Source organism: Hypanus sabinus, chromosome 7 (assembly GCF_030144855.1).
Source record: "Hypanus sabinus isolate sHypSab1 chromosome 7, sHypSab1.hap1, whole genome shotgun sequence".
Lineage (NCBI taxonomy): Eukaryota > Metazoa > Chordata > Chondrichthyes > Myliobatiformes > Dasyatidae > Hypanus > Hypanus sabinus.
This window is the reverse complement of record NC_082712.1, coordinates 108475517-108579492: the sequence shown is the minus strand read 5'-3', so window position 1 is coordinate 108579492 and position 103976 is coordinate 108475517. Positions and strand designations below refer to the sequence as shown.

Here is a 103976-nt window from a genome sequence, read left to right as displayed (position 1 = left end):
TTGTTGCAGTTAGGATACTTGCCGCAGGACTCCGAACTCCTGACCTGCCGTTGTAGTCACATTGTGTATATAACTACTCCAATTCAGTATTTATTTATTTTAAATTGAGATATCGCCCTTTGAGCCACGCCGTCCAGTGATTCCCCTGGTTTAACCCAAGCCTAATCAAAATCAGAATCAGGTTTAATATCTCCAGCAAATGTTGTGAAATTTGTTAATTTTGCGGCAGTAGTACAATGCAATACATGGCAAATATAGAGAAAATCAGAGTTATAGTAAGTATATACGTGTATATTAAATAGTTAAATTAAGGTAGGTAGTGAAAAACAAAATTTAAAAAAAAGGTAGTGAGGTGGTGTTCATGAGTTCAATGTCTATTTAGGAATTGGATGGCGGAGGGGAAGAAGCTGTTCCTGAATCACTGAGTGTGTGCTTCAAGCTTCTGTATCTCTTTTCTGATGGTAACAGTGAGAAGAGGACGTGTCCTAGTAGAAGGGGACGATCATCTGAAAATTTGCGTTGATCAATTAATCTACCCACTGCTACATTTTTGGTCTGTGGGAGAAACCCCACAGTCATGGGGAGACCATACAAACTCCTTACAGGCAGCAGTGAGAATTGAACCTGAACCATGGTAACCTCCAAGATATTGATAGTGGGGGTTTCAGTGATGGAAAGGCCATTGAATGGCAGGTGGATGTCGTTATTTCCTGGCACTTGTGTGGTGGAGCCCATTGTTCAGGGCATAATGTGTCTGGATGTAGACTACCTCATTATCTGAGAGTCATGACTGGTGCTGGACATTGGGAAGAAATGCATATGAGGTTTACTATGATGCTGCCCGGATTAGATGGTATGAGCTACAAGGAAAGGTTGGACACAATTGAGTTGTTCTCCATAGAGCATCAGAGATTGAGAGGAGACATGGTAGAGGTTTTAAAATTATGAGATATCGGGGAGAAAGTCAGAACCTTTTCCCCAGGATAGAAATATCAAATACCAGAATTCATTTTTTTTTAAGGTTAGAGGTGGGGGATGTCTAAAGGTGACGAGATGGGCCAGATTTTTTACAGAGGGTGGTGCAAGCCTAGAATGGGTCTCCAGGGATAATCAAATTGATTTTATTACTTACATCCTTCACATACATGAGGAGTAAAAATATTCATGTTAAGTCTTCGTCTAAATGAGCAATGTGTAATTTATTGTAATTTGTGATAAATATGTACAACAGTTCAGTCAATATAGCTTAGAAATACAATTGTGTCTGTGTGAATTAATCAGTCTGATGGCCTGAGGAAGTTGCTGTCCCAGAGCTTGTTGTTCTTGGCTTTAATGCTGCGGTACCGTTTTCCGAATGGTAGCAGCTGGAACAATTTGTGCTTGGGGTGACTCAGGTCCCCAATGATCCTTCGAGCCCTTTTTACACAACTGTCTCTGTAAACGTCCTGAACAGTGGGAAGTTCACACCTACAGATGTGCTGGGCTGTCCGCACCATTCTCTGCAGAGTCCTGTGATTGAAGGAAGAAAGTACAGTTTCCATACCAGGCAGTGATGCAGCCAGTCAGGATGCTCTCAGTTGTGCCCCTGTAGAAAGTACTTAGGATTTGGGGACCCATACCAAACGTCTTCAGCCCTCTGAGATGCAAAAAGTTTGGTGGAGTTTAAGAGGCTTTTAGATAGACATTTGAATATGCAGGGAACGGAATGAAATAGATAATACACAGGAAGAGAGCATTTTAAATTAGCATCAAGATCAGCAAAATATAGTGGGCCAAATAGCTTGTTCAGTTCTGTACTGTTCTATCTTCTATTGTGCAGTTTCCTTCTCCCAGATTTCAAACCTCTGGTGCTTTGCACCTATACCCATACATGGGGAAGTCTGTGGGAATACACTCCGAGGAAAAACCTGGAGCTGGAGTCCGTGAGGTAGTCCTACACTGAGTTCAATGCTGACTGGTAACTCCTACAATGCTTCTGGTGCCAAACTGTATCAGTCTCAGCCGTTCCTTTGGGTTCATCAGCTGCACGGAGAGGGGAGCCTGCTACATGGGCAACAGCCCGCTCTCTATATTGTACTGCCCAGGCTTGTGTATGATAACTAGGACACAACTCCATCGACCCTGACCAACAGAGATATTCCAGGTGCAATCTTCAGTGAACATCCCTATTTCTGACCCTATGATTTAAGGAAGGTCACTGATGAAGCAGCTGAAGATTGTGAGACTGAGGACACTACCGTGAAAAATTTATGCAGAGATGCCCTATGGCTAAAATTATTGAACTCCAACCACCACAACCATCTCCCTTTGTGCTGGGTCGGATTCCCACTGCCTACCCACCCCCTCTCCCAGTTCCCATTGACTCCAGTTCAGCAGGGCTCCACAATGCCACACTCCATCAAGTGCTGCCTTGACGTCAAGGGCAGTTACTCTCCCTTCACCTCTGAAGTTCAGCCCTTCTGTCCATGTTTGTACCAAGTCTGTAGTGGGGCCAGGAGCCAAATATTTCTGGTTAATGACGGAATGAAGTGACGTTAGAATACAGTTGGAAAGGGTGCTGAAGTAGAAAGTCAATTGTAATATTGATGATGAAGAGCCTTGGCCCAAAATGTTGACCCCATACTCTTTTCCATAGATGCTGCCTAACCTGCTGAGTTACTCCAGCATTTTGTGCGAGTTGCTTTGGATTTCCAATATCTGAACATCTGGGGTGTTGAATGTTTAGAAAGTATAGCCAAAAAGGGTGAGAAGGTAGGATTAGTAAAGGAGGACATCAATGTAGTAGCAAGGATGGACATTGGCTAGAAAATCTTGATGTAGAGCTAAGAAACATGAAGGACCAGGGAACATTAGTGTAAGCTACATGTTGACACCCAGACAATGGTAATGAACTAGGGGATGAAATTAAATAGAAACTAGAACAAGGGTACTATTGTAATGGTGAGCAACTTCAATCAACATAAAGACAGGTCAAACCAATTTGGCAGTAACACCACAGAGGAGCTGTGTATACAGGGTGATTTTTAAGACCAGTTATTTGATCAACAAGAATGAGGCTATCCTGAGGAAGAAATAATTAATAGTTCTGCTGTGTGGAGTCCCCTTGCAAAGACAATAGACAATGGGTGCAGAAGTAGACCATTCGGCCCTTCGAGCCTGCACTGCCATTTTGAGATCATGGAGTGACCATAACATGACAGAATTCCTCAGCAAAATGGAGACCTAAATCCGAAGCTCAGGTTGTGAATCAGAATAAAGGAAAGTATAGGAGTGTGCTTCCCAGGTTGGTGGTGATAGATGATTTGGTCGTAAATGGGGAACGATTCAAGACAGTTTAATGCCATTTCTGGTACACAGATGTAAAGGAAAACAAAATATTTGTTACTCTGGATCCACTAAAGCATAGAAAAAATAATACAAGAGAAAGAAAAAAATTAAAAAAGCACAATATAAATATGTAAGATAGCTTATATACATAGATTTATTTTATTTTTATAAAGTAACACCAGACACAGGAGTGTCTGTATATAAGGTGACTGACAGGAAGTGATAAAGTAGTGGTGTTGAGTGTAAGGGAAGTGAGTCAGTGGGCAGTGTTGATCAGCCTTGCTGCTTGGGAAAGGTAACTGTTTTTGGGACTATGGTCGTGGTGTGGATGCTACATAGCTTCCTTCCTGATGGGAGTGAGACAAATAATCCCTGAGCAGGGTGGGTGGGGATCCTTCATGATGTTGCTGGCCCTTTTTGATGGTGGGTAGGGTGGTGCCAGTGAGGCACTGGGCAGTTTTGACCACCTGTTGGCAAGCCTTCCTGTCCACTGCAATGCAGTGATGCAGCATGTTAGAACTCTCTCTACTGCACGTCTGTAGAATAACACTAATATAGGTGTGTGTAGTTCAACTCCCTTCAGCCTCCTCAGGAAGTAGAATGTGTTCTGGGACTTAGAGGTTGTGCAAGATATGCATTTCTAAAGAAGGTATATATTAATGACAACAATTATTCTTCATTTGGGATACAAAGTTAAGTTGGGAAAGAGGACTCAATGATGGCATAGGCAGGGACTCAGATAGGACTAGAAACAAAGAAGAGGCATATAAAATTGAGGAAGTGCAGACTAGTTAATCTGACACAACTAGAAGAGATACAGTATATTTTTAGAAAAACAACTTTTTAAAAACATTTAAAAGAAGTTTTTTTTTAGAAAAAAAAAACAATTATTAAGTGTATTCCTGAAGATGGAGATGTATTTCTTAAAGCTGCATTGATCGAAGACCATGGAGAGAAAGTGGGACCAGGGCACTGAAATGGATGATCAGCCAAAATTTTGAGTAGTGGTGGTGTCTGGAGGATATACTCCTCCTCCATGTTCTGGAGATGGGAGCGTTGCTGGACCCTTAAAACAGAGGTTGTGGTGTGTGAATATAGCAATGGACCCCTTCTATTCTCGTTGCATTTCTGGCATTCCATGAGATAGATCTGACAGTTGCTGACCTTCTCTGTGTGTTCACATCGAACAACCATCTAAAAACTGTTTTGTCAGAGTCCTCTGTGACTGTGTAGGTTTAAGAACCACCAATACTCCAGCACGACTCCCCACCAAGTTCCCTCACCTAATGCTAGGCTGTGTGCAACTTCTGTTTGGCCAGACTTTGATCATCATACTGTCCGTCCTCCTCCTACAAACTAAGGAAGTCAAGGATGGTTTGAAATTGTAAGATGTGCAACATTGGGAGGACTAATGGTAGGTCAGAAGATTGGGAACATTTTTGGAACCAACAAAGGATGACGAGAAGAAATTAAGACAGATAAGATAGAAAATGAGAATAAAGTAGTAGGTAATAAAAACAGACAGTAAGTTTCTAGAAGTTTTTAAAAAAACTAAATATTTCCCTGTTAAAAGGCAAGTTGTAAACTTAAAAGGTTTTAAAAGAGGGAAGACTTTAAAACCTCATTCACTACAGAAAAAAATAACTACTCTGAATAATGGGGCTAAAAGCAAACAAGTCCCCTGGATTTGAAGGCTATCATCCTAATGTTTAAGAAGTAGTTGCAGAGATATCAGTTGTATTTTGTGAATAGTGAAATATCACACCTTAGAAAATGTTTGGGTATTTGGGGAATCAGGGATTAAAAATGTGTTCAGGTCAAGAATCAGAACAGCAATGGACACCAAATGCTACAGCAGGCTTGAGGGCCATCTTGTCCCATCCCCACTCCTGTGATTGAACATACAGGAGAAACTGAGAAGGGAGGAAAGTGGTCACAGTCCACAGAAACGGGGAGAGAAAGAATAAAGTGTGCAGATCAGTTGTTGGTAGTATAACCACATGATGGGGTAAATGTTTATGATAAATAATGTATGGAAGGATGACTACAGTCAATAGATATTGGTAAAGTACACATGGTTATGGAATTATTGTATTATGTGATAGGGTAATGCATTCACTAATGGGTTCTAAACTGAGTGCAGGTACCACATTCTCTGCCACTGGAGGTGTATGACCATGCAGCTGGGTGAGAGTTTGGTTTCTTGTGTGCTCCATCTACTGCTTGAGCTTGTTCTCCACATGCTCCTTTCAGAGGGAGCCCATTATAGCCAATGGGGCTATAATGCATTTAGCCCCATTATTCAGAGTAGTTATTTTTTTCTGTAGTGAATGAGGTTTTAAAGTCTTCTCTCTTTTAAAATCCTTTAATTTTACAACTTGCCTTTTAACAGGGAAATATTTAGTTTTTTCATCAGCATCATCAGTTTGAGCAGCCTTGGGCCAAGCATTCCCAGTCAGGAAGTTACATTTCTCAAGAACACTTTTTTAGTTGTTCTTGAAGCATTTATCCTCTCTTCCGGGCAAAGTCTTGCTGTAATGGAGTGTAGAGGAGAGCACCTGTTCAGGGAGTCTGCTGTCAGACATGGAGACAATGTGATCTTCCCTTCAGGCCTGCATGAGTGGGATGAGCACTGCAAAGTTGGTGATATTGGATACTGTCATTGGTTTGCCTATCTTGCCAGTAGATATCCATCCACTCTTTGATGTAAGCGTTCTTTTCTCCCTGTTGTAGTATAAGGGGTTCCAAAGGCTATCGACAGATGAGATACAAAGTCTTTGGAGCAGACTACATCCCCAATGATGTACTAAAATATGGTAGAGAAATTGGTGTGACCTGTCCTTCATCCAGGCAGGTGCTAGGGGCTTTCTAGAGATTTGATGATCGTGACCATCAGTAGAAAAAGGAAGACAATTAGAAACTACACAGAGCTTTCCTGTGCACCACAGGGAGAACCACTGCCCATTGCAACAAGTCTCTTCCTGGGAACCATGGAGCTCCACTTGGCATCCCAAAGGTGATCCTACATATTGAGGCTCTCTGAATCATCACTATGCAATAAGCCTAGGGGCAGCATCAATCACCATGTGTGGTTTCCTTTATCTTGCAAGATCTTTCAATTCCATCAGCAAAGGTGGATGGAGATTCTTCAGTTCGTCTGCAAATAAAATGGGAGGCCATCCTCTATCTGCTTCACAATGAAATGCACACTGTGTTCCTCACCAGTGGGTGCACAATGCACCCATTCAAAGTTCAACTATGTCTCTCTGTTGTCACACAACCTTCATCTTGACTCCAACTCCTTGCTGAAGTAAGAGCTGAACAGCAGCAGGAACAGGAAACTCTTCAACTTTGCAGCCTTCACCAAGATCACAACTGCAGCCAGAGATAGTCTTCAGATGCTATCTGGTGCCTACTTGGAGGAAAAAGTCCAAATCTTGTCCATTCCTTCAGTGTAGAAGAGGATGGACTCAGGATATTATGAGGAATGGAAGGAAATTGAATGATGAGTTGACCCATTTGAACTGAGTACATTGTTAATCAAGTGATTCAAGCCCAAGGAGCTACTTTTGAGAAACACATGAGGAATTTCTCGTGAAATGGCTTTCTCAAGCAGCTAGTGATTGAGCCACTAGGGGATCAATTATTCTGGATTGGGTGTTATGATGAACTGGAATTGATTAGAGAGTTTAAGGTAAAAGATCCCTTAGGGGCAGGCAATCATAATATGATCAAATTCACCCTGACATTTGAAAAGGAGAAACTAAAGTTAGATGTATCAGTATTACAGTGGAGTAAAGGGAATTGCAGAGGCTCAAGAAAGGAGTTGGCCAGAATTGATCCGAAAATAACACTGCTAGGGATAATGGCAGAGCAGCAATGGCTGCAATTTCTGGAAGCAATTTGTAAGGCACAGGAATAAATAGGCAAGATGACACAACCGTGATTAACAAGTCAAAGCCAACACAAAAGCTTAAGGGAGGGCATACAATAGAGCAAAAATCAGTGGGAAGTTAGAGGATCAGGAACCTTTATATAAAAAAAACACAAAAGGCAACTAAAAAAGTAATTAAGGTAAAGATGGAATATGAAAGTAGGCTAGTTAATAATAGAATACCAATAGTTTCTTCAGATACATACAGTGTAAAAGAGAGGCGAGTGTAATCCGACAATGCTGGAGAGGTAGTAATGGGGATAAGAAATAGTGGGCAAACTAAGCATTTTGTATTGTATTCACCATGGAAGACACCAGCAGTATGGTGTAAGTTCCAGGTGTCAGAGGTCATGAAGTGTAGTAAGTTACCATTACTAGGGAGAAGGTTCTTCAGAAACTGAAAAGTCTGAAGGTAGTTGTAATTTGGACCAGATGGAGCACACCCTAGGGTTCTAAAAGAGGTGGCTGAAGAGATTGTGGGTGCATTAGTAATGATTTATCAAGAAACATTATTCTGGAATCGTTATGGAAGACTGGAAAAGTGCAAATGTCTCTCCACTCTTCAAGAAGGGAGAGACAGAAGAAAGGAAATTATAGGCCAGTTAGTGAGACCACAGTGGTTGGGAAGATGTTGGAATTGATTATCAAAGATGTGGTTTTGGGGTACTTGGGAGGCACATGATAAAATAAGTTGTAGTCAGCATGGTTCTCTCAAGGGCAAATCTTTTGGAACTCTGAAGAAATAACAAGCAGGATAGACAAAGGAGAATCAGTTGATATTGTTTACTTTGATTTTCAGGCCTTTGACAACATGCCATGCATGAAGCTGCTTAACAAGCTACGAGCCCATGGTATTATAGGAAAGTCCAGCATGGATAAAGCAGTGGTTGATTACCTGGAGGCAAAGAGTGGAAATAAAAAGAGCCTTTTCTGGTTGGTTGCCAGTGACTAGTGGTGACTTACAGGGCTTTGTGGTGGGATTGAATGTTTTTACACTATATGTAAATGATTTGAATGATGGAATTGATGGCTTTGTTGCAGCTTGCAGACGGTACAAAGATAAGTGGAGGAGCAAGTAGTTTTGAGGGTGTAGACAGGCTACAGGACTGATAGATTAGAAGAATGGGCAAAGAAGTGGCAGATAAACTATAGTGTTGGGAAGTATATGGTCATGCAATTTGGTAGAAGAAATGAAAAAGTTTATGTATAGAAAATATAAAAATTTGAGGTGCAAAGGGACTTGGGAGTCCTTGTGCAGATTCCATAAAGGTTAATTTGAAGGTTGAGTCTGTGGTACAGAAGGCAAATGCGATATTAGCATTCATTTCAAGAGGAATGGAATATAAATGCAAGAATGTAATGTTGAGATTTTATAAAACACTGGCAAGGTGTAATTGGAGTACTGGGAGCAGTTTTGGGCCCCTTAGATAGGATGAGCTAGAACTGGAGGGTTCAAAGGAGGTTCACGAAAACTATTCCAGGATTGAATCGCTTTTCATATGAAGAGCTTTTGATGGCTCTGGACCTGTATTCACTAGAATCCAGAAGAATGAGGGATGACCTCATTGAAACCTATTGAATGGTGAAAGGCCTTGATAGAGTAGATGTGAAGAGGATGTCTCCTTTGGTGGGAGTGTCTACGACTAAAGGACACAAGCTCAGAATAGAGAGATATCCTTTTAGAGTGGAGATGAGGAAGATTTTCTTTAATGCCAAATCTTTATGTATATTTAAGGCAGAGATCGATAGATTATTGATTAGTCAGGGCATGAAGGGATGGGGGGGGGGGTGAAAGCAGGAGATTGGGGCTGAGAGGAAAAATGTAGTAGCCATGATGAAAAGGCAGAGCAGCCTCAATCGGCCAAATGGCTTAATTCTGCTCCTATATCTTATGGTACTGGTCCTGTGGTGAATCCATTACTTCACGTATCTACAAGAAGACCTCACAACCTGTATGAAGTCCTGAAGAAGAGTCTCTGCTTGTTTTGTCATTTCCATGGATGCTGCCTGCCCTACTGTGTTCCTCCAACACTTTGTGTGTTTTATTCTGTATCAAGTGTTCATCGTCTTCAGAAATACTGCTTAAATTTTCCACTTTTGCCCTCTTACTTCTCAGTACTGATACTAACCTGCAGTCTTGATCTTCTTTAGTCTTTCCCTCTACCATATCTGTTCAGATGACCACCAGATGCAAATGCATTGGTCTACTCAGTGGAATGTGACAACATGTAGTCTGCTATCAGAGGGAGTCTAGGGCGAGTGTGAGGGCTGCTGCAGTGGCCCTTCCTCTACTTCATTCTGATTTTTAACAAAATCCATTTAAAGTTAGGTTTAATGTGTAACTACTGGTTTTAATTATTCCTGATGCATGTATACTGGCTTTTATAAGTTTATCTTAGTAATCAAAATATCCTCTAATCTCCTTTACATTAGCTTAATACTGCAAGTAGTTACATCTCAGAACTCTGGAGCAGGAAGGGGAAGGATCATCATTCCTATGACTTCCACAGTCCTCTGGCCATTTATAAAACGGAGTTTGCTATGAGAACCCATGATCCCCATTTTGTTGAACCTTCTGAATTAGATTTACTAACTTCCAATTCCAAACACACAGGCTTCATAATATACGTGAGACTGTTGGTAGCCTGGTACTAATATATCTTACCTTTCTGATAGAGTCCACAGACATTATCTTCTTGATTCCCTCCTCCATGTCCAACATCACAAACTCTGGCCAGTTTAAGATGGTGCTAGTGAAGCCCAGCGACTACTTATTGGCGGCAAACAAAACAAAGAAAACAACTAAATTCTTTATTAATAACGCTTTTTCTGGTACACAATCACAGCAAACACTGGAGAGGTGAGGTGGAGGCAAGGCAGAGTCAAGGCAGGCGGAGGTGAAGTCCGTCCCGGAGAACAAGGGAGCACCCAAGGTACGATCAATTTAAGCACTGGGCCAAATGCCAAAGGTTGGGTATGAGCCAAATTGTGGCAGTGGGGTCCTGGCCCCAGAATGTATAAAAACAGGACCTAATGTTTGGCCAATTTAAGCATCAAGCCAGATTGGAAAGAGCAGGGTGTCAGGACCAGATGCGAGAGATGTTTACTTGGCTCTGTCTGAACGGAGGCTGTGTCCTGCTCCAGATACAGTGATGCCTCACTTTGTGACTGTGGATTCACTTTCTTAAAATCAGTTCTGAATGCTTTTTGTTTACTTTTATTGTTTGTGCAATTTGTTTTTTCTCTACACATTGGGTGCTTGACAGTCTCTTTTTTTCTGAAAAGGGTTTTTGGGTTTCTTTGTTTTGTAGCTACCTATAAGGATATAAATCTCAAAGGTGTATAATGTATACATACTTTGAATGAGCCTTTACACTGATTCTATATACTCAATGGAGATGTTGGTGCATGACAGCCACTCTATAGAAATGAATGCAGACTGTCTCACAGCTCAAGGTGAGGGGAACTGCATTCTCTGAACTCGGGTGCAGAAGAGGTTGAAATTGTCTCTTTGCATTGAAATCAATTATTTTAATTGGTTCAAGACACAAACCTTCTTAAATGAACTCAGCAGGATAACATTTACGGTACAAGCAAAGTGGTTTAGTGTTTGACCACGCTCTATTTTGCCTGGAGAGGAGCCACCATTAGACTATAACACATTTTAGGAAAATCAGAACGCTGCACAAACCTGCTTTATTGAACAGATTTCAACACAGGCAGTTAACGTACCCTAGACTGGCAGGCTTGTTCTTCACAGAGGCACCAGTGCAACACTGGGGCTGTGTGCCACTTCTCACTGCTGGTGGGGGAACAGTCACTAGAAGAAGAACAGCCCCAGGGGTTGAAGCACCAGTTTTGGAAACATTCATATCAGCCAACCTTCCACCTGTTGTTACCAAACTGGAATTTTGGTTATGAGATTAGGAAAATAAAATTAAATTAATTTATTAATAAAAATAATTAGGACAGCCTCTCCCTCTTGGCCTAGAGGGCGCATGCAGTGCTACACTGCATGCTGAGATAAGGAAGATGGCAAGAACCTGGGAAAATATGCTTGCAGGACAGGTTACTGTTAGAGTGCCTGCTAGTGAGGTGGAGAAAGGGTTCAGGATCTTAGTGTGTAACCCCTACGCAGCTCTTCCCAGACAGGATCAAACTCGCTGATCTATCTCACTGCGAAGAGAGACTGGAGTGAGGTATATAATGTCTCCAGTACAGTCCACGTCCTAGTGAAGAGCTGAAGTGTGAGGGAGATGGGATGGGCGAGCAGGGTGTACCGAGTGAGGGGGGTGCGAGAGGGAGGGTGGGGGTTGGGGGAGCTTAAAACAGAAACCTTCCATTAAGAATGCAAGGGGAGCAGGTGAAGCAAATGACTAACTGCATACAAAAATCTCATTTCCCCCATTTTCCAAGTCTTTTTTTTTACCTTTCTTAGAAAGGTGCTGTGATTTTGGTGGAATGCCTCATCCCCACAAATGTGGTATACCCTGGAAAACCTCACAAAGATCATTTCTACTAATCCCTGGTTAACATCAAGGGAATTAAAGTAAAAGTGTTTCTTGTTTCAATCAGACCATCTCATTCCATCATAAAATACATTGTGCCAGTGTGGATCAACACTACATCATTAAAAACATCATTGTAAACAAAAATCATACAAATCACATCCCACCCCCACCCTTTGCCCCCACCCAGTTTGTCCCATTCACAGCTCCTCGCCAACATGCATTTACACAAATCGTTTCTGATCAAGTGCATAATTCCGTCCAGCTGGTGCCTTCCGGAAAAACAGACTGTTCCCTCGGCTCATGTTCCCCTGAAAGAGAAACGAGGAAATATTACGAGAGAAACTCTAGAAACAGAACAGGAGAGGAGTTGGAAGTACAGAGTCATAGAGCACTACAGCGTGTTCCACACTCACACCACCCTCTGAGTGAAGAAGTTCCTCATCAGGCCTCCCTTAACTATTTCACCTTTCTCCCTTAACCTATGACCTCCAGTTCCAGTCTCATGCAACCTCAGTGGAAAAAGCCTGCTTGCATTTATCCTATCTATACCCCTCACAATTTTGTATACCTCCATCAAATCTTCCCTCCTCCTACAATCCAAGGAATAAAGTCTTAACCTGTCCAAGCTTTCCCCATGACTCAGGTGCTCAAGTCCTGGTAACATGCTTGTAGATTTTCTCCATTACTCTTTCAATTTTATTAATATAAAAGCTATAAAAATATAAAGAAAAACATAAAGAAGAAAGAAAAATGATTTTAAAAAGTAGGAAAAGGGACAAAATAATGCGTAAGTCACTCCACACAACATACTCTAGCTAGCTACAACTCTAGCTACTCCAACAGCTAGCTAGCTGCCTGCCTCTTTCAAAACTGGCTACAACCCAACCTGAGAGAAGGTTTACCTACTGCACCAAGGTGTCCCTTTTATGGCCTTCAAAACCTCTTCAAAAAATAACATAGCTTTTACCCCAATACTTTTCCATCGCCTAGTGGTACTAGCTTATACTTTTGGCTTAGTCACATAACAGAGACAGCAGGTCTGCATATGTCCTTCATCAGTACCTAATCTCAAGGCTGTGCATCCATACACATCTCCAGACTACAGACCAGTACTTACACTAAGTTCTCAAAACATGCCTGTGGACTGGTTCCCTTGTACTTTCTCTAACCATTCTCACATTCTAGACTAACATTAGTTTGTTTTACAAGCTTCCATTTTGTATTACACATTTTAGCATATAGCAATTGGTAATAAAATTCAACTACTTCCTTACAATCTCAGAGGTGTCTACACTAAATTCCATCTGCCATTTCCAGCCCATTTTTTCAGTTGGTCCAGATTCTACTGCAAGCTTTAATAGACTTCCTCACTGTCCATTATTCCCCCAGTCTAGGTGTCATTCACAAATTTGCTGATCCAGTTTACCACATTATCATCCAAATATTAACATAGATGACAAGCAACAATGGATTTCAACACCAATCCCTGCAGCATACCACTACTCACAAGCCTCCAGACAGAGAGGCAGCAACCTACTACCATTCTCTAGCTTTTTCCACTAGGTCAATGTTGAATCCAATTTTGATTGTCAAGCAACTGAACAGTCTGGCCCAGCCTCGCTTGCGGGACTTTGTCAAAGGCCTTGCTAACGTCCATGTAGACAACACTCACCATCTTTCCTTCATCAACTTTCAGTAACCTCCATGAAAAATTCTAAAACTGTATTGACATGACCTATCATGCACAAAGCCATGTTGACTATCCCTAATCAGGCCCTGTTTATCTAAATACTTGTGCATCTTGTGCATCTTGTCCCTTCGAATATCTTCCAATAATTTACCCAATACTTTTATCAGGCTCACAATTTCCTGGCTTATTCTCAGAGACTTTCTTGAACAATGGAAGAACATTAGCCATCCTCCAGTCCTCTGGACCTCACCCATGGCGAAGGGCATTTTAAATACAGTAACTCTGTCAGGGCCCCAGCAGTTTCTGTACTAGCCTCCTAAAGCGTCAGAAGGGACACCTTGTCAGACCCTGTGGACTTAACCACCCTAACACCACACATAAAATGCTGGTGGAACACAGCAGGCCAGGCAGTATCTAAAGGGAGAAGTACAGTCGATGTTTCGGGCCAAGACCCTTCATCAGGACTAACAAGCCCTCGATATCAGTCATAAACCAAGGTTCTCTAAACCTGTTGGCCTTGTCTTTTATTCTAACAGGAACATACAACCGCTGTACTCAAAATCTCACTTTCGAAAGACTTTCACTTACCAAGCATCCCTTTGCCAGAAAACAACCCATCCCAATCCACATCTGACAAATCCTTCTATTGCCATCAGAATTGGCCTTTTGCCAATTTAGAATCTCAACGCATGGACCAGTCCTATTGTTCTCTCTCTCTCTCTCTCTCTCTCTCTATATATATATATATATATATATATATTTGAAGCTAAGGGAATTATGATCACTAGATCCAAAGTGTTCCTAATAGGAGATTTACTATCTTTATATATTGATAAAGGAAACTCTCCTGCAACTTTTGACAAATTCTAGCCCCTCCAGCCATTTTACAGTATGGGAATCCCAGTTAACATATAGAAAGTTAAGATCATCTATCATAGCCTGATTTTTCTTGCAACTGTCTGCCATTTCTCTACAAATTAGCTCCTCTAATTACTACTGATTATTGGGAGGTCAATAATATAATCCTAATAATGTGGTCAGTTCCATCCATATAGCCTTGGTTTGTGAGCCCTCCAGTCTCAGCATTGCTATATTTTCATAACTAGTAATGTCATTCCTTCCTCTTTAATATCTCCCCTTCTAACATGTCTAAAACAATGGGACCCTGGAATACCATCTGCTAGTCCTGCCTGCATGGAACCATGTCTCACTCTCCGAGGCCTCCATTGTTCAGGGTTAATCATGGATGCTGTGCCTTGCTGTCTAGATATGCAAGCTCCCCCCCCCCCCCCGCCCCCATGCATCTGATGAACCCTGAAGGAAAGATACAGTGGCTTATGGCTATAACATAATTCCGTGTGCTGATCCACGATCTTAGCTCATATACCTCATCCACGATACTTTCTGCATTGAAATAGATGCAACTTTGAATGAAATTCCCACCATGCTCAACCTTTTGGTTCCTGTAGGCTTAACATCTGCTTTTCCCACAATGACTCCATTAGTTGCCATGGCACTTTGGTTCCACTCCCCTGCAACTCCAGCTTAAACCCCTGGAGTAGCACTAGCAAACCTTCCAACAAGGATAAATGTAAGAGACACCCAAGGCACTGGTGGGCATGTGTACACTTCCATATATATACTGTGCAATGACATATGCCTGGACCAAAACCTGGAGCAGAGATCCATCTACAAGAGTAATGGTCTTGTACATAATGTGCCTGTGCAAAGAATATGAATGACTGGCAGGTTAATACTGTGTGCCAGACCTTGCTTAGCTAACTTATCCAAAACGTGCAAGCCTATCCAACTAACTTCAATAAATGTTACAGCCCATATAACTTAACATGCACAATTAAAAAATAATCCTGCTGAATAGCAAAAAGGTGTATGCTCTCAACTTGATGTATAACAGCCAGCATCCCCAGTCTGGAATCAACCTTGTGCATGTTGCAAAGAGATGTTAGGAACCATCGCACAGAAACCCTGCTAACTCCACAGGGCCTGTCGGTGAGAACCATCTTTAATCTGTGTGGTATATTCCAGCCACATCATATCAGCTGGATAATGTAGCAGTTGAGAATATCCACAGTGACATGTGATAAGGCAGGACATAGAGTTAAGAGTTACTCAGCAAGGAAATAGGTCATTTGGCCCCAAAATCCAAGCTAACTAAGATGTATACCTAGACTAGTCCCAGTTAGGTTAGTGGGAAACAGGTCTGTCCTTAGCCGATTTCCCTTTAAATCTTTCCTATCCATGTATCAAATGTCTTTTAAACATTGTAATTGTACCTGCCCATGGCAGCTTTTTCCATATACCCACCAGCCATTGTGATAAACTTGCCTCTCTTAAATCTTTCCCCTCTCACCTCAAACATGTCCTTCAAAGAAAAAGTGTGACTATCTGCCCAATCTATGACCCTCATGATTTTGTAACTCTTCATAAGCTCACTCCTCCACCTCCTTCACTCCAGGGAAATTAATCCTGGCCTATTCGGTCTCTCCTTATAACTCAAGTGTACAGTCTCAGCAACATCTTTGTGAATATTCTTTGTACTGCAGTGACCAGAACTGCACACAAATGTGGTCTCACCAGTGTCTTGTATAATCAGAATATCCCAACTCTTATACTCAGTGACACAAATATGCCATCAGCCTTCTTCACCACTGTGAGTAGCTGCTTTCAGAGAATACGTATGTTCCTCAGTTCAACAATACTCCCCAGAGAACTCAAACACGAGGAAATCTGCAGATGCTGGAAATTCAAGCAACACACACAAATGGCCGATGGAACACAGCAAGCTAGGCAGCATCAATGCAGCTTGGCCTGCTGCGTAACACCAGCATTTTGTGTGTGTTGCTCCCCAGAGAACTGCAATCTTAACCATAATTTTCTCCAAACACAAATCCATGCTGACTATCCCTAATCAGACTCTGACTTTCCAGATGCAAATACTATCTCCAGTAGTTTTCCCACCACTAATGTTAGACTTACCAGCCTACAGTTTCCTGACTTGTCCTTGAGTAAAGGGACATTAACCACCTTCTAATACCTCACATATAGCTCACTCCTCAACTTCGTTGACACGATTCTCATTCACTTTGTAAAGGTGGTTTGTGTCTAATGAATCTAACCAAAGTCAGGAATTGGTTTAAAGGGAATGTACATATGTATATTTTGTATAGATTTACAGAACCTATATGATAAAGTGCAAATTAATGCTTATGAATTGATGAAAATGTATTGATCTTAGTTATCTGGTACAAGGTAGAGGAAGGATAATGAAATGAAGTCATTTAAGAACCTATGCTGGGTCCTCCGTTATTCAATATGTAGATTACAGAATCAGATAATTCAAGAGGCAGTCGTACGGGAGGGGCATAATGTAACAGAACTTACGTATACAAAAGTAGAGTGGAGAAGAAGAAAACCAGTTGACGCAGTGTAATGGCATTTCTAAAAGTCATTTGACACAGAATGTTTATGACATCAAGGTTATTATACTAGCACGGATAAAGATGGGTTAAGTTTTAAAAATACAGAATACAGGGATTCACTTTTACATGGATAAATCATGACATACAGTACAACAAGGATTAATGCTGCGACCACCACTATTACAAACTAACAATGAGGAAGGTAGAGGGAGCTAGTGTATTAAATCAAAGTTTACTGCTGATATGAAGACAGCAGGGAAAGCAAACTGTAAAGGAAGTACAAGTAGTCTGCAAAAGCATTAAACAGTTAACTCAGTGAGCAAGACTGTGAAAGATGCAGCTAAACGTGGATAAAGGTGACATTAACCACACTGAGAAGAGAATAGTAAAACAGGATTACTTAAGTTGAAAACCACTGTTTAGAGAGATGTTGATGCCAAGAGACAACATGCTGGTACAGTAATTAAGGCAGCGCATAAAATGTTCCCTTTTATTGCAAGGAAAATGAAGTATTACATCATGAAGTTCTATTACCATTTCAGGATGAACATATTAGGTTAAAGACAGTGCAGAATAAATTCACTGCAATGATTCCTAGTATGGAGGCATTATCTTTTATTATTCTACACTGTCCAGAATTTAGATAATTGAAAAATACAAGGCCCTGAGGGGCTCGACGGGGTAAAGGTGTGTGCTGCAACACACAGCTCGAACCACATCATCAAGTTCGCCGATGACATGACCGTGGTGGGTCTCATCAGCAAGAATGATGAGTCAGCATATAAGGAGGAGGTGCAGTGGCTAACAGACTGGTGCAAAGCCAACAACCTGTCTCTGAATGTGAACAAAAGAGATGGTTGTTGACTTCAGGAGGGTATGGAGCGACCACTCCCTGCTGAACGTCGACGGCTCCTCAGCAGAGATGGTAAAGAGCACCAAATTGCTTGGTGTTCACCTGGCGAAGAATCTCACCTGGTCCCTCAACACCAGCTCCATGGCAAAAAAAAGCCCAGCAGTGTCTCTACTTTCTGCGAAGGCTGGAGAAAGTCTATTTTCCACCCTCTACCCTCATCACATTCTACAGGGGTTGTATTGAGAGCATCCTGAGCAGCTGCATCACTGCCTGGTTTGGAAATTGCATCATCTCGGATCGCAAGACCCTGCAGCGGATAGTGAGATCAGCTGAGATCATCATCGGGGTCTCTCTTCCCGCCATTACAGACATTTACACTACACGCTGCATCTGCAAGGTAAACAGCATTATGAAGGACCCCATACAAACTCATACAAACTCTTCTCCCTTCTGCCATCTGGGAAAAGGCACCAGAGCATGCGGGCTCTCATGATCAGACAATGTAACAGTTTCTTCCCCCAAGCCATCAGACTCCTCCATACCCACAGTCTGGACTGACACCTACTTACTGCCCTCTACTGTGCCTATTGTATTGTTTATTATTTATTGTAATGCCTGCATTGTTTTGTGCACTTTATGCAGTCCTGTGTAGGTCTGCAGTCCAGTGTAGTTTTTTTTCTGTGTTGTTTTTCACATAGTTCAGTCTAGTTTTTGTACTGTTTCATGTAGCACTATGGTCCTGAAAAATGTCTCATTTTTACTGTGTACTGTACCAGCAGTTATGGTCGAAATGACAATAAAAAGTGACTTGACTTGAAATGTTAAGTGTATGCATCCAACTGGGTAAGAGATGAAGGTGACCTGAATCTCTCAAAATATTGTGAATCTTTTCAGTTCTTTTCAAATTGAGTATATTATCATAGGCATAATTACATGAATGCATAAATGCAATCAGACACTTACTTGCAGCAGTGCCACAGGCACTTATTATTTGAGGCACAACATTTAGAAAAAAACATAGCTTATACATAAATAATACAGGAACGGTACTAGAACAAAAATAAACACATTTTCTTATAATGCAAAGTGGTCATAGGGTTGTTATGTTGAGGTAGCGATTAGGGTTCCTCAGTGAGCTGCTGGAGATTCAGTTATTTAGTATGTTCAAGACTAATAATAAATGAACTTAGGTAAATTACGGATTCCAGGACCTACTCAGAAAGTGGAGCTGTGCCTAACATCAGCCGTGCAATAGCAGAGCAGAGCAGATTTGGGGTCTGTGTAAACAACCACTGCTCATATTTTATACATGTTCTTACATACAAGCAATGCACATTCTCACACCTGAAGGACCTGGCTTTAACTTTTAGAATATGCTTCCTAATCTTAAACCCCACAATCAATAAAACCTCTACATGTCCTATCAATAACCCTGAAGACTTCTATTAAATAACCACTTCATTTTTTAGATTCCAGAAATACAAAGCCTGGGTTATCATCTGAACTCAATGTAACCCTGTGTCCATGCCTCATTCTAATACACCTACTCCCCTAAGGCCAGTAAATCCTGGTGGCACAACTACCATCAGACCTCCAGGTAATTTCCACGCAGGATTTTGTATGACTGTAGAATCTATCATTGGTATAACTACCATTCCTTTAACTTTTTTGATTCCCAACATATATAATAATTAGAAGCTAGAATATGTCACTCAGTCCCTTGAGCCTATTCCACCATTCATCAGATCATGTTCTGTAGCTGGGCATGACATTTCAATGATCTATATGCACAGATTGCTAAACCTCACTGGATCATCACATCCTCCAACTTTTTGTCACTCAGTTTAGTGAGAATGGGGGCAGATGCCATTTGGCCCATTGTATAAACCACAGCAATTCCTAGTTCCTTAGCCTCCACAGTCTTTCAAATTCTTCTACATCTCCAATCTTTTCATGTTTCTCCGATGTTAATACCATCTAATGTGTACGTTGCTAGTCTTCTTTCTGTTATGAACAAATTCAGCTCTCTCCCAATATTCAAGTCATACATAAACCATTTCTCATTGAACACAAGTCACAGCTTGCCAACTGCACTACTTCCTATTCCCAATTTTTATGTTTTCTCATGATTTCTCATTCGATGAATGACTTCAAAAAATTCATTAAAATCAACAGGCGTTCCCTTGTGCACTACTTCAGTAACACCTTAATAAAGTTTGTTAGGTAGGGATAATCTAGTAAACCTTCACTATACTAGTAGAGTCTATACTTAAATAGACTCTAATAATCTTATCTTTAGACTAATAACCCAAGTAGCATTGTCTAAACAAGGATTAAAATACTAGCTATAACCTATTTCCCCCTAATTTGTGGGATATATTACACCAAGGACACTTCAGAGTCGACCACATTACTCTGGGTCTGCAGTCTCGCAGAGGCCTCATAAGGAAGGATAGCAGGAACTCTTGCCTAGAACCATTTGGGGTTTTACAACAGTCTGGTAGTCTCACGGCCACTATAAATATTAGCTTTCTCCCCACAGGCTTGTTCAATTAAATGTATATTCTTCCTGTGGTGGAAAACAATGTCCCTATGTTTTTGTCTAATCTTCCAGATAGTAAAATGCTAAAATAGCCAGTTAGCCAATGTACTCTTATCTAAGAGATTTGGGAGTAGGGTGTAAGAGCCACGATCTTATTGATAGCAAGCATGCTTGAAGAACCATACACACTAATTCTCCTCGCACTTCATTCTCTTCATTGGAATTGGGAACATGTTTTAACATTAACCCTGGCAACCAGTTGGAGTGGAGAAGCAAGTGTGGGTCTCTGATCTGCCAAGTATTGTAACATTTGTCAAAGTAAAAAGGATTAAATCTCTTAACTGCATATTTGCTGCTTTCCCCACCCACCCATACCATAGGCTGTTCAATCTGATAGTATAGAACTGACAACTTTACAGGTCTCACTATACAACACATTCTAATTATGGTGGATGAGAACTCTGGACTCTCCAATCAGTGTAATACCAGTGCCATGTGTTTTTTTTCAAGAATGCTTCATATCCAGCAGTATCTTCTAAAGCTCAGCCCTTTGATACTACAGATCAGTCTAATTCTCTCTGGTGCTTCTGGCTTTGATGTACCACGCCATTTACCCAAGATGTCAGGTGAATCCTCAATCGCCGGCAACCTGTCAGTCATCTACATGGCTACATATTAAGTTAACTAACTCAACCTATCCAAATTCAAGCCTAAGACAGCTAAGGAGCACCCTGAAGGAGAGGTGTCACGGAGGCATTTTCTGGCCATTTATAGTCAAAATGTGTCACAAATGCTTTCCCTGAGCAGTCTGTTCTCAAGCCTCAAGTCTTTCCCTTCACCTGCAATGGGAAAAATAGGAAGCAGAATACTGATACGCTCCTCCACGGGGCCAAGGTAGAAGCGTTCACGTCGCGGCCCTGTTTCAATCAATTCTACCACCACCAAGCGCAGCAGTAGTGTATTTAACATTTTAGTACCATTGATTTGATCATGCCTGAAGACAGAGGTTGTCGATGTCAGAAACATGGGTCTTTTTCAAGATCAGCATTGATTGTTATATCGTTGAAGGATTCTCTGCAGCTAAACAAAACATCCTCGCTACATTATGCAACGAGTTGCAGTTTGACATCCTCTGCCTGCAGGAGACACACAGAGGAAGCGAAAACAACCGCCCAAAATTACCAGGAAAGTTCCTGGTTATTGAAAGACCTCATCAACAATATGGCAGTGCTGTATTTGTTAGAGCTGGTTCAGTCGTAGAAGCCACTTCTAAAACAGAGGAGGACAACATTGAAATTCTAACTGTAGAGCTGAGCAAAGAAGTAGAGACCTCAGTGTACAAGCCACTGGGCTCAGTTTTCAGCTTCTCTAACCCTGTATGCAACCTGCACAGTAAACCACAGATCATTAGAGATTTTAATAGCCACAGTACCCAATGGGGGTACAAGGAGTCTAACAACGATGGAGAAGCAGTCGAAGAATGGATGGACGCTAACCAACTTCGTCTCATCCACGATCCTAAACTGCCAGCCTCTTTTCACAGTGCCCGCTGGAAGTGCAGTTGTAACCCAGATCTTGCCATTGTCAGCAACAACATTGCTGGCGTCTGCAAGAAGCTTGTCACAGACCCAATACCACAGACACAGCACCGTCCTATTGGTAGTCAGATAAATGCAGCAGTGTTACCAACTGTCGTACCCTTCAAGAGGCTACAAGAAAGCCGATTGGAATGGGTTCACAAGAGCACTTGACCATAACGTTAAATGTATTAAACCAGTACCTGAGCACTACAACCTGTTTGCAAAAGCTGTCCAGAAAAGAGCCAAAAGAAAGATCCCCCAAGGTTGTAGAGCACACTACACCTCTGAATGCTGAACTCTACAGGGAGTATGTCTCAATGTTTGAATCTGACCTCTTCTCAGAGGAAACAATAACTGCCGGTGAGAGGGTGATGTTAAGTATCTCTCAGGGGCGTCAAAACACCTGGAACACCTTGATAGAGACAACAGATCTTACACAAATCAGCAAGAAGGCATGGTCTTATGCAAACTTGGAGGCGATCCCAAGAAAGCTGCCCAACATCCCAATGTGTCTGCTAACCAAGTTGCACACCTAAATGGAAACCTAAAAGTTGCTCCTAAATGGAAAAACCAAAAAGAAACAACCACGAGCACAACTAGAGAGGAAGTAGTTCAGCAATGACCCTGGCTTCATTGGACCATTCACCATGGAGGAGCTGGAAACTGGTATATCTAGTCTAAAACATGGGAAAGCAATTGGTCTTGACAACATAGCATCAGAGCAGATAAAGCATTTTGGACAGCAAGCAAAGAAATGGCTCCTACAACACACAAGCTACCTAATACTTGGCAGAAGTCACATGTAATAGCACTATTAAAGCCCGGAAAAGATCCCTCAGATCCTAAGAGTTTTCGGCCGATCTCACTGCTTGGCCACTTCAAAAAGCTGTTTGAACGCCTGATACTCAATAGGATAGCACCAACTGTAGATGAGAAGATCATTCCAGAGCAAGCAAGTTTCCACCCCAGCAAATCAACAACAAGACAACTGCTCAACCTCATACAATATATCGAAGATGGTTTTGAGCAAGGGATGGTAAAGGGTGCTGTTTTTGTAGACTTGTCAGCAGCTTACGGTACAGTGAACCATAGACGTCTCCTCTGCAAGATCCTAGAGATGACAAAAGATATTAACAGAGCTGTTAGAGTGCATGCTTCAAAATCACCAGTTCTATGTTGAACGAGGTAGGAAGCGCAGCAGGTGGAGTATTCAGAAGAATGGCCTTCCTCAGGGAAGTATGCTCGCTCCGCTGCTGTACAACACCTACACGAATGACCAACCTATAGATGATGTCACACGCCATTTTACGTATGCTGATGACTTATGCATCACTGCCCAAAGCACTGATTTTAACACTGTGGAGAAAACACTTTCCGAGACCTTGGAGGGACTAACATCCTACTATGAAGAAAATCACCTCTGCGCAAATCCATCAAAGATGCAAGTTTGTGCATTCCACCTCAGGAACCATGAAGCCAAACGACAGCTTAAAGTAACTTGGTGTGGAGCCACACTGACGTATTGCAGGCACCCTATCTACTTAGAAGTCACCCCTGACAGATGCCTCACTTTCAAGAACCACATCAATAAGACAAAGGCAAAAGTGAGCGCATGAAACAATATTCTGAATAAGCTCACTAACACAAAATGGGGAGCAAGCTCGAAAACATTGTGAGCCTGTGCACTTGCTCTTTGCTATTCCATTACCAAATCTGCCCGCCCTGCATGGGAAAGATCTACTCATGCTAAGAAGATGGATGTCGTTCCAAATGCAAGCTGCTGACTTATCACAAGTTGTTTAAAACCAACAAACACCAACAGCCTATATATCCTGGCGGGGATAGAAGAAGAACGGTAGCCAGCAAGAAAGAACGACTCTGTCAAACATCAGATGAGAGGCACCCTCTACACGGTCATACACCCACACCCAGCTGCCTAAAGTGAAGGAAGAGCTTCATGAACAGTGCTTTTCCATTACAATCAACCCCACCTGAAGCCCATATTGCCTTGTGGAAAGACGGGCTCGCCAGTCTCAAACAACCCCCAACGATGGAAATTCCACCGGATGAAAGCCTTCCCCCAGGAGCTAATTGCAACTGGGCAACCTGGAAGTGCCTTAACAGACTGAGGACTGGTGTCACTAAGCAAATGGGGATACACAACCAGCCCAACAACTTGTGAATGCGGAACTGAGCCACAAACTATGCAACATCTCCTGCAATGCCCATCGCTAGAGGAACCCTGCACTTGTTGCAGATCTTGCCGAATTCAACCACAAGATGCAAAAATGTGTCCAGTTCTGGCTGGACTATATACAGACTGTCCGTGGACACGATAAGAAGACCCTCCTCCACAAAGCAAGAATTAGGTAATTATTTTTAAACTTTCCAACTCTGATTTTGTTTTAAACTGCTGAAGAAATTGCTGAGCTAAAGCGTCTCTAATTGCAGCCCTTGGCCAGACTGCCCTGTGTCAGCTTTCCAGAGCTATAATTTTCTAGCATGTGAAACTGATGAAGAAACATTCTTTACACTGGAGTGGCCTGGGCTTGGAGAGAAAGATTCCTGAGAGAGCTGGTAGCAAGAAAGGTGAATTGGCAATTGCAAGACCATGCCCACAAGTACACATACCAGGGACAAGCATTAGCTGGGGCTATTTGCTCACTCCCCACTCACCTACCCCAGAAACCAGTCCACACAATGACTCTACACAGTGACTGCTGCTTGCTTCAGCCCATCGAGTACTGGCAGTTCAATATGTAACCTGACAGTCAACATAGCAGAAGCAGCTCGACTCACCTCTCTGCTCAACTGGCGCCAGCAGTCAATCCAAGAACTGTACACAGCAGCATAAGGGGGGAGACCACCAACCAGGCTGTGGAAAAATACACATGTGCAGAAATATTACACTGTTAAGTCAACAACACAGTATCTACAGGAGAGTGTGCTGTTAGATTGCTTGGAGAAATAAAACACACTCTCCGATATGTTGATCAGCAGCATTGCACTGGAGCTGCCAAAATGCTGAATAATGTTCTGATAGGCGCCACTCTTCACTTCACAATAATGCAGGAAATGTCCCCCAAGGCTAAAGGGCCACATCAAAGGGACACTATTTACTGCAATGACTTTCAACTCCAGGATCTAATGGATTGCCTCATTGCCAGTGTAATGAGGTACAGCATTCTGCTGCCCAAAGCTGCTGCAGGACATCATTAACTCCGTATACTAGTCTTAATCATTGAAAAGGAGGCAGTTATTTGGCACATATTGACTGTGCCATTAAAAAATAGCTTAACCCCACGTCCCAGAACTGAGCTGCAGATCACAACTTCACATATAACCCAATACTGTTTAAATGTGATGGGGTTTCTGCCTCTCCTACCCTCTTGGCAGCGAGGAGCAGCTCTGGGTGAAAAAGTTCTTACATTATCTCCTAATCCTACTACAAGTAATCTACATTCATTTGACCCCTTTACCAAAGGAAATAGGTTATTTCTATTTGTTCTATGTGAACCACTTCTAATATTGTGACACCTCAGCCAAATTCCCCTCCCCATCCCGACCAAACCCCCAGCCTCCTGTTCTAAACAAACAACTCCAGTCTATTCAATCTTTCCTCTCTGCTACATTCTTCCTGACCTGGCAACATCCTCTGCACACTCTCTAATATGGTCACATCCTTCCCACAATGTGGGGGAATAACCTCCTTGTTCATACCGTATACTCTATGGCATTTGTCTGCTAGCTTGAATAATCTGTGGACATATACATCAAGATTCTTTCCTCACTCATCCCTCCACCTTTGCTTTGTTGCACCTTCCCAATTTTCTGGATTGAATTTTCTCGGTCACTTCCCTGCTCAACTGACCAGACGATCTTCCTGCACTCTGAAGCTTCTGCTTCTCCAGCCAATCACACAATGAATTATCGTAGCACCTACTAACTTCCTTCCCTCATCTCTAAACCAAATTATTAGTATAACTTACTTATCAGAAGGTAAGGAACCAAAAATGATTCCTGTGGAATGCTACTAGTAACAGCCTTGCACTCACAAAATCACCTCCCAACCATGACCCTTTGCTTCCCATCAGTTTTTGGATCCCATGGGCTTTTACTGCTTTGACCAATCAGCCACATGGGAATTGTCAAAAACTTTGCTAAAATATGTAGACTAAATCTTTATCTCTTCAAAAAAAAAATCATTCAAATCAATAAGTCACAAGCTTCCTTTTACAATCCCATGCTAAATGAAGGTTTACCTTCGAACGGAATTTGAAAATATCCACTTAAATGGAATTAGTTATAATTACTGGGTCTCTCTCTCTTCCTCATTTTAAACAATGGTACAAAATTACTGTTGTTTATCCTGAAACTGGGGAGACGAGTTGCTGCAATTTCCTCATTTGCTTCATTTAACAGCTGGACTAACTAGACATGAGAACTCATCCATGGTCAATGATGCTGAACCCCTTAATTAGGTCTCATTGACAATACTTATCACATACAATATTTCACACAGCCTCCTGAACAACTGCACTCATACTCTCATTCCCTTTGCAAAGAGGCCTGCACAGTATTTAAGAACCTTCCCTACACTGCCCACCTCTACACTCTGATTACTTTAAAGTTTCTTCATCAGCTCTGCTCTTTCCTGTGTGAACCTCAAGCTCTATGCACTCATAAGACACCCTTCTTTTCATTTAACAGCACTATTTTACATTGGCAACACAAGTGATGAAGGGTTTCGGCCCAAAACGTCGTAACTACCTCCTCCCATAGATGCTGTCTGGCCTGCTGAGTTCTGCCATTTTGTGTTTTTAACTATTTTACATTGCTTCTTTTTACTTTGCTTATCCTCCTTTTGATCTCTCTCTCAGGTTTTCTGAACTCTTCCAAGCTTTATGATGTATTCGCTCTCTCTCTCTCTCTCATAGATACATTGTTTCCTATTTTTTCGCCTTTTTTTACATTCCTATTTTAACTTTGCCCTTGTCCATTAACTGTGCTAAGCCTACCTAATTTATGACCACTAACTAACCTGAAATGATTCTGTCCTGGGTTATGTTGGGTACTGGGAAGAGAGAAAATGAAACCCAATTTCCCGCATCATAAGACCACAAGGCAAAGGAGCAGAATTAGGCCATTCGTCCCATCGAGTCTGCTCAGCCACTTCATCACAGTTGAGCCATTTCCCTCTCAACACCCTTCTCCTGCCTTCTTCTCATAAACTTTCAATGCCCGAATCAAAAACCTATCAACCTCCACCTTAAATGCACCCAGTGACCTGCCCTCCACAGCAGCCTGTGGCAATGAATTTCAGATTTAACACCCTCTGGTTAAAGAAATTCCTCATCATTTCTGTTCTAAATGGATGTCCCTCTTTTGAGGTTGTGCCTTCTGGTCCTATACTCCCCCACCAAAAAGAAACATTCTCTTCACATCCACTCTAGGCCTTTCAACACTTGGTAGGTTTCAATTAGATCCCCACTTACCCTTCTAAATTTCAGCAAGTACAAACCCAAGCCTTCAATCACTACTCAAATGATAACCCTCATTCCTGAGATCATTCTTATGAAACTCCTCTGAACCCTTTCCAATGTCAGTACATCCTTTCTTAAATAAGAGGTCTAAAACTGCTCACAATACTCCAAATGAGGTCTGACCGGTGTCTTACACAGCCTCAGCATTACATCCTTGTTTTTATATTCTTATCCTCTTGAAATTAATGCTAAAAATTGCATTTGCCTTCCTCACCACCAACTCAACCTGCAAAACAACCTTTAGGTAATCCTGCACAAGGACTCCCAAATCCCTTTGCACCTCAGATTTTTGAATTTTCTGTTTAGAAAATAGTCTTTGCTTTTATTGCTTCTACCAAAGTGCATGACCACCACTTCCCGACACTCTATTTCATCTGCCACCTCTTTGCCCAATCTCCTAATCTGTCTAAGTTCTTCTACAGCCTTTCTGCTTCCTCTATCTGCTCCTTCACCTATCTTCGTATTGTTCACAAACTTGGCCACAAAGCCATCAACTTCATCATCCAAATAATTGACATACAATGTAAAGCAGCTGTGTGCATACATCTACTGATGCTTCTGGACACATCATCAGTGATGTTCCTGGAATCATCGGGTGTTTTGGGTCTTTCAACATCATACACCGTTCCAGGTGACCCAGCCAGGGCTGATCAGACTTGTGTCCAGATAACTAGCTAAACATGACTTCATGGCTCCCCTCTCTTGAGCCACACCCAACAGGAGGCCCTCTCTGCCCAATTGGTGGTACTGTGGATGGCTATTCTCTCTCCCTCGATGCCCAAATTGCTGTAGGCTCTGGCTAAGGAACAGGCTGCATATCCCCTACAACCAACTTCCACTGAGAGACACCTCGCTCTCCATCCAGCCTGCTGGCAGTTGCTGACCAGTCCTGCATACTTAGATAGCTTCCTTTCAAAGGCCCAAGTGATCTTCCCATGGGACTGTCAGCTCCAGCATCACCACCTGCTTGGTAGACTCAGACACAAGGACAATGTCTGGTCGCAGGGTGGTGGCTGCGATATGGTCGGGGAACTTCAGCTGCCTTTTGAGGTCCACCAACAGCTGCCAGTCTCTTGCAGAGGTCAGGATGCCTGCCGATGTTCTTTTGGCGGGTATTGGCTACTCCCTAGCTCTTACAAAGGCAATGGTCTGCTTGTAGGGTCGGGACCACTTCGCCCAATCCACTCCTACGCTGATGGCTGCTGCGATGGTCTTCAGGACCTGATCATGCCTCCATTGGTACCATCCCTCCCCAAATGCTCTTGTGCTGCCGCTGAGGATGTGCTCCAGGGTTCCTCGCTTGGAACACTGATGATTCTGCTTTGCCCCATGTGTGCAGATTTGATGGGCTTAGAAGCACATCATACACTGCCTGGATGAGAAATTGGATGCAGTGTGGTTTGGCTTTCCAAAGCTCAGCCCAGATCACTTTCCTCTCCACCGCATTCTCCCATCTTGTCCAAGCTCCCTGTTGCTTCATTCCCACCGCCTTGCAGGTTCTCCTCTCCTCCACTGCTGCTCTCACCTCCTCCTGAACTAGGTGGCGTCTTTCCTTTCCTCTGATGGTGTCCATTTGGGGAATTGGAAAGGATCCTAGCCCAGCTCTGCCTCGTGTAACCGCTCCCACCAGCCTCCTGTGATGCAGCCTTTCCTCTGCTTCCTGAACAGCTTCCTCTGCCCTCCACTTCCTGCCAGTCCTCACTTGGATCCCTGCTCTAGCCACCTTCGGATCACTTGAGTCCCTGTACTGTATCACTTCTCTGGCTCTTGTTACTTTGAATTCCTCCTCCAGGGATTTGAAGGGCAGTTGCAGTTTATTGTAGAGTGCGATGCTGCTCAGGCTCCTCGGCAGCCCCAGCCATCTTCTGAGGTGCTTACTGACCCTCCTCTCTAAGGTTTCAACTGGCGAGATCGGAACTGCAAAATGGTCTCAACACAGATCCCTGTGAAACATCACTGGTCACCGGCAGCCAATCCAAAAAGGATCTCTTTATTCCCCACTCCTTGCCTCCTGCTGAGCAGCCAATCTCCTATCCATGTTGGTATCTTTCCTGTAATACCCTGAGCTCTTATCTTGCTTAGCACCTTGTTAAGGCCTTCTGAAATTCCAAGTACACAACATCCACCAGTTCTTCTTTGTCTATCCTGCTTGTTATTTCTTCAAAGAATTCCAACAAATTTGTCAGGCAAGATTTTCCCTTAAGGAAACAATACCGATTCAGGAATCTATTGGTTCTTGAAAGAGCATTGCTAATACCTTCACAATCCCTTCAGCTACCTCTTTCAGAACACTGGGGTGCAGTCCATCAGGTCCAGGTGACTTACCCTCCTTCAAACCTTTAACTTTCCTAAGCACCTTCTCCCTAGTAATAGTAACTGTTGTCACTTCTGCCCCTCGACACTCTCACGCTTCTGGTATACTAGTTCTTCCAAAGTGAAGTATGATGCAAGATAAATATTCTGTTTGTCTACTATTTCCTTGTCTCCCCATTACTATCTTTTTAGCGTCATTTTCTAGCAGTCCAATATCTACTCTTGTCTCTCTTACGCTTTACAAATCTGAAAAAAACTTTTGCTATCATTTTTGATATTATTGGCTGGCTAATCATACTTCATCTCCCCCATGTTTAATTTTTAGTTGCTTCTGTTGGTTTTTAAAAATTTCCCAATCCTCTAACTTCCCACTAATTTTTGCTCTATTATTTTTCCTCACTTTGGCTTTGAGTTCACTTGTCAGCCACGGTTGTGTTACCCTGCCTCTAGAATACTTACTTTACTCCACTGTGATACTGATACATCTGACTTTAGCTTCTCCCTCTCAAATTGCAGGATGAATTCTATCAGATTTTGATCACTGTCTCCTAAAGGTTCCATTACCATAAGCTCCCTAACCATATCCAGTTCATTACACAACACCCAATCCAGAATTGCTGATCACCTAGTGGGCTCAGCCACAAGCTGCTCCAAAAAGTACGCCTTCCACAAATTCTCTCTCTTGGGATCCAGCATGAATTTGATTTTCCTGAACTACTGGGCATATTGAAATCTCCAATGACTAATGTAATATTACCTCCACCCTCAGGAGGAAAAAGCTGGAACTGAAATTGAAATGGAATTGCGAGCTTACAAATTGTAGCACCCATATTTCCCTTCCTGAGTACTCCTGACCTGGATCGAAGAAAGTAAAGGCTCTACTCACCCACAGTTATTGACTGCCATCAGGTTAGAGACAAGAACAAAAGGATAAGTCAGCATACTGGCCAGGAACTGTAAGGAAAGCAGCAATGAAGAGATTATCTTAACCAAGGTTCAATGCTCCTGTAAAGCAATGACAACTCAACCTGAACCACTTTAAAATAAGAAGGAATATGCAGATGAAGGAAGCCGAGACAACAGGGCACATTGCTAGGTGCTCTATGAATTATATTGGAGGCAATAAGCTGAGAATTGTTTCTCTGTGGTCCATTGGGACTTAGCAACCCCAAGCATCAAGGTTATTCGCTGTCAGATTCTATGAGCTTAGTACTGCTTGCAAGTTTCCCTCTGAGCCACTTCCTCACATGGGGAAGGAATAGCATGGGCTCACCTCTAATTAGTTGACACCAAGGCGTTAAAAATTGAATAGGGAGAATTTGCTTGCCTGATCATTTCAGGGGTTCAAATAAAGCAAAGAGCCGATCCTTTCTCAAAGTAAAGGAAACACTTAGTGGGAGCCTTTGCACCTCTGATAGTCAATCTGCAATAGTTTTCCTTTGTCCCTGATAAATGAGGGCAGGGCCTGCTGAGGCAGATGGCGCTATACACTACGTGACTTTCAAGAGCTGAATCCAGTTTGTAAGCATGCAGGAGCAGCTTGAGGATGTGGATAGCTAACCCAAGGCATGTGAGAGATGAACACAGATGGCAGGACAACTGATGCTGAACAACACTCACCCCAGTCACAGCTTGTGAGTAACTCCTCAGTTCCCCAATATGCGAACCCTGAAATATGGCAGAGAAGACAATCACAAGCAACATACACAGTGGGGCACAGCTTAAAACACAGCCCAAAACACATGGCTCCACCCAATGTCCTCCAGTCTGAATTCAGCTCAAGGCTGCCCACTCAGTTTTCCATTAAAGGCTCATCCCACCAAGTCAGCTGCTGCAGCTTCTGATTTTATTTCAATTTCCAGGAGTTTCTTTTTTGTGGAGTCTACAATTCAAATTACTTTGTTTCCCAGAAAAACAGCTAAAAGACAGAGAAGTCTGTTTCAATGAAAGCTGCAGGGTATAATTTTTGGACAGCTGCAATTACTGGGCTGAGATAGGACCTGTAACTGACCACAGCTGTAGGGGATGGAACATCTCAGAGTGGCTGGCAGGCATGGGACACACAGCAACTCTGAGAAATCAGGAAATGGTCCGTTGTACTACCCTACCCTCGCCACAGGCCAACCTACCCTGACACCCTCAGGATTCACAGTGGGTCTCAAAGCATTTCTTTAGATCTTCTCTCACCAGCTTCATTGTCACTCTTTTGCTCAGAGACCCGTTCTGCACCATGCCCTGTCAATCCACAGAAGCTCACTGGTCTGAAAGGCAGACTTTTTACACTAGCAGGAATTCTACTGCAGTGTGGTGGGAGGATATCACAGGAAACACTGAAGGCAGCTGGCCAACACATTCCCTGGTTAGAAGGCACAGAGCCCTGGCGATATGGCACCAGCGTCTTTGCCCTTTGGCTCCCTTGCCACTCTCCTGGAGCTCATCCCCTGACCTTGCCCTTCACTTTTCCCCACCCTTTATGCCATCCCTTCAGTGCGCTGAGTGACAGCTGGTGTCTTGCCTGCACAAATGTTGACCCAAGGATCTCTGTTACAGTGACCCACCTGGCTGGGGGGCTCTAGGATGTAGGTGTTGATGACATACGCCAGCAAATTGCAAAGCCACAAAGAAATCATGTCTCCCAGGAGTCGAGGAATCAGGCCACTGTAGGGATACACACAGGGCAGGTGTTAAACAGGTTCCTCTATCATCCTACCATTGCTCCCCAGTAGACAATAAAGGGTCCTGTTCCCCACCCCCCCCCCCCATTACCTTACCATCCCTCACCCAGCTTGGCACTGGAGAATGTATCCAACGTCCTTCATACAAGCTGAGACTAGATAATCTACCCATGACCCAACACCAATCCCCAGGTGAGTAATACAGGGTGCAAAAAAAAACAAAAACAAACTGCTGGAAGAAGTCAGTGAGTCAGGCAGCATCTGTGGCACAGAGGGATGGTCAACTGAGAGTGCAGAGGGGAGATAGCTGATATAATGAGGTGGGGGGAGGGGTGAGGCAGGGCTAGAAGGTGAAGGGCAGAATGGGCTGATGAACAGATAGATGGAGGCCAGTGGGGAAGGGAAGGAGAAAAGTAGAGATAGATTCTGTGGTGATAGTGGAGATGACAAGGTCTGCAGATTTTGGAATCCAATAGATAAGGATGATGAAAAAATGGACGCAGATAAGGGAGGGATGGTGACACTAGGTGGTGGAAGGGACTGAAGCTGGGCAATGGGAGTTGAAAAGTATGGGTTTGAAAGATGGCTGGTGAGAGAAGCTGGGTGGATCAGGTGGGAAGGTAAAATCATGGGGGGTGGGTTGAATCACTTGAAAATTGGAAATTCAATGCTCATACTATTGAGTTGTAGACTCCCATGTTGAATATGAGGAGAATGAGTACAGAGATAGTTTTCCTGGTGCTCACCTTTCACCCTACCAGACTCCATATGAACACATCATCCTTCATCATCTCTGCAATCTGCAACAAGATCTCACCATGTCACATCTTCTCCTCCCCAACTGACTCCATCTGCTCAGTCTACCTGCAACCATTATCCACCTGCTTCTATCTCCCAATTTCACCCATTGTTCTTCACCATTCCTTGGTTCATCATTCACCACAGGCTCCTGCCTCACCACTCCCCCTCTATACTGGCGACCTGTCCTGACGCATGTCCAAAACATCAACAATTCCTTCCCCACCCAAACACAGATGTCCCTCCAGTAGATTGTTTGTTGCCCCATCTCCATTCTGAGTGAGGGAGAGGTGGGGTTAAAACACAAGTGTGAGCAATGGAGATGTGACAGTGGCTCCATTAGTTACAAGAAAAGGGGAGCCATGTTTCCTGATAGCAGATATTTCAGATACCTTGGAAAGGAAGGCCTCATCTTCAGGACAGATGCAGCAGACACATACAAACTGAGAGAATACGTATGAGGGACTAAGTAGGAAGAGGTGGGGTCTAGATGGCTGTAGGGAGTCAACAAATTTATGATAAACATTAGAAGATAGCTTGTCTTGGGAGACAGAAACAAAGAGATCCAGAAAAGTAACAGGGATGTAAAAAAAATGGTCCAGGTGAATTTGAGGATGGAGTGGAAGACAGTAGTGATATGATCAATTTATGAATTCCACACAACAAGAAACAGCACCTGATGTACGGTGAAAAAGTTGGTGAGTTGTACCAGACCAGGTTTGGAACATAGACTGTTGTACGTAACCAACAAAAAGGCAGGCTCAGCTGGGGTCCATGTGAGTGCCCAAGGCTGCGGCTTTGACTTGTAGAAAGTGAGAGAAATCAAGAGAGATGTTCAGTTTAAGAATAAGTTCTGCCAGGCATATAAGAGTGTCAGTGTAGTGGTACTGGCTGGATTTTCATTCCACAAAGAAGCAGAAGGCCCTAAACTATTTCCTGATGAGGAATGAGGTTGTGGGGCCAGGGAAACAGATGTTGTCAAAATAGTAGTAGGCATGCAAGGTGACCCAGATGTAAGTGGGAAGGGATTGGAAAAGGAGACAATAAAATGTAGAGGTATGTGCAGTTAAGTTCAGTGGGGCAAGAACAGACAGAAATAATGAGCATAGCAGGGCTGGTCCTCAACTAGAGCCTTGACCCAAAACATTAGTTGCCCATGGAAACTGCCTGTTCCTCCGAGTTCCTGTAACTCAGTGGACATCTCCTGTCGCTAAACTTGTCCATAGATGTCTACTCACCTCAAAGCTGCATAAGCAATCATTGTGGCTTCAAGGCTACAGAGTAATTCATTCACATTTAAAATAATACTTACGCAAAGAAGCCTAATAATCCTTCTTCTCGGTAAATTGTTACTACCGAACTGAATACCCCACTGTAGAATTAAAGACAAATAAACTATCAATCTTCAAAAAAAAAAATCCAGTGTCTGCATTTTGACATCAATTTAGCATTATGTATTCCATCAGAACACTGGTTGTGTGTACATTCCAGCATTAGTGTGCTGTAACTGGATGCACAGTTTTTATAGAACATTGGTTAAAAAAAAACATTGCCCAGCCAAGACAGATGAGGCAAAATAGTTTCTCTCCAAAAGTCACAAATTATAACTCTTCCCTAGAGAGCACTAGAAGCAGAATTTTGAATATTTTTAAAACCAGTAGATTCTTGATAGGCTTGGTGGGGGTTAAGCAGGGATGCAAAACTGAGTTTACAAGCTTTCAGTAACAGGAACAGTTCAGAGGTGAGTGTCCTACTCCAGCTGCAAACTCATATGTTTGTTTGTATGCATTCTTTAACTCTCTGTCAGTACATTGTTCCAATGCAGGTTGGTAGATTACTTGGCCACTGTAACTTGTCCTTATTGTGTGGGGGAGTAGTGGAATCTGGGGGGAGATGACGTGAATGTGGGGAGAATGAATAAGGAATTAATATAAATGGTTGACGTAGACTTGGTGGTTGAAGGGCTATTGTGACATACCTATTCACAGGATGGGGATATCATTAGTAATTTATTATAGTCATACGCACATAATCAGGCACTTTTCGCCACCATGCTCATCAAGTACCTGTCTCACTTAATCCCACTTTCCAGCACTTGGCCTGTAGCATTCTATGCCTTAGCATTTAAATGCCCTTCTAAACTTCTTAAAGGCTGATGATGACGAGAACGGAGGATAAAGAGGGCAACATGTGATGGAAGCAGAGGAGGTCGGGGAGGTCCTAAATTAATTAGGTCCTTCAGTATTCACAAGTGAAAAGGATCTTGATCAGGATGAGGTCAAAGTACAGCCGGCCTGTGTGCTGGACAATGTGGAGATTAAGGAAGTAGCAGTGCTGGATCTGCTTAAAAACATCAAGATTGATAAATCCTCAGGGCTGGATGTGATACACCCCAGGATGTTGTGGGAATTGAGAGAAGAGATCGCAGGAGCATTAGCTATGATCTTTGAATCCTCTTTGGCTACAGGGGAAGTGCCGGAGGACTGGAGAATGGCAAATGTAGTTCCCTTGTTTAAAAAAGGTAATAGGGAGAAACCTGGGAACTATAGACCGGTGAGTCTTACGTCGGTGGTCTGCAAACTATTGGAAAGGATTCTTAAGGATAGGATCTAAGAGCATTTGGAGAAGTACAGTCTACTCATGGATAGTCAACATGGCTTTGTGAAGGGAAGATCGTGCCTCACGAGCCTGATAGAGTTTTTTGAAGAGGTAACAAAAGAAATTGATGAGGGTAGGGCAGTGGATGTGGTCTACATGGACTTTAGCAAAGCATTTGACAACGAGAGGCTCATCCAGAAAGTCATGAGGCATGGGATAAGTGGAACCTTGGCTGTTTGGATAAAAAATTGGCTTAAAGGAAGAAAGCAGAGGGTAGTTGTGGAAGGAAAGTATTCTGCCTGGAGGTCAGTGACTAGTGGAGTGCCGCAGGGATCTGTCCTGGGACCCCTGTTATTTGTGATTTTTATAAATGACCTGGGTGTAGAGGCGGAAGGATGGGTGAATAAGTTTGCGGATGACATGAAGACTGGAGGAGTTGTGGATGGAGCTGTAAGTTGTCGAAGGTTACAAGAATATATACACAGGCTGCAGAGTTGGGCAGAAAAATGGCAGATGAAGTTCAATCTGGACAAGTGTGAGGTGATGCAATTTGGAAGGATAAACCAGAAGACTGAGTACAGTATTAATGGTCCATTACTTAAAAGTGTGGATGAACAAAGGGACCTTGGGGTTCAAATCCATACATCCCTCAAGGTCGCTGCGCAGGTTGATTGGGTAGTTAAGAAGGCCTATGGGATGCTAGGCTTCATAAACAAGGAGATTGAGTTTAAGAGTAGAGAGGTCATGTTGCAACTCTACAAATCTCTGGTGAGACCACACTTACGAGTATTGTGTTCGATTCTGGTCACCTCATTATAGGAATGATGTGGAAGCTATAGAGAGGGTGCGAGGAGATTTACCAGGATGTTGCCTGGTTTGGAGAACAAGTCAAATGAAGCAAGCTTAGCAAAGCTGGGACTTTTTTCTTTGGAGTGTAGAAGAATGAGAGGGGACTTGATAGAGGTCTACAAGATTATGAGAGGTATAGATAGGGTGGATAGTCAGTACCTGTTTCCCAGGGCACCAATAGCAAACACCAGAGGGCATATGTACAAAATTAAGGGAGGGTAGTTTAGGGGAAACATCAGGGGTAAGTGTTTTTTTTTAAAAAACAGAGGGTTGTGAGTGCCTGGAATGACTTACCAGGGATGGTGGTGGAGGCTAAAACATTAAGGGTTTTTAAGAGCCTCTTGGACAGACACATGGATGAAAGAAAAATGGAGGGTTATGGGGTAGTGTGGGTTTAGCACTTTTTTTTAAGGATTATATGAGTTGGCGCAACATGGAGGGCTGAAGAGCCGGTACTGTGCTGTAGTGTTCTATGGTTCTAAGGCTAGAATATCTGCATCTACCACCCCTCAGGGAGTGAAATATGGAATAGATTCACCCTGAGAGAAAAAAATTCTTCTTTAAATCTCTCTCCTGTTGCTTTGAATTTATGCCTGGAGTCTCCTCTACTCCAGAGAGGAGACCCAGCCTACTTCGACTCTCCTCATGCATGGAACACTCCATTCTTGTGAACTTCCTCTGCATCCTCTCCAATGTAGTCATGTGAGTGACCAGAAATGCAAATCAGTTTTCTCTATCCCTCCATCTTCTTAACTGAGGAGGCAAGTAAGAAACAACGACAGTAGTGGGTTTGGTTTGGATAAGCTATGGGTGAGCAAGGATGGTAGATTTCCTTCTCTGAAGGATGTAATGGTTCAAACTGGACTTTTAAAAACAATCCAGTAATTTCATGGCTAACTTTACTGACACCAGATATTTTATTAAATTCTAGACTTTTTTTCTTTTATTAACTGTTCAATTTTAAATTCTCTGCTGCCATAGTAAGATTTGAATGATATCTCTAGGTCTACTGTCAAGAACTCTAGCTATCTGTGTAACTACTGTAACATGAACCAACAAATCATCCATTCACTGTGCTTGTGACTGTGCAAGCTCAGTCATTATATGCTCTGCTATAGCTGTATGCACACTCAAGTATCATCACACCAGATGATACACCATTTCATGCATCAGATCATTGAATGCACACAGCACACCATGGTTGGACAGACACTTGAGTATCAGTACAACTGTGCACGTATTTCAGCTTTAATAAACTCTGGTTATGTGCATGCTTGAGCACCAATAGAAGACGGTCATGCAATTGATAATGTCTGTATGCTCTGGCTGTGTATGAGTTCTGTACAATGGTCTGTTGATATGCACAGGTCCCTGGACCAATGCATACACTTAAACATCAAACACCCTGGTTGTGTGCACGGTCGTCAGTTTAAACGCCACGCCTATGCAAAAGCTTCGGAATTCAAATACAGTGCCTATGCACGCCCTCCCAAATCCATTTACTGGTGTAGGCTTGTTAGTCCATACAACCTCCTCCTATGTCATAAGATATTTTGAGAATTCACACACATCATCTGTATGCATTGCCCTGAATTCATATGCTATTCATGTACACACTCTTGTATTAATATGTGAGTCATTATCATACTGCAGAATTCAGATATAAGCATGAGAGGATGATAGGTCTACTCAACTCTACTCCACCATTCCATTTGTTCAGGGCTAGTCTGTCTGTGACCTCAAGTCTACATTCCCTTGGCAATATTTACTCCTTTATTTAGTAAGAATCTACCTAAGAAGATTAAAAATCTACTCTGCTTCTTTGAGGAACAGTTCCAGAGAGCTGTGATCCTCAGAGAAAATTTTCACTTGATCGCTGTCTTAAATTGGAGTACATATTTAAACTATGACCCCCAAATTCTAGTTTTTCCACAAGAGGAAAAACCCTCTCTACATCCACCCTCAAGATCATATGTTTTCATTCAGTTCACTTTCACTCTTCTCATCTCCAAGCAGATACAAGCCAAACCTGTCCAGTCTTCTTTGATTAAGCCGTGCTTGTGTGCAAGTTCGACCAACAATACACTGCAGATGTACACATGCTCCTGAAACAGTATGTCATACCTGTGTACGGATTGCTGAATTAACATGCTGTGCCCATGTGAATGTTCCTGAATTCATATGCCATGCCCATGAAGACACGAGTTAATATTCTGTGCCTGTGTGCAAAATCCTAAATTAACATGCTGCACAAATGTCCACGGTTTTGAATTGATATGCCTGTGAGCATACACCTAAGTTCCTATGCCATGCTTGGGCAAACACTCCAGTGTGCAAACAGGAGCATTGATACATTTGTTCATCAAATGCTCCTGAGTTCATGTCATCACTATGTGCACACACTCAGTGACAGGCTGTGTCTCTACTGCATTGCTGTATACATCATAGATGCCAACATGATGTGTGCACTTTGAAAATGATTATGCCTTGGATTTTGCATTTTAAATCTGGATGTGGCTATGCACATTCTCCAGAGTTTGATGTTGTCGTCGTGCACTACAAATGTGCTGAGTCCACGTACGTGGTCATGGAACACTGCTGATGAGGGTGGATTATAATTTGGAGACAATTCCAGATACTTCCAGGTGCTCTGGTTTCCTTGCATCTTCCATGACGTACCAGTTAGTAAGTAGGTTAACTGGGCATTGTAAGTTGTCTTGTGATTAGGCTAGGGTTAAATTGCTGGGCCTACTCCACACTGTATCTCAATAAAATAAAATCAAATAAAATATAAACATTTCCACCAATGCATAACACTGGCATATACATGGTTGGTGGAATGCCCTCCAAGTGAGTCATAAATTACTTTTATTCCGTGAACTGAGAGGCAAATCTGCTGCAGTCACTTCCAGCATGTCCTAGGTGCTCAATGTTTCTTTACCATCTAGTGAAGGAAACATTCATCACATCTGGATCACCACCAGCTTCCCAAGCCTTTCCTTGACCAGTCAATTCTCTGCACTCACCTGTACTTAGTTTCCTGTCCAATGAACTGTATCATACATCTCAAGGTAATCACTGTAATGAGACAACTTCACATTACACCTCTGTGCATTCTTCACTGATGCAATATAGTAAATGTTGTTAAAGGCAGCAGCAATCTTACCATGGAAGGGGTGGGTGACAATAGTGGCTGTGGAGCGAGCAATCATCTCCCGCGTTGTCTAAGAACAAAGAAAATACTTATTTTAAAAGCACAGATGTCCCATTGGTCAAACCTCTCATGGCCCAGTCAGCAGAAGTTAAACTGCAGAGGGAGTTACATTCATTAACGAATTGTGTTGTAATTAATTTTTAGCCCTGCAAGGTTGACGGTTATGATAATACCCCCAGTACAGTTAAAGAAACATTAACAGGAAGGGGGTGACCATTGAGGACTTGATGAGGACTGACATGATAATGATATTGAAGATTAGACAAAGGTGATGGGTATTGCTTACTTTATGTGAGGTAAGGATTGGTTTGAGGAGAAAGAGGCAAATTCTGCTTAAAATAAAGGTTGAAATATAATGTGATAGAAGAACTGACCATGGTACATCAACAAACAAAGGGCTCTGAGCGGACCAGTTGTAATAAAGCCGGCATCCAACATTTCATTTGGATAGTCAAGTGGTATCGATAAGGATCAATAGGACAATCAGGACGATAAGGAATCACTGCAATGCAGGAGTAGATGGTTATGTCATACTGTATATCTACAATAGTACATCAGCGACAATATTTTATTCTATTTCACTCCTGCAAATGGTACTTTTTCCTGAAAGTATGTTAAAAATTAAAGGAAAGGTTCCTTGCTTCATTGTCCTGGATAATGAGCTTCAGCAGGCCAGCCCAAGCTTACCTCTTCAAACACACGGTACAATGAAGATGAATCTGCAAGCTTTCCCAATTCTAAGCACTGCAAGGAAAAATAAAAACTATCGTTGGTAAGTAACCAGTGCAGTGAAGGTCTGCAAAGTACTAGTGTTCATTTCATTCATGAAGGGAAGTCTTGAATTGTCAGTTGGCTTACGTTATACCTAGCTTTACATCAACAATTAACTGAAGAAAACTTATGGAAAGAAGCACTACTTTGCCATTTAGAAAAGATGTATTCACAATACCAATGAAAGTTAAAGAATAGATTGCAAACAAGAGATCCGGATGGTTTACAAACAAAATATGACATCCTGCAGTCTGCTCAAACAAATGGTGTGGTCTTGCATACAGCATAATGGACACACATAACATGGTTGCAGACTGAAGTAGGGCAATTTATGCACAGAAAATGAATTCCATGAGCAAGGACAACTGCTCCTGATGAGAAATAATGGTGATTGAGTGTCTATGAAAAGAGGAATCAATTTCAGAAACAGACTTAGTAAATGGACAAGGTTTTTACCGAGAGCCCAAGGTAGTGGACGAGAGATCTGTTTCCCCTGACAGCTTAAATCAGTGCAGTTGCTTAAGTGGATGACTCAGTGTCATGTGGCTCCTGATAACAGCTTCTGTCTGTTCCCCCACACATTCTTTTCTACTTAAGGTCAGCTATTTTCATCTGCAATAGTACAGAGACACAACTAGAAAGAGTTCAACTGCAAAGCAGACACTCACCTCAGTAGCTTTTGAATCATGGTAGTGCTGTAACAAAATGAGAGAGTGAGAGAGGAAGGGACTGCAGAACAACTGAGGATATGTCTGTAAAGGAAGTGGTCATATTCAGCTAGCAGTTCAATTCCTAATCTACTAGCAGCTCCTTCCCGGCTTCGAGCATCCCAGCTTCCCAGCATCGTCTACTTGTGGAGTAAGGTACACTGTTACGTATGCACAGTGCAAGAAGAACAACAGAGTAGTATGATAAAACGTTTTTACTGAGGCATGTTAATAATGGTACATGCTGGGCAACTTACATTGTGGAAGCTAAAAAGCAGGTCCGCTGAGGCAAAAAGACATGCACACTTGAAAACCTGCACGAAAAGGGAGAGCTCTCCAGGCATAGGAGGCCAAATTGATTCACTGCCCAATCAATTAGTGCATGCATACTTGAAACATTCTCATAATCGATCCAATGCAGATCAGTGCATACTAAGTCAGCACACTGTGACAGACATAGCTTACTGTGAGAAGAGCCATGAACTCGTCAAGGGATAGTGCCCAACATTCCCTGATGCAGTGACTAGTACAGTAGTACGACTCCTCGGCTCACCATTAATAGTGTACTCACTTGCAGCACTTTGCTATGTACGACCGTCCCAATGGTACCTGCACACAGCCGGGGAACTAGGCCTTTAAAAAGGCCTCGCTTTCCATCAATTTTCACAATGTGCTTAGCTGCAAGGCAAACGACAATTAAGTATTAATGCTATTGCAAGTAATGTTTACAACAATAGAAGAATATTGTCAGGATTCAAAACAAGAATTTACATTGCCAATTCATAGCAACCTCTCTCTCTTTACATTGAAGGACAGTTAAACAGGTGTATAATGTCAAACTCCCTCTACAGTGCCCACCAAGGATCACCATGCTCAGCTTGAGCTTCTTTCAGGCTGCCTATCTCACATTACCAGGGCAGATACAGCAGAAACAGCTGTAATCCTCTGTTTGAGATTTCTACTGTTATACTGAAGATATTTCATTTTAGCAGTTTTCTGTAAAAGCAGTGTCCTGCTGGTAGAATATTGTGGTTTTGACTAAAGATAAGGAGCCATGTTGTTCAACAGGAATGTTGTGTCAATCAGGATGGTAGGATCAGGAGAAAGTTCTAGAGAGACATTTGTGACGGACAGTGGTTAGGTTATTGGTCTTTTAGAAACAGAAAACCTACAGCACAATACAGGCCCTTCGGCCCACAAAGTTGTACCGAACATGTCTCTACCTTAGCAATTACTAGGCTTATCTATAGCCTTCTATTTTTCTAAGCTCCATGTACCTATCCAAAAGTCTCTTAAAAGACCCTGTTGTATCTGCCTCCACCACCATTGCCGGCAGCCCATTCCACACACTCACCACTCTCTGAGTAAAAAACTTACCCCTGACATCTCCTCTGTACCTACTCCCCAGCACCTTAAACCTGTTTCCTCTTGTGGCAACCATTTCAGCCCTGGGAAAAAGCCTCTGACTATCCACACGATCAATGCCTCTCATCATCTTATACACCTCCATCAGGTCACCTTTCATCCTCCATCGCTCCAAGGAGAAAAGGCTGAGTTCACTCAACCTATTCTCATAAGGCTTCCCATTCCAGGCAACATCCTTGTAAATCTTCTCTGCACCCTTTCTATGGCTTCCACATCCTTCCTGTAGTGAGGTGACCAGAACTGAGCACAGTACTCCAAGTGGAGTCTGACTAAGGTCCTATATAGCTGCAACATTACCTCTCGGCTCCTAAATTCAATTCCACGATTGTTGAAGGTTAATGCACCATATGCCTTCTTAACCACAGAGTCAACCTGCGCAGCTGCTTTGAGTGTCCTTTCAACTCAGACCCTAAGATCCCTCTGATCCTCCACATTGCCAAGAGTCTTACCTTTAATACTATATTCTGCCATCATACTTGACCTACCAAAACGAACCACTTCACACTTATCTGGATTGAACTCCATCTGCCACTTCTCAGCCCAGTTTTGCATCCTATCAATGTCCCGCTGTAACTGCTGGCAGCCCTCCACACTATCCACGCCACCTTCAACCTTTGTGTCATCAGCAAACTTACTAACCCACCCCTTCAGTTCCTCAACAAGGTCATTTATAAAAATCACGAAGAGTAAGGGTCCCAGAACAGATCCCTGAGGCACTCCACTGGTGACCGACCTCCATGCAGAATATGACCCGTCTACAACCACTCTTTGCCTTCTGTGGGCAAGCCAGTTCTGAATACACAAAGCAAAGTCCCCTTGGATCCCATGCCTCCTTACTTTCTCAATTAGCCTTGCATGGGGTACCTTATCAAATGCCTTGCTGAAATCCATAAACACTACATCTACTGCTCTTCCTTCATCAATGTGTTTAGTCACATCCTCAAAAAATTCAATCAGGCTCGTAAGGCATGACCTGCCCTTGACAAAGCCATGCTGACTATTCCTAATTATATTATACCTCTCCAAATGTTCGTAAATCCTGCCTCTCAGGATCTTCTCCATCAACTTACCAACCACTGAGGTAAGACTCAATGGTCTATAATTTCCTGGGCTATCTTTACTCCCTTTCTTGAATCCACAACCCTCCAATCCTCCAGAATCTCTCCCATCCCCACTGATGAAGCAAACATCATCGCCAGAAGCTCAGCAATCTCTTCCCTCGCCTCCCACAGTAGCCTGGGGTACATCTCATCCAGTCCCAGCGACTTATCCAACTTGATCCTTTCCAAAAGCTCCAGCGCATCCTCTTTCTTAATATCAACATGCTCAAGCTTTTCAGTCTGCTGAAAGTCATCACTACAGTCACCAAGATCCTTTTCCATAGTGAACACTGAAGTACCTCTGCTATTTGCTCTGGTTCCACACACACTTTCCCACTGTCACACTTGATAGGTCCTATTCTTTCACGTCTTATCCTCTTGCTCTTCACATACTTGTAGAATGCCTTGGGGTTTTCCTTAATCCTGCTCGCCAAGGTCTTCTCATGGCCCCTTCTGGCTCTCCTAATTTCTTTCTTAAGCTCTTTCCCATTAGCCTTATAATCTTCTACATGTCTAACATTACCTAGTTCTCTGAACCTTTTGTAAGCTTTTCTTTTCTTCTTGACTAGATTTACTACAACCTTTGTACATGAGGGTTCCTGTACCCTACCATAACTTCCCCGTCTCATCGGAAAGTACCTATGCAGAACTCCACACAAATATCACCTTAACATTTGCCACATTTCTTCCGTACTTTTCCCTGAGAACATCAGTTTCCAATTTCCTGCCTGACAGCCTCATAATTCCCTTTACTCCAATTAAACGCTTTTGGTGGGAGATGTGGAGGAGAGAGTATTTGGGAGGATGCCTAGAGGATCTGATCTGAAGGGGAGACCCTAATGCAAGGCGTGCTTCACGACATGGAATCCATGAAATGGAAGCTCTACCTGTGATTGGTGATGAGAATAATGCGCTGTGAGTAAAGTGGTGTACCCGTCCACCACAGACATGACACGAGCTCTAATGATTATGTGCATACTTTCACTGTTTAATTGTAATGGGCCCTTTTATTTTTTTTCCTTTATTTTTCCTATTAACTGTTTGATAAAGCTGAAATTGATAAATATACTTCCTGCATAATTTTATATTGTGCACAATTTATTACCACTGGACAACAAAGATTTTGCTTCCTGAATACCTTTACGTGTATCTTATGAATTTTGGGCTACTGATCATAAAAATCACCATGAAATTTCTCTATCACGCACCATTTTAAAAATAAAAATAAGTTTATTATTTCAATTCATAATTCAAGTCAATTAAAATGTTGCCTACAATGTAAGCTGGAAAGTTTCCTATCTTGTCCAGGCATGCTTGGACGGCATGGCTGCTGCATGGCAGGACAGGTTTCAGTGATAATTATTGGGTTCAGGACTGTAGGGATGGAATTTGCCATCATCAGGCACAAAAATTTCTGTGAAGGATTTTGATATTTGAGACAGATGCTTCCCAGAATAACTGATGCCAAGATTAAGGAAAGCATTTTTGTTGGTCCACAAATCAAACAGGTCATCAATGGCAGGTAATCTGAGGAATTTCTAGTGGGACCAGAGAAAATCACATGGAAGGCATTCAAGGAAATTGTTGAAATTTTTCTCGGCATCTGCAGAGCACCAAACTACATGCAGCTGGTTGAAAGCATGCTTCAAGCATATAAAACCATGAAATGCAACGTCACTAAAGATTCATTTTCTGCATTCCCATTTAGACTTCTTCCCTGCTTGGTGCTGCTGGTGACGAGCATGGTGCAAGGTTTCACTAGGACATGGAAAAAAGATACCAGGGCAACTGGAATCCATCAATGCTAGCGAATTATTGTTGGACACTTAAGCGACACTGAGTACAAATGAAAATCATTAACAAAATATTTTTAACTTAGTTGAACTATTGCAAAGCATCAGCACCATTATGCAATTAAACACATTATATTCAATAAAATTTAATTTGTTGTTTCTCCAAATTCCTATGTGATACAAGTAGTCTGTAATTATATTTGAGTTCATCTTCAAACAGAATCTCATAAACAAAAAATTCTGAGGAAGCAACACTTTTGAAAAAATTTGTTGTCCAGTGTTATTTCTTACCAAACAATAATTATGTATGGACAGCATTTACACAGCATTTGCTCAAATTGAGTCAAATTGACTCAAATTTAATCAGAATTCCCAATGTTCCTGTTTGGTTGAACCCTAAACGTATATTGTTTATGAAACGTGGCCCTCTCACCACCGAGTCATGTGGCTATTAGCAGAGTTCGCTAACGAGCTAAGTTTGTATACGAGCCCTGGTAAGAGTGTTACACAGTGAATACTCTAGCTACCCTGTGCCTAAGGATATCCAAAATGCAGGAACTTTAGCAAACAGCATCTGCAGCACATTCATTATTCTACTTTACTTTGATACTTACCATAAGCAAAGAGCCCAGGCAGCTGGAGAATGGGCCGTCCGAAGATGTTCCTGCCTACAGTAGGAGGCAGTGGTTCATGACCAACCTAGCAACAAGAGAAAGACAACTTTATCAGGTTGAACTGCATGCCACCACCTCAACGATGAGCCTTCCTTCACATCATAAATGCAAAATATCCCACGATAGTCTTCCATGGAATATTGAGGGAAGTGTCGACAATAACCTGGACAACATTTATTCTTCTGTAATGTTTACCCCTGTACCACTCGTGGAAACTCATTGTGTAGGCACTGGCTGCTGCATTGCTTACATGAAAACCACTAGCCATGTCATTTCCATTATTCTGACCTCCCCTTAGTTTCGGAGGTGCTAAAGAATTACATCTTCTTTTCACAACTTATATATCTGACGACAGTCAGTAAAGACACAGCCAACAAGCTCTGCAACAAGCCACCATTGAGTGAGACACAGTAAACACACAGCTACTTAAAATAGCCTGGTTCAAAGAGTGCCACTTTTATTTTCTGTCCCCATAATTGCTATGGTACAGTGGAGTGCACTTAACCAAGATCAGGTCCCACCCACACTATGCATTGCTGCCAGGACTCGACCTTCAATATTACATCTGTTCATGCTCTCTCACTCCCATTTTGCATGCTCACTTCTGATATACGGCACAATAAGCATCTCTCAAATGTGGCTCAAGGTCACGCCTGTGGCTGGATGCAGTCTTGAGTACCCATACGTCCTTGCTGTGCCAACATGTGGCTCTGCACCACCATCCACCTGCTCTCCTTGTTTGAGAGACTGTTCCAGATCTCCAGAACTTCATACATTGTCCACCCCGTCTCCCAACACGCATCCAGGCTTGCACCTGAAATGTGTCTGCAGTGGGACAGGGCCATATCTTTATCCAATATAGCTCTCCCTTGCTGTACATTGACAGAGATTCACAATACCTAGGTAGGGCAAATGCAAGGAGCAGTACAAGACCCTTAACAGTGTTGTTTGAGCAGAGAGATCTTGGGGTCCAAGTTCATAGCTCCTTGAAAGGGGCTACACAGAGTGGTTAAGAAGGCTTAGGGAATGCTTGTTTTTATTGGTCGAGGCATTGAGCTCAAAAGTCACTCAGTTATGTTAGAAAGTGTAGAAGTGGTTAACCAGGGTGCTTGCCTGGATTAGGTGACATGTGCTATCATGAGAGACTGGACAAAGCTTGTGTTTGTTTTCTCTGGAGGCTGAGGGGAGTTCTGACAGAGGTTTATAAAATTATGAGAGGCATAGACAGAGTAGACAGGGAGTGTTTTCTTCCCCAGGGTAGAAATGTCTAATACTAGAGGGCATGCTTTGAAGGTGAGAGGGGGTAGGTTCAAAGAAGATATGAGGGGTAACTTTTGTACTCAGAAAACTGTGGATGTCTAGAATATGCCACCTGGTATGGTGTTAGAGGCAAATACATTAGAGGCTTTTAAGAGCTCTTTAGATAGGCATACGAATAAGAGGAAGAGGAAGGGATACAGACATTGAATAGGTCAACAGGATTAGTTTTGGAGATTTTTTGATTTACCTTTTAGCTGGTTTGGAACAACGTTTGTGGGTCAAGGGCCTGTTATTGTGCTGTACTATTCTATGATCTGCTTTCTATGTTCAAATAGGACTTCCCTCTATCCTAGAATCAACCAATGATTTAACACACCCAAAACAGGTATCTATTACCAACTGGCAGGTAAGAGTAAATCTGAGACCCTCTTTCCAAGAAAGTAGCTGAGGCTGGGGGGGGAGGGGTGGAGGGGTCTACTAAATATTTCAAACCCATGATTAACAGACATTAAGCAAGAATGGAGTATAGGTAAGCTAAGATCTCAACCAATGGGGGAGCTAGACCTATGGGTTGAATGGCTCATTCCTGTCTCCACAACTAGATTTTGTGTGTAACTCTTTCAATGAAACAAGTTAACCCCAATCCCATAAGTTCCTGTTGACATTGAGGCATTCTCATTCCTAAAAATACCTGACTTAATAATTTCTGCAATGTAACTGGGTTAAGGATTTCAAATAACTTTAAGTTGTTGTTAAATATATTAATGAGGTAATGACTTTGCTGAATAATGAGTTTGTTCAAATTAGATATATTTTATTGAATCCAAAGGAAATTATAGTGTCACAGTACCATTATAAGCGCACAGATATAAATATTAGAAGAGAAGTAGAAAGAATTTTTTAAAAGAGTTACTACAAACAGTCTAAAAGGAGGGGATCATCACTTCCTCAGCTGTAGGCTGACTCATTGTAGAGCCTAATGGCCGAGGGTAAGAATGACCTCATATAGCGCTCTCTGAAGCAGTGCAGTTGTCTCAGTCTATTACAAAAAATGCTTCTCTGTTCAGCCAAGGTGGCATGTAGAGGGTGAGAAATATTGTCCAGAATTGCCAGAATTTTCTGTAGGGTCCTTTGTTCTACCACGGCCTCCAGTGTGTTCAGTTTGACTCCTATAACAGAGCCAGTCTTTCTAATCTGTTTATTGAGCCTGTTGGCATCACCCGTGTTGATGCCTTTGCCCCAGTACACCACCATATAGGAAATGGTACTGGCAACAACAGACTGGCAGAACATGTGAAGGAGAGGCCTGCATACTGCAAAGGACCTCACTCCCCTCAGGAAGTAAAGATGACTCTGGCCCTTCTTGTACACTGTGTTGGTGCTCCACTCTGCACCCCCCCCCCCCCCCCACCGCCAGTACTTGTAGGTCCTCACCACATCCACATCCTCATCATCAACAGTAACAGGGAGCGGTGCAGGCTTGGGCTTCATAAAGTCCATCGCCATCTCCTTTGTCTGATGTTCAGCTGCAGATGGTTCAGTTTGCACCATTTGACAAAGTCCTCCATCAGGGTCCTGTATTCATCCTCCTGTCCTCCTTTCGTACACCCAACTATCATTGAGTCATCAATTTCTGCAGATGACATCACTCAGTGTTCTATCTAAAGTCCAAGGTATACAGGGTAAACAGGAAAGGAGCCAATACAGTCCCCTCTGGGGCCCCAGTGCTGCTCATAGCCAGGTCTTGACATACAGCTCTGAAGCCACACAAACTGTGGTCTGCCAGTCAGGTGGTCCATTATCTAGGATACAATGGAAGTGCCAATCTGCACTGAACGGAGCTGTTTCCTCAGGAATGAGGGCTGTATGGTACTGAAGACAATTAGAAATTATAAAAAACAGTCCTCACAGTGCTGCCCTGCTTATCCAAGTAGGATTAGGCTCTGTTCAGCAGGTAGCCGACAGCATCATTGACTCCAATGAGCAGCTGATAGGCAAACTGCAGGGGATCGAGGGCTGATTCGACCAGGGGTCAGAGGTGAGCCAGGACCAGCCTCTCTAGGGTCTTTCATGATGTGTGACGTCAGGGCCACTGGACAGTAGTCATTCAAAACCTTTTGTTGGCCCTTCTTGGGTACTGGGACCACGCATGATGTTTTCCACACAGTTGGGACCCTTTCCACGCCGAGACTCAGATGGAAAATGCGCTGGAGAACTCCACACAGCTGTTCAGCACACTCCTTCAGGACCTTGGGGTTCACATCATCCAGTCCCAATGCTTTGCCGTGTCTGAGTTTCCCCAGAGCCCTTCTCACCTGCTCAGAAGTGAAGATGAGTCCATGATGACTGGGGTGTTGGTGAAAGATGAAGATTGGGATGATGGGAATTGGTATGTCAGGAAGTTGGTGGAAGGTGGGGGCTGAGGGAGGTAAAGATTAGGATGATAGCAAATGGTATGTTGAGGTGTAGATGGTAGGTATAGGGCAAGGAAGGGATGTAGACAGTGGTAGCCTGTGTTGTTCATCCACAGTGTTGAACTGGAGGGGGGTTGAGGGAGGAGGGGAGGCATTGGTGCTGAGGGAGCATTGGGTGCCCCTGCACCTGCACTGGTGTGCTGAGGGGAGCATGTACAGGAGGGCAACTGTCAAACCTATTGATGAATTAGTTTAACTCATTCATGGCTGCATTCCAATACTCTACAGCTAGGCTGATTGAAGCCTGTGATGTTCTTCATGCCTCTCCACACCTCACGTGTGCTACTCTGCCCAAGCTTGTTCTCCACATCTCTCTGTATTCCTCTTTAGCCACCTTGATCTCATTCTTTAGCTCCCTCTGCACATGTTTCAACTCCTCCCTGTATCCTGTTCTAAAGACTTTCTTTTTGTGGTTGAGAAGAGCTTTTAAATCACCGGTGACTCTGGTTTGTTGGTAAGGAAGCAACAAACAGTCCTTGATGGTGTTACAGTGTCCACACAGAACTTGATGAAGCCAGTGATGCAAATAGTAAGTCTGTTCATGTCCTCCCCATATGGTTCAGAAAGTACATTTTAGTCAGTAACCTCAAAGCAGCCCTTCAAAGCCTCGATAGCCCCGGCCTCTGAAGACCATTTCTTTACTATCTTAGTGGCAACTAGCTGTTGCTGCACTTTGGGCTTATACAAGGGCATGGGGTGAAACAGGCTGTGATCTGATCTTCCAAGTAGGGCAAGACCTATGGATGAATCTTTAACATTTGCATACAAGAGGTCCAGCTTTATTTCTTCTTGTATGACACTTGACAAACTGATTGGGTAGGGTTGTTGAGAGAAACACAGCTGAAGTCTCCCGATACTGCAATGAACACATTGGGCATTGAGTCTGGAGTCTCACAATGGGAGGGTGTATGACATCAGACACTGAATGTGGAAGGTGAAATCTAGACAACGAGCGATATGGCATGGCCGATCTCATGTGGTAGATAAAAGGGTCGCATATTCACAGCAAGCAGTTTCTGTCTGAACTGCAGTTTTGTTCTTTTACAGAAATATGACCGGGATTACACCATCCCGTTGTTCACATGCACAGCAAGCTCACTTCCCTTCCTCTTACTGCACTGTAGATTATCTGCTCGTAGCATTGAAAACCCATTCACAGTAGCCCTGGAATCCGGGATTTGCTCGTGTAACCCATGTCTCAGCGAAACTCAGAACACTGCATTCCCGATACTCTTCTGTGTCCCTGCGAGTACTGCTAGTTCCTCCATCTTATTTACCAGTGATCTTATGCTCCCCATAATGACAGGCAGGAGATACGGTTATATCTCTGTCTCTTGTTGTGTTGCTTTTCACCCAATCTGCAGCCTCGGTATCTCCATCTCAGTTTGTCCGGAATAACTGATTAAAACTTATCATGGTTGGAAAATACGCAGTTTAGAGTAAAGAAAAGAAAGCAAAAATGTCAAATATGCTGGGCATGATGGTGATGTTACCTATTGTACACAATTTTACCTTGGAGGAATTGATGCTGTAAACTGCCTTGTTAAAATTTCCCTCATTGTTTGAGAAATAGTTTCCAACAATACCATCCTTACTTAACTTCTTTACCACTTCATAATAAAGCTTAATAGGTGAGGATAGAGGGTTCTAACAAGCAGAGGCAGAACAACCAGTCTCTCTAAGTAATAGCTAAACAGAAAACACAATTATTTCATTATTCATGCTGAAAATTACTTCATACACAGCCGGTTTTCATATGAGGATGGTGATGTTTGTAAATGAATCCTGACCTGTAGAAATTGGGCTAACGGCACAACACTTTCCATCTTATTTGAGACAATGATTTACTGAGAGTAGATATGGAACACAGTGCAGCAGACAGAAAACGGTGTGTCAGTTTGCTTTTGGGCTGACTATGACAATAATCCTGAGTGCAAAGATCACTGGTCTCTTTTGAATCAAATAGACACGTGGGCAAGATCACTCTGTTACCCATTTCTGCTGCTTTAATTGTGCACAAGCAGCTATGATCTTGTTTTCAGCTGAATCAAATAATGAAAACCCCTTGCTATACTGAGGAAAAATTTGCCAAACTCAAGATGCAACTTTCTAACTATAGCAAACCCAAGCATGATCTGATTCTATGGATATGATTACTTGTGTCAACATTTTCTTAAAATTACATACATTTCTCTTGTGGTTTTATTGAGCTCTGCCCCTAACATTAAATACATTCTCGACAACCACTGTGGTTGAAACTAAAGTAAGAGTTCTTTGGCTGGAGGGATCCAGGTGGGGAAGTGGTGGGAGAAACATGGAAGATGGAATTAAAAGTCAAAGGAAGACAGCTGCCCTATGTGAAGATTGGCCTTCAAGTTACACTTACACTTATGAAAACAGCTCACATACACGAATGAAAAAAGCAAAAACATTTCCAATGAAGAACAGCAAAGACAGTGAAACCATATACCGTGACAGACAGTAACACCGTTCAGGACGAAAATATAATCACAGTAACTTTTTAGAGCACTCTTCACACAGACAATGCAGTTCAAACTGCTTTACAAAGGCATAAAGCACAAATATGAAACTAAAAGACAAGATGTTAGTTAAAAGCAATAAATAAGCTTGTTACCTATAAAATCTAAATAAATCGGTTTTGAGCTGGCATTTAATGTGTCAGCTGAGCCTGCATCCCCTATAGTTTTAGGTATAGAATTCCACACTTTAGGAGCATAGTTCAGAAAAGCTGCCCTGCCATTTATCTTTTGAGGGAGATTGTTTAATTTAAGAAGCTGACGGAAGACCTGAGAGCTGAAAGTAATTCTGTAATGTACTCCAGTCCCAGGACACGGTGTGATATCTGCCTCTCAGGGTGTGGAAGGGCACAGTGTAATGGAATGTCCTCTAGAACCCACAAAGTGTCAAGAAGAGCATGCACAATTAAAATCACCAGGCCTGCTCAGAGTGTACATTCACAAGAAACAATAATCCAACCAAATATACGAACACCCAAAGCTCAAATACGAATTTAAATGCTTGAAAAAACTGCAAATGAGACGAGTGGAAAGCCCATGAAAAATGCACTAACTTCACATTTATGATTTCAAGGTACAGGAACCACTTCACTCTTTTTTTTTGCCTAACACTACCTGTGTTCATTTTCACACCCACTCACAAATACAATCAAGTAGTTTTTAGGCAATTTTCAGCCAAAGGAAACATAAAGGCTGTTCTTTTCTTGACTCAGACCTGCACAAATAACCTGGAATGCTTAGACCAAATTGCACTGGTCAGATAAAAACAGATTTCAGTGAATGAGAGGTGTGAGAAGGGCAGGCCAAGGATCACATGATGCATGGAATGGGAGGACAGAGAGACAGTACTGAATATAAGCCTGGAGAGCAGTTACAGAAAGTGAGCAGACGAGATGATGAAGGGGCCCTCAGCATGGGTTCTGTGCACAATCTGGCTGTTCCATTGCCCCAGTGCTGAGCCGGGTCAGTCTTTAGTGCGGGACCGGGAGCGACGAGGGCTCATTGACTTGGCAGTGACCTTATGGTGTTACCGCTCCAAGCTCAGAATCTCCTTCCTCAAGCTCCACAACTATGGCTGTTACTGTGGAACTGGGGGCTCCAGCAGGCCCGTGGACCAGGTGGACCACTGCTGCTTCCTGCACGACTGCTGCTACTACCATACCAGGGTGACCCTTGGCTGCCACAGCCACGTCAAGTGGGGTCTGTACAACTACACGTGTCAGAAAGCACAGACAGAGTGCAAGGGGCAGACCGTGTGCAACAGGATGTCATGCGAGTGTGACCGGGCTTTTGCAGAGTGTTTGTCGTGGGCGAAGCCAAGTGATCTGTACTACTTCTACAAGGCCAGGTTCTGCAAGGAGAACAAGTCTGTTTGCCCGGACATCTTTCCCAACTCTTCAACTATCGCGGACTGGATAAAACAAGGTATCTAAGTCGGAGGCGACTCCAGCTCCTGGAAGCAGTGCTTGTTCAAACCAGCCTGTAGCATCAGGTCCACAGTGAAGTGACAGTTTCACTGGTCGCAGAGAAGGTGTCACAGGGAAGAGCACTCAGTAAGGTGACAGAGTGTGCAGAGACTGAGAGTGCCTACAAGGCATCATTTTATACATAACCATGGAACACTATATTACTGCACAATTTTCAGCTTCTGTACAAAATTATTTGTATTAACATACAGTGTATCAGTCTCAAAGTTGGTACGAAGAAATAGTTGGTATTAGAGTGCATTAAATACATCGTGTTGTAGGGTCTGATGCCGTGTTTGTTCGACAGCTAATTGTTAAACTGAGAAATTGAAACTTGTTGCGCAGCAGAAATCAGCTAAGGTTCCTGCTACATTGTACATACTTTAAAGGGAGATGCTAGCACTTAAAAAAAACAAAAAAAATTTAAACCACTCATCAGGTCAGGCAACATCTGGAACAAGGAAGAAAGAGTTACAAGTTGAAGACTTTACAAAAACTGTTAAAGAAATGAGTGGGTTTAAGCTCCAGGAAGGCTTGGTCTGAGATGGACAGAACAAAAACAGGATGTGTGAGGGAGGTTCAGGAGGAGAAAAGCAAAAGGTACATAACTGTAGAAGAATGAGGGGAGATTCGATAGAGGTGTATAAAATTATGATGGGTACAGATAGAGTGAATGCAAGCAGACTTTTTCCACTGAGGCTATGGGAGAAAAAAACCAGAGGACATGGGTTAAGGGTGAAGGGGAAAAAGTTAAGAGGGAACATTGGGAGGGCTTCTTCACACACAGAGAGTGGTGGGAGTGTGTAATGAGCAGCCAGATGAAGTGGTGAATGCAGGCTCACTTTTAACATTTAAGAAAAACTTGAACAGGTATATGGATGAGAGGGGTATGGCCCAGGTGCACGTCAGTGGGACTAGGTAGAAAAATGGTTCGGCACAGCCAAGAAGGGCCAAAAGGCCAGTTTCTGTGCTGTAATGTTCTATGGTTCTAAGCCTTTTCTCCTTGGAGCAACGGAGGATGAGAGGTGACCTGATAGAGGTGTATAAGATGATGAGAGTCATTGATCGTGTGGATAGTTGGAGGCTTTTTCCCAGGGCTGAAATGGTTGCCACAAGAGGACACAGGTTTAAGATGCTGGGGAGTAGGTACAGAGGAGATGTTGGGGGTAAGTCTTTTACTCAGAGAGTGGTGATTACGTGGAATGGGCTGCCAGCAATGGTGGTGGAGGCAGATACGATAGTGTCTTTTAAGGGACTTTTGGAGCTTAGAAAAATAGAGGGCTATGGGTAAGCCTAGTAATTTCCAAGGTAGGCACAACTTTGTGCGCCAAAGGGCCCGTGTTGTGCTGTAGGTTTTCTATGTTTTTTTAAGTTGTGTAATGCATGCCAGACCTGTTGGGGAACTGGAATTGAAAGGAAAATGTTGGCAATGCCCAGCAATGTCAGTGGAGTGAGAACTTCAGAATTAATATTATAGATACCTTATAAAAGAGTTGGCTAGGCCTGATACAAACAAACAAAGCTGAAAGGGTTGAATCTGAAATCAAGTCGAGTCTGAAATGCTGCATTGTGCCCTGCCAGGATTCACTGGAGTAAGGTGGAAGACAAACAGATGGGTCAGAGTGCGATGGAAATATCAAGTGAACAGGCAAAAGAAAGCTCGGGGTCACTCTTACAGATTGAAATGGTGTAGTTACTCAATCTGTGTTTGGTTTCTCAGTTGCAGAGGAGACAACACTGCAAGTGAATGTGAGGACATGGAGAACTTGTTTTGCTCTGTCCAGCTGAGGGAGGAAGAGGTGATATGTGAGAAATGGATGACATACAAAGGCTTTGTCATCTTCATTAAAGCGAATCCTTGGAATAAAGCTAGACACCTCAGCGTCAGCTGTGTGGAAAGCTTCATTGTTAGAGCAGATACCACAAAGACTGAAGAACTAGGAGACAACAGAAGCATTCTTCCAGGAGGTAGGATGGGAATAAGTGTAGTTCAGACAACTGGAGATTTCCATGTGTGTGTAGAGTGTTTGCCGTAAGACAGAAACAGAAAAATCCAGAAATGGAAGATGAAAATTAGCAATGCAAGTAATTATTTTTTTGGATTGCGGAAACAGAACCAATTGTTACCAAGGGAACTGCTGGTAACAGTTACCAATGGCGCAAGAACTGAGGGACAGGGCCCTGACTTGGCCTGAAATAAGCTATATTCCATATATCCCACAAAAAGCCAGAGTTGGTTTGTGCCCAAGTTACACCTTGCTATTGGACCTGGAGAGCAAATGTTTATTGCTAGTACATCCTGCAACAAAGACAGAGAAATTCAAGAAAGGGCACAGATAAGGAGAGGGCAGAGTAGAAACTAAAAGGTCTTGCCTCTTGAAGATTAACCCTGTCTCTCATCCCACAGCTGCTGCCTGGTTTCCTGGTTATTGCTGACATTTTTGTTTTAATTTCAGACTTCGAGCAGCTGATTAAAATAAAAATTCAGGCCTGCTGGCATCAAAGCAAATCACAGCCATTCACTGCCAAGCTCTCTCTATGCATGGCATGTGGGTAAGGTGTCAGAAACTAGACAGGTAGCTTAGTTCCTTGAGCAGGAGATGGGCCAGTTTCTAGCACTCACTCTACATATCAGGGAGCCTGTTATACAATCAATCTGCTCATTTTTGGGAAGGTGAGAGGAACCATGTGGGTGCAATGACAATGTGCAAGCTCTACCCAGACTGCACCTGAGGTCAGGATAGAAACTGGGTCTCTAGCACCGTGAAGCAGTGGCACTACTGCCTTTCAACTCACTGCCACAAACAGAAGAATCCAGCACACTCCAGAGGCAAAACATCACACATGCGAAAATAAAAACAGAAAAATACTGGAAATACGTAGGTCAGGAGGCATAATGAGAGAAAAACAAATAATATTTCAGATTAACATTTTTTTAAAAATCTTTTGACTTCTGAGAAAATTAAGAGATCAAAGATGTTTTGAGTTGAGTTAAAGTAAGGAGGCTACAGAAAACAAAAGGGAGGTTCTTGACAGGGCAGAGACCAGGGTTTGAGTGTCGGTAGGAAGTGTTACCATCCATCTTATCAATACCTGTCGTAATTCTAAACACTTCTTTAAGGACAAATCCCACAAATTCTCTTAAGTTTGGACTGGTATACGTTCCCCAAGCCCTCAATCTTACAGACTTGACTTTACTTCAGCATTTGGAGCGTGGGCCTGAATGGGACACACTTTCCCATCCACACTCACCCACAGCATGGAATTTCCAGGAGAATGCTTCAGTTTGAACCTTCAGGTAACAGTATTAAGGCTGCAATATGGATTTTCATTAAACTCTGAGTCGAGCCAAATGGACAGACAGAGCCTGTCTGATGGTGAAGCCAGCTAGTACCATTTTCCTATGATCTTGAAGCTAGAGGAGAAAACCTCGTACTCTATGACCTTGAAGTAGGCCAAAAGCAGTTAATTATATTATTGCTAAACTCTTCTGAAGTGTTTTCTAAATGCTCATAAGCAACAAAAGGCTTCTATAATGAAACAAAGCAATGTTACTGAAGTAAATCGGTGAGAAAGTGATGGGAGACCATCACTTATCTGGGTCTCCCAAAAATAAAAGAACAAGGAATTATGAAGATGGGAAGGAGCCAAGTTTTCCTTCCTCATTGTTGCTGGGGTAATAAATGGCGTCATCCTGTGTGAAGCAAATTCCATAGCTGCAACAATGCAATTTTACTGTGTGCTGGAGCTGCAAGATTAGACAATAAATCCAGTATCAGGAGCCCAGTCTCTTAAAAAAAACACCCCAGTCAACACAGCATAACACATCCTCAGTGTTTAAACAACACCCTCAGCCTTCCCCCAGCACTGTCCATCAGATTAGGAAGGCTGATGGTGCATCACCCAAAGCACTATGCCCACAACAACGCAATACACCTGCAGCACTGCCATTGGGGACGGGGGAACTGACAGATCATAATTCATCAGAGGTGATATTACTGGGAGAATATGGGGGTGTTGAGGATGCGAGGTTGAACAAGGAAACACCAAGATGAGAGATGGGAAAGGATGGCTGGTCCCTTGCTGTGGAGAGGAGGGGCACAGGGAGGGGAAGGGGCAAAGGCTAGGAATCACAGAGGGGAGGAGCAAAGAGTGGAGTGACACAGGGATGGGAGAGTAAAAGGTGCAGAGTCACAGGGATGTTGACGTTGGTGAGGGGGTGGTTACAAGGAGCAGAACGACAAAAAGCTAGGGGAGAGAAAGAACACATGGTGGGGGGGGTTTACAGGGAGGAGAAGGGTAAAGGCTGAGAGGGGTTACTGGATGACGGTCACCAATTTGGGAGAGGCGAAGGGCGACGTCAAGTAGAGGTAAAGGGGTCATGAGGGGATTGCTCAGGCCCGTTGTCATGGGGACTGCAACCCCGGTCTGCAGTGCCACTATGGAGACCTGCCCCCCCAACAAGGTTTCTCCCCGGGGCCACTCACCTGAATCAGCACCTTGACGTACATAAGCGGGTGTGACAGGACAGTGAGTCCCGCCCCGAGGTACAACTGGCTCAACGTGTCCGCCATTGCCGGCTCACCGAGCAGCGCCGGAACTGTGTCCCCGGCAGTAGGCGGGCTGCGGAAGTGACGAGCGGCACGTCGCGTTCCCTTCACGGGCGCGCTGGCGGCTTCAACCCTTCCTCCTCCTCCACTCCCCCTCGCCCCTCCCCTCCAATCCTCCTCCCTCCCCTCCTCTCCACTCCTCTCCACCCTTTCTCCAATTCCCCCTCCCCTCCAATCCTCCTCCCTCCACTCATCTCCACCCTTTCTCCAATTCCCCCTCCCCTCCAATCCTCCTCCCTCCCCTCCTCTCCACTCCTCTCCACCCTTTCTCCAATTCCCCCTCCCCTCCAATCCTCCTCCCTCCACTCATCTCCACCCTTTCTCCAATTCCCCTCCCCTCCAATCCTCCTCCCTCCCCTCCTCTCCACTCCTCTCCACCCTTTCTCCAATTCCCCCTCCCCTCCAATCCTCCTCCCTCCCCTCCTCTCCGCCCTTTCTCCAATTCCCCCTCCTCTCCAATCCTCCTCCCTCCCCTCCTCTCCACTCCTCTCCACCCTTTCTCCAATTCCCCCTCCCCTCCAATCCTCCTCCCTCCCCTCCTCTCCGCCCTTTCTCCAATTCCCCCTCCTCTCCAATCCTCCTCCCTCCCCTCCTCTCCACTCCTCTCCACCCTTTCTCCAATTCCCCCTCCCCTCCAATCCTCCTCCCTCCCCTCCTCTCCACTCCTCCTCCCTCCCCTCCTCTCCGCCCTTTCTCCAATTCCCCCTCCTCTCCAATCCTCCTCCCTCCCCTCCTCTCCACTCCTCTCCACCCTTTCTCCAATTCCCCCTCCCCTCCAATCCTCCTCCCTCCACTCCTCTCCACCCTTTCTCCAATTCCCCCTCCCCTCCAATCCTCCTCCCTCCACTCCTCTCCACCCTTTCTCCAATTCCCCCTCCCCTCCAATCCTCCTCCCTCCCCTCCTCTCCACTTCTCTCCACCCTTTCTCCAATTCCCCCTCCTCTCCAATCCTCCTCCCTCCCCTCCTCTCCACCCTTTCTCCAATTCCCCCTCCCCTCCAATCCTCCTCCCTCCACTCCTCTCCACCCTTTCTCCAATTCCCCCTCCCCTCCAATCCTCCACTCCTCTCCACCCTTTCTCCAATTCCCCCTCCTCTCCAATCCTCCTCCCTCCACCCTTTCTCCAATTCCCCCTCCCCTCCAATCCTCCTCCACTCTTCCTTTCCACTCCCCTCCACCCTCTTCTCCCTCCCCTCCACTCCCCCTGCCCCCTCCACTCTCCACTACCCCAACCCCTCTCCAATCTACCTCCCCTCTCCTCCCCCTCTGTAGTCCCCTAACCCCCTCCCCTCCAATCCTCCTCCCACTCCCCTTATTCCCCTCCACTCCCTTCCCTTTCCTCCACCTAATCCCCTCCCTCTCCACTCCTCCTAACCCCTTCCCCACTTCTCCCAACTTCCCTCCCTGTTTCTCACTCTTCCCCCCACTCCCCCATTAATTGGTAATGTATGGGATGGTCAGCAATCCTTCAGAATCAGGTTTATTATCACTGATATATGTAGCGAAATTTACTGTTTTGTGGGAACAATGCAATACATAAAAAATTTATATAAGTTACACTAAGAAAAAGTGTAAAAAGAGATCAAAGGTAAGGTAGTGTTCATGGAGTGTTGAGAAATCTGATGGCGAAGGGCAGAAGCTGTTCCTAGCAACACGCACAACACTCTGGAGGAACTCAGCAGGTCGGGCAGCATCTGTGGAAACGAGCAGTCAACGTTCAGGCGGAGACCCTTTGTCAGGACTGGTTGCTTTGACCCCAGCATCTGTAGTGTACTTCGTGTTTCTGAGAAGCCATTACTAAAATGCTGAATGTGTGTCTTCAGGCTTCTGTACCTCCTGGCTTATGGCAGCAATGCGAAGAGGGCCTGTCCTGGATGGTGGGGGTCCCCAATGATGGAGGCTGCCATATTGAGGCATCGCTTATTGAAGATGATGGGAAGGCTGATGCCCAATATGGAACTGCCTGAGTTTACAATCCACTGCAGCCTCCATACCAGCTGGTGATGTAACTGCTCTCCATGGAAAAGCTTGAGAAATTCGCTGGAGTCTCCAGTGACATGCCGTGCCTCCTCAAACTCTGAATGAAATATAGCTGCTGGCGTGTGTTCGTCATAATTGTTGGGCCCAGGATAGATTGTGACCAGGTGGGCTTTCTCTGGGTGCTCCGCTTTCCTCCCACATTCCAAATGTGAATGAGTTAGGGCTGGTTACGTTATGGGCGTGCTGTGTTGACAATGGAAACATAGCAACACTTGTGGGCTGTCCCCAGGAAATCCTCAAACAACACATATTGGTGTATGTTTTGATGCAAATAAAGCTCACTTAATCTAATCTTCAGAGTTGATGCCCAGGAAGGTGAATCTGCACACGCTCACTGCTGACACCTTGATGAGGATTGGTGTGTGATCTCACAACTTCCCCTTCCTGAATCCCACAATCAGTTCTTTGGTTTTACTGGCATTGCAACAACACTCAGGCAGCCAATCTACCTTGCTGCTGTATGTCCCCTCGTCACCGTTGGATACTCTGCCAGCAACACTGGCCATTCACAGCGTGGTTTGGTGATGCTGATTCATTGCTCTGGAGACCTGGGTTCAAGCACGGCTCTGTGTGCAGTTTACTTGTGCTCAGTGTTTCCTTTGGGTGCTCCGGCTCTTTCATGTCCCAACCACACCCCAGTTTGTAGGTTAAATGGCCTCCGGTATGTTGATATGTGGGTGAATATATGGAGGGGGTGTGGTTGATAGAAATGTGAAGAGAATAAGATTATTTGGATTAAGATATGATTGATATAAATGGGTGATGTTCATCTTGGATGGTGAGGGCTGAAGGGCCTGTATCTATCCTGTACCCCACTGGTGTTGCACCTTTACAGCATTTCTTTACTCTTTTTCTCTCATTGACGGTTTCTTGGACACCCTTCCTCACAGGTTTCTCCTCTAACATTAAAATGAAAACCACAGGCCTGAAGCATTAACTCTGACCTTTCTCTTCAGGCTCTCTCTGACCTGCTGTCAATTCATTCCACGCTTCCAGTTTTGCGACTGGCTTGTAACTCAGTTGCATTTGTTTTCTGGACAGTTTCTTATTTATTGTGTGTTTCACTGTAGACATATGATGATGATTTTAATATGCAATTATCCACTGGAATAGTAGGAAGTGATTCCTTAGACATGAATCGGAATTGCACCGTGCCACCGCACAGGTAGTTGTGTTTTGGTAAATGAGCGATTGTTTCATACAGTGCCCATTATTAAATGGACTGAAGCTCCAATAAAGTCTTTCAGCCAGTGGCTCCAGGGGCTGTGTTTTGTTCTGTGTGTCAAATGTGGTAATTCTGGGAGATATCCAGCCCCCGGATAACCACACCAGGAGCAGCGAGTTGCAGCTCCTCAGATCAGGTGATAAGGAACGGGAAATGCAGCTCGATGACCTTCAGCTCAAACAGAAGCGATAGCTAGGAGCTACAGAGAGGCCATCACACCTAGGCTGCAGGAAGCAGGTGACTGTCAGGAGAAGGGCAGCCAGTGCAGAGTACCCCTGTGGCAGTTCCTCTCAATAATAAGTGTACGACTTTGGATACTGTTGAGAAGGATGACCTACTAGGAGAAGCAGCAGTGACCAGGTCTCTGATACAGAGTCAGTCTGGTGCTGTAGCTCAGAAGAGTAGAGAGCTGAAAAGGACTGCTGTACTAATCAAGGAATAGAGAGGAGATTCTGTGGGTGCTTCCTATGTGTCAGGGTCAGGGATGTCTTGGATTGGATCCATGACATTCTAAAGGGGGAGGGGGAGCAGCCAACATGAGGAAATCTGCTGGAAATTCAAACAACACACACAAAACGCTGGTGGAATCAGCATCTATAAGGAGAAACGCCAGGCAGCATCTATAAGGAGAAGCACTGTCGACATTTCGGGCCGAAACCCTTCGTCAGGACTAACTGAAGGGAAAAATACTAAGAGATTTGAAAGTAGTGGGGGGGAGGGGGAAATGCGAAATGATAGGAGAAGACTGGAGGGGGTGGGATGAAGCTAAGAGCTGGAAAGGTGATTGGTGAAAGTGATACAGAGCTGGAGAAGAGAAAGGATCATGGGACGGGAGGCCTCAGGAGAAAGGGCGGGGTGGGGGGGGACACCAGAGGGAGATGGAGAACAGAGATGGGCAGAGAGAGAGAAAAAAACAAACAACTAAATATGTCAGGGATGGGTAAGAAGGGGAGGAGGGGCATTAACGGAAGTTAGAGAAGTCAATGTTCATGCCATCAGGTTGGAGGCTACCCAGCCGGTATATAAGGTGTTGTTCCTCCAACCTGAGTTTGGATTCATTTTGACAGTAGAGGAGGCCATGGATAGACATATCAGAATGGGAATGGGATGTGGAATTAAAATGTGTGGCCACTGGGAGATCCTGCTTTCTCTGGCGGACAGAGTGTAGGTGTTCAGCAAAACGGTCTCCCAGTCTGCGACGGGTCTCACCAATATATAAAAGGCCACACCGGGAGCACCGGACGCAGTATACCACACCAGCCGACTCACAGATGAAATGTCGCCTCACCTGGAAGGACTGTCTGGGGCCCTGAATGGTGGTGAGGGAGGAAGTGTAAGGGCAGGTGTAGCATTTGTTCCGCTTACAAGGATAAGTGTTAGGAGGGAGATTGGTGGGAAGGGATGGGGGGGGGGGGGGGGACGAGTGAACAAGGGAGTCACATAGGGAGTGATCCAAGCGGAAAGCAGAAAGTGGGGGGGAGGGAAAGATGTGCTTGGTAGTGGGATCCCGTTGGAGGCGGCGGAAGTTACGGAGAATTATACGTTGGACCTGGAGGCTGGTGGGGTGGTAGGTGAGGACAAGGGGAACCCTATCCCGAGTGGGGTGGCGGGTGGGTGGGGAGAGGGCAGATGTGCGGGAAATGGGAGAGATGTGTTTGAGAGCAGAGTTGAAATGTAGAGCCTCATCCTGAGAGCAGATGCAGCGGAGACGGAGGAATTGCGAGAAGGGCATAGCATTTTTGCAAGAGACAGGGTGGGAAGAGGAATAGTCCAGGTAGTTGTGAGAATCTGTAGGCTTATCGTAGATATCAGAAGATAGGCCGTCTCCAGAGATGGAGACAGAAAGATCAAGAAAGGGGAGGGAAGTTTCGGAAATGGACCAGGTAAATTTGAGGGCAGGGTTGGAGGCAAAGTTAATGAAGTCAACGAGCTCAGCATGCGTGCAGGAGGCAGCGCCAATGCAGCCGTTGATGTAGTGAAGGAAAAGAGCGGGACGGATACCTGTATAGACTTGGAACATGGACTGTTCCACAAAGCCAACAAAAAGGCAGGCATAACTGGGACCCATACAGGTGCCCATGGCTACACCCTTGGTTTGGAGGAAGTGGGAGGAGCCAAAGGAGAAATTATTGAGAGTAAGAACTAATTCTGCTAGACGGAGGAGAGTGGTGGTAGAGGGGAATTGGTTAGGTCTGGAATCCAAAAAGAAGCCAAGAGCTTTAAACCGTCCGGGTGTGGGATGGAGGTATATAGGGACTGGATGTCCATGGTGAGAAAATTCAAAGCGTGAGAAGTGTCATGAACATAGGTGGGAAGGGATTGAACAAGGGGGGATAAGACAGTGTCAAGGTACGCAGAAATGATTTCGGTGGGGCAGGATCAAGCTGAGACAATCGGTCTACCTGGACAGGCAGGCTTGTGGGTCTTAGGTAGGAGGTAGAAACAGGAAGTGCAGGGTGTGGGAACTATGAGGTTGATGGCAGTGGATGGGAGATCCCCATCCACTGGGAGAGCTGATAAGGTTGGTGTTGGTGTAGGAGACAATGGCCTGGTGCTCCTTAGTGGGGCCATGATCAAGGGGTAAATAAGAGGAGGTATCAGAGAGTTGTCGCTGTGCCTCAGCCAGGCAGAGGTCAGTACGTGTGGTAAACTATGTATACCTGTCTGGACACGCCCCTCTGCTGACTGCTGCTGTGGCTCCTCCCACAGACCCCTGTATAAAGGCAATTGAGGCACTGCTCCTCCCTCAGTGAGATGTTGTGCTCCCTTTTTGCTGTTAATAAAAGCCTATCATTCACTTCCAGTCTCCTAGAGTTATTGATGGTGCATCAATTATATTAACGGCAATTTTAAAACATGGAGAGCATTTTATGACCCAACAGATTGGATCTCGACCCTCAATCCCAGAAAGCCGGCAACGCTTTCGAACTCTGGCTAGCATGCTTCGAATCGTACCTGGAGGAGATTCAAATGACCGAGCCTGCCACGATGCACAGAGTTCTCCTCTCCAGGGTCAGTCCACGGGTCTACTCCATGATCAGGGACCAGCTGAACTACCAGGGCACGATGGACACCCCCAAAAGATAGTACCTGCAGCTGGTGAACACCGTCTATGCAAGACATCACTTAGCGACACAGCAGCAGCGGGCAGGAGAGTTGAGTGCTGAGTTTGTCCGAGCCCTACAGACACTTGTGCGGGCCTGCAACTGTGGTGGGCTGACGGCGAAACAGCATGCGGAGCTCCTGGTATGAGATGCCTTCGTCACGGGGATCAGGTCAGTGTACGTGCGCCAGCGGCTGCTGGAACACACCAATCTTACGTTCAGCGATCGAGCTGGCCAACACACTGGAGGCTGCTCTACACAACGCTGACGCTCTCCAGGCGCGTGATCTCCCGCCGGCCTCATGGATGTCGCAGACCCTGCAACCCACCAGCGAATTGGCATTGGCTGCTGCCATTCACAAGTCCGCAAAGTGTTACTTCTGCAGACTCGAGAAGCACCCCCAAAAACGCTGCCCGGCCCAAGCAGCTACCTGCTCCAGCTGCGGAAAGAAGGGCCACTTCGCCAAGGCCTGTAAGCACTGTGTGCGAGGCATGGGGGTCGCCATCTTGGTCACCGCCATCTTGCCTGCCCGCCGCGTGCAAGGCAAGGGGGCAGCCATCTTGGTTGGCGCCACCTCGCACCGCCTCCGACCCACAGGTGCTTACCGGGCACCAAGACGGCGATTCAACTCTGTCCTCCGTGACCCTCAACCAAAGTGCTCCACACCAGCTCGCAAGGTCAATGATGGACATCCTGGTGGAAGGGCACAGGACTAGCTGCCTGTTTGACACGGGCAGCACTGAGAGTTTTATTCACCCGGACACAGCCAGTAAGCCAGAGGGTCGCCATGGCTTCTGGGTTGCATACAACAAACATCCGGGGGGGGGGGGGTTGTGTAGCGACACTGGTGGTGCAGGGCACAGAATATCGGGACTTTGTGTTATTGGTCATGCCTCAACTGTGTGCCCCTGTGTTATTGGGGCTCGACTTCCAGAGCCACCTGAAAAGTGTGACAATGGAGTATGATGGGCCCCTCCCACCAATCACTGTCAGAAATCTTCAATTCTGTAGGAATTTGTCACATACCCTGCTGCTGACCACACACACAAGCACACACACACACCATGCCAACAGCCGCGCTACGGACACCACTTGCGGCCTCTCCACTCTCAAAATCCTTCCCCCACTGCTGTTCACCAACCTGACCCCTGACTGTAAACCTGTGACAACTAAAAGCAGGAGGTACAGCATGGGGGACAGGGCCTTCATTAAGTTGGAGGTGCAGCGGCTGCTCAGGGAGGGGATCACTGAGCCAAGCACAAGTCCTTGGAGGGCCCAGGTGGTCGTTGTTCAGAACGGGCAGAAAAATAGGATGGTTGTGGACTATAGCCAGACCATCAATAGGTTCACGCAGCTTGACGCTTACCCCCTACCCCGCATCGTGGATATGGTCAATCAGATAGCTCGATACAAGGTGTACTGGACCGCCTGATAGACTTGACCTGTAAATATACTTGTCAGAAACTTCGCCCCATGGGGACTCTCTTTAAAACAAAGGAGGGGTGAATGTGGTAAACTATGTATACCTATCTCGACACGCACCTCTGCTGACTGCTCCTGTGGCTCCTCCCACAGACCCCTGTATAAAAGTGATTGGGGCACTGCTCCTCCCTCAGTCTTAGAGATGTCGTGCTCCCTTTTTGCTGTTAATAAAAGCCTATTGTTCACTTCCAGTCTCCTAGAGCTATTGATGGTACATCAGTACGCCAGACAACAACAGCTGCCCCCTTATCAGCGGGTTTTATAGTGAGGTTGGGATTGGTGCGGAGGGAGCGGAGAGCAGAGTGTTCGGAAGGAGTTAGGTTGGAATTGGAACAGGGTGTGGTGAAGTTGAGACGGTTGATGTCCCGTCGGCAATTAGCAATAAAGAGATCCAGAACAGGCAGAAGACCAGAGCGGGGTGTCCATGAAGAGGAGGAGGGTTGAAGACAGGAGATGGGGTCATCGGTGGGGGTAGGAGAGTCCTTGCCAAAGAAGTAAGCTCAGAGACAGCCGGCGGAAGAAGAGTTCAGCGTAATGGCGTACGCAGAACTTGTTGAGGTGTGGGTGAAGTGGGACAAAAGTGAGGTCCTTACTGAGGACAGAGCACTCTGCCTCAGAGAGTTGAAGGTCGGAGGGAATGGTAAAGACCCGGCACGGATGAGAGATGGGATCAGAGGTAGGAGGGAGGCTAGTAGTGTCAGTGGAGAGGGAAGGGTTGTGGTCAGAGGAAGATGTAGCCTCTGAGGGCCCAGGAGCTGACGATGGGATCTGAGGGAGAGGGGATTGCAGAGTGGTGGTGGGGGACGGGGAGACAGGAGTCACAATCGCAGAGTGTGAAGACCCGGCCTGGAGTTCAAAGCTGGAGTCGCAGTCAGTGGTTGTGCAATCGCTTTGAAGCTGTCCATGGTGGTTGGAACTCGCGTTGATGGTGCTGGAGTCCGAGTTTTCAATATGCCCTGGGTTGCTGGGGCAGCCGAGATCGGCAGCCGGGCCTGGGGCCGCGATACGAAGTCCATGCTCTGAGGTCTGCAGATGGAAGATCTTGCAATCCTTGCAGGATGTGATAAAGTCAAAGAAACGGCGATTGCACGCATGGATCCGACAGAAGATGAAATAACGGACAGGTCCATCACAAACGGAGAAAAAGGTGTCCCGGAGGCGTGGAAGAAATTGTGATAGGAACACCAGGTACCTTCTCATGGCGGAGAGTGTCACCCTCAGAGCTCGACGGGAGAAACAACGGGATCCTCAGAAGGTCCAAATTGAGAAGCTCGAAAACAGATCCTGAAGCCAACTGGAGTCAGTTGGCGGCGGAGGCACGTTCCAAGGAAGGATATATGGCTGTAATAGCGGGTCTGGGTCAAAATATGATTGAAAAGTTGATGGGCTGAAGGAATTATAGATGGGGAGCAGCGAGAGAGGGTTTCACTGAACTCCCATCGAAGAGAAGATTTAAACTTCTTCAGTGTAGGCATCACTGGCAGAGGCTTCGCAGTAGTGAATTTAAAGAGCAAACATGAGGAAATCTGCAGATGCTGGAAATTCAAACAACACACACAAATTGCTGGTGGAACACAGTAGGCCAGGCAGCATCTATAAGGAGAAGCACTGTTGACGTGTCAGGCTGAGACCCTTTGTCAGGACTCACTGAAAGGAAAGATAGTAAGAGATTTGAAAGTAGTGAGGGGAGGGGGAAATGCGAAATAATAGGAGAAGACGGGAGGGGGTGGGATGAAGCTAAGAGCTGGAAAGGTGATTGGTAAAAGTGATACAGAGCTGGAGGAGGGAAAGGATCATGGGACGGGAGGCCTCGGGAGAAAGAAAGGGGCCAGAAGTCTTGGTACATATTGGCACCAATGACATAGGTAGGAAAAGGGAGGAGACCCTGAAGAGAGATTTTAGGGAGTTAGGTAGAGAGCTGAAAATCAGGACCTCCAAAGTAGTAATCTCAGGATTGTTGCCTGTGCTACATGCCAGTGAGAGTTAGAATAGGATGATTTGGCAGATTAATGCGTGGCTGAGGAAATGTGGAAGCAGGGCAGGGTTTAGATTTCATTGGGATCTCTTCTGAGGAAGGTATGACCTGTATAAAAAGGGACAGTTTACACTGGAACCTGAGGGGATAATGTCCTTGCGGGCAAGTTTGCTCAAGCTGTTCGAGAGGACTTAAACTAATTTGGCAGAGGAATGGGAAATGGAGTGATAGGGCTGTGGATGGGGCAGTTGGTTTACAAACAGAAGCAATGTGTAGTGAGACTCCTTGCAAGGAGAAGCTGATGATAGGGCAAAATTGCAGTCAATGGGATGAGTTACAATGTAAGAGAGGGACAAAATCAGAAAGGGTGATGAATACAGGACTGAAAGTTTAAAGTAAAATTTATTATCTGAGTACATATATGTACATATATGAATATTGTGAGCAGTGTTGGGCCTTTTATCTAAGAAGGAATGTGTTGACATTGGAAAGGGTTCAAAGGAGGCTCATGAAAATGATTCTGGTATTGAAATGTTTATCAGATGAAAAGTGTTAATGGATCTAGGCCTGTACTCACTGGAATTCAGAAGAATGAGGAGGGAATCTCATTGAAACCTTTTGAATATTGAAAGGCCTTGATAGAGTGGACGTGGAGAGGGTGTTTCCTATAGCACGCATCCTCAGAATAGAGGGATGTCCACTTAGAATGGAGATGGAAAGTAATTTCTTTAGCCAGAGCACGGTGAATCTGTGGAATATGTTGTCACAGATGGCTGTGGAAGCCAAATTGTTTGGTCTATTTATGGCAGAGGTTAATAAATTCTTGATTAGTCAGGGCATGAAAGGATATGGGGAGAAGGCAGGACGTTGAGGCTGAGAGGGAAATGGATCAGCCATGATGAAATGGCGGAGCAGACTAAATAGGCCAAATGCCTAATTCTGCTCCTATATCTTATGGTTTTATTACAAAGAGACATTTTCCCTAATAGTCGTAATGCTCCATCCTGACCCAGAATACTGGTTTATATAGTAAACACATCAGGCAACATCTGTGATCAAAGTGTTTTTTGAGTTGACACCTTTATCTGGACTAAAAGAGTAGAATGGAGCTCTTACAAAAAATAAGAGACATTTTGGGAATCAAAGTTGGCGCTGAAAACATCAATAATTTCAGATATGCGGATGACACTGTGTTAATTGCAAGTACGGAGGAAGAACAACAAAACTTAATTGATATAGTTGTTGAAGAAAGTGCAAAAATGGGTCTGTCTATCAACTGCAAAAAGAGATCCAAAAAGAAGGAGAATCCTATCTGCAGACTGAGAATAAACGGGGAAGACATAAAACAAGTACAGAACTTTTGCTACTTAGGAAGCTGGGTGACATCAGATGGCAGGTGCGACATGGACATCAAAAGAAGAATAGGGATGGTGAAAGACACCTTTACGAGAGTGAAGAGTATACTGACCAACACTAAACTAGGCATGACAACCCGCCTCAGAGTACTGAAATGTTACGTTTATCCAGTTATGTTATATGGTTCAGAATGTTGGACAACATGAAAAAATGAATTGAAGCAGCAGAGATGTGGTTTTTGAGGAGGATGCAAAGAATATCATGGATGAAATGAATATCTAACGAGGATAGCATGAACAGAGCACGTACAAAAAGAGAAATAATATATGAGATCATGAAAAGGCAGCGTAACTTCATTGGACATCTGATTAGGAAAGAGGAATTAGAATGCACGGTAATTATGGGAAAGATTGAAGGGAAGAAAGCAAGAGGAAGGCAAAGACAAATGATGATGGAGACAGCAGTCAGAGAACTGGAAATGAATGCCAATGAATTGATCCACTTGACCCAAAACAGGAGTGTGTGGGCCATGGTAGACAAAGCTCAAACTGGGCATGGCACCTGATGGTAATGATGATGATGGAGCTAGGTGATGTTGGAATTGGTTGTCTTTATATGTTTTTAATAAGATATTAGTGAATTAATGCAAAAGAAAAATCATAGTTTCACTAATACACAACTTGAATTTGTAACTTGTCTATTTAGTATTTGTCTCCACCAATTGGCAGAAGAGTGATATAGCAGATATGTTATGGTTTGTCACCTTTTCATTTTTCATTGGTTATCTCAACACACATGCTGTGACTGACTTTTATTGGGTCTTTCTTTATCCTAGGAATTTGTCTTCACTCAAGTTCAAAAGTGCCAGCCTCTGAAAACATTGCCATCTTTGTTTCTTTGTCTCCTTGAGGTTTCATATGCCCTGTATCTGTTCTTTTGTTTAATTTAAAAACTAAACAATTGTGAAGCAATACATTTTCACTTACTGTTAGACTCCTAAAAGAACCTGGTGATTGAGGAATCACTAGATCCCATTGTGGATCTGGGTGAGGAGAGGTATTGGGCAGACGTTGGAGGAAACAGTGGAAAAGTGACAGGTTGGGAGTGATAGATGGAGGTGACAGAGAGTGACAGGTGATGGAATCTGATTGGAGACAAAGGTGAAGCATGGAACCAAATAATGGAAGATGGCAATAGCAGGGGAAAGGAGACTCCGCGGGAGAAGTGAATGGGTAATGGATTAGGTGGGTTGTGGGGGAAATAACTGGGAGATGGGTTAGAAAGAAGATGGTGTAAGAAAGGGCCTAGGTAAAGAACAAGGAGAGAGAATGGAACAGAGGGGGAAGCTACCCAGATGGAATACAGGGTGCTGATCCCCTAGTTTAAGTTTGGCCTCACCCTTGCATTGGAGAATGCTGAGGACAGACATGTTGATGTGGCAATAGCAAAGGGGTGGGCGGATGTTGAAATGCCTGGCAAATGGGAGCTCCAGATATCCATGGTGGATAAAGTACAGGCTCAGAAAAGCCTCGCCTGGTCTGCGATGTGGGGTGGGAAGAGGAAGATGTAACTTCTGTGAATGTGAAAGGAAATGAATGGAAAGATGCTTCATCTACACGACCAACTGAGTTTTCTGTAGCACTCTGCATTTTGTTCTAGGTTCCAGTCTTTAAAATCTCTGAGAAAATACATGGTCACATGTTCCATCTTTGGAATTCATTTAACTGTGGTTGCATTTTTAGAATAGGAGGGTTTACCTGGTAATCCAGAGAGCACTTCACTTCCATCAACATTAGTGTGTCCTGCTGAAGGGTCTTGGTTTGAAATGTCGACTGTACTCTTTTCCAGCATTTAGTGTCCAGATGCTCTGGATTTGCAGCATCTGCAGATTTTCACTTGTTAGTGTGCTGATTGTCTGGTGGCTTTTCTACACCACAGCCAGTCACCAGTCTCAAACGCAGGCTGTGCTCTGCTCAGAATGTTTACATTTTTTGCTGCCACAATATTTTTACAATTTTGTTGTAAAGCTAGACAGGATGGTGAAGAAGATGCTTGGCATGCTGGCTTTCACTGTGTACGAGAGTTGGGATATCCAGATACAGTTGTACAGGACATTGATTATGCTCCAATTAAGAGTATTGTGTGCAGTTCTGGTCACCCAGCTAAGAGAATGACGGGAAGGGTGCAGAAGTGATTCACAAGGATGATGCTGGCACTGGAGGGCTGAGACTTTCATCCCCTGGAGCATAAGAGGCTGAAAGGTGACATTACAGAGGGGCATAGATAAAATCAGTGGAGACAGTCCACCTTTCCCCAGTGGAGGAGAGTCCCAAAACTAGCATGGAAAAATTTCAAACAACACACACAAAATGCTGGTAGAACACAGCAGGCCAGGCAGCATCTATAGGGAGAAGTGCTGTCGACGTTTCAGGCCGAGACCCTTCGTCAGGACTAACTGAAAGGAGAGATACTAAAAAATTTGAAAGTAGTGGGGGGAGGGGGAAATGCGAAATGATAGGAGAAGACCGGAGGGGGTGGGATGAAGCTAAGAGCTGGAAAGGTGATTGGTGAAAGTGATACCGAGCTGGAGAAGGGAAAGGATCATGGGACGGGAGGCCGGGAGCAAGAAGGGGGGGGGGGGAGCACCAGAGGGAGATGGAGAACAGGCAAACAACTAAATATGTCAGGGATGGAGTAAGAAGGGAGGAGGGCATCAATGGAAGTTAGAGAAGTCAATGTTCATGCCATCAGGTTGGAGGCTACCCAGCCATTATAAAAGGTGTTGTTCCTCTAACCTGAGTTTGGATTCATCTTGACAGTAGAGGAGGCCATGGATAGACATATCAGAATGGGAATGGGACATGGAATTAAAATGTGTGGCCACTGGGAGATCCTGCTTTCTCTGGCAAAGATTTTAGGTGAGAGGGGTAAGATTCAGGTTAAAGAGGACCTGAGGAGCAAGTTTTCCCACACAGGTGCTGGTGGGTGCATGGAATGAACTGTCAGAGGGGGTGGTAGACGCAGCATTTACAGCAAAATATTTAAAAGACATTTGGAAAAGTTCATGGTTAAGAGGGATTCATTGGGAAATGAGCCAATTGCAGGCAAATGGGATGAATTTGGGTTACTTAGCTGTTTGTTTGAGTTGGGCCAAGGGGCACGTTTCGGTGCTGTACAACTTTATAGCTCCATCACAATGTGCTTGAAGTTATTAATTTTGCAAATCAGACACTGACATGGTGCTTGAGAAAGTTTTGTACAACTCCTTCCTGAATGATGGAGGGCAATATGGTAACCCAAGTCAGTGTAGAGTCTGGGATTCGATATCACATTCAATCCAAATGATAATGAGAGTCCATAGTCAGAATTCAATCAGAGGACTCCATGCAGACTGTTCAACAGAATTCAGGTGTGGGATTGCATGCAGACTTCATCAGACAATGGGTTGTAATTCAAAGGCCTGTACACAGACTTCAACAGACAATGGGCTGTAATTCAATCAGAGGACTGCATGCAGACTGTTCAATGGACAATTGGTTGTAATTCAGTCACAGGATAGCATGGATCAAGTCAAACAAGTGGAAACAATCAAAAGTTGTTCAGTACTAAGAAAGGGCTCTGGAATTGGTTAAAGGAACACAAATAGTGGAATTAAATATTGACTCAAGCAAAGGGATTCAATGAATCCTATACGGTCATGAGATTTGATACAAGGTAGATCGCAAGCAGAGGGACTGGGATCTATTAAAGGGCACAGTTTAGGGAGAGGGACTGTGATTCGAAGGTTGGTGGTGTTATGGATACTGTAGATAGTTGTCATTGGTTACATTAGGACATTAACAGGATGCTGAACTGTGCTGAGAATTGGCAGATGGAGTTCAATTCAGAAAAGTATTCAGTGACAAACATGAGACGACTAAATGAGCTAAGAGCGCATGGTATTACAGGAAAGGTAGTAGCATGAACAGAAGATTGGCTGACTGGCAGGAGGCAAAGAGGGAATGAAGCAGGCACTTTCTTGGTGACTAATGGTTTCCACAGGGGTCGTGTTGGAACTGCTTCTTTTCACATTGTATGTCAATGATTTGGATGAAGAGTGATGGCTTTGAGACCAAGTTTGTGGGTAATACAAAGATGGGTGGAGGGGCAGGTAGTGTTGAGGAAGCAGGGAATTTGTAGAAGGAATAAAACAGATTAAGAGAATGGGAAAAGAAGTAGCAGATGGAATACAGTATAGGGAACCATAGAACCATAGAACACTATAGCACAGTACAGGCCCTTCAGCCCTCCATGTTGTGCCAACCCATATAATCCTTTAAAAAAAGTACTAAACTCACACTACCCCACAACCCTCTATTTTTCTTTCATCCATGTGCCTGTCCAAGAGGCTCTTAAATACCCCTAATGTTTTAGCCTCCACCACCATCCCTGGCAAGTCATTCCAGTTACTCACAACCCTCTGTGTAAAAAAAAACTTACTCCTGATGCTTCCCATAAACTTCCCTCCCTTAATCTTGTACATATACCCTCTGGTGTTTGCTATTGGTGCCCTGAGAAACAGGTACTGACTATACACCCTATCTATGCCTCTCATAATCTCATCCCTCCTAAGTCCTTTCTTTAGCTCCTCCCTGGCTACCCTATATTTCTCATGAGCCCCACCTACTTCCTGCTTCTCATATCTAACATATGCTTCCTTTTTCCTCTTGACGAGTTCCCTCACGTGTTTCGTCAGCCACGGTTCCCTTTTCCTGCCATTTTTTCCTTGCCTCAGTGGGACAAACCTATCCTGAACCCAGCTCAAGTGGTCCCTAAACTTCTCCCACAGTACTCTGTGCTTTCCCCTTTGAAAATCTGTTTCCAATTTACTCTCGTTAGTTCCTGCCTCATCCCTTCAAAGTTAAGCACTTTACTGTTTCATCTGATTTTATCCCTTTCCATAGCTCTGCTGAAGCTAAGGGAATTGTGGTCACTCTCACCAAAATGCTCCCCCACCAAGAGGTCTGTGACCTGACCAGGTTCATTACCCAGAACTAGATCCAGTATAGCCTCTCCTCTCGTTGGCCGGTCCACATACTGTGTCAGGAATCCTTCTTGAACACATCTGACAAATTCAGCCCCATCTAACACACACAAAATGCTGGTGGAATGCAGCATTTATAGGGAGAAGCACTGTCGACGTTTTGGGCCGAGACCCTTCGTCAGGACTAACTGAAAGGAAAGATTTGAAAGTAGGAGGGGGAAGGGAAAATGCAAAATGATAGGAGAAGACCGGAGGGGATGGGGTGAAGCTGAGAGTCAGAAAGGTGATCGGCAAAAGGGATACAGAGCTAAAGAAGGGAAAGGATCATGGGACGGGAGGCCTAGGGAGAAAGAAAATGGGAGGGGAGCACCAGAGGGAGATGGAGAACAGGCAGAGTGATGGGCAGAGAGAGAAAGAAAACAAAGTGAGGGGAAAAAAAACTAAATATATCAGGGATGGGGTAATAAGGGGAGGAGGGGCATTAACGGAAGTTAGAGAAGTCAATGTTCATGCCATCAGGTTGGGGGCTACCCAGCCGGTATATAAGGTGTTGTTCCTCCAACCTGAGTGTGGCTTCATCTTGACAGTAGAGGAGGCCATGGATAGACATAACAGAATGGGAATGGGACGTGGAATTAAAATGTGTGGCCACTGGGAGATCCTGCTTTCTCTGGCGGACAGAGTGTAGGTGTTCAGTGAAACAGTCTCCCAGTCTGCGTCGGGTCTCACCAATATATAAAAGGCCACACCGGGAGCACCGGACGCAGTATACCACACCAGCCGACTCACAGGTGAAGAGTCGCCTCACCTGGAAGGACTGTCTGGGGCCCTGAATGGTGGTGAGGGAGGAAGTGTAAGGGCAGGTGTAGCACTTGTCCCGCTTACAAGGATAGGTGCCAGGAGGGAGATCGGTGGGAAGGCATGGTGGGGGGGGGGAATGAATGGATAAGGGAGTCACGTAGGGAGCGATCCCTGCGGAAAGCAGAAAGAGGGGGGATGGGAAAGATGTGCTTGGGATCCTGTTGGAGGTGGCGGAAGTTACTGAGAATTATACGTTGCACCCGGAGGCTGGTGGGGTGGTAGGTGAGGACAAAGGGAACCCTATCCCAAGTGGGGTGGCGGGTGGATGGGGTGAGGGCAGATGTGTGGGAGATGGAAGAGATGCATTTGAGAGTAGAGTTGATGGTGGAAGAAGGGAAGCTCCTTTGTTTAAAAAAAGGAAGACATCTCCTTCATCCTGGAATGAAAAGCCTCATCCTGAGAGCAGATGCGACAGAGATGGAGGAATTGTGAGAAGGGGATAGCCTTTTTGCAAAAGACAGGGTGGGAAGAGGAATAGTCCAGGTAGTTGTGAGAGTCTGTAGGCTTATAGTAGATATCAGTAGATAGGCCGCCTCCAGAGATAGAGACAGAAAGATCAAGAAAGGGGAGGGAAGTGTCAGAAATAGACTAGGTAAATTTGCGGGCAGGGTGAAAGTTGGAGGCAAAGTTAATGAAGTCAATTAGCTCAGCATGCGTGCAGGAGGCAGCGTCAATGCAGTCGTCCATGTAGCGAAGGAAAAGAGGGGGACAGATACCGGTATAGACTTGGAACATAGACTGTTCCACAAAGCCAACAAAAAGGCAGGCATAACTGGGACCCATACAGGTGCCCATGGCTACACCCTTGGTTTGGAGGAAGTGGGAGGAGCCAAAGGAGAAATTATTGAGAGTAAGAACTAATTCTGCTAGACGGAGGAAAGTGGTGGTAGAGGGGAATCGGTTAGACCTGGAATCCAAAAAGAAGCGGAGAGCTTTGAGACCTTCCTGGTGGGGGGTGGAGGTATATAGGGACTGGACGTCCATGGTGAAAATAAGGCGGTGGGGGCCAGGGAACTTAAAATCATTGAAAAAATTCGAAGTGTGAGAAGTGTCACGAACATAGGTGGGAAGGGATTGAACAAGGGGGGATAAGACAGTGTCAAAGTATGCAGAAATGAGTTAGGTGGGGCAGGAGCAAGCTGAGATAATGGGTCTACCTGGACAGGCAGGTTTGTGGATCTTGGGTAGGAGGTATCTATCCCCCTTGCACTCGGGAGGTGCCAGTCAATATGAAGGAAGTTGAAATCACCCATAACTACTACCCTGTATTTTGTGCACCATTCTAAAATCTGCCTGCTCATCTGCTCCTCGGTGTCCCAAGGACTATTTGGGGGCCTATAGACTACTCCCAGCACAGTGATTGATCCCCTCCTATTTCTGACTTCCACCCAGACTGACTCCGAGGACACTCCTTCTGCAGCGTCCTCCCTTTCTATAGCTGTGATACTATCCCTGACCAGCAATGCCACTCCCCCCCCCTTTTCTACCTATTCTATTCCTTTTAAAACACCTGAACCCCGGGACCTGCATCATCCAATCCTGCCCTTCCTCCAACCAAGTTTCAGTAACAGCCACAACATCGTAGTTCCACGTACTAATCCATGCTCTAAGTTCATCCTCCTTGTTCCTAACACTCCTAGCATTGAAATAGACACATTTCAACCCCTTTAACTGGCGACAATTATGTTTCGTCTCCTGCCTGACCTTCCTCATCAACTCAGAACTCTTAGCATCATGCCCTTGTCCTTCTACCTTAATCCCTGCACTCACATTCTCATTCCCACCCCCCTGCCAAACTACAAACGTTTGTAGTTTAAACCTTCCCCAAAAGCTCTATCAAACCTGCCCACCAGGATCTTGGTCCCCCTGGGATTCAAGTGCAACCCATCCTTTTTGTAGAGGTCACACCCGCGCCAAAAGAGGTCCCAGTGATCCAGAAATCTGAATCCCTGCCCCTGCTCCAATCCCTCAGCCACGCATTGATCCTCCACCTCATTCTATTCCTATTCTCACTGTCACGTGGCATAGGCAGTAATCCCGAGATTACTACCTTTGAGGTCCTGCTTTTCAACTTCCTTCCTAACTCCCTGTAGTCTTCTTTCAGGACCTCTTCCCTTTTCCTACCTATGTCATTGGTACCAATCTGTACCACGACCTCTGGCTGTTCTCCCTCCCACCGCAGGATATATTGGACATGATCAGAAACATCCCGGAACCTGGTACCTGGGAGGCAAACTACCATCCAAGTTTCTTTCTTGCATCCACAGAATCACCTGTCTGATTCCCTGACTATAGAGTCCCCTATCACTGCTGCCATCCTCTTCCCTTCCCTACCCTTCTGAGCCAGGGCCAGACTCTGTGCCAGTGGCATGGCCACTGCCGCTTCCCCCAGGTAGGTTGCCTGTCCTCAAACAAGAGTACTTATTGTCAAGGGGTACAGCCACAGGGGTACTCACTAGTACCTGACTCTTCCCCTTCCCTCTCCTGACTGTGACCCATTTCTCTGTCCCCCGTGGCCTCGGAGTGACCAACTGCCTGTAACTCTTCTCTATCACCTCCTCACTCTCCCTGACCAGATGAAGGTCATCGAGCTGTAGTTCCAGTTCCCTAACATGGTCCCTTAGGAGTTGCATCTCAATTCACCGGGTGAAGATGTGGCCGTCCGGGACACCGGGAGACTCCAGGACCTCCCACATCTGACACCGACCACAGAAAACTGGCCTCACACACATACTACCTCTTACTGCAATCAACAACTGCCTCACCTCGTCCCGTTACTGCTGAAGCCCGTGGAGTCAAAGCCCTTTCACTCTGTTGTCCGCTGGATATGGCTGCCTTCCTTTTAAACTGTTCGTGCTCAACTGGCTGACGTCACGCGTCTGCGCAGTCTGGCCCTCTCTCTTACCCCCAGAACTCAAAATGTCTTCCCGCTGGAAATCCTCAGGTGCTCTTCCGCTACCTTCTTGTTCTGAATCAAAGTGTATGTCATGCACTTTGGTATGAGGAATAAAAGCTCAGACTATTTTCTAATTGGGGAGCAAATTCAGAAATCAGAGGTGTTTACGGCCTTGGGAGTCCTCGTACAAGATTTCCTAAAGGTTAACTTGCAGTTTGAGTCAATGGTAAGGAAGTCAATTACAATGTTAGCACTCATTTTAAAAGGACTATAGTAGGGGATTCTAAAACAAGAGGGCACTACTTCAGGATTGAAGGATGTCCTTTTAGAACCGAGATGCGGAGAAATTAACTTTAGTCAGAGGGTGGGAAATCTGTAGAATTTGTTGCCATGAGCAGCTGTGGAGATCAAGTGTATTTAAGGCAGAGATAGATAGGTCCTTGATTAGCCAGGGCACAAAGGGTATGGGGAGAAAGCAGGGGATTGGGGATGACTGGAAGAATAGGATCAGCCCATGACTGATTGGTGGGCTGAATGGCCTACTTCTGCTCCTATATCTTATGGACTAGAATATAAAAGCAAGGATGTAATACTGAGGTTTTATATGGCATTGGTCAGACCGCACTTGGAGTACTGTGAGCAGTTTTCAACTCCTTATCCAAAAAAGGATGTGCTTGCCTTGAAGAGGGTCTAGAGGAGGTTGACAAGAATTATTGTGGGAATGAATGAAATGTATGAGAAGTGATTGATCACTTTGGGCCGTACTGCTGGAGTTAGAAGAATGAGGAGGAATCTCATTGAAACCTATTAAATATTGAAAGGCCTAGACCGAGAGGCCAGCTGGTGGCTCAGTGACATCAGCGCCGGACTCTGGAGCGAAGGTTCCCGAGTTCGAATTTAGTCCATGTCGGGTTGAGTGTCGAGCTCGCAACTTGGCCTTGTAAAAAAAAAAACAACTGCGTTGTGAGAAGGATGTGGGGGACAACTCACAAAATCTTTCCACTTGAAAAAGTGGTCGCTGAGGCTCTGGCAGAGTATGGCACAAAAAAAAGACAGAGAAGAGGGGGAGAGGATGTTTCCTGTAGTGGGAGAGTCTAGGACCAAGGGCTGCCCGTGGTTATAGATCACACTTGGAGTATTGTGAAGGTGCGGAGAACATTTACAGATTACAAATCTGCATGTCTTGTGAGGAAGGTCGTGTGAGCTAGGATTTTAATTTTTGGAGCAAAGGAGGATGGGAGGAATCGTAAAAGATGATAAGAGGCATAGACAGAGTTGAAAGCTAGTGCCTTTTCCCCAGGAAGGAAGTGGCTAATATGAGAGGGCATACTTTTAAGCTGATTATAGGAGGAATATCAGAGTTAGGATTTTTACAAAGAAAGTGGTGGGTGCATGGAATGTGCTGCCAAAGGTGGTGGAAGAGGCAGATACATCTGGGACATTCAGAAGATTCTTGGATGGGTACATGGATGTAAGTAAAATGGGGGCTAGGTGGTAGGAAGCATTGGATTGATCTTGGAGTAGGTTAAAAGGTTGGCACCACATTATGGGCTGAAGATCCTGTACTGTCTTCTGCTATGTATGTTCTATGAGGAAGGACACAGTGCATGGACTGGGACAGAGATCAGATGCAGGATGGTCCATAAGATATTGGAGCATAATTTATCCATTTGGCCCAACTGCTCCGACATTCAATTATGGCTGAAGTATTTTCCCTCTCAAATCTATTCTCCTGCTTCCTCCCCATAACCTCTGATGACCTTACTAATTAAGAACCATTCAATCTCTGCTTTAAATATATCCAATGAATTAACCTCCACCACCATCAGTAGCAATGAGTTTCACAGATTCTTCATGCTTTGGCTAAAGAAATTCTTCCTCATCTCTGTTCTGAAGGGATGTTCTTCTATTCTGAGGCCATGCCCTTTGGACCTAAACTCTCCCACTACTTGAAAATCCTCTCCATGTCCACTCTGCCCAGGCTTTTCAATATTCAGTATTTTTCCAGTGTGTACAGGCTCAGCGTCATCAAATACTCCTCCTACATTAACCCTTCCATTCCTATCATTCTTGTAAACCTCCTCTGGACCCACTCCAAAGCCAGCACATCCTTTCTTAGGTATGGGGATCAAAACTGTTCACATTACTGCAATTGTGGTCTGACCAATGTAGCATAATGCCTCAGTATCACATCCATGCTTTTATATTCTCATTCTCTTGAAATGAATGTTAACATTGCATTTGCCTTCCTTCCTACCAGCCTAACCTGCAAGTTAACCTTTAGGGAATCCTGCACAAGGACTCCAAAATCCCTTTGTCGCTCTGGTTTCTGAATTTGCTCCCTGCTTTGAAAAAAATTTTCATCTTTATTTCTTCTATCATACACTTCCTGACAAAGTATCCATCTGTCATTTTATTGCCCATTCTCCTACTATGTCCATTTCCTTCTGCAGATTCCCTGCTTTCTCATCATTATCTGCTCCTCCACCTATCTTTTATCATCCACAACCTTGGCCACAAAGCCATTAATTCTGTCATCCAGATCATTAACATATTACATGGAAGGTACACACCCAACAACAACCATTGAGGAACACTGCTAGTCACCAGCAGCAAAACCAAAAAAGGCTCTCTTTATTCCCATTATTTGCCTCCTGCCAGTCAGCCAGTTTTCTGTCCATGCTCGTATCTTCCCTGTAAAACCATGGACTTCTAACTTGTTTAGCAGTCTTATGTGTGGCATCTTGTCAATGGGCTTCTGAAAATCTAAGTAAACAACATCCACTGACTCTTTGTCTACCCTGCCTGTTATTTCCTCAAAGAATTCCAACAAATTTGTCTGGCAGGATTTCCCTTTAAGGAAACCATGCTGACTTTGGCCTGTTTCATTGTGTGCCTCCAAGTACCCCTAAAACTCATCTTTAGTTCAGGGCTTGGAATGGAATTCAGTGTCTAGGAACTGGGATGGGGTTTCAGTGGGTAACGTTTGGCATGGGTTCTTCCTCATGCACCAATAACAGTTGACCTTTGCTGTACATCTATAATCTTTGGTCACTGCTGTTCTCTAGTTTCATCAACTGCATGGAGAGGTGGAGCAAGTTGCTTGGGCAACAGCTTGCTCTCCATATCATACCGTCCTGGCTTGTGTACCACATGGACAGCTGGGATACAACATCCATACCCCAACCACAGAGACCCTTATTATTGTAATCTTTGTTAAACCCTGAATGGTACTAGAGCAAATGAGCAATGAGAGGTTTACAGAATTAAGTTTTTATTTACTGTGTAAATTGCACACATACCAGACACAAGTAAGAACAAATCAGATATAAAAATAGAATCATTTTAACATTGACTAGAAGAGTAAGTTCCTTCCAAAGATATATTGGTGGGAAATAGGAACAGAGTTTCCAGTGGAATTGGGAAAACTGACTGAATGGTTAAGTGGCACCACTAGTGCTGGATAGCTTTGTCAAGTTTGTTTGCTGCTGCCACAGGCCTGCAGGTCTTTGGGTGTTTCCATAGGCAAATTTCATTCCATGTTCTGCTGTTTCTCACACTCTGAATCCTCTTCCTGCATTTCTGGTGACTTTCTGCTTGTTGCCTGCCTGTGTCCATCTGCACTGTCTGTAGCAGTGGAGACCAAAGGCTGCCTTATACTTGAAGGTCCTCTGCTGGGATGGTGCATTGCAACTGTTGTCCCACTCACAACTTTGGGCAGAAAGAGTTTGTTGGCCCCGGCTGTCAGTTTTGGGAGTCTCTGTGCTTTGATCTTCTTGCGATTCACTGCAGGGTTGATGGCTTGTGGTGCTGATGGAAAGGAGTCAAGTGAAGCTGGGACCTTGGAGAGCCCATTCTCAGCATTGTTCACACCTCTGTTAAAGTGTCACAAGATACCCTCGTTATTGTACATAAGAGAACAGTAGTGTGCCAATACCATGCAAACTTGGAAGGTAATCATCCAAGTTTAGACAGAATATTTCGTACTGCAGCCCAGTAACAGGTTTCCTTCTTGTCACAATCTGAAAACAGAGACTGGGATATGGTGCAGGATACAGTCTAGGGATAGGGTTTCCGGACAGGGATTGGGATACATGCAAAGAGACAGGGACTAGGATTTAAAGTAGGACACTGTCTAAGGACAGGCATTTTGGGTTAGGATTAGGATCATTGCAAAATACCATTCAGCATTTAATGTTGGCTACTGTCTAGGCATAAAGATTTGGGATTGATGTAGGATACAGGCCAGAGACAGACGATACAGTCTATGGTCAGGGTCAGAAACCTAGGAGTACAATACATGGGAAGAAAGGTACAAGGTGCCACCCACATTCCCTCATATTCTCTTCAGCCTCTTCCCCTCCCAAAAGCCCCTCTTCATCCCTGTCTGCCATTTCATCCCAAACACACACATCATATCATTTTAGCATCCTAACCTAAACCAGAAAAACGGGGCTTGCTGAGATTTGATCTTTGGCCCTCCTAGTATCCTGGCCAGCTGTAATTCAGCCTTGCCTGCTCACAACAGCTCAGGGAGCAGGATACTGCTGTGTGACAATGGAGACAGTCCTTGGCCCTTAGGTCTCCTGGATATGTTTGTTGCTTGATAGCCCTCCCTCCTCCTCCTCCTCCTCCTATAGCTTCCAGTGATGAAAGGAACTATGGCCAATGGAATGTAATGCGGGCAGGAGTCAGTAGGCCCAGTTAGGTTCAAGATGGTTGCTGAAGGATGAGAGACTATGAGTTGGAGGACCAAGAGATGATATCCCAGTGAAGAATACAACAAAAGTCAGTGCTGAGGTAAAAAAAGTAAAATAATATAAAACTGTGAAGTTGTACACACACGCACACAAAAAGAGCTCAACAGGTCAGCCAGAATCTATGGCGGGAAATGAACAGTTGATACTTCGGGCTGAGAACCAATGTCACGTCCCGGCCTGAAACATCAGCTGTTCATTTTCTTCCATAGATGCAGCCTGACCTACTGAGACCCTCCTGCATTGTGCAGCATCTACAGAATCTCGTGCCAACATCTCAGAAGGGATGTAAGTTATTGTACAAGGACACACAAGATTCAGAGCAGATTAAAGCAGGAGCATACACATTTAGAGTTCAAGGACAGGTCACATTAACATAGCCTGTATTCTCTTAAATAGAGCAGGTTGAGATGCTGTGATTAGGATTAAAGGGTTAAGGATTAAATGCAGGGATGGAGAGAAATCACTCCCACTGGCAAGAAACTCTGAATAAACCTGCCAAAAAAAACCAGGGAGTTGAGAGGAGCAAACCCTCAGCTCTCCTTCCCATCCTCACCCACATTCAGGTGAGCTGAGCCCAGCTCCATCTGGGGCAGGGAGCTCACAATGTCCTGGCACAAACAACACCTGCCTCTGAGATGACTTACTCATTCTGCTCCTGAACAGTGTCCAGGCTGACCAGGGACGCAGTTGCCATGCTGAGCATGATTGGTGGTGCCCGCTTCCCTCTCTCAGTCTCGTGCACCCTTGGTCCACTGCTACTCGGAACCATTTTCGGAGACTTGCTGACATCAGGCAAAGCTTTGTTATACTTCCTGCATACAGACAGAAGCTGAGATAAATAGGAAGAAAGTACTGCACCAGGAACATCAAGGACTCTGCAAAGGGTGACAGCATGCAGTGTGGGCACTGGACTGAGTGACCACACACACAGTGCGGGCACTGGACTGAGTGACCACACACACAGTGCGGGCACTGGACTGAGTGACCACACACACAGTGCGGACACTGGACTGAGTGACCACACACACAGTGCGGGCACTGGACTGAGTGACCACACACACAGTGCGGGCACTGGACTGAGTGACCACACACACAGTGCGGGCACTGGACTGAGTGACCACACACACAGTGCGGGCACTGGACTGAGTGACCACACACACAGTGCGGGCACTGGACTGAGTGACCACACACACACAGTGTGGGCACTGGACTGAGTGACCACACACACAGTGTGGGCACTGGACTGAGTGACCACACACACAGTGTGGTCACTGGACTAAGTGACCATACACACAGTGCGGGCATTGGACTGAGTGTAGGTACAATTTGGGAGCTGGACTGAATGACCACACAGTGTGGGCACTGGACTGGGTGAGCACACACACAGTGTGGGCACTGGACTGAGTGCCGGTACAGTGTGGGCAGTGGACTGAGTGTCAGAACTGTGTGAGCACTGGACTGTATGTTGGCACAGTGTGGGCACTGGGTTTTTCGAGACTCTCAGTTCACCTTGATGACGCGTCAGTTCCCATATACATCTCCTGTTTCTCATCGCTCTGGGGCACACGGGTTGTCTCCCTAATGTGCAGACGATCCCCAGCTAAGAAAAACATATTAGAGAGGAGAATTAAAATAATGTATAGTACAATAAGTCACTGATCAATAATTGATGGAAATGCTCAGAGAGACAGCACTGACTCTGGATGGAATGGCAGGAAGTAAAAATGTGGAAGAACAAAAGTGAAACAGTATACACGCAGCCTCTGCACTCGGTGGCCACTTTATTAGGTATACCTGTACACTCGCTCATTAATGGAAATAACTAAACAGCCACTCAATGAATATGTGGCAGCAACTCAATGAATAAAAACATACAGAAATAGTCTAGAGTTTCAGTTGTTCAGATCAAACAAACATCAGAAAAAGGAAGAAATGTGATCTAAGTGACTTTGACCATGGAGTGATTGTTGGTGCCAGATGGGGTGATTTCGAGTATCTCAGAAACTGCTGATCTCCTGGGATTTTCATGCACAATAGGATATACAGATAATGGAGATAAAATACAAAAAAAAAATCCAGTGCAAGTCGGTTCTGTGGGTGATAATGCCTTGTTAATGAGAGAGGTCAGAGGAGAATGGTTCAAACTGAGAATAAGGGGCCAATAACTGCATTACAGCAGTTGTGTACAGAAGTGCATCTCTGAATGAACAACACATTGAACTTTGAAGCGGATGGGCTAGCAGCAGAAGACCACAAAAATACACTTACTGAGTGTATATGTGATATTATTCCTGATCCTGATTCTGTATTCATCAAGGAGATTAATGCTATAATTACACAATTCAGGCATGGAGTAGTGGAATTTGAGTACTGTTGGTGGGAGAAGCAACAGTGGCTGCGCCTCTGACACAGAGTCTGGCCCTGTGGCTCAGAAGGATAGGAAAAGGAAGAGGATGGCAGCAATGATAGGGAACTCAAGAGTTAGGAGGTCAGACAGGCGATTCTGTGGACTCAGGGAAGAAACGCAGACAGTAGTTTGCCTCCCAGGTGCCAGGGTCTGGGATGTTTCTGATCGCGTCCATGATATCCTGAAGTGGGAAAGTGAAATAGCTAGAGGTCATGGTACATATTGGTACCAACGACGTTGGTAGGAAAAGGGAGGAGGTCCTGAAAGCAGACTACAGGGAGTTAGGAAAGAAGCTGAGAAGCAGGACCTCAAAGGTAGTAATCTCAGGATTGCTGCCTGTGCCACGCAACAGTGAGTATAGCAATAGAGTGAGGTGGAGGATAAATGTGTGGCTGAGGGATTGGAGTAGGGGGCAGGAATTCAGATTTCTGGATCATTGGGACCTCTTTGGGCAGGCGTGACCTGTACAAAAAGGATGGGTTGCACTTGAATCTGAGGGGGACCAATATCCTGGCAGGCAGGTTTGCTAAGGCTACTGGGGAGAATTGTTGGGGCTTGGGAACTGAACTGAAGAGACGGAGGAAGGATTGGTTGGCTCACAAATCGAGAAAGCTTGTAGGCAGTGTGAGAGGGAGGATAGGCAGGTGATAGAGAAGGGATACGCTCAGACTGATTATTTGAAATGTGCCTATTTTTAATGCAAGGAGTATCATGAACGAAGCAGATGACTTAGAGTGTAGATCAGTACATGGAGCTATGATATTGTGGATGGTTCAAGGGCAGGAATGGTTAGTTAGAGTGCCAGGCTTTAGATGTTTCAGAAAGGACAGGGATGGAGGCAAAAGAGATGGGGGTGTGTCACTGCTGATCAGAGATAGTGTCACAGCTGCAGAAAAGTAGGAGGTCACGGAGGGATTGTCTACTGAGTCTCTGTGGGTGGAAGTTAGAAAAAGGAAGGGGTCAATAACTCTGCTGGGTGTTTTTTATAGACCACCCAATAGTAACAGGGATATCGAGGAGCAGATAGGGAGACAGATTCTGGAATAGTGCAATAATAACAGGGTTGTCGTGATGGGAGATTTAAATTTCCCCAATATTGATTGGCATCTCCCTAAAGCAAAGGGTTTAGATGGGGTTTGTTAGGTGTGTTCAGGAAGGTTTTCTGACACAATATATAGATACGCCTACAAGAGGAGAGGCTGTGCTTGATCTGGTATTGGGAAATAAACCTGGTCAGGTGTCAGGTCTCTCGGTGGGAGAGCATTTTGGAGATGGTGATCAAAGTTCTATCTCCTTTACTATAGCATTAGAGCAGACAAGTCAGGAAAACGTTTAATTGGAGTAAGGAGAAATATGAAGCTATCAGGCAAGAACTTGGAAGCATAAATTGGGAGCAGATGTTCTCAGGGAAATGTACAGCAGAAATGTGGCAAATGTTCAGGGGATATTTGTGTGACATTCTGCATAGGTACGTTCCAATGAGACAGGGAAAGGATGGTAGGGTACAGGAATTATGGTGTACAAAGGCTGTGGAAAATCTAGTTAAGAAGAAAAGAAGAGCTTACAGAAAGGTTCAAAAAACTAGGTAATGATAGAGAATGAGAAAAGTATAAGGCTAGCAGGAGGAGCTTAAGAATGACATTAGGAGAGCCAGAAGGGGCCATGAGGCCTGGGCGAGCAGGATTAAGGGAAACCCCAAGACATTCTACAAGTATGTGAAGAGCAAGAGGATAAAACATGAGAGAATAGGACCAATCAAATGTGACAGTGGAAAACTGTGTATGGAACCGGAGGAGCTAGCGGAGGTACTTAATGAATACTTTGCTTCAGTATTCACTATAGAAAAGGGCCTTGGCCATAGTAGGGATGACTTATAGCGGACTGAATAGCTTGACCGTATAGACATTAAGAAAGAGGATGTGCTGGAGCTTTTGGAAAGCACCAAGTTGGATAAGTCACCGGGATTGGATGAGATGTACTCCAGTCTACCGTGGGAAGCGAGGGACGAGATTGCTGAGCTTCTGGCGATGATCTTTGCATCATCAATGGGAGAAGTTCCTGAGGATTGGAGGGTTGCAGATATTGTTCCCTTAAGAAAGGGAGTAGAGTTAGTCCAGGAAATTATAGACCGATGAGTCTTACTTCAGTGGTTGGTAAGTTGATGGAGAAGATCCTAAGAGGCAGAATTTATGAAAATTTAGAGAGGCATAATATGATTAGGAATAGTCAGCATGGCTTTATCAAAGGCAGGTTGTGCCCTACGAGCCTGACTGAATTTTTTGAGGATGTGACTAAACACATTGATGAAAATAGAGCCGTAGGTGTAGCGTATATGGATTTCAGCAAGGCATTTGATAAGGTACCCCATGCAAGGCTTATTGAGAAAGTAAGGAGGCATGGGATCCAAGGGGACATTGCTTTGTGTATCCAGAACTGGTTTGCCCACAGAAGGCAAAGAGTGGTTGTAGACGTTCTGCATGGAGGTCAGTGACCAGTGGTGTGCCTCAGGGATCTGTTCTGGGTCCACTCATCATCATCATCATCATGTGCCATACTCTGCCAGAGCCTCGGCGACCATTTTCTTCTACTGTGATCTGTCAGCAGTCAAACCTCTTGCATCTCTGGCCCACTTCTTGATGTTATCAATCCAGGTTGTCCTCTGTCTACTTGGGAGTGGCTTCCTTCTACTCTGCTTTCAAGCACAGCGTGTTCTAGTGTGTCATCAGTTTTTGAGATGTGTCCAAAATAATTAAGTTTCCTTTGGATAACGGTTTCCAGAAGTATTGGTTTCGTGCCAATCTTTTCTAAGATGAAGTTGTTGGATCTCCTTTCAATGTATGATACCCTGAGGATCCGTCTGTATGTCCACATCTCAAATGCTGTCAAATTCTTTTCATCAGCTGCTTTTAGGGTCCATGTTTCACAGCCATATAGGGTTACTGGCCAGAAGAGACTCTTGAGGAGGAGTATCTTGGTGTCAGTGCTCACAGATCTATCTTCACAGATGTTTGGTAGTGCTTGTACGTGCCAAGCACGAGCCTGGGACCCTCACTCTTTGTGATTTTTATAAATGACCTGGATGAGGAAGTGGAGGGATATGTTAGTAAATTTGCTGATGACACAAAGTTTGGGGGTGCTGTGGATAGTGTGGAGGGCTGTCAGAGGTTACAGTGAGACATCGATAGGATGCAAAACTGGACTGAGAAGTGGCAGATGGAGTTCACCCCAGATTAGTGTGAGGTGGTTCATTTTGGTAGGTCAAATATGCTGGCAGAATATAGTACTAATGGTGAGACTCCTGGCAGTGTGGAGGATCAGAGGGATTTTGAGGTCCGAGTCCATAGGACACTCAAAGCAACAGCGCAGGTTGACTGTGTGGTTAAGGTGGCATGCGGTGCATTGGCCTTTTTCAACCATGGGATTGAGTTCAAGAGCAGAGAGATAATGTTACAGCTATATAGGACCCTGGTTAGACCCCACTTGGAGTAATGTGCTCATTTCTGGTCACCTCACTACAGGAAGGATGTGGAAGCCATAAAAAGGGTGCAGAGGAGATTTACAAGGATGTTGCCCGGTTTGGGGAGCATACCTTATTAGAACAGGTTGAGTGAAATTGGTCTTTTCTCCTTGGAGTGACGGAGGATGAGAAGTGACCTGATAGAGGTGTGTAAGATGATGAGAGGTATTGATCGTGTGGATAGATAGAGGCTTTTTCCCAAGGCTGAAATGGCTAGCATGAGAGGGCACAGTTTTAAGGTGCTTGGAAGTAGGTACAGAGGGGATAAGTTTCTCACGCAGAGAGTGGTGAGTGTGTGGAATGGGCTTCTGGACAGGTACATGGAGCTTAGAAAAATAGAGGGCTTTGGGTAACCTTAGGTGATTTCTAAAGTAAATGTTCGGCAGAAGAATGTGGGCTGAAGGGCCTGTATTGTGCTGTAGGTTTTCAGCGTTTCTAATTTTAAAATAAATTATCTTTGAAAAGGAGGAGGTATGAATCTAAGTGAGCTTCAAGGTGAATAATTTCTCAGTGTCTAATGTATTTCAGGCTGCTGGGAAGGCAAGGGAAGAGATTGATGGGACTCTCAAAGGGATTTTCAAATCTTCTCCCATCATGAAAGAGATGCCAGATTTGTGAACATTAAATGTGGTGTTTTTGTTTGTGAAGGGCTCCATCAGCCTGCTTCCTACAGGCTGATGAGTCATTTGTCTTAATTGAACTTAATAGAAAAGAATTCTGAGGCACAAGACTTAGAGAGGTAGTGATTCATCAAGGATTGTCAGCATGACTTTGTTAATGAGTGACCCCACTGCACCAATTTGATTGCACCTTTCAAAAAGGCTAAAAAACGTGTTTTAATGTGGGCTTCGTGAAGTTCGGTAAAGCCTTTAATAAGGTTTCCTCATGGGAGACGGGGCCACAAAATTAGAGCCCGTGGGATTCAGGGTAAATTGGCAAACGGAATCTGAAATTGGCTTAGTAGTAGGAAGTAGAAGAGGATGGTGGAGGGTTGGTTTTGTCATTGGAAGTCTGTGTCCAATAGTGTGCAATAATTTCAGCGTTGGGACTCGTATTGATTTTAACTGTTTGGATGTAAATCTTGGAGGTATGATGAGTAAGTCAGCAAATGACACTGGTGTTACTCGCAGTGATGAGGGCAATTTTCCCCGAACACCATTCATTAGTTGGTAAGTTGGACAGACCAAAAGCAGTGGGATTCTGAAAACTGTAAGGTGATCCACTTTGAATGATGTGTAAGACCTGGATAAGCTGAATGAATGGTAGTGTTATTATGAGTGATGAACAGACCTGATGGACAATGGGGTGCAGAGTTAACCATTCCCAACCCCCCTCCTGAGAACTATGAACTATGCTGCTACTGAGAGAGAGAGGTAAAGCCCAGGCAAGAACATCTGCTACAGATAAGAAGGGGAGGGAGACTGTTGATTTACTGTATTTTGACTCTTCCTGGATTATTTACCTTCCACTACAAGGACTTTACTTTGCTTGTTAACATTCCTCAGGAGACAGCAGGAGTGGCCTGATTTGATGGACACAGTCATTCAGAGTTGATGGATAGCCGAGACCCCGTGAGTGGGGATAAAAGACAGGTCTGGAGAGACACCCTTATGACACACCAGTGGACACTGACTGAGTGTTGGAAACCCACAGAAAGGTGGGGGCTTTGGAGACCAATCCAGGGGATCGGTCAATAAAGCTTACAGTGTTACAGCAGGGCCGGTGGGGACTTGTGTGTGTGTCCACTCATGCCAGAGTGACGAGTCCACCACAGAAGAACTGTCTAGCTGAAGACCAGAGGAGTCATAACTGAATGGCCGCAACTTGCCATAAAAGGTTTGCCTGCCGCAGCTGTTGCTGTTACATCTCACTCACTCTCTCTCTCTCCAATGATTTCAATACAACAAACATAACTACCTCAGCATTTATGAACTGAACTCTATACTTTCCAATGACAATTCATTTACCCCTAGACATCGATGGAGCTTGTTTATTATTGATTATTATTATTCCTACACTTTTAGGTTTATTACTGCTAACTTGTTTTATATGCATATTTGCATTTTTGATATTGTATTGTGTAGTTTACTAATAAACAACTTTAGTTTGGTACCACCAGACTCCAATGGATTCTTCTTTCCCTGCTGGTCAGACACCCAGGTACGGGGTATGTAACAGTAGCGAGGAACAGAATATAGGTTAATGGTCCCACAGGTAGGGAAGGTGATGACAAATGCATATGGTATACTTGATTAACAAAGGCAAAGAATATAAAGCAGTGAAGCTATGTTAAATTTGATAAAACATCAGTTAGGCTACAGATGGAGTACAGTGTGTAGTTCTGGGGACACACTATGTGTGATTGTACAGGAGAACTTGCCTTGAGACAAGGAGAGAAACTTTCTCCCTGAGTAGAAATGTCTATATCAAGGGTTTAAGGTTTAGAAGGGATGTGAGGAAGAACTTTCTCTCCCAGAGGGTGTTTTCAATCTGAAACACTCTGCCTAAGGTGTGGTGGGGGCCCAGACCCTCTCAGTATTTAAGAAGCATCTGGACAAGCACTTGAATCACAAAAGCATGGACAGCTATGGACCAAGTGCTAGAGATGGGAGTAGTTTGAAAATCAGCACAGATGCACCGAGCTAAAGAGCTGTGTGAATATAATCAATCTATAACCAATCACAAAACCCTATTTACTCTAGTGATAACCAGCAGGATTGAAAACATTCAATATTGCTCTCCAAGCTTCTTGGAAGAAAATGAGGCTTAGAACTTTCTGGCCCATACTCTCTGGAAAAGGATTAACTGGAGACGGTATCAAGCTGATATGTCAGAGAGCACAGAACAAACAATGGAAGATACACACTACGTCACAAACTCCCCAGCTGCCTGTCCCAGCACCCACCTGTGGGCGACTCTGGCCTTCTTACACTGGGCTCATCAATCACCTCCAATCCCACAAAACCGGAATGGGTTTCGACCTTGTACAAAACCCTCGACCCCATGGGACTGCCTGAGGAAAAAGATCAGGAAGCTCTGTTATACAAAGATTTGCAGTTATATGTAAACACAAAGTAAACTGCAGATACAGTGGTCAAATCAACACGTACAAACAAGCTGGATGAACTCAGCAGGTCGGGCAGCATCCGTTGAAATGAGCGGTCAATGGTTCGGGCCGAGACCCTTCGTCAGGACTGAGTCCTTCGTTTGAGGATTGAGTCCTGACGAAGGGTCTCGACCCAAAACGTTGACCGCTCATTTCACCGGATGCTGCCTGACCTGCTGAGTTCATCCAGTTTATTTGTAAGTGTTGATTTGCAGTTATATGTGTTGCTGATTTTACACAGGGAGGACTTTTCCGTGAACTGCACTTCAAGAGGGTCAAGGGCCAAATACAATGAGATTGCAGAGTGGGTACATTTACCGAAGATTTGTCAGCCACAGAGCTGTGGGAAATAAAGATGGGCTAGTGGTGAGGGGAGCAGGGAAAGAGACTGGGAGATAGAGGGGAAAGGGGAAAATGGACTGGGAGGAAGAAGGGAGAGGGGAAAATGGATTGGGAGGAAGAAAGGAGAGGGGAAAGGGACTGGGAGGAAGAGGGGTGAGAGGTAAGGGACTGGGAGATAGAGAGAGGGGAAAGGACTGGGAGGAAGAGGGGAGAGGAAAAGGGACTGGGAGGAAGAGAGGAAATGGGGCAAAGGGACTGGGAGGAATAGGGGAGAGAGGTAAGGGGCTGGGAGGAAGAGGAGAGGGGGAAAAGGACTGGGAGATAGAGGAGAGGGGAAAGGGACTGGGAGGAAGAGAGGAGAGAGGTAAGGGATGGAGAAAGAGGGAGATAGGTAAGGGAAAGGGACTGGGAGGACGAGGGGAGAGAGCAAGAAAAACTGTAGGGAGGGGGAGTGGGGAACAAGGACTTGGAGGAACAGGGGACAAGGGGCAAGGTTGGGGAGGGGGCTGAGGGGAGAAGGCTTGGGAGAGAATTGCCTGGCTGTAACAGAGAGTAGGTGGTGGAGGATAGAGGGACAGTGCAGTGAGGAGGAGAGTTTAGAAGGAAAATAGTGGGGGTAGTGGAAGATTAACGATGGGGAAGTGGGTTTTGAGTATGGAGGGTTGGAGAGGTGAGAGTTGTGGGTAGGGAGGAAATGAGGGATTTGAAAGTGGAACAGGGGAGGGAAGAATTGGTGAGTTGGCGCCTCACTGTACATGTTTCCAATCATATCAGTAATCATTTGACAGCAATTGTATCTTACACAGGGGAAAGGCAGGATCAGATTTCCTGGGAATCTGGGGATGGAAACCCTGCCCTGGTCACGGGGCTGATTTGAGCTGAATGAACACAGCTGGAAACTGAAACACTGGGAGATGTTATGTGACCCCGTTGACAGTGGCCTCTGTACCAGGTGTGTGGGTATGGCAGAGTCTGGTGTGGCTGGTCCTACATTCAGAATCTGGTATGTATGTACTGTACAACAGTATTGGACCAAAATACCATAAGGTACAGGAGCAGAAGTAGGCCATTTGGCCCATTGAGTTGCTCTGCCATTCATTCATGGGCTGATCCAATTCTTCCAGTCATCCCCATTCCCCTGCCTTCTCCCTATTCCCTCTGATGCCCTGGCTAATCAAGAACCTATCTATCTCTACCTTAAATACACCCAATGACTTGGCCTCCACAGCTGCTTGTGGCAACAAATTCCACAGATTTACCACCCTCTGCCTAAAGAAATTTCTCCGCATCTCAGTTCTAAAAGGACATCCTTCAATCCTGAAGTTGTGCCCTCTTGTCCTAGAATCCCCTATCATGGGAAATAACTTTGCCATATCTAATCTGTTCAGGTCTTTTAACGTTCGGAATGTTTTTTTTATGAGATTGCCCCTCATTCTCCTGAACTCCAGGGAATACAGCCCTAGAGCTGCCAGATGTTCCTCATACAGTAACCCCTTCATTCCTGGAATCATTCTCGTGAATCTTCTCTGAGCCCTCTCCAATATCAGTATATCCTTTCTAAAATAAGGAGCCCAAAACTGCACACAATACTCCAAGTGTGGTCTCACAAGTGCCTTATAGAGCTTCAACATCACATCCCTGCTCTTGTATTCTATACCTTTAGAAATGAATGTCAACATTGCATTTGCCTTCTTCACAACCAACTCAGCCTGGAGGTTAACCTTTAGGGTATCTTGCACAAGGACTCCCAAGTCCCTTTGCATCTCTGCATTTTGAATTCTCTCCCTATCTCTGCCCGTTTATTTCTTCCACCAAAGTGCATGACCATACACTTTCCAACTTTATATTTCATTTGCCACTTCTTTGTCCATTCCCCTCAACTACCTGTCTCTCTGCAGGCTCTCTGTTTCCTCAACGCAACCTGCTCCTCCATCTATCGTTGTACCATTGGCAAATTTAGCCACAAATCCGTTAATCCCATTGTCAAATCATTGACGTACATCGTAAAAATGAGGCTTAGAACTTTCTGGCCCATACTCTCTGGAAAAGGATTAACTGGAGACGGTATCAAGCTGATATGTCAGAGAGCACAGAACAAACAATGGAAGATACACACTACGTCACAAACTCCCCAGCTGCCTGTCCCAGCACCCACCTGTGGCCGACTCTGGCCTTCTTACACTGGGCTCATCAATCACCTCCGATCCCACAAAACCGGAATGGGTTTCGTCTTTGTACAAAACCCTCGACCCCGTGGGACTGCCTGAGGAAAAAGATCAGGAAGCTCTGTTATACAAAGATTTGCAGAATCTCAAATCTGTCAGGTACACACATTGCCGAATCTACACAGCAAGAGACTTTACTGTGGCAGATACTGTACAGGGAGAGGGCAAGGGTCCACCTACCAAGGGCAGGTCAGCAAGAGAGCTGTGGGAAATAGAGATGGTCCCAACACTGATCCCTGTGGAACTCCACAGGTAACCGGCAGCCAGCCAGAATAGGATCCCTTTATTCCCACTCTCTGTTTTCTGCCGATCAGCCAATGCTCCACCCACACTAGTAACTTCCCTGCAATTCCATGGGCTCGTATCTTGCTAAGCAGCCTCATGTGCAGCACCTTGTCAAAGGCCTTCTGAAAATCAAGTACACCATGTGTACTGCATCTCCTTTTTCTACCCTGCCTGTAATTTCCTCAGGAAACCACGCTGGCTTTGGCCGAGTGCCTCCCCCTTTCCCCCCTTTGTGAAAGAGCTCAGTACCTGACTCCGCAGCGGTGATTGGCTTGGGTTTCACTGTGCTGCCCAGACTGGCTGTTAATCCATTTGCAACTTCCAAGGATGCCAGGAGCTTCAGCTTGTCCAGATGAGAAATCGCTGAGCTTGACGTGAGCTGTCGATCTGTTTGCCGGGCCCTGCAGCCTGATGCTGAGTATGTGTTTAGAGGTCTGCGCAGGGAATGGCCTGTCAGTTTGGCTCTGAGTCACTAAGAGCCATCCAGTCTTTATCTCCACTTCCCCAACCTGTGTCCCACCCCACTTTGAGGACAATTCAATCTGAATCCCCATTCACCACCCTCCCCCAAGGCCCACCAGTCTGTCTTCCCACCCTCCCTGTGTCCCCACCTTCCCTGGACACCTCACTCCATTTCCCCATCCCTCAAGATTCACCAGTCAGTGTACCACAGTTCTTGGGGTACCCCATTCTGTGTCCCCAACCCCAGGACACTCTAGTCCATATCCCCTTCTCATGGACTCAACAGTCCGTGTCCCCACCCACTACACAATGACCTGTATCTTATGTATCCCTATTCTCCCCCCCCCCATTTACAGAGTGTTTTGTCTCCCCACCCCTCCACCAGGACACATAGGTCTGTGTTTCACACCCAGGCTAAGAAAGGATATGCTGGCATTGGAGAGGTTCCAGAAGAGGTTTACAAGAATGATTCCAGGAACGAAAGGGTTAATGTACGAGGCGCATTTGACGGGTCTGTACTTGCTTGAGTTTAGAAGAATGAGGGGGGACTCTCATTGAAACCTACCAAATATTGAAAGTCCTAGATAGAGTGGATGTGGAGAGAATGTTTTCAATAGCGGCAAAGTTTAAGACAAGACAGCGCAGCTTATGGTTAAGTTACATTGTGACTTTGATAGACTGAAATCTCTTCTGTTCCATCATCAGGCAAAGTTCAGGTGTCCAGAAAGCACCATGCATGCTGCTGATGGTACCCTGTGTCAAGTGGAAGCCTGGGGTCCTGGTACAGTCACGTGCCCTCACCATCTACTCTGACAAGAAAGAAGGGTCAAAAGGTTGGTGCTTGTTGAAGACAGAGACTTTCAGAGGCTGAAGCCAGACTGTGAGACACTGCAAATATCTCCAGCTCCAACATATATATTATAAAAACTAAGAGTCTCAGCACTGATTTCAGCAGTGAGAATTCAAGACAAATATGGCAAAGTTCAGAACATTGGCCGATAAGAGATATTGTAAGTTTAGCCAAAAACAAAAGGAAGGTTGAAGAAGTTGAAATCACACAAAGGCATTGAGAAATATAATTGAAGCAGAAAATAACTTGAAATAAGGAGAGCTAAAAGGTACCATGAAATTTCCTTGGCGAGTAGGATTAAAAAGAATCCAAAGGCATTTTATACGTATTTTAGAAGCAAGAGGGTGCTCGGGAAAGGGTCAGTCCATTCAAGGGCAAAGGAGGGAATTTATGCGTGGAGCCTGAGGAAGTGAGGTCTTCACAAAGAGAAAGATATGGATAGTGAGCTCTGGGAGGTTTGCTGCTATTCTAGGCATGTCATTATTAAGGAGAAGGTGGTGTTGTGGGTTTTTGAAAACCATTAAGTTGGATAAGTACCCCGGATCTGATGGAATCTATCCCAGGGCACTGAGGGTGGTCAGGGAGGAGATTGACAAGATCTTAGTGTTCTCTGTAGCCACAGAAAAGGCACCAGAGGACTGGAGAATAGCCAATGTTGCTCCATTGTTCAAATTTTAAAGGGACACACCAGGAAATTATAGGCCAGTGAGCCTTACATCAGTTGAAGGTAAATTGCTGGAGTGATCCTGAGGAATAGAATTTACTTACATTTGGAAAATCATTGATTCATTAAGGAAAGTCAGCATGCCTCCATGCTGGGGAGATGCCTCACACATTTGTTTGACCTTTTTGAGAAAATGATGAAGAAAATTGATGAGGGTAGGGAAATAGATGTTGACCACATAGACTTCACTAAAGGATTTGATAAGATCCCTGATCCAGAAGGTTGAGTCACATAGGATCCACAATAAGTTATTGAATTTGCTCCAAAATTGCCTTGGTTACAAGAAACAGAGGGTATTGATAGAGGTGCATTTTTCTTGACTGTTCTGCAAGGATCACTGCTGGGACCTTTGTTGTTTGTAATATATACTAATGATTTTGATGAAAATGTATTCAGTTTGCAGTTGTGGATTGTGAGGAAGGTTGTTAAAAGATACACAGATCAGTTTGAAATATAGATGAAGAAATGACGGGTGAAGTTTTATCCAAATGTAAGGGGAAAGCATACAATAAATGGCAGGACCTTAGAAACAGGGAGGGATCTTGGGTTGCAAGTCCATTAAATGTCCTGGTCCAAACATGCAATGGATGCCATGGCCAAGAAAACATATCAGTGCCTCTACTTTCCCAGCAAGCTAAAGAAACTTTGCATTACCTTTGACCTTCAATTTATATTGAATCACTGCAGGACACATCCTATCTGGATGTATCAGTGCTTGGGGTGGCAACTGTTCTACCTGACACTACAGAGAGTTGTGAGCACAGCTCAACACATCGTAGAGACCAACCTCCACTCCATGGTCGCTGTCTATACTTCTCAGTGCCTTGGTAAAACAACCAAGTGCACCTACCCCACACATTTCCTCTTCTCCCCCCTCCCATCAGGCAGAAGACATAAAGCATGTACCACCAGACTTCTATATCCTGCTGTTATTGAATGGTTCCCTCGTCTGATAGGATGGACTCGTAACCTCACAATTTACCTCCTTATGGGCTTGCACACTACTGTACTGTATGTCTGCGCTGCACTTTCTCTGTAACTGTAGCACTAATTGCTGCATTCTGTTACTGTTTTCCCTTGTGTTACTGCACTGATGTAACACAATGCTCTGTATGGATGGCATGAAAACAAAGTGTTGCACTGCACCTTTGGATATGTAACACAAATAAACCAAATTACCATAGCTCCCCGGAACAGACAACATACAGTAAGTGGACAGGGTTCTGAAGAAGCCTAAAATATAAGCTCTCTTGCTTATATTGATCAGGACACTGAATAATAAAAGTTGAAAAATCTTATTGCAGCTGTATAAAACTTTAGTTAGGCTACATTGGAGCCTTCTGTGCAGTTTTGGGCACCACATTATGGAAGAATGTGGAGGCTTTGCAGAGGGTGCAGATGATGGTCACCAGGGTGTAGAGAGTATTACCTAAGGAAAGGTTGGACAAACTTGGACTGTTTTGTTTAGAGCGTTGCAGGCTGAGGGATGACCTGGTGGAAGTATATAAAATTATGAGAGATAGATTAGGTAGATTTTCAGATTTTTTTTTACCCCAAGGTGAAAATTTCAAATACTAGAAGGCATTGCTTTAAAGTGAGAGTGGGAAAAGTTTAAGAGAGATTTATGAGACAAGTTTTTTTTACACAGAGAGTGGTAGGTGTCTGGAACATGCTGCTGAGAGGTGGGTGGAAGCGAATAAAATAGCACTTAGACATGAACAGGTAAGGAATCAAGGAATATAGACAGCGTGCAGACATGTGGCATTGGTCAGAGTAGACATGGTGGGCCGAAGGGCCTGTTTGATGTTCTACATTACTACATATAACACTTGTTACAGAAAAATACCCCTCCACCACCGCTGACCCTGCTTCCTATCATCAAGCCAATTAAGTTTGGCAACACATCCTTTTTCCCTTGTCCCTACCATATGGGACCTTGTCAAAAGTATTTTGGAATAGGAACAACAGATGCTGAGGTCCAGCCTTGATTGAGGTGAATTAATTTACAAGTGTTTCAGAGAAAAGATTACTTGTCCATCAGCAAATCCACAGAGCATTAGATATCAATTAGAAGGAATAGGATATGAAGAAAAGTTTTCCACCTAGAGGTACACACCGCCTGAAATATTGGGAGCAGCAGAAACTGGCACTATGTGTCAATTTCAAACCTAGATCTCGAAGGGCAGAGTATGAGGTTAATGTCAAGATTTTTGGGATTTTGGAGAAACAAAGTGATCTTGGGGGGGTCCAAGTAAATAGATCTTTCAAAGATGCCATGCATACGGCAGGGGTGGTTATGATGTGCTGGCCTTCATTAATTGGGGGATCGTAAAATAGTGTTAAGCTCTATAAAACTCTTGTTGGACGAGACCTACTGTGTTCAGTTCTAGTCACTTTGTTGTAGGAAGGATGTGGGAACTTTATCGAGAGGTTACAGAACAGATTTACCAGGATGCTGCCTGGATTAAAGAATGTGTCTCTTTGAGGAAAGGTTAAGCAAGCTTGGGCTTTTCTCTTTGGAGTGAAGGAAGATGAGAGGTGATTTGATAGATTACGAGAGGCATAAACCGAGTGGATGGCTGCACCCTTTTCCAGAGCAGTAACGGCCATTTGTTTAAGATGAGCAGAGGAGAGCTTAGGAAAGATCGCCAAGGTAATTTTTTATACAATGAGCGGTAAGTGTTTGGAACGCATTGCCACGGGGCAGTGGAGGATGACGTAATAGGGACATTTAAGAGACTTTCAAATAGTGACATGGATGAAAGAAAAGTGGAGGGTTATGGGCTGTTTAGGAGGGGAAGGATAGACTGATCCTGGAACTGTTTATATAGATTGGTACAACGTCTTGGGCTGAACAACCCATACAATGTTGTAGTGCTCTTTGTTTATAACCTGTATCTGAATATGAACTTGAGAAGCTTTGACTACAGAGATACAGACCTATACTGGAAAGTAGACATTAGCTGGGCAGACAAAATTTGACAGATATCGTACTTTAAAAAAGTATTAGGCCAGGTGATTAAAACCCTGGTCAGAGGGATCACAGGTTTAGCTCACCGCGTACATGGAGAGTAGGGAGACACACATAGGGAGAGGGAGGAACTTCCATTGAAAAACATGGTGAAACATTGAGAATGGGAATGAGCACATGAGCAGTATTAGAGAGGTGCAGAAAGTCGAGACAGGTGAGGTTCAAACAGCTTATAAAAGATATGAAAACAGGGATGCAGACTGATGTAAAAATGTGGATACCTACCGACTCAGGGTTGTCACAGTTGCAGAGGGAACACGTCTCAGAAGTGGACTGCCTAGGGAGTAAGAGGAGGCATAAAGTCACGCACACTCAGATCTCAAGAATATTCTACGCTCTTAGGCATTGCGTATAAGAGTCAGGGAGTCAGGTTACAGCTGTATATATCTTTGGTCAGACCATATTTGAAGTAATGTGTGTAATTCTGGTTATAACATTACAAGAAGAACATGGCGAGGTTCGAGAAGACGATTACCTAGGACATTGCCTGGATTAGAAAATATTAGCTGTGTGAGGTATGACAAAATGTTTTCTGTCAAGTGTCAGAGGCTAAGGGAAAACCTAAAAAAATATACAAGATTAAAAAAGGCTCAGATAGGCAAAATAGAGTTTTCTCCCCCAGGGTTGAAATGTCAAATATGAGAGGGCACACCTTTAACAGACAGAAAATGGAGGGACATGGATCACACACAGGCAGATGGGATGAATTGAATTTGATTAATTGAATGGTTGGAGTCAACACAGACATTCTTTTGTGCTCCACTGTTCTATGTACACTTGGTTTCATTTGGATCTAAAATGAACGGGTGATGGTTGTGGATCTGAAATGAATGGGTGTAGGTTGTGGATCTGTAATGTACGGGTGTAGGTTCTGTATCTGTAACGAATGGGTGTAGGTTGTGGATCTGTAACGAATGGGTGTAGGTTGTGGATCTGTAACGAACGGGTGTAGGTTACGGATCTGTAACGAACGGGTGTAGGTTGTGGATCTGAAATGAATGAGTGTAGGTTGTGGATCTAAAATGAACGGGTGTAGGTTGTGGATCTGTAACGAACGGGTGTAGGTTGTGGATCTGAAATGAATGAGTGTAGGTTGTGGATCTAAAATGAATGGGTGTAGGTTGTGGATCTGTAACGAATGGGTGTAGGTTGTGGATCTGTAACGAACGGGTGTAGGTTGTGGATCTGAAATGAATGAGTGTAGGTTGTGGATCTAAACTGAACGGGTGTAGGTTGTGGATCTGTACCGAACGGGTGTAGGTTGTGGATCAGAAATGAACGGGTGTAGGTTGTGAATCTGTAATGAACGGGTGTACGTTGCGGATCTGAAATGAACGGGTGTAGGTTGCAGATCTGAAATGAACGAGTGTAGGTTGTGGATCTGAAATGAACGGGTGTAGGTTGTGGATCTGAAATAAACGGGTGTAGGTTGTGGATCTGAAATGAATGGGTGTAGGTTGTGGATCTGAAATGAACGAGTGTAGGTTGTGGATCTGAAATGAATGGATGCAGGTTGTGGATCTGAAATGAACGAGTGTAGGTTGTGGATCTGAAATGAACAGGTGTAGGTTGTGGATCTGAAATGAACGAGTGTAGGTTGTGGATCTGAAATGAACGGGTGTAGGTTGTGGATCTGAAATGAACAGGTGCAGGTTGTGGATCTGAAATGAATGAGTGTAGGTTGTGGATCTGAAATGAACAGGTGTAGGTTGTGGATCTGAAATGAACGAGTGTAGGTTGTGGAGCTGTAACGAACGAGTGTAGGTTGTGGATCTGTAACGAACGGGTGTACGTTGTGGATCTGAAATGAACGGGTGTAGGTTGTGGATCTGAAATGAACAGGTGTAGGTTGTGGATCTGAAATGAACAGGTGTAGGTTGTGGATCTGAAATGAACGAGTGTAGGTTGTGGATCTGAAATGAACAGGTGTAGGTTGTGGATAAGAAATGAATGAATGTAGGTTGTGGATCTGAAATGAACGGGTGTAGGTTGTGGATCTGAAATGAACAGGTGTAGGTTGTGGATCTGAAATGAACGAGTGTAGGTTGTGGATCTGAAATGAACGGGTGTAAGTTGTGGATCTGAAATGAACAGGTGTAGGTTGTGGATATGAAATGAATGGATGTAGGTTGTGGATCTGAAATGAACGAGTGTAGGTTCTGGATCTGAAATGAATGAGTGTAGGTTGTGGATCTGAAATGAACGAGTGTAGGTTGTGGATCTGAAATGAACAGGTGTAGGTTGTGGATCTGAAATGAACGAGTGTAGGTTGTGGATCTGAAATGAACAGGTGTAGGTTGTGGATCTGAAATGAACGAGTGTAGGTTGTGGATCTGAAATGAACAGGTGTAGGTTGTGGATCTGAAATGAATGGGTGTAGGTTGTGGATCTGAAATGAACGAGTGTAGGTTGTGGATCTGAAATGAATGGAGGTAGGTTGTGGATCTGTAATGAACGGGTGTACGTTGTGGATCTGAAATGAACAGGTGTAGGTTGTGGATATGAAATGAATGGATGTAGGTTGTGGATCTGTAACAAATGGGTGTAGGTTGTGGATCTGTAACGAACGGGTGTAGGTTATGGATCTGTAACGAACGGGTGTAGGTTGTGGATCTGAAATGAACGAGTGTAGGTTGTGGATCTAAAATGAACGGGTGTAGGTTGTGGATCTGTAACGAACGGGTGTAGGTTGTGGATCTGAAATGAATGAGTCTAGGTTGTGGATCTAAAATCAATGGGTGTAGGTTGTGGATCTGTAACGAATGGGTGTAGGTTGTGGATCTGTAACGAACGGGTGTAGGTTGTGGATCTGAAATGAATTAGTGTAGGTTGTGGATCTAAAATGAACGGGTGTAGGTTGTGGATGTGAAATGAACGGGTGTAGGTTGTGGATCTGTAATGAACGGGTGTACGTTGCGGATCTGAAATGAACGGGTGTAGGTTGCAGATCTGAAATGAACGAGTGTAGGTTGTGGATCTGAAATGAACGGGTATAGGTTGTGGATCTGAAATGAACGGGTGTAGGTTGTGGATCTGTAATGAACGGGTGTAGGTTGTGGATCTGAAATGAACTGGTGTAGGTTGTGGATCTGAAGTGAACAGGTGTAGGTTGTGGATCTGAAGTGAACAGGTGTAGGTTGTGGATCTGAAATGAACGGGTGTAGGTTGTGGATCTGAAATGAACAGGTGTAGGTTGTGGATCTGAAATGAACGGGTGATGGTTGTGGATCTGAAATGAACGGGTGAGGTTGTAGATCGGTAATGAACGGGTGTACGTTGTGGATCTGAAATGAACAGGTGTAGGTTGTGGATATGAAATGAATGGATGTAGGTTGTGGATCTGAAATGAACGGGTGTAGGTTGTGGATCTGAAATGAATAGGTGTAGATTGTGGATCTGAAATGAATGAGTGTAGGTTGTGGATCTGAAATGAATGAGTGTAGGTTGTGGATCTGAAATGAACAGGTGTAGGTTGTGGATCTGAAATGAATGGGTGTAGGTTGTGGATCTGAAATGAACGGGTGTAGGTTGTGGATCTGAAATGAACGAGTGTAGGTTGTGGATCTGAAATGAATGGATGTAGGTTGTGGATCTGAAATGAACGAGTGTAGGTTGTGGATCT

The 103976-nt window shown here is 44.5% G+C and overlaps 3 protein-coding genes and 1 non-coding gene across 4 annotated transcripts; 1 reads left to right on the top strand and 3 right to left on the bottom strand.

Annotated features, from left to right (window-relative positions):
• Window positions 1–10051: 10051 nt before the first annotated feature.
• Window positions 10052–58716, bottom strand: mtch2 (mitochondrial carrier homolog 2). The gene is made up of 13 exons (XM_059975350.1): window positions 58562–58716; window positions 46278–46362; window positions 41917–42023; window positions 41307–41333; window positions 40555–40611; window positions 39820–39877; window positions 39680–39731; window positions 34519–34578; window positions 32292–32391; window positions 31354–31401; window positions 30620–30687; window positions 24677–24752; window positions 10052–12080 (listed from the first exon to the last, which is right to left on the bottom strand). Exons 1-13 carry the CDS (start codon window positions 58646–58648, stop codon window positions 11994–11996), a joined length of 912 nt encoding a protein of 303 aa, XP_059831333.1. The 5' UTR covers window positions 58649–58716; the 3' UTR covers window positions 10052–11993.
• LOC132397594 (small Cajal body-specific RNA 14) lies at window positions 15422–15552 on the bottom strand. The gene has a single exon (XR_009513407.1). It is a non-coding gene; the product is annotated as a small Cajal body-specific RNA 14 (non-coding RNA).
• Window positions 53502–56631, top strand: LOC132396466 (basic phospholipase A2 F17-like). Its single transcript, XM_059974008.1, has 2 exons — window positions 53502–54033; window positions 56531–56631. Exons 1-2 carry the CDS (start codon window positions 53502–53504, stop codon window positions 56629–56631), a joined length of 633 nt encoding a protein of 210 aa, XP_059829991.1.
• A 23196-nt stretch (window positions 58717–81912) lies between the features above and the next one.
• Window positions 81913–100648, bottom strand: LOC132396380 (uncharacterized). The gene is made up of 8 exons (XM_059973906.1): window positions 100580–100648; window positions 97368–97444; window positions 95537–95721; window positions 94933–95040; window positions 92235–92342; window positions 84915–85005; window positions 84050–84217; window positions 81913–82520 (listed from the first exon to the last, which is right to left on the bottom strand). Exons 2-8 carry the CDS (start codon window positions 97433–97435, stop codon window positions 82178–82180), a joined length of 1071 nt encoding a protein of 356 aa, XP_059829889.1. The 5' UTR covers window positions 97436–97444; window positions 100580–100648; the 3' UTR covers window positions 81913–82177.
• Between the last annotated feature and the right edge of the window lie 3328 nt (window positions 100649–103976).

Coding starts and splice junctions, on each gene's coding strand:
- LOC132396380 (XM_059973906.1), bottom strand. CDS start 97,435: ATGTGTGAGGCATCTCCCCAGCATGGAGGCATGCTGACTTTCCTTAAT. Junction 95,041..95,536: donor AATCACCGCTGCGGAGTCAG/GTACTGAGCTCT, acceptor CTTTTTCCTCAG/GCAGTCCCACGGGGTCGAGG. Junction 85,006..92,234: donor AAGGCCAGAGTCGCCCACAG/GTGGGTGCTGGG, acceptor TGTTTTTCTTAG/CTGGGGATCGTCTGCACATT.
- LOC132396466 (XM_059974008.1), top strand. CDS start 53,502: ATGATGAAGGGGCCCTCAGCATGGGTTCTGTGCACAATCTGGCTGTTC. Junction 54,034..56,530: donor CGCGGACTGGATAAAACAAG/GTATCTAAGTCG, acceptor TTTTAATTTCAG/ACTTCGAGCAGCTGATTAAA.
- mtch2 (XM_059975350.1), bottom strand. CDS start 58,648: ATGGCGGACACGTTGAGCCAGTTGTACCTCGGGGCGGGACTCACTGTC. Junction 40,612..41,306: donor ATGATTCAAAAGCTACTGAG/GTGAGTGTCTGC, acceptor TTTTCCTTGCAG/TGCTTAGAATTGGGAAAGCT. Junction 24,753..30,619: donor ATGGCAGTCAATAACTGTGG/GTGAGTAGAGCC, acceptor ATTTTTCCACAG/CCTGGTTGGTGGTCTCCCCC.